This window comes from Pararge aegeria, chromosome 15 (genome assembly GCF_905163445.1).
Source record: "Pararge aegeria chromosome 15, ilParAegt1.1, whole genome shotgun sequence".
NCBI classification, from domain to species: domain Eukaryota; kingdom Metazoa; phylum Arthropoda; class Insecta; order Lepidoptera; family Nymphalidae; genus Pararge; species Pararge aegeria.
In genome coordinates, this window is record NC_053194.1 from 3,263,344 (window position 1) to 3,407,522 (window position 144,179).

Sequence of the window (144,179 nt, forward strand, 5' to 3'; positions counted from 1 at the left end):
TTTATTGCAACATAACACAATAGGAAAAATACAAAGAAAACAGTAATAGTACTTAGTGCTAGGGTGCAAAGGCGGTCTTATCACTAAAATTGATCTTTTAAAGGCAACCTGAGCGTACGAAGCCGATAAAAAAGTGGAAAGTGGACTGTACATAAAGTATGTTACAAAAAAATAAAATAAACTTACATGAACATACATACTTCATTTACATATTAACTACACAAATACCGATACAAATTTATATATACTACTAGCTGTTGCCCGCGACTTCGTCTGCGTTTGATTTTGTTTTTAAAGTATTCAGTATTGCTAAGCCTTAAATGAGTATAGTAGTATATGTATAACATGTGACTGTCAATTAATTATAGACAAATAATTTGCAATAAAATAAAATTGCGACTATAATTAAAGATTTAAGCTATCCTATCTCTTAAGTTGGACCAGACTGCTCACGGTGTGCCAATTTAATTCAAAATCTGTTAAGTAGTTTAGGAGTCTATCGCGGACAAACATCGTGACAGGAGATTTATATATATTAAGATAATAGATATAAATGATATATATGCATGCTATTATAAACTTACATAATACTCAATCACGTAGGTAAGTAATAATTTTTTAAGCGATGTTTAAACAGGTGAATGGTTTCGGAATGACGTATATCAAAGGGGCGCGAGTTCCACAGTGTTCTAGCTTTAACAGTGATTGACGTTCGTTATACTTTATACTTATTTTAGTTCTATTTCATGGCAGTAGAACTAAAATAAGTAAAAAGTAAATATAAATATAAATATATTACGACTATACACACATCGCCATGTAGCTCCAAAGTAAGGGTAGCTTGTGTGTGGTAAATATTTTTTGGAATAATATACATAAATACTTATAATATACAGATAGACACCCAGACAATAAAAAAACGTTCATACTCATTACACAAACATTTTCCAGTTATCGAACCCACGGCCTTGAACTCAGAAAGCAGGGTCGCTTCTCACTGCGCCAGTCGGCCGTTAAATTAGTTCACCGAGACAAGAACTTACAGCTAGATGCAACAGCTGCTACCACAAGTGAGCGTCTTCACACTAAGAGAGCGATTTGATCAAATTTGAAACCCAAATCTTAAATACTATTTCGTTACCACGCGTAGGACTTGTATTCCTAATATTATAAAATTGAGTGTTAATCTAACATAGTTAGAAATGAGCACTAAATCAATAATTAACGAAATGAAAACTTGTAGATAGTTTCAACAGCTGGTTCCATGACTGAGTGTCTTCAAATGGAGATCTGATCAAAATTGAACACGGCCTCTTTAATAGTTCAGAGTTGCCAATACAGCTCAGCGGCTGAGGTGAAGTGGCAATGGGCAGGACTATAGCTCCAATGGACGTTGTGGTAACCATAACGTTCATTGGTCCAAGTTGCTGGAATGACGACTCCGCACCGTTAATAACCGGCGGCCAATGCTACCTAGCATTGGCCGCCCCCCATCCGGACGACCAAGAAAAACAAGCGGCCCAGGACCGTTGATTTCAGCGGACGTCAATCGGTTAAAGTGACACTGATGATTTTTTTTTTTATTGTTCTTGTCTGCAATCTTAACTAATGGTAAGTTATGCTGCAGCCTAAAGTTGAACGCGCTTGCCTAGAAAATGCCTATCCATTCTTGATTTGAACATACTAATATTGTAAGTACTGGGGAAAATGGAGGCTGGAAGGGCTTTCCAGATCCTAGAGGTGCGAATAAGAAACGAAGATGCAAAGCGTATCGTACGCGTCCGGGATTTATCAACCACGTAGGGATCCAGATCCTTAGTGCCTCGCGGTTCGATGGCAAAAAGGTAAGGGGGGAACTAGATGAAACAGTTCTCAGCACACTCTCCGAAATATATCCGATAGGCAGGCCATCTTGCAACGATATATGACTGAATGATGATGATGACTATTTAGTTCATGTAGTTACATTGAGTTACAAAGACAATAAATTCTAATTAAGCAAAATATGAGACCTCGTTTCGCTGGGTTTCAGTATATGGTGTGATGTGATTATATTAAGGGTAGCAAAATAAATAACATTTCCACATCTGAAATAATTGTGTTATGATGGCACATTATGTTTTCATTTCCTGTTACTGTTCACGCCAGTGAGGATAACACTACGTGTTCACACTGTAGCTTCGTAATTTATTACCCGCAGGCAACTAACGTCATTCATAATCAAATAATAGGTAATCGGAGTGTGGCAGCCAAATTAAAATTTTTGTTGTCAACAGAATTTGCGCTTGACGCATAATTGAAAAAAATACGTTAATGCTTTAACGAGATGTTAACTTAATTGCATTTTATGTTTTTACATTGTACCTACAGCATAACATTGTGATTCATACGCTAGCTTTTAGAATTTATTACTGAAAGGCAACTTCCAGCTTTGTTGTAATAAAAATTGTTTGGCATTTTGTTGAAGTTGCCAAAGTATCTAAGCAACGTAATACTTAAAATATACACTTAATGAACGTATGCATTTATTCCTGGTTCTGAATAGTTACATGGTTCGTTGGTTATTAAATGTAGGCAGGCAAGAAAATATAAAGAGTATTGGAGAGGACTTTGGTGTCCTTTTTTATATTGTAGGAAAGTTGTAAAGTCTGCGCAAAATGTTTGCTATCCAATACCTGTAAAACAAAAGTAGTCCGGAGCAATCCTTAAAAGTCTTACGAGTCTGAGCAGCATTACTTCATTAATACATCGAAAGCCGTAGAATGCTACGAACTGCATGATCATCATTATCAATCTAATACCGGGTCTCCCCCCAAAATAAAAAGGATTTAAGGATAACGGTCACGTCCTGCGAAGTGCCGACCTGTGTCCAACAACCTGAGGCGTAGGTTTTAAGCCTTATGTGGCTGTTATAACACCGGCAATCACGCCCTTCAGATGTATTACCAGCAGCTTATAAATCATCATCATCAGCCATTGTGCGTCCACTGCTGGACATAGGCCTCTTTCAAGCAGCGCCAACTTTTCCTATTTTCGGCTTTCCTCATCCAGTCGATGCCTGCCACTTTTCGGAGGTCGTCGCTCCATCTAGTTTGGGGGCGTCCGACACTCCGTTTACCGACACGCGGTCTCCACTCGCGAACCTTTCGACTCAAACGTCCATCGGTTGTCCGACAAACATGACCAGCCCACTGCCACTTGAGTACGCTAACACGAAAGGCTATGTCAGTCACTTTAGTTCTTTGGCGAATAACTTCGTTACGGATCATATCCCTCAAAGAAATACGAAGCATAGCTCTTTCCATAGCACGCTGAGCGACTTGAAGTTTGTGAATTAGCCTCGCTGTCAGTGTCCACGTTTCGGCACCGTAAGCTTATAAACATCTGCGTCCAATAACAATGACCATAACTCATATAAACGCGTCTTGTTCCTGAAGACGAGAACCAAGCCTCGATGATTTATAACTGGCTGGGAGATTGTGAGAAATTATGTAGATATTTTGTTTACACATTACGACGAGAAGTCGGGAAATTATCAATTTTCCTACTTTTATCGCTACTATTTTATTCTTATTTATCTAATGCGTAAACATTTTAGTAAATTACGAAAGAGGTATGTATTACATCAATCAATATTCTGCACGTCGTATTCTTCTTATTTTTTGTATTCCACTACAAGTTAGCCCGTGACTACAATTACACCCTGGTCGAAAGTGATGATGCAGGTAGCACGATGTTAATGGTGGTATGACAGTTATTTTAAATCTATAACCCTAGAGTGTTTTTATGAACCAATTTTTAAGTCAAAAAGGATCTATTAATATGGCTTGTCACTGCCAATTATGGAGCATAAAGCAATTTATTTAGGTTGTAAGTAAAAAATAATCAAATATGTGTTTAAGATGGTAAATTGATATACGAAACATCACCCCTAAAGTTTAACTTAACCTTGGAATTTTTATTGGGGGAGGGGGGATGGAAGGATCCTCATGGATGCCTTATGCATGCCCAACTGCATTGAAAATATTGCCCAACGGCCAACGGACTAAAAAACCTCCTCCGCTCGATCTTTTAGGAACAGCTTATGCATTACATCTAGTAAAGAGTTCTTTAGGACATAGACATATGCCTGTCCCACTATTTTTTACCCCTCTTTTCTTAGTACCTCGCAAAATATCCACGCATGCATCCCATTTTGGTTCACTGGATAGTTGCGGCAATTGGCTCACCATCTGCTAAGACTGCCTTTCGTTGATCGCTGAAAAATTCAAATATTGCATGCCCCTCCTACACCTCTACTATCTATGCGTCTAAATTCCATAATATTATATTAATCTTCAAAATACTCACAGAGCAAATAAGCACAGAGTAAAGACGCTAATAAACTGCACTCCAATGCAGGCTATTTAAAAATAGAAAAAAATCCAAGCAGATGATTTAACTGGCTTGTAGTGCTCGAGATTTGGATAGTGATGAAACAATAATTTGATAACTTAAGTTATCTTGCTACATGTTTAGTCGCGTAATAAAGTTAAGATTCTCCCAACGTCGTAGCCAAACAATAAATCAACGTTATTCTAGGATTTGCGTCTTCGGGAATGAGATTATTCGAAATATAAGTTACTGCTCCGATGGGGTTTTCTACAACGTGACCACGTTAACTTTGTTTCTATTGGTAGCGTACAAGACTTTTATAGCTGCAAAAAGTTTGCATTTAGACTGCTCTCTCACTTTATGTACTAGTAGAAAATAAGAAGTTAAGTTTATAAGAAAACGCATGAAGGTAATATCTGTGTGACGGTAAAAAAAAAAGAAAACGTCAAACGAGGCCTGGCCGATTAGAAATATAGATTATATTTTTTTAAAGAAAAAAAAAATACATCAAAACATGATGGTATATTAAATTAAATATAGAATTATAAATATAAAAAAACAAAGGTGGAGTCCACAAATAAACCATGGGCCAGCGTGGTTAAGCACGACATCTCATTCTCAGCTCTCATTGTGGCAGAAGACCCCACGGAGGCCTTAAAGTGTTTTATTTATTTTCATTATTCTCATTTAAGTTTAATCATCAACTACCTTAGATATTATATGCAAATAAATATATTTATATGCACCACCCTTCTTGATCTGTGTTTTACGCCATTGGTTGCCTGGAAGAGATCGCTATGTAGCGATAAGGTCGCCAAATTGTATACTTTGTGAAAAATGTTTATTTTCAATTTTTCTGTATGTTTATGTTGTGTACAGTTTAAGTGTATTCATACATTTATTCATCTTTCAATAAATTACTTAGTATAGTGAGCTTAGAAATGTAGTCCAATCTCAATAGTCCAAGCTTTCTTGTTACTAACTTGAATAATGCGTAATCGCATATTAGAATTATTTATGGATCCTAGAAACTAGGTCACACAAACACTACCTATTGTTATGTTAAGACAATCAGGTAAAATATGATGTAGTAAAAATTTAGTACAACATCAAATCCCTTATGAAATTGGTATTCAATAGATTTCAATAAACATTGTACCAATTCTGTAATGGAGGATAGCTTTTATCACGGCTATTTCATAAAATATCTTTGGATATCCTTAGGTATTGATATTCTATAATTTTGTATCCGTGGACTTCTCATATACGTGGTAATATTTATTCTTTATTTTATACATATTTGCACGATACAATATTTCAATATAAATATCAGAAAAATGATATTACTAAGTTGACTAACTTTGTTTTAGATGACACTGATAAGATGGTAATACTATAATCGGTTATCTTTAAGATACTAGGTTTAAACCAGTTAATTTAGTTCAATTGCTGAACACCAGCTAAGTTTTCCAAAGCCTAAACAGATAACAAGTGGTTTAAAATAAGTCAAAATTTATTTTATCCTTTAGTAAGTCAGTTGTGAATAACACCTTTATCTAAGAAAATATCATAAAGCTAAATGATAAATAAAGTAAAAAGTTATTCATTATATTCAATAAAGGTTATATTCTATAAAATATATTAGATTCTGACTTTGTCTATAACTCTTCTACGGATCTGTTTCCCTAGTAGATTTTAGTTTATAATTTAACTTACTTTTCAATGGAATCATGGACTGATAATTTTGTAATAATTTGCCATATTTGATGTTTTTAATATTAAAACATGCCAAGTGGCTGTAAATTGCAATCTCAAATGATGAATTGTCGCAGCCTTAGTGCTCGCTCCAGTTTCACATTCGATTTGAAGATACCTAATTAGATGATGAGGTAAGAAAAAAGAAGGGTAGGTATTCCTGCTGCCCATTCAGTAACTTTTGTGAGCGATAACGTCGCCTTCTGCATTCTTCTTCTATCTTGGTTTTATATTCTTCTTCTTAGTTATATAGTCTTATCTTCGTAGTGTTGTACAAATATAGAGTTTAAATAAAAACAAAATAAATAAATAACTTTTACAACATTTAAGTGGTGGCCATCTGTTATATCTACTCAGATGAAAATGCGATGAGTTTTCAACTGTCCCTATCAAATAATGCGTTTTGTGTGAAGACGGCGAGTTGGCAACTTGTTGGAAAAGTAAGTGAATTGGGCAGCTGATCTTTTCAGTGCGCATTAAGAAGTAGATGCAAAGCGCTTCGTATTTGTCTACAAAATTACAAAATTACATCATACACCTCGGTGACATTATTTGGGGATTTGTATACGTAGAAGTGTAGAGATACTCCGAACATACTAGTAGCTCTGTCAAAAGTTCGCTGAGTGACATACGGGGAGAGCTTCATTCTTAGGTTTCTAAAATTATATTGATCATATTCAACGATCAAAAATTCGATTTTCAGGCAGTGAGAGTTTCTCGAAGGAAATATCGCATAATGTTTTTCGAACGCTACCCCAAGGAGTTGGATTTAATCATAGTACTTATTACGTATAAATGTAATAACTCCATTAATGTGTCTATTATTCATGTTGTTTTTCTCTAAGTAACATTGTATCGGTAATTCTCCTTATTACATTTCTAGATACCATTAGCCTGATGGAACATTTCATGCACATAATGTTGGAAGTAAATTATTCCACCCGTCGTAATACAAATTAGTATCTGTGTTCTTGTTATGGCACCAAATATGTACCTGCGCAAAATTTTACGTGTATAAAAGTAACATTTATGGATAATTAATTATTATTGAATAAACGAATTAAGTGAGTGGTTAGGAGAAGTAGTCATAGTCTATTGTCCTCGACTTCGGCTTCGTTTTCGGGGGGCCGAGTTGGAACCTTTTCTTCATAAGTTTAGGATGTTTTCCTTAAAACTGTGCATCCTGGAAAGACCTGTATGCCTGAGAGCCTAAATAATATTGTCAAAAGGGGTGTGTAGTCCACCAATCCACACATGGCCAGCGAGATGGACTTAAGGTTTAAGCCCCTTTTATTCCGGGAGAAGACCCGTGTCCTATTGTATTGTTACTAATGGTGAACGAATTAATATCAAAAATGAATCACTCAGTTATTTCAGGTCAACTCCTATTATTAAAAAAATATTTGGTCTATAACCCTCCCTGTTATGATAAAGCAGTGGGGCATAAATAGCTAGTGATCGTAATTATTATTTTTAATAAAATAAAGTTATTCTGTTTTTAAAACTCTCTAGCTGTATATCCGAAAATTGAAAATTCCCTTTCTTATGGTGCTCCCACATTGCCGTTATAAAATGTTTGTAAACATTTTATAACACCAAAACATTTACTAACAAATGTTAACAATTGTTGCACTTTGTTAGAAACTGTTACATGTTATAAGTGCTCCTACATTGATGGAAAATGTTTAAACATTTTATAACATCTAGTATTGGCACGCAGTTTGGTTTCGCCTTCTGAGGGCTGAGGACGTCTACACGAAAATGGAAGAAGATTTGCTCATTGGAATAGCTTTTATTTTTTGTTTAAAAAAGAAGAAAAAGCGCTCTTATTGGATGCGCCAAACGCTAAAAGCTAGAGGAAAATATAGTGCCACAGACTATCTCAAGGATTTAGGTATTGATGGTTGCTTAAAAGATTTTATAAGAATGAACAGTTCCGAATTTGAATATCTACAAAATTTAATTGGGGCAAAAATAGGCAAACGAGACACTACATTTAGAAAATCTGTAAGTGTGACGGAAAGACTTGCGGTAACGTTAAGATTTTTGGCAACTGGTAGCAGTTATAAAAGTCTTGGAAATGTGTTCAAGTTGTCAGACCAAGTGATATCTATTATCGTACCAGAAGTGTGCGAGGCTCTCAATGAGGTTTTAAAGGAATACATACAGGTAAGTCAAACAACATTTTTAATTATTTTTTTATTTACTTTTAATATGATCTAATCTAATCATACTTTAGGTAGGTACCTATCTTACCTTACTAATAATTTTTTTAATACTTAACAAACCAAACATGTATTTTTTAATTTTTGATTGATTCCAACAAATCGTTTAATGATTGGGTCGAATCTTGGCTTGATTCCGATAAATTAGACGGACTCTGTGTTCTTGCGCTGGTACGAGTATGTGTCCTGGAGTTATCCGAAGAACTGGTTTCAAATGAAGCCGAGGGACTCGGTGCGGTGTAGTATCCTCTCGAGCTACAGTCAGCATTATTTTCCGAAAAAGTGGATAGATTTGGTTCAGAGTTGTATCCCCAGGAACTACTAGCGGTTGGGTCTGTAAAGGTTGTTGGAAAATCATATTGTCCCATTGTCGCATTGTACAAAATATTGTTAATGTGATGTTGAGCAGTATTCTTAGCATTACTGTTTTTTATTTGTTTCAGTTTCATCGAGACATACTCTCCAAATGCGTCATTTTCATCCCTGCTTTTTCTAGATTCGTACATTCTTTGTAAAATATTTACAGCTTCTTGTTGTGTTGGATCTTGTTCTACTTCAGGCCGTCTTCTTTTCCGAAATGGTTTTGGGGTGGCGAAAGGCGTGCCCGTAGTTTCATCAGTGACAGTATTTCCTGTTTCGTTCAAACTGAGAGTGTTTTCTGAAGCAATTCTGTTTTCTTCGTTACCCTGAAAGAATAGAACTAAACGATAATTTCAAGTTATAGGCGCGTCAAATTAGCTAAAATTGTAAAAAAATCTATAACCGCGATTTTCTTTTTCTATTACTTAACAACCCTTAACTGAAATCATATTTTTTTATAGTGTATTCTATTAATATTTCATACTTAATAAAAATATCCAATAAAATTTGTTAGAATAACGAGTTATAAATTTATTTTTCGCGCCTATTTCTTAATCTTCTATTTTTGTTCCAGATACCAACAACACCTCAAGAGTGGCTACACGTGGCAAATTCATTTGAAGAAAAATGGAATTTCCCAAATTGCTTAGGAAGTATCGATGGAAAGCACGTAGCCATACAAAAGCCAATTGATAGCGGCAGTGAATATTACAACTATAAAGGATTTTACAGCGTTGTACTTTTAGCGATAGTGGACGCAGAATACAACTTTCTGTACGTGAATATTGGCTGCCAAGGACGCATAAGTGATGGCGGAGTTTTCGCAAACACAAAATTTCGAAATAAAATTAACGACAATAGTTTAAAAATACCCAGTGACAGCTCACTACCAGGCAGAAACAAACCTCTTCCTTATGTGTTCGTAACAGATGATGCGTTCCCTTTACAAAAACACTTATTAAAACCTTTTCCAGGACCACAGGATAGCAATTCTAAGGAAAGAATCTTCAGTTATAGACTGAGTCGTGCGAGGAGAACAGTAGAGAACGCATTTGGGATTTTGTCAGCCAGATTTAGAGTTTTACGAACTACAATATTATTAGATCCAGAAAAAACTACTACTTTAATTATGACATGCGTGCTACTGCATAATTTTATAAGAAAAACTGAATCGAGCATGATTTACGCTCCATCTCAATACTATGATGGAGATGACATAGTAACTGGTACACGTATCGATGGACAATGGAGATTAGAACAGCAGCAATTAACACCACTTGAAGCATGTGAATCCCTGACAGATGATGGGAAAGAAATAAGAAAAGAATTCGCAGAATATTTTTCAAATGAAGGGTTTTTGGACTGGGCATTTAAATATTATTAAAAGACGTTAAAATAAAACTCACCTGCAACCCTCCATCGACAGTTAAACTTGGAATATTTTTGCCTTTAAGGAACATGAGTTTTTTAAATGCAAACCATTTACTTGACTCATTAGCTCCTGCACCAGATTTATTAGATTTACATTCTCGGTTAAATTGACCTACGAGTGATCGAATCTTTTTTTCAATTACTTTTTTATCCATATTAAATTCACTGGCAATTTCCATCCAAGCATCGTGTTTTTTATTTCGGTCTTTGTAGCTCTCTGACATCGTGTTCCATAGTACTTCTCTTGCTTGAAACATTTCAATCAGTTTGTAAACATCATCGTTATTCCAATTACCGGACATATTTTATTGCTTGGCGCACGCGCAACCACTAATACACACGCACAGCGATGCACGCTGACACAAAGGAACTGACAAGCGAGACACCACGCGCAGCGACCTGCGTACTCTAACCCCCACCGCACCGCACCGCCTATCCCGCCATCACCCTTATAAAATGTTTACAAACAAAAGATAACACATGTTTTATTTTGTTATAATTTGTTTTGTTATAAAATGTTTACTAACATTACTAAACATTTTCTAACATGAAAATTTATTTGTGATTAAATGTTTGCTAACAAATGTTTACTAACGTTATTAAACATTTTCTAACGGCAATGTGGGAGCACCATTAGGTTCGCAAATTAAAGCTATGGTGTGTTGTCTTAAAACGGAAATAATTTTAGTATTTTTGTATAATTTTAGTCAATTCAGTTGACCGCCAATTCCTAGGTCTCTTCCGATAGGTCAACGTGAGTTGGCGGTGGGATTGCTGGGAAAGTCGTAAACGGGGGGAAAGAAGAAGATGGGGGCATTATTAGAGTGGCTTGGCGGAAAAAGGTTGTCCGATTAGAATAAGTTTATAAGTGTTATAAGTAAATCGAGTCATCATTATGATGGAAATAATTAAGTGACTACTTTGTTTGTGAGCTGGTTTATTTCATCTTACCTGTGCGTGCGAAGCCAGAATCTTTAAGCTTGTTTGAGAAAAAGTTAAAGCGAGACGGTCTATGTAAAACCGACCGTGTTTCTATGTGCCTAATGTATTTGTTGGTACGATGTAAACAACATTATGTTCGTAAATCTCTTTAATACGCCTCCAGATATTGTTACACTGATGGAACATTTCATTCACGTAATGCGTATCACTAAAATTATTACATTCAACTTTGTACATACTAATATTATTAGTGTAGGTAAAGTAATGAGCTAAAATAACTAATAATATAAAACTTGTTAAGGACCTCGCACACTAAACAATAGCAGTAGTTGACCTTTTTGTAACAGAACTCTTTTAAGTAAGTACTACTGCTTATTTTCACCGCCAAGCCGTATTTATGTGTTTTGGTCTGAAGGCGAGGTTGCCGGTATAATTACAGGCACATGAGGCTTAACAACTAAGCCTAACGTTGGTGGACGCAGGGCGTTACAGTAGAACGTGTTCCTTGTTGTATAGTTGCCACGTAGGATCCACCATTTTCCATATTATTATGATAGATCACATTTATTGTTGTTGTGCCATCTAGTTTTTTTTTTTTTTTAAATATACTACGACAATACACACATCGCCATCTAGCCCCACAGTAAGCGTAGCTTGTGTTATGGGTACTAAGATGACTGATGAATATTTTTTTTTGAATAACATACATAAATACTTAGAATATACATATAAACACCCAGACACTGAAAAACATGCATGCTCAACACACAGACATTTTCCAGTAGTGGGAATCGAACCCACGGCTTTAGGCTCAGAAAGCAGGGTCGCTGCAAACTGCGCCAATCGGCCGTCAAATTGGTGATTTGGTGACCTCCACACCGGAAAATCCAGTTAGTAGACCAAAACTAGTTGGACATTTGATATTAAAATGACGTATAGGGTTATTGCTCGCAATCGGCACAAGATGGGAATTTAGAGATCTCATCAAAAGTTTTCGACCGTATATAATGATGGTTTGGTGATAATAAAGTACCCAAAGTTTGACCGAACCACATAGTCAGACACTTCTTGAAGCCAGTTGCGAGTTGCGGGTTCGATGCGTCCTATTTTATTGCGTTACTTTATCGGTGCAGTCAATTACTGTGGCTATGGCATCGTAGTGCGCGATGACCCTTAGTTCCCTAACCTTTGACTACTATAATAATCGTTAGTTTGTGTTAGAATTTACATATAATACGTTTACCTTCCAAACAAGTTCAGCACTAATAGCAATATTAACAAATTAGTTTAATTATTACCCGTGCATTTTAATGAACGTGTATCCACTTTCAAATTTCTCATGGAAGAGCGCTCATGTTACACCTCTTCCTAAGAAGGCTCTTCCAGATATCTTTTCTGATTTTCGACCCATCTCTATTTTACCCTTTATTTCCAATGCCCTTAAGAAAGCTTATTTACCAACCTTTTCTCGCTTTCTGAACCGCTTTTATTTTAATTTTGTGAATACTATTCATTTTAACGGGATATTTAATACCCTATCCGTCTCAAAGATGCATCTTTAAGTAAAATTTCGACAAGATTGGTTGTCCTGTCGCTAGGTTAAATAGAACTTTGCCCACGTGCATTAACGGGACAAAAGTTATGACATGTCCTCCAGGATGCTAGCGATAAATGGTCCAAATTTCACCAAGATTGGTACAGTATTCGAGCCCAACATAAATATCAAGCAAACAAATTAAAAAACATCTAATAATAGCATGGATTGGAATAGAAAAATATGCATAATATTTTGCGAGATGTTACTTATAGATTTACAGGCAAAAGTAATTTTGTCATTAAAAGCTACGTTTAGCGGCGTAACTTATAATGCTAGACCGACGCCCGACCGACCCGACCGACCGAAGGTTAACCGACTAAAAATAAAGTGTACCCTGGATATAGGTACAAATTTGCCACACGGGTACATTCTCGTCTTACCCCTTGAGTATCAACTAAAACCATTTTATACAAATTCCTAACATTATAAAATTACTATGAGATACCGTTGCAACAAAATCGTTAGTCAGACTAAAACATGACTGGCGAGTTGCCAACTTGTAATAAAACCTGAAAGCGAGACGATAACGGAAAGTGGACGTTTAAATTGGCATAATATTTTACTACCATTTTGCGTTTCTTATTTATTTATGCTTCAAGGTTTACTATACAGTATTTTGTTTTTAATTTGCCATTTTATCATATATAACATAAATAATACTGTTTTCGCCAGCGCATTGATCAATATCAATAATGTAAGGTATGATACAGTAATATGCCTCTCAATCCACATAACCACGGTACTACCAGCACCATTACCATTATAGCCAAAATGACTGACATTATAGTAACTCACAGTTGCGAGATATGTCGGCAACACAGTCGTTAGTCAGACTACAATATGACTGGCGAGTTGCCAACGAGTAATAAAACTTTAATGCAACCGTGTGGAACGATAACGGAAAGTGGACGTTTAAAATGGCATAATATTTTACGTTTACATCGCGTTTCTTACATTCTTTCTACTTGGTAACTCAGTTTGTGTGTTAGTGTTAAAAGTTTTTATTGGTAGTATGTTTTGTTGCAAATGATGTTTATGTGACAAAACGTACTGCAGGCCAAATTAGTTTTAAAGAATAATGTATGGTCTTTGTTTTCCGTATTATTAGAGAACTAAACCCCGTTGTTGGTTGGTCAACAAAAGAGATTTAGTGCAAATTAAATAAAAACAAAATATTCTTTCTTTAAAACTAAACTAAAACATGCTTATTTCTGTAAGAATGTTTGAAGAGCGTAGATTTCAGTGTTATTACTGAAAAATGAGGCTAAACACTTTCTTGAGTGCAAAACAGTATTATTTTAATGTCGTTGATGTTCGTTGATGTTAGATTCAAAGCGGTGATAGCACATTGGGTAGGAGCTCGACTTCACTTTCTGATTCAGTTAGAATCCCAGCACGCACCTTTAAATTAAGTTATGTGCGTTTTAAGTAACTATAATATCACTTACTTTAACGGTGAAGGAAAACATCGTGAGGAAACCTGCATGCCTGAGAGTTATACATACATAATTTTCTAATTAAAAGTGTGTGTAGTCCACCAATCTGCACTGGGCCAGCGTGGTGGCAACGAAGTCGCGAGCAATAAATTCTTATATTTAAACATTTATATTTAACAAAAAAAATGGCAGTTGAGAAGTGATACGAATGTTTTAAACATTTAAATTAATATAACGTTTTAAATTAATTAATTCAAAATTTTATAAATTAATTAATGATATTCTTTATAAATAATAATTTACGTCAACCTTTAAAACTGCCAAACTTCATAATGTAGAACATTCAAAGGAATCTGTAGAGATTTCAGCGAAAAATCTTCATTGAAAAGATTCGTTGCGGTTAAAACTAATAGCTCAAACAGTTTTAACCATAAGAGGCGCAAAAAGTTTCGACGTTATTTTCTATACAAATATTAGCGTCGCTCTTAAAATTTTACTTAGGGTACCTTGTTGTGTAGCTCTTTAAAGGGATAACTTTTACTCCGTGTTATAAAATTACCAAAAATTAGTCTACCAATCCGCACTTAGCCAGCGTGGTGTACTACGGCCTAAACCATTCTTGTTGTGGGAGGAGACCAGCGCCCTGTAGGAGGCCGGTAACGGGTTGATATAATGATTATAAAAATCCTAATGAATGTAGCACTTAATCTAGAACTAGGGACAGGGATAAGAAAGGCAAGTTGAGGCCCACCATGCTGCTATAATATACACGCAGCATCGGATGACTCTCGACGTGGTGGACGGATAACATGAAACGATCCGCTGGATCCAAGAAGCACAAGACCATGGTGTTCGGAACTTACTATTAAAGACCTATTTCCAGCAGTGGAAGTCAATCGGTTCAAATGATACGTCACTTGTTGACGTCTTGCTTATGTATTGCAACTCAGAGACCAGGAGTTTAAGACCTGCACCGACGACATCTAAAGGCGTCTTTGGGTGGTTATGAGTACGAATGGTTAGTCCCGAACTAGAAGTCAAGTTCAGTAGCTTGTGTGAAACATATTAACCACAACACTAAGTAGATTTTCGTCTTGAACCCACATCACTCAAGCTAAACCGTCCGGTGTAAGTGCTTTTTGTAAATCAACTAAAGTATACTCACCTCAACGTCAATGTCAAAATTTTGAAGATGAAAGCTGAGGCAAGAGCTCGGCGTCTTACCTGCGTCCGCGGTGGCATTTAAGTAGCATTCTTGTGATAGCTCGCACGCAGGAGGCAAACTTCATCGCCACTAAGGTATGGCCTTGCCTTTACTCTTTTTTGTACGTAATCGATGTTAGTGACTAACCAGTTACAATTTTGTTTATACTTATAACGTTAGTAGTACACAAATTTATTCCTCTTTTTTTGCCTCACTACGGCACAGGCTTTTTCTCTTAGAAAAAGTAAGGGTATGAAAGCTTAGACCCTCCACGCAGTTCCAGTGTTTATTGGTAGATTTTAACTTTATAATTACACTAGATTTAAAGCTTGACATCGGTTTTAATTCGGTTTTAAAAATTCACTGGAGCTCTGTGTTTTATAAGAATAAAGATGACATGTGTCCATATAAAGGATATAAGCTGTAATACGTTAAAATCATCATCTGAATTTGTGCAACGATTGAGCCGAACATAGGTTAACAAATAAACATACATACCTACTTTTGTGAATATTAGTATTGATGGTTAAAGCCGTCACCCAAGGCATCATAATATGAAACTTATGGCTAGAAGCCATAATGATATATATATAATATATATTACGATATGCAATGGTACCAATTCTCAATTGACAGCCGATTGGCGCAGTGGGCAGCGACCTTCTCTTAGTCCTTGCTGTGGGTTCGATTCCCACAACTGGAAAATGTTTGTGTGATGAACTGAATGTTTATAGTGCCTGGGTGTTGATTTGTATTTTATAAGTATTTAAATATATTATTTAAAAAAATATTCATCAGTCATCTTAGTACCCATAGCACAAGCTATGCTTACTTTGTGTCTAGATGGCGATGTGAATGAATGAATGAATGAATGAATATACTTTTATTGCACACCACAAAAATACATTGAACAAAAAGAAAAGTATAACAAAACCACGTATACAATTTGGCTGCCTTATCGCTACATAGCGATAAGTAATACAACCAATGGCGAAGATAAAAAACAGTTACAGAAAATAGTTACGTGGTGCATATTACTTAAATATTTACATATAATATATAAATAAAACAATGTGATGTGTGTATTGTAAAAAAAAATCCGTTCTATACAAATATCTAAATTGAAATTAATTGGTTTTTAATTATGTTCCTTGTAGCAGACAGCACTATTTTCTGATAGTTCAATTTAGTTTAGTTTAAGAGACTGGTGACCAACAGAATTAGAACGAATATTTGGCTCGCTCAAAGAATGCAGCTGATCCCTGAACAGTTAACTTCGTCGTTACAAGAGTAAATCTTCTAGAGAAATAGCACTCTATATTATGCCAGTAGGTGAAATTGATACCAAAAATTTTTTCTGTATAAATTTTATAAAAAGAACGCTTGTTTTAATGAATGTCTCGAATATCTGAACATACAATTTGTTACAAGTTAAGTTTGGAAGACCTTCTCATCTTACATTATTATGTAGGCAGCGAGTTCTGAAATAGGTCTTAAAACTTTGAGCCAAGTAATACATTTCCTTCAAGCGCCTGTGCGGTTGCATTAAAAGTTTCATATTTCTTTCATACACGTTTTAAGCCACTTTCTTACTTTGTTATCTTTTTATTCCATAATAAACTTTACTACGCTATGTTAAAAGTGAAAACAGTTTCTTAGTTTTTGTGAATAAGTTACTCTTGAGTTAATAATGCCCGTTTTCACTAAACCTAGGAATCGCATAAATCCGATGCCTGATGCTTCGAAAAAAAAAATGATGACCAACGATTCGGATGAGCTTAATGTTTAGGGAACTCGTAAACTAACACTAGACAGATGAAAAATATATAAATTCGGTTTTTCAAGTAAGAATTTTAAATGCATTCGAAAACTGAAAGATATGATAATACAAACACATAATACCACTCCTTGTGGCAAGAATCCTAGACAAGTTAGGTCGTATGGGTTGCCTAGTGAAAAACGATTGGTGAAAGGTAAATGTATGCCTAGGAATCTTCCTTGATTAGGCGTTACTTACTTAGGCATTACTTTGCTCGTTGTGAGTAAAACGGTCATCACTCTCCTAGCTACAAGGCCTGGGCCCAGCAGTGGGATATTTAAAGGCTGTAGAGTTTTCAAAATTATACTGCATTAAATCGTGGTAAGTCTCACAAGTTCGCAGCAACACATGTTTGAACGTGCCCGCCGTAAAGTCTCACATTTTAATGCTTTCATTGCGGAATTCTGCAGAATGCTATAAATGTTAACGTCTGGAATGGAACATGTCTGCACCTTAGGAAATAATGGCATTGTCTAAGAGGCAAATCTTTTGTATTTCAAGTAGGTACCTACTTTATTTCGAATACACGCTAATGTTTGCTTCCCATGCTCTAAGTTTACTTGGCGAAATCGCACGTTGTCCATCCGTCCATTGTTTTTTTTATTTCACTACAAGTTCAGTGTGTGGGTGCCAGTGTAACTACAGCCACATAAGGCACAACACCTTCGCCTCAGGTTAATGGACGTGTCCCTTTAATGTCCTGGGCCATAACCGTTGATTAATACAGCAAAAAAAAAAATCGACCCTTAAATCCTTTACTGACCACAAAAGGGAGGAGAGACAGTTTTTTTTTTAATTCCACCTTAAGTAAGTCCTTGACTGGAATCTCACCTGGTGGTATGAGATGATGCAGTCTAATATGGTAGCGGGCTAACCTGTTAGGGAGTATGGTAGTCATACCCCTAATCGGTTTCTATGCTGTCTTCGTCGGTAGGACGGTAACTAGCTACGGACCAAGCCTCCCTCCTGACAAAATTGTTGCGTGACATCCTTTTCTATCGGTACTTTTTTTTTCACTGCTAGTGGAAAAAAAAGCCTGGACTGCAATCTCATGTGGCTCTGTATATTATATAGTGATGATGGAGTTTGAGATGGTAACGGCTCCCTAGTTCGTAAGTAACACTGGTACTGCATCGGTAGAGTGGTAACTAGCCCCTGCCTCCCCTAACTAAACCAGATAAAATTCAGAAATTATAAAAACCTAATTGCATCTGCTGGGCATTGAACCCGGCACCTCCCACTTGTTTTTACAAGACACCATAACGCTCTTCGCTGCGCCATGGAAGTCGTCATATTAAAAATACAAAAGCGTGATTGCATTTTTGTTTATTTTCTATGTTCAGCTCCCCACACCACCGATTTTGATGAAATCATGCACATATTATGTAACTTGAATCCTGATGATGGACATAGCATTTTATTCACAGCAAAATTAACAGTTAATAAACCAATAAAGCATAATATAAAAAATAACTTACTCGTATAATTAATTACTTGTAATCATTATTATATTTGTTTATTTTAAGGATATATATGTATACCATAATATCATACATATATTTTTAATTCATTTATTTATTTAGTTGTGAACATAACTTAACCGCTAATGAATGAAATGATGAAAAGTATAAAACTGCGTAACAGTGATCAAATAAATAAATACATACATATATAAATATGTTGTACCGCCTACCAGAAGAGATCGCTATTTAGCAATAAGGCCGCCAAATCGATTTTTATGTGTGTGAATGAATGAATAAACTTTTATTGTAAATCATTCATTCATATTAAATACAATTTAATTTATATAAACTTAAACAGTCTTTCATATGAATGAATGATACATATTAAAGACTATTTAAGTTTATATAACTATCTGAGCCTCAGACATTTAACTGTACCATTTGTTGATGATATATTATGTACACGCCTTCATATTAAAGACTATTTAAGTTATATAAACTTAAATAGTCTTTAATATGAAGGCTTGTGTTTAAGTTATATAAACTTAAATAGTCTTTAATATGAAGGCTTGTATATATATCATCAACAAATGGTACAGTTAAATGTCTGAGGCTCAGATGTCTCCGGAAACAAATTGATAGATCTTTTTCAAAAACTGTCAAAGCGTCTTTAAAAACATCAGTTAGAGATTATGGAAGTATTAAAAGTTTTTTTGTCTGTGCCTCACTGCGGCGGTTTCGAGGACGTTTTAGATTTTATTTAGTTTTAAATAGTTTGTTTTAGGTTATATTTATATTTTAAAGAAACAATATTACTATAATAATAAATAACATAGTACTTATTAAAAAATCTACTTTAATTATTGTTAATTCCAGTCGTCAAAGTATCGGCTGTAGGAACAAGGTATTATATAAGTAGGTGATGAGCTTTCATTCCACTCACGCAGGCGTCTAACGTAATTGGAATTCTCGGCGAGATTTAGATCTTATAAGGAAGATCGACGTCAAATAAATCACGTGCTAAGGCTCGCTGGGAAATTTTAATGACAGTGAAACGTCCCTACCCAATAAAAGAAGTGTGAAAATCTTAAGGTATGCGCATTATTAAAAATTTATTGCAAAAAAGGTTTTTATACTATATATATATATATATATATATATATAATAATATATATTATAAATACTAATATATAATATATATAATTATATATAATATATATTATAAATACTAATATATAACTTAATATATAACTAGCTGACCCGTGCAACTTCGTTGCACCAATAACCGATTACCGGAAAACACAAATAAAATGACATTTTCTAAAAATGAATCCTAGCTAGATCGATTTATCGCCCCCGAAACCCCCTGCAAACTAAATTTCATGAAAATCGTTGGAGCCAATTCCGAGATTCCAATTATATATATATATATATATACAAGAATTGCTCGTTTAAAGCTATAAGATAAATTCTTAATATTTAATAAATAACTTAATAAATAATAAATACTTAATAAATTTTGCAAATAATTTCTGTTTTCTCTTTTTCAGTGGTATGAAGTGCTATCGAAAAAATATGCAAAGAATCATCCTCATTATACTCATATCAATCCATTTCCAGGCCACTACAGGTTTCCTTCCAAAATGAGGAGGGTTAAAGGCCGTAGTCCACTATGCTGGCCCAGTGCAGATTGGCGGACTCCACACACCGTCGAGAACATTATGGAAACTCCCGGGCCAACAGACAGATATATAGACGTACTAGTTTCTGCCCGCGACTTCGTCTGCGTGGACTTCAGAATTGAGTCTTAAGCTTCACTCGTTACCTAACAATTCTTGATCCTGCCACGGGAACTATTTGACCGATCGGTATAGAAGATACGTCTTTTCTATAGCACTTATGCGTACACAATTTCAAAGCTGTCCACCCGCGGCTAAGCTCGAAAACAAGTTTCAATCTCCCCTCTGGAACTACTTAAGGAATCGGGATAAAAAGAAGCCTATTGTTTTATCCATTACAAAGGCTACCTACATGCATGCCAAATCTCATCCAAATCCGTTAAGCCATTTTTGCGTGATTGAGTAACAAACTTCCACACTTTCATATTTATAATATTATTTAATTACTTAATAAAATATATATAGTAGGATAGTAGGATAGTAGGATAGTAGGATGAAGATGTCCTCATACACCCACCGCCCGTCACTCTCTTTATGTCGTCGGTCCATTATTTAAACTTGCTTAGTTTGGGCTTTATTAGTGACTTTGGTTCTCCAGCTCTTTGTTTTCTAATCTTATTCTTCAGGGAAACTCCTTACATAGCCAGCTCAATAGATCGATGAGTAAGTTTGAATACGTAAGTTTCACTTAATGGTGGGTATATAGATATTATATATAGATTTCTGGGTTTTAGATTCTTTAAACGTAACCGGCTTTTCAGCCAATATGTTCCCATTATAAGAGGATGTGTTTAAATTTATTTTTTTAACTTTTCTTGTTATTTAGGAAATAAACTATAGTTACTACTGCGAGTGTGAGCATCAACTCGCGAATAATATTCCATTAAAGTAGGGAATTTCTATTCAGTATCTATACTTTGATTAAAATGTAACAATAAAAACTTTCTAGACAGATGTAATCTTATTTCCATACTTCATAATATATTAAATTAAAATTTCTCAAAAGCTACTTCAGTTTAATATAACTAGATACTCACGTATAATATACCTACTTATGAGAAACAAAAACTAATTTTATTTTAAGTAAAGCAATTTCACTCGAGACAGAAGTTTGTGCCTACCTAAATTATAAGGGATGGATGAATTTCATCACACTTCAAACTTTGTAGAAAACGATATTTCTTAAAACAATGCGAAGCGTACTTAGACCCGTGTTAAACATTAAACCTTGTTATATCAGATAATACTGTGAGATTTCATCGTCTTCTTCGCCTAAGGAAAGGGGCCTTATAGAATAAATACACTACGAATTAAATCAAAAAATATGTATTAACTCGGCCTTTTCTAGACGGCCTAGTTAATATATATTTTTTTCTAGAACTATATCGCATAGCTTTTGCTGCCACGTGATGCTATGAAAAAAAAACGCGCGGAAGCGATGATAGCCTACTATTGGGTAAAGCTTCGGTTTTCCTTTCGTGATTTTCCGAGTTCGAGCCCCGGCACGCACTACTGACTTTTCAGAGTTCTCGGCGCTTTTAGTTTAAGCAATTTAAATATCTTAATATTTCTTTAAACGGTGAAGGAAAACATCGTGAGCATGTCTGAGAGTTCTCAATAATGCTCTCAAAAGCGTGGGAAGTCCGCAACACAATTCGCACATGGCCAGACTACGGTCTAAACCCTTCTCATTCTGAGAAGACACCCGTGCCCTGTATTGGGCCGGTAATGGTTTGATGGTGATGATTTTTAAAAAAAGTAACAGGCTACAAAAGTTTAAGAAAAAAAAAATTAGAGTTCCGGGTAACTAATCTAAAACACATGAAATTGAGAACGAAATCCTGTTCGAATATAATGTTATGCCGTCTAAAATCGCAACTAAAATCAAAATTTCTTTAACGCGAAGAAACTATTTAAAGAATCATGACCATCATAAGTAGGTAATACAGAGTATACTCCCAAGCCCTCCACAAATTGCAGCCCGCGGTTGTGAGCACGTGCTCCGCATAAATAGGAGGCCAGATTTAGATGGCTTTCGCGGCGAAATTCAATGGAATTTTGTAACAAATGTACGTGAAGTTTGTGCAGATGATACAATATGACTATCAAAGTCAAAGTCAAATATATCTTAATTCAAATAGGCACAGGGATGGCACTATTTATGCGTATATTATATAAAAAATGTGTACATTGCAGTGAGATGATGGCGATAACTGCATCCGCTCACTTAGAACTAAAATGCTGCGAGGGTTCCAAAAGCGCCCGGGTTTTAAACTCGTAGTATACGTTGTATGACCCACATGTCTCGCAGGTCTAGTTTCTTGAAACCAGTTTTCGCGAAGCAACTTACATAATTTTTAAATTCTACCTAACCATTATTTCCTTACAAAAAAAATATTACAGCATTAAAACGGCTCGTATGTCGTATATTTCATTGCAGTGGGGATATATTACAGTGTCCCTAGAGATATGTGTCACTATGTCATTGATTACAAATCGCAGTCATTTCCAAAGTCTAGCAAGCACTCAAAGCTGAATTCCTACTTGAACACGATATACGATTAAACCGATATCCGCCAAAACACCGTGTAACTTTGTACTGTCCGTTTCACGTAGGAGAAGCCAAACATTTAGGTTATCCGTAAACGAAGTTTCAAAACGAGCTGATAGATTAGAAAATTGGCAGTGTTCATCCTTTGTCTTGGTAAGCACGCTAAGCTATCAGACCTGGTTACTCACTACCCGCATGGGAGCAGCGTCTAAACTAACTCTATCACTATTTGTCTATCCTTTTTTTTTTTTAGCAATTGGGTCACCTAATGATAAGTTATGGGGGAGGGCCCCATAACTTTTGCAGCACCAGAGGAGCCACCGATGCGTTGCCGGCTTTTAAGGAATTTGTTTATCTGCCCCTTGAATAACCCTACATTGTATTTTTGAGGAAACACATCAGATGGGAGATTGTTCCATAATTTGCAAGTCCGTGGTAGAAATGATCTGGTATTTCGAACAGTAGAAGAATACCAGGCATCCAGATGTTGAGGGTGGAATTTATTTCCTAAAACATACTGAATAATTTAATAAAAGTGGAAATGTCTTGTAACTATGCCAAATTCTGTAAATTTATTGCATAAGCGTAGAGGCATCTACGAGAAATACTCCATAAAAAACAAATTGTAGTTCATTCCAATTGCGCAAATTAATTTTGACCATCCTCAACCTAAACGTTCTCCTACTACTAAAAGTACAATGTTGCAAAACACTTCAAATTTGTAGACACTTGAATAGCAAAGTGCTACTAATGAAAATCCAATAATAAGTACTATGGTGAGGAAAAACATCAAATGTAAAGCTAAAAGTTCTCCATAATGATCTCAAAGATGTGTGGAGCCCACCAATCATCACTGGACCAGCGTGGTGGACTAAGGCCTTAACCTACTGATTGTAGGAGACCTGTGCTCTGTATTGGTTCGGTAATGGGTTGGTATGATGATTATAATGATGATGATAAGTTCTAATAACTATTTTTTATTCAACTTTTACTAAATAAGATTTCCATGAAAATTATTACTTTTCGATATGTCTGTTGTTAGTATCTCTTTTTTTGTTAGTATCTATTTTATTAAAGGACTGGGACGGCAAACATAATAATATTTTTAAAAAAGAATGAGGGTCTGAGGGAATCTTCTTTTTTTTTGGCGTGGTGGAAAAGCTTTATTGCTACCTCCAACCCTTGGGCAGGACGGAGGTTACGTGGGACTCCCCCTTCTAAAGGGGGTATACCCGAACTAAAAACCTCCACGGCATGTCCCTCTTGTTGGCTTTGTTAGACGCCTGGGGAACCCGTTGTATACCTCCTAGACGAAAGGGGATCTAAGGAACCCACCAGACAAAGCATTTGGATGGCTGAGTATGATGATAACGGCAGCGAAGCCTCATATGTTTTACTGGACTAATTCTTATAAATTAGCCTTATCGAATCTTAGATTATATTTCTTACGTATAGCCGCCATACAGAACGTTGGCTGACTTCCAAGCACCGCCGTTTCATTTCTGAATTGGCAAGAGCTTGTTGAGAACATTGCTTAAACTTTGTTCGAACAAATGTTTCTAATTTAAAACCTTTCCAAACTGTAATAGACAACGTCAGTTAAAAATTGCAGGTACTTTAATATATACTTCGATATGCACAGACGATTTTTGTATTATTCGATTTTGGAATATTGTAAACTTATACGCAACCATAAATTCTACGTGGTCCGCTCCGTTAATTTTTCCCTTTTCCACTTTTTTTTAATAGTTTTATAGTTGTCTTAATTAAAAATTTTCATAAATATGCAATTCGAAATAAAGAGACCTTTGACATTTCTTCCGATGACAAAATTTTACTTAATCGCGTAAGTAGGTAACAGCTTATATCTATTCAGAAATATGATCAAGACTATACCTTACTGTTGCTGATAAGAACATAACAATAGAAATTTAACTGCTATTTTTTTATCTTCTTCTTCTATCTTCTTGCCTTTATCTCAAGCTCTCTGTAGGTAATCTTCTTATTCTTATTACCTTTTGCTTTCAATTTTCCACTCCTTTCAAAAACCTATGTCCAGCTATTGACGTCCACTGGTTTGTATGATAATTGTGATGAAGATTTTAATGTGATCCGGCTAGATACCAAACGCTGGAGCTCCCACAGATGATGCTAAAATTTATAAAACCTATATTAAAATTTTTAATCTTTTTGCGTTATTAACTTATTGTAAGTAGTATTTTTTAGTATAACTTACTTATCCATATGATTAAACAAAATTCCCGTATTATTAAGATAATTTTAATTAATAGTGAAAACTTAATTGGCTTGTGTAAGATCTATAATTAAGTTTATCCATTGTAACAATTCATTTATAGCTGTTTGTTTTCCAATTAAAAAAAATCTTCTGTGCAAGAGGTTGTCAAACAATCTATTCAGTTTGTTACTCTAGCATGTTAGCAGAAACAGCTCATTAAGAAACTTTAATTACCCACAGTTAATAGATCACAGATATCGTGTGTTACATCATTAAAAGTTTATAATTTAAACCAAGCAATGCGGAGTTAGTGCTATGTTTATGTAACTACTAATTTTGTAACCAGTATAAGGACGTGCCTACTGAAAGGATTGTAGTTCAGGGGAAATTCAAGAGGACCAAAGCACGCGATAGGTTACTGTATTTATTGTGAACCAATCAAAGTTGCTTATGCTATGAGAAAAATTGGACAGTTAACAGATGTTGAAACTGCTAGGCTTGTTTATTTTGCATACTTGTTATGGGGCAGAGCTGCTGATATTATAGAAACTTAGATCACGCGAATCCCTTCGTGCCAAATTTAAAAAAATAGGTATACTTACAGAAGCCTCGTAATATATTTATAATAATAAAATCTTTATTAAACAAAACATAACTAATTATAAACAAAAAGTCGGTATAAACAGTCGACTAGCTAGAAACGGACATAAATTAGTGATATCTGCATATCGTCTGAGAATAGTACAGAAATCCTTTGTGGAGATGGGCATATGCTTTTATAACATGATACCGAAGGTAATACCTTTACCTAAATTTAAACAATAAAAACACATTTAACAAATGGTGGTTACTACACGATTGATGAATTTCTTAATAACAAAGAGCCTGCTTCCAAGCAGCCTTGTCTGCTTGGAAGCAGGCCACTCCGCTCTCATCTCTCACAAAACAAAAAAATTCTCAAGATTGTTAAACTTTAACATGATGTTGGAAAATAGTAATCTGCTGAGTTTCTTGCCGGCTCTTCTCAGTGGAATCTGCCTTCCGAACCGGTGGTAGAGTCGCCAAACAGACTGACTTGACGTTTCAAAAGTGCTTATAAATTAGGTCTACTTGAAATAAATGAATTTTGAATTTTGTTTTTTTTTATTTTGAAAGGCTGCAATCGAAGTCCCACTACACGAATGCACCTGAAATGTATCAGAGAAAAGTGGGGATGTGTTGCCAAGTGAGCCATAAACTTACAATTTTAGTATAAAATACATTAATATCAATATCAAAAATTGTAACATAATTATGTATTATGTAATTATCTAGTACTTATGTAATTATAAGATTATGTCACACTTCAATTGCATTGAAATTTGGAGATTTTTTTAATAATAAATTTCCCGTTTTCAAGTGGATGAGAGTGAAAATAAATTCCAGGTTATTTATTTTCATCCTTACCCAATCACCTTCATTCATGGCATAACACTTTTTATTTAGATCTATAAAATAATAGACCATTTTAATTTTTCGTTTGCATATTATGTTTCATGTGAATATGATTCTGATAAAACTTGAAATCAAAGAATGATTAAGTTTTCAATGACAGTAAATTTGTAATGATATGACGACATAATTTGCTTTGAAATATTTAATTTTACTACAATAAACGAATTAAAAAATTAAAGAAAGATTTCCTTCTTGGTACAAGCTACAGATGAATAATTAATTTTGTTTGATGTACTAACTTTATTATTCCGTTTTAGATTCCGCTTTTAATTATTTAAGCGTCTTTGTTCTTAACTTTCTTTGTAATAGGTAACACTGCTTTACACACTTACTGGATCGTTACCAGTGCACTTTATAATAATAAATAAATAAATAATAAATAGATATACTACGACAACACACACGTCGCCATCTAGCCACAAAGTAAACGTAACTTGTGTTATGGGTACTAAGATGAATAATATACATAAATACTTATAATATACAGATAAACACCCAGACCCTGAATAACATTCATGTTCATCACACAAACATTGTTCAGCTGTGGGAATAAAACCCACGGCCTTGGACTCAGAAAGCAGGGTCGCTGCCCACTGCGCCCGCCAGTCGGCCGTCATAGTTAACTTCAGATGTTTAAATAATGTTAATATCAGACGACCTTTTCTTCGCGGTTTCACTGGCATTCACTATACATGGGTGATAATAGAAATAATGACGTGCTGGTATTTTACTTATACACTGAAACTAGCACTATAAAACGTAGGTACGGGCCAGACATATTTTTTTTTTCACTATCCTAAGTACGTCCAATTATCATGACGTACAAGGGAAGGTTTAGTTACCGATTGCAATCTTTCAGATGTCTCTCAGTACGTTTAAAGTTTAAATAAAACGTAAGCTTATAAAATATCTTATTATTATATAAAGGGATACTCAACCGATAAAAAGTATGAATTGCTCTTACTTTATAGCTAAATATTAATGAAGTGTTAGATGGTGATAAAAAACATACCCAGGAAAGTTCCTTGTGGTTTCTTCTTAGACCAGGACGTGTTGGGAACCCTCGTAGCTTTAGGTTTAAGTTAGCGAACGTAGTTATAATGCCACAGTTATGTAAAAATATATTTATGAACAAGTCATAAGTACCTGTTATAGGCTTACGTGAATAAAGATTTTTTTGGTTTGTTTTTAATTTTTTTTTTATATTATGATTTTCTAGATTCTTGATAATGAAATGAATTTTGTGGTAATAATTATACATAAGAGGATTAAAAATCATATTTTAATTTTAAAATTATTGTCGTCATAAAATGCGTAACTGTGGTGGTACTTCCCCGGACAAGCTCTGTCGTATAAAACTCTACTACAACTAAAATAACTAAAAAAACATTAAAATAAAAAAAAAACAGGATGGGTTTCCGAGAGATGAAAAAATAGCTTTTGCTTTCGCAGTATGTATACTGCGAAATTTTGCACAAAGATAGCTTGCATTTTTTAAACATACACACACTGTAACTTACTTTTCATCCAAACAAAATATTCGCGGTTTAAGTCGCAGGAAACAGCTAGTACTATCTGAAACACTAGAAATTTTCAGCATTGTATTTGGTGTATCCCGAATACAATATACGCTAACTTTCTGCTGAAACTAGAGTGAATTTATGACACAAATTGCTTTATTACATTGCGCTACTAAAACAACATTACTTTAAGTAATAGAAGTAGCTAATCATCATCATCGTCATCCCTTTAACGCCCCACTATATGACACGGATCTCCTTTTAATATGTCAAGGGTTTAGGAGGTTGTTTACCAAGTTGGCCAAGTGCAGATAGGTTGACTTCAAACGCTGTTGAGAACATTATGGAGAACTCTCCGGCTTGCAGTTTTGCTCACCTTTCCCTTCACCGTTGAAGAAATTGATATTTCATCATCATCACTTGAAGGTATTCAAGTCCACTTCTGAGCATAGGTCTTTTGTAGGGAGTTCCAAAATCCACGGTCCGGGGCTGCTTGTTTCCAGCGGCTCCCAACGACTATTTGATGTCATTTGTCCACCTCCTTGGAGGCTGACCAACGCTGCGTTTACCTGTGCGGGGGAGTGATATTTAAATTGTTTAAATTAAAAACGCACATAACTTCAAAAAGTCAATAGTGCGTGCCGGGGATTAAACTCGGTCTTCCCCAAAGGAAAGACGAAGCCTTATCTACTAAGCTATCACCGCTTAATGCTTTATTATTTGTAAGCGTTGATATCCTAGTCGGTAGGTGCGTGTAAAATTGTGTTATTAAATTAATTAAATAATCAAAAACTTCTCAGTTTCTCGGTTTTATCACGATGATTAGACGTTATGGTCAATGGGTGTTGAAATGGCGACTACGCACTGGATAACGCAGCGTTGGTCGACCCCGATCGATGAGGTGGACAGACGCAATTAAACGAGTCGCTGGGAGTGGCTGGAAACAGTCATCTCAGGACCGTGGATTTGAAACTCGCTATCATAGATCGATGTGCAACAGTGGCCGTCAATTGGACGATGTTGATGACGATGATAACACTTTTCGGTACACCAAAGGTTAACCTTTGGTTTTTGAAAACGTATTAAAGAGATAGAGAGAATAAATTTTTAGCTTTTATTAAATCGAATGCCCTATTTTATATATTCATATAAAATAGGGCATTCGATTGAAATTCGGGTAAATTAATCAAAGTTTTAATGAAACCGTAATTGGATCGGAAAGCCTATAAATAATGAAACACTGCAATCCCGCATAAAACTCTATGTAATTTTTAATGCCAACTTGCAGCTATCATTTTACGCAGTTGCTTTGAGACGATATTACCGGTTGGCAAGTTGCCATTCATGTTGTACTCTGACAAACGCTCGTGTTGCATCTATATCTTGCAACTGCAGTGAGTTATTCTGACGTCAGTTTGTTGGCCTCTAATGCCGACTGTGAAGTTCTGAACTTGCATCAGCATGCGTATTGAAATTTGAATTGATAAATTGTTTCTATGCTGTGTTAATTGTGAATCTAAATATTTATTTCAATCTCAATTCAAATTAAGAAAGGGGTTTAATTTGATAATGTTACATTAAAAGTCATAAGTAAACTAATGACTGTAAAAGTCATGCATTATTTTTGTAGTCACGTGGTGTGTAGCTAAGAATGCTGTCTGCATTTCCGCGCTGAATAGCCAGGCTAGTAGTTTGCGCAAAAAATGAACCAACCCATCTGTCACCCGATGAGACAATCAATCGCAGTGTAATTTCTCATAAGTTTTTCTGTTGGACTTATCAAAGAGTTGTGTGGCATTTAGTTATATATTTTATACCTTAGACATAACTTAATGTTTTTTTTCATTGTATTCTTTATTAAATAAGTGATTGCTCCTTTTTTAAGAAATACCAAGAAAGTGCAATACACCGAAATAAACTCTTAAGACATTGCTTAATTCGATCAAATGATATACGATTAGCGTAACGTAACGAAACTTAAAGTTTAAATTTTAGCAGTATTTGAGTCATATATTATTTAGACGAAATATGTTTGCCAACTCAGAAACTATGACGAACACCCACAGACCCGGATTCGGATAGACATAGAGAGTCTAACCTTTATATTACTCTCTCGAATAAGAGGCTAGGTAAGCTAGGTATGTATAGAACATTAGTAAATCTCAGGTTTATAATTATGATGAGCTTACTTAAATTAATTTATTTAAATTAATAAAATAAATATTATTTAAATTAATAAAATAAATACAATTATTGTGGCATAATCTTTAATCAATAATCACTTATCCACGAGAATAATATAAATAGCGTAAGTGTTTTTTTTTTTACATTTTTGTTTAAATTAAAACAATAATATTTAATTACACTCTATAACTATCTAATATACACAGAGATCAAAATAATCACAAGTGAATAAAATTTATATAATTTTTCAATTACAAACTCTATTGAAGAATAACTAAATAGTTTTACTTGATATTTAAATAAATTTATTTACACTTTAGGCCACCTAAATGTATAAACATCTTATCAATAAGTCTATTATCAATTTTAACAATAAAAATGAAATGAATATCGAACGTATTCTATTTGAAGCTTCAAATTTAAATTTATACATAAATGCTATTAACACAAATCTTTTTTCTTATAATACTGAGAGGTATAGATGAATATTTCTAACAATGTCATTGTTTAATCTGGTATTAAGCTGTTGAGATCCATTTTCATTTAAATTACTAATGACATAAAGACAAAATAATTATTTCGCCAGAGTTCAATAATATTTCAGAAATTGAGAAAAAATTGTTATATTTATTTTACTGTTTGCTAAAATAAAAGAACAGAAGCTTTCAAATTATTATTTATTAATTAATAAGGAGCTTACTCTTTATTTTCCTTATCTACTTTTCTTGTACAGATATTTTAGGATTTATTCATGTTTTAATAGAGTTTATTTCTATTTTTATAAATTTATATACAAAGTCGCTCTAAAACTAAACAATTTATATTTGATTTTGTCAAATAACAAACAATGATTTGACATTTCATAAAATAATACTCAACGTTCGTTTAAATAAAGAGTTCAAATATTTCATCTAATATTAATTTAAACAGAAATGGTAACGTACACTAGCCAATTTATTTTTTCATAAAAATGAAGTTGAAAGGTCTTGACAGTTCTTTGAAATAGAATTATAACTTTGAATCATAGACAAAGCAGAGATCGTTGGTCATAATCATAATTTTTCGAGATGTTTCATTTCGTCTCTGCAGACGATCATAATAAATTGTTCGGAGTCAACGTGCGTTTTACCAACGTGCGTAAACAGCGCTGCAACTGTATCTGTAAACACGGAATATAATGAAACCATTTTTTATTTATACTGTGTTGTGAATTCATTTTCAATCAAATAGTACCCTTATGACGTCAGAGTAAGAAGGAATTCCCCGCAGCTCTGTCCCCTCTGTGGGTCAAATAGTTATTCTTAATTTAAAATTCATTCCATACATCTGCCAATTTTGTGAGATACAAATTAAAAGTACGAAATGTGTTTTTTCTTTTTAGTAATGCATGCAAAAATGCAAACACATCCTGCAACATGCCGCCCTGTGTTGATCAATTCGAGTCGTGGCATGTGACTAACTGTGTTCGTGTCGAACAAAGAACATTATATATTATAATCGAATGACACAAGATGACAAGGGTGTCGTTTTTTAAGAGAACTTTGAATTAATAACTAAATTGTTTTTATTTCTTTATAGTTGCGTCCGACGTGATTAAACTGCAAACAAAAAACGGCGTAAAACGGCGTAAAATTTGCCATCGTGGGCAAAGCCTCTTACAATCAGACTCATTGCTGTTAACATGGTAAACTAACTCGCACACTCAGTACTTCAGCCGTTAAAACTTAAACAGCATTGACTTAATAGTTCCTTTTGAAAAAAAAAGTTTACTTGTGTAAATAAGCATAAATTTTTTGATGTGAAACATCTATAGGCGGAGGTTAAACCTGATTGTTGGCGTTGCTACACAGGCCGTGGCGACGCTTCGCCAAGCTATAAGATTGAATTTTTGTATTTCGTATGTAACAATAAAAATGAAAATTAATTTTGTAATAAAACAGTCATTATTAACCGACTTACAAAAAGGAGTGGTTATCCATTTGGTTGTATTTTTTTTTTATTTGTGGAACTAATTTGTAATGCTTTATCTTTTCATTATGCAATATCTGCAATAACTTACAGAAAACAATTTCGATGTTTGACATCTTCTTGAGCTGTTTTAATGCCTTTGGTTGCCTGGAATACGTTTTGTTAAATTTTTACTTTTAATTTGTTATGTTTATGTGGTGTACAATAAAAGTGTATTCATTCATTCATTCATTTATTCATCTGCCAGGCGTCGCGTGACGGCTCACACATTTTTTTAATAAAGTTATACCTAGGTAAAAAAACATTTGTCTATTCTAACACCTTGTACATTACCATGCAATGGGCAAATTAATAGAATTAATATTTGAGGGAATTTATTTTATTTTAACAGTGCCATTATTTATTCAAATTATATTATATCGATGGCAATTTCCACATCGATGCTCATTCCGTTTATATCCAACCACCCAAAATGGGTAACAGGTGTTTCGCTCTCATGCATATGGCTGGCTGATTGTGTACTAGAAACAATCAATTATCATAAAAGTAATATGATGTAAATAAAATTTATTATGTTAATACACCAAAACATTAAAGGCTTTACTAATTAACGATGTATACACCTGGTGTATATTACTTATACAACGTGTAACGTAATTACGAAATACTGTTGAAGAGTGCATAAGTATATTTCATAAGGAATCACCCTGTAAAATAATAATTCAAATGAAGCGTATTTATATTAACATAAAAACTAAATCAAAACATTCTAAATATTTACTTATGACAACCCTATTGAAGATAAAAGACCAACACGTGCTTAGTACCTAAGCTTTGCGACGCGTACCTAATAAATACAGGATTCACTTAATTTCATTTTTGCATTTGATGTTAGGGCTGTATCTTATTACTTTTAATAAAAACTATGGCAATGGCAATGGTACTTAAAATTTACTAGCGTTTCGGTTTCGCAAATAAATCTCAGAGACAGTAAATAATGTACATCTCTAGCCTCTGAAGTATTAATTTGGTTTTCATTTACACGTTATATAATAAATATTATACGTAAAAATTTTTAAAGTAACTAAGAATAGTTGATACAGAATAATTTTCTGTCCACTCCCACTCATTTTTGTGATTAGTGCTATATAAATTTTCTTATTCCCGTTTTCACTAAAACTCCTAAATCGAATGCCTCATGATTAAGGCGATGTCTATAGAAAAAACAATGTTTAACGAACTCTTAAGTATTAACTATAAGTTTTTATTGATTTGCATCACACTAAGAGGTCAATATAAAGAGAATAGAATATTATAAGAAACCAAAAAAAAAATACATCCACTTTCATAAATACGAAACAAAAAATACTTTTGTATGTACTTTGGTAACAGAAAAGGCAATGGTTCTAGATATAGAAGTATAATTTACAAACACGTTCATAAGCACACACATACACGCGTAAGTTTGATTTCGAGTCATTACAATTAGGGTTGTCAATTTAGGCCCAGAATAATTTTATAATATACTGGTTTTTTTTTCGAGTAAATATTCTCTCATCGTTATTATAACACCAAAATATGTACAACATATAGCAAATAAAGTAATCATATTATATTCGAAATCCCAACTAGTTTTTTTTTTACCTGAATTACGTGTCCCGCGGTGTGACAAAGGGGGTGACACCCACAGCTAGACTGGAGCACTGCTTGTGAGCCTGACCGGCTTTCGGCACGAGCACCATTTGTTCTAAGTCGCCCTGTCATGAGTACACGAGGTTATGAGAATAAACGATAGGTTCAAGCATTTTATAAGGGAAATTCCATTTCATAGCTATAATAATTCATACTTATATTCTAAAACAAAGAGAGTGCACTATATTTAGAGTAACCTAGCATTTGAATACATAATCAAGCGCGTAAGACTCAGATCAAAAGAGTACAAAGTTACTTTGTAGTCTGACCGGCTTTCGACATGAGCACCATTTTTTCTGTCTTCCTGTCATGAGAACACGAGATTATGAAGATAAACGATGGGTTCTAAAATTTTATAGAGGAAATTTCATTTTATAGTCATAATAATTCATACTTATATTCTTAAACAAAGAAAGTGCTTATCTTAGTTTAATCTAGCACTTTTTTACATATTCATTTTTGAAGAGCGTTAGATACAAATCAAGGGAATTGAATTTTATTGACATTTTAACAGTTATCTTAACAAACTACTTTTCAAGCGATACTGGAAAATGCTTTGCGGTCCTAGGTAAGAAAAAGTATAGAGTGATTGAGTTTTTGAAGCCAGAAGATAATAAATTGGTGGCGCCTTCGTCGGTCCTGGTTTTTATCACTAGTATTTAATAATGCCTTTCTGACAGCAGTTATTAAGCAAATGGTTATAAATTTTAAAGCCTACTAACACGCATTGGAGTAGCGTCGTTGGTCTATGCTGTGAAATCCTCTTTTCTATGAGATAGAAGGAACTGCCCAGCAGTGGGACGTTAGTAGGATGACGATAATGATTAGCTTAATCCGTCACTTCGTTCGCGATTTTAGATACATGTTTTGCTGACTGAACATATGCGGGCATTGACCTTTATTATTAATACACTGGTCTTGCTGACCCCTATATACATTACAGCTTATACAAATTAGTCTGCTTTTTTACAACATACAAGTGTCTCTGGAACTAACAATTTAGTTTTTTTAGTCATACAAATCTTAGTTCGTCGAGCCAAAAACAGTGTGAAAGGCTGTCCAGTACTAATCATAAATGTTAGTGGTAGCAAATGGAATGGAAGGTCAGAAAATAAATGTGACAAAAACAAGGCTGACAATATACCTATATAAATTGTTACTTACTGAAAAGAGATAGCCGATAATTAGATCGGCGTCCCTGGGAGTGTCCAAAGCGTCCTTCTCAAGGACGTCCGTCCGGAGCCAGCGGCAGTCGACGTACACGCGCACCGTGTTATCGTCATGCACACTAGTGAGAAAAAAAGGAGTACAATAAATATTACACATTTTTTCCGAACGAAATCAATAGTCCTAACCAAACACAGTTTGGCGGACACGTATTTATTACGCCACGCGCCACGATATCACGTACTGCGTGTTGATTCAAATCTAAAATTTCAGTTCTATTAACATTATATTTCTTAAATTGCTAACTAAACTAAAACGCGACCTAAATGCAACGTGGCCGCTCGGTGCTGTTTCTTAAATTGCTAACTCCAAACCTAACTACAAATGAGTGTTTTTTGGTAAGCATGACGGGATTTCAGAGCGTTTCAACCTAAAACGCGACCTAAATGCAACGTGGCCGCTCGGTGCAATTTACCATTTCCATTTTTTGCATATTTTCATTGATTTTACTTGAATTAATTAAACATAATCAAAATAATCAGTTATGCAGTAGATATTTCAAAGTATTTCTTATTTTATCCCACAAATTTTAATCATTTTCTAATAAAACTTAATTGCAATTTTGAGTTAGTGCTAACTTTGAGCCAGGATGCTTACGGAGACGGAGCGAGACATAAATCTAGAGAGCGGTAAATTGGAAGATCTGTGTGGTTTGTTGTTTGATAATCAATTTATAATCAATTTATTGTGCAATTTATAAAGAAACTAGATGTTGCCAGATACTTTTGGTTTAAAATTTAATGTGTATGTCAATGACCCCTATTTTGTGACCCCTGAAATACTAATACCTATGCAAGAACTATGAGTAGATTTCGGAATTTATGATACCGGATGATTTGATGTTCTTGCACTGAAGAGGGCGAATTGGCGGATCAGTATTTCGACTGCGTCAGTGCTCGTCAGTTTTCGCTGGTCAGAATTGGTCTCTACAGTCACATACAGTCTAACATAGACGTGAAGACCTGAATAATGATCGAAGACCTTAACAATGCATATTTGCTTAGTTTTTGAGAATTACGCAATCTTAACTTATACAATTGTTTAAAATTATTGACAATAACATGTTAAAATATTTAAATGAGATCTTACGTCATTTTTTTTATTTTTATGATATTGTCTTTTTCACCAAAAAACTAACTATAATAGCATCCCAACTCGTAACTTAGAACCGAGAACCGGAGAAGGTATAGCATTGATCAAAAACTTCGAGTTTTAATACACTATTAACTTTTCGACTGAATTAACACTGTCGAATAATGTCTATTAAATATTTAGGAACGTTGAAATCTGTTTTCGCATCAAGTTGTCAATTTCGGGGCTAAAGTTGAAATATTGAATTACTAGACCGGCCGTTAAAAAGAAAAGAAAGTGTCAAGAAATATAAGTTTCGAAAATAATATAGAGTGTATTTTATTTATAAGAGGTAATTTTTCTTGATTAATCATTCATTATTTACCTCTTCATAAAAGTAATACGTAAATCAACAGAGTTAATGTTCTTTTACAGTAACTTTTAAAGCAGATTGAAAACATAAACATACTTTTTGTTTAAAACCTTTATTTTATAAATCCTTAACTAAAATATTACTTCTTTGATTTGTTAAAATATCATGTTTTAAAAATAATCTCCATTTTGTAAGTTGTAAGTCTTTTCTTTTTTGTAAGTTTGAATGATATTCCGTGGAACCTGTAAATAACAATTTCTAATTCTTCATTATTTGTAGAAATTGGAAATACCAAACGAAGCGGGTAATACAGATTGGAATCTTTGACAATATCTACTTTTGTTATAGATAATAAAATTTAATGTAGACAATAATGTCAAGATTTAATACAGTATTACAGTAAAATTCTATTGCTTGGTATATTGGTAATATCTCAATAACCGAAGCGGTAATAGCCTAGTGGGCAATACTTCGACTTCACTTTTGAGGGGCCGAGTTCGAATCCCAGCACGTCCTCTAACATTTCTCAGATTTTTGCGTTTAAAAAAATTCAAATATCACTAGCTTCAAAGGTGAAGAAAAACATCGTGAGGAAACCTGCATACCTAAGAGTTATCAATAAAGTTCTCAAAAGGTGTGCGGAGTCCACCGTGGATTGGTGGACTCGGCCAGCTTGGTGGACTCGGCCAGCGTGGTGGACTACGGTCTTAACCCCTTTTCATTATGGGAGGAGACCCGTGCCCTGTAGCGGGCTCGCAATGGATTGATTTGATGATGAAGATCTCAACATCCTAATATTACCTTCTTTCACCTTCAAATCCCTTATTTTCCTGCTATCTATCCCATTAAGAATATCATAATGATTACAAAAACCATTGAGTTAAGCTACCGTGCTCACCACTGAATTAAGCTACTGAAAATTTTCTTGACAGGTTACTCAAGAACTTACAAATATTGACGCGCTCGAGGGCAATGAACCCATCTCATGATACGCAGTTGAACATACTGTTCACACTAACTCATTTATTTCATTATCTATTTATTTATATAATCAGTATACTTACAGCTAGCGAAAACGTATACTAAGTCAGTTACACATGTACATTACAAAAAATATTAGTCAATTTATCTCTGGGCCACTGCAAAATATGGGGTTCCTTTCAGAATCTAAAAGTCTAATAAAAAAGTCTAACTCGCTGGCCAATTGCCGACTCTAACACTAAACACGTCTTCCAAACATTATGAAGAACATGCATGTACCACCGTTGAAGCAAGTGATAGTTATTTTTTTGCTCGAAATAAAAACGCACATAAATCTAAAAACTCAAAAGTTCGTGCCAGGGATCAATCTCAGTACCCACGAAAGGAAGGCGGCTGTGTAAGCCACTGGGCTATAGCCACTTACGATGTTAATTTACTTACCTAATAGCAATGTGATGCCACCTAAAGTCATACAACGGCACAGCTAGGTAGATTGACCTTGAGGACCCAGCGCCCGCGTGCACCAAACGAGCCGCCCCTCGCCCTGCAAGCTCCAGGGACAGAAAGGACCCCGTCCGACGTCGGGAGCGAAGGGAGAATAGTGTCCCTTGACCGTACCCTCCACTCTGGAAATAAGGAACAAATGTAACACTTCAAAACTCATTTTAATCTATGACGCCAACGGATAGGTATTAGGTTATAGTAAAATGTATAACTAATTGTAAAATGTAATTTATAATTTCTTGAAACCTTATTCACCACACCAAACAGATCTTCGGCAATGTACCCTCAACGCACGTTTCGTTACAAAACTGGAACATCCGCAGGAGATGTTGACTTTAAAACGAATAATTGTTAAGTATTTAGTAAATAATTGGATTTAGTATTTCATCTCTATATGAGATCTGTTTTGTGTGGAGTATAAGGTTTGAAGAAGTATTAATTACACTATACAGATTCTCCTGCTTTTCGCGGAGTATAGCATATTAAGCTTGCTTTTCATTATATATCATGGATTTCCACAAAGTACCACCTGCTTCTATCCAATGGTTACCAAAGATTTAAATCGTTAGATCTGCTCTTATCTTGTAGACTCGCCCTTCTAAGTGAGCTCACCTATTTGATATAAGTGCAGAGTAAAATAAACCGAAAGATAAAGGTACTCTAGCTGTAACATAAACCCACCTTAGCCACCTTACCCGCTACTGATGGACAATAACAAATTACCACAATGGTTCTGTATCAGGGAATGTGTAAGGAATTAGATCTTTGTGAGATTGTACAAAATTAACATATTAAAATCTAAAAAGGTACTCAATTTGATCTTAATTACATAATATAATAATTTAAATATAGCCACAAGCTTTGTTAACCTAAAAACCTAAAAAATCACACAGTAAGAACATTCTGTAAAACCGGACAGCAGAAAATAACAATATATTACGGCAAAAATATATAACGGTATAAGAATGAAGATTTTAAGGGAGAAATTAAATTGCGTAATACGAGGTATTAAATAACTTTGTGATACGAACCTTTACCTAGTGTATAATTTAAAAATTTATTAGGCGTAACATAAAAATTCTTTACACTCACATTGCTCTAATTAAAATAAATTACGAAACAAAATTTTTCGGGGAGCGCGAAATTTCTGAAGCGTGTCGCGATTCAGGGTTCAAAAAAGTTTTAGCACGCAAACAGAATTTAGCTCGAAAAGAGTTTTTTTTGTAAAAAATTCCCACCTGAGTATGATAGAACTCGCTAATTAAAAAAACGTTTGATAAGAAACATTTACTTTATAAAGAGCTTGCATAACTCGCGTAACTCGCTGTAAAAAATTGTTATCGTAAATTTCATATAATTGTTTTCGGTTGCTTTCGTAAATATACCTATGCAAGTAAACTTTGATGCATTCATAGAATTTTTTTCTTTACCGCGTGATGGCGGTAGTAGTTACGTTTTAAAACTACGTTAATTTGAGACGTGCAAAATGGTAGTACACGTGGTGTCCTACAGGGCCCATGTTTAGTACTCATTCGTACCATTCTGTTAAAACAACAAAATTTTCTGTATTAGTTTGATGTTAACTTCTTTTTAGACTATTTGGGCTAACTAGAAAGGGCTTTTAGCCCAAATAGTCTAAAAAGGGCTTTCTTTAGGGCTTAGGGCTAACTTACGCGCCACATGATTATGTATAAGTCTTTGTCAGAAAGGTCGATGGCTTTGTCAGACCTCTGTATGAGTTTTTATTACGTTTATGCAGTGGTGTTAGTTTAACAGTAACCGAATGGATATAACAAAGATTATAGCAATCCCCAGCTCTTCGTAAAAAGCTCCAGTAATACCACCATGAATATTTCATACGTACCTCTGGCCTTAGCCTTAAAGAAATGAAAAGCGTGAATTCGCGCGGAAAAGTCTTCCCAGCGGCGAATAGTTCAGAAGACGCGATCCATATGTATGAGTTGGGCCTTAAACTGAACGCATGCGGCCTGTCTGGTACTGGACCCCACCTTGCTTGCGCTGGGTGGAAGTTCCGCCTTGCTCCAGGTGCAAGGGGATTTATCGTACCTGCATATAAGTTATTATAATATATACACTTATTAATACACTTTATTGAACATCGAGACATAACAAAATAGGTAGGAATTAAAATAATATAAGTAGAATATGCTAAAAAGCGATCTCTTCCAGGCAATGTAGCATAGAACATAGTATTTACAGGTAAAGAACAGGAATAGATTAACTTTAATATTTCAATAATTCATTTTTAATTTGACTTTAGAAGTTATACTTCTTTTTACACGTTAGGGAAAAATGGGAAAAGGGAGGGTACATTTTTACGATGCGCGCGCACACCGTCACAAAAAACCGTCTCCCTGAAGTTAGCTATAGTCAACATTTTAGTTTTTCAAAAAAAGTTAATATCAATATATATCAGTTGCATGCTAAAATAAAAGAAGTATAGCTTCTAACGCGTGTACATAAGTACACACACTTTTTTATGATTGTAGTTAATCTAAAGTCATATTAAAAATATTTATTTTTAAGTATTTGGTTACAGCTTTATTCGTACAGAGTGACAATTTCTATACAATTTATTTTGCATTTTTCGGCTGTTTTTGCGTGTTCAGGCAGTAAAATGAATCCGTTTGCCGTCACGGAAAACGAAATGACGCTCTGTTATGCCGTCATCACACAACTAAGCTAATGTTGCTTTACTACAGAATTAGAACAGTATTTGTATTTATTTCACAAACCTCTAATTTCTATTTTCACTTTTTTTTTTAATTTATGAATAACTTTGATGTTTCATATCTGCCGGAAGTCGAATGACGGCCAACTTTTTATTTATATTGGGAAGACTTAAAGTATCTATCTACCAATCTAATTGAATTTATAAATAAAGTAACATAATTGAAACAAAAATACAACCAACTTCCAAGTAAATTGAAAATAACAATTTCTTTTCTATTTGCCGCGGTCTTTCGAATCGATTTCGGGAGAAACTTTTCCAATTAACAAGACAAACTGACCTTCGCAGTCAAAGGAGTTACACGACCGCCCTTGTTCTCCGTATCCTTCACAAGAGGATCTTGAGCAGTACCTCCGCCTCGTCTGTTTCCCTCCCCCGCAGGTTTTGCTGCACACCCCCCACTCGCCCCAACCGGCCCAACCTGTAACAATACAGACTATGATAATATTCTTGTTTAAATTTGGATTGTGTTTCCTGTAAGGTACCTATGTATCATTTGAGTCACTTACGCCCAAAATTATAGATAAATGTAATCCAAAATCTACCGATAAAAGGTTAAATTCAGTATTGCTACCCTTTTTTATTTAGCTAACTCAGATAGGCAGCGTTCGGAACGTCACGATATCTTTTCGTTTAAAATCCATTTCGTGCCTGGAGACCGAAGTTTTTGGAAATGTGGCCAGTAATGACTTACAGATCTGTAACATGGTCGCTTACTATGGGCCTCATGAGTAAGCTCAGAGTCACTCAGCGGGTGATGAAGAGAGCTATGTCAGGAGTATAGAAATACTAAACGTGATAAAACCGTAGAAAAGATCCGTAGAAAGAGTTATCGATATAGCGTTAAACAACTAGAGTCACGAAGCGTAAGTGACAATGGACGGGGCACATAGCTCGGAGAAACGATGGGCTCCCAAAGTAACCTCGAGCCGGACAACGCAGCCTTGGTTGGTCCCCAACGTGGTGGACAGACGACATCAAACGATTCGCTGAGAATCGCGGGTAACAAGTAGCCCAAGACCGTAGATTTTGGAACTCCCTACAAAGGTTTTATGTCAAGCATGATTATTTTCCTACTCTTTCCCCTTAGATAAATATAGCAATATCTATTTAATTCAATCTGGCTCTTATTATCTGACGATATTTGATTCGATAGATTATTAATTTCGGGCTAACTTTAAGGCTAGTAGTTCACAACGACACGACATCCGAAATCGGTTAGGTGTTGATAGGCCAGTGGGTAGAACTTCATGTACACTTCGGGGGACCTTGTTTGAATCTCAGCACGCATTTCTTACTTTTCACAGTTATGTTGGTTTTAAGTAAATAAAATCACTTGCCGTGATGGTGAAGGAAAACATCGTAAAGAAACGTCTGAGAGTCCTCCATAATGTTATAAAATGAGTGTAGAGTCCGCCCATCCGTACTGGACAAGTGTGATGGAGGACTACTGCCTTAACCCCTTCTCATTGTGGGAGGAGACCCGTGCCCTGTAGTGGACCGGTAATGGATTGATATGATGATCATGATGACACAGTGCCAAAACAAATTTTAACCACTAAATAAACAATCTGTATAAATACAAGAAACGGTATAATTGGATACGTCTTTGAGTGTTCTCAGAAATTAGGTCAAATGGCTGAAAGTAAACAGGGTCTCAACTCTCAACTGAGACAATAAACACAGAACTGTTTACTGTTTGAATATAACAAACAAAATTATTGTTTGCTGAGGGTTCTCTGTTTACTTATGTAAATCAATATCTATAGGTAATACTATAATCTGAATGATTTAATAATACATAAATCTTAGGAATTATCAAGTAATTAATCCGCTGCTTTCCTATTATTTAGCCCAACGGCTAAGTCTAACAATTCAAAGGGGCAATGGCGCCAGCAGCATAAGTGAATAGTTAGACTTATATTTATTGTAAATATAAATTTTAGTTTGTAATTATTATTACTTATAACTTAAAGTCTGATTTTGAATAAAGAAAATGTTTGTCCATTGTCAAGTCCAACAAACTTTATTATTAACTTCAAATAAAGGATGTTACGAGATTCCACATATAAAAGTATGAAAACATGGAGGTTGCATAATTGTATTGGATTGGAACGATTTGAAGTTAGGGACATAAAAAGCTGCTAGTTAAATTATTCGTATAGGATTAAAAAGTTTATGTGCTGAAATTTTCGTCAGGATTTGTTTCTCGTCTGCTTTAATGTTAATTTACATATTTTTCAACAATTGTAAAAATCTTAATCATATTAATAAATATATGTTGAGATAACTATCGTTTAAATAAATATCCAACAGAATATAAGTAGTGATCGATTCTTAAATATGTAGCGCCATCTAGTTATGTAATGTGGAGACCGCTACAAATACATACCAACAGCATTCCAAATTGCTATATCCACGCCCAGACTCCATGGGACTGCGGAGGCTGTTGCTTCCAACCAGGGGCCATCTGGAGGTGTCGTCTCTAAGTCCACAGCGGGGTCACTGACCCTCGCGAACACCACCAGCTCGCTCTGAGGGTACATGCTCCAGTTGAAGCATCCTCGCAACTGTAGACTGATTTTGAGATTCACCTGTCTGGGGAAAATTATCTTTTTAGCACCTTTTTAACAATATTTTTTAATACTTACACCTATGGAACACTTCGTTTACTAACACCTATGGAATTACAATTATTCATTTATTAACCCCCCACTGCTGGGCACAGACCTCGTCTCACATAGGAGAGACGATTTTAGAGCATAGACCCACCACCCTGCTCCGATGCGGGTTGGTGGGCTTTTAACGACTATTACAATTAAGTAATAATAACGGGGACTGACGGCCTTTCGTGCTCTCTGAGGCACGAGGGCTGACACCGCCAACTTCGTATCTCCTTTATGATAGGCCTGACCCGGGATTCGAAACCAGGAACTCGTGATCAACGAGGCATGTTACTCTCCGTCCTTTCAAATAAGTCTATGCCAAAAATCAAGTCGATTGACTGCTTGGTTAGAGCGTTAAGGACAAACAAACAAACAAACACATTTTTGAGTTTATAATATTAATATGGGTAATAATATACTGGGTGCAAACATATACAATATTCTTGCACTGATAGTCAGTGGGTGAATTTTATAATGCAAAAATATAATTTTATTTTTTTAAGTTATTCGTTTTTAAGAAAACAGGAATACCTTTCAAGGTTGAGAAATATTATATTTATTAAGATATGTTTTTGTGCCTGTTTTATTTTAGTTTTTATATATGTACGCGATAATAAAGATCAGTATAATTAAGATAACATTATACAAGACGCCGTGTATTCTCCTTTTTTTCTATTTTGACTAAGAATTTCTAATATTAATACAGGACTTCTATTAATACTTCATATACTAAATTAGTTTTAATTTTGAATTCTCGTATAATTCGAAGCAAATTTTACATATTAATAACTCAAATATACAATAGAAACACACTTTTGTAAAAATAACTCAAAGATGTTATAATTTGATGCAAACTATTTATAAAAAAAACTCAAAGCCATATAAACCTTGTTATAAATAATTATGCTCTATTCAGTGAGATGTTATTATATCTAGATTCAGTACAGTTTCACAAGAGGGAATTGTATCACTGTGCTGCAAGCTTGATACCTGATAATACATCATTATATTTACTTAAAAAGATGGTCCACGAATATCATTTTCATTAAAAACAATTGGGTTTACTCCGACTTAAATGCCATCTTACCTATACAATTACCATGCCGTATAAAGCTATAATGCACTTCCTCAAATTCAAATTCAAATTCAATAATGTTTTATTCATGTCCTTATGTAGACCGTACACCTTATCACAGGCACTTATAAAGCGTTTATACATTTAACATTTTACACTAATGTTTTTGATGGTGATAACTGCATTCGTTAACTTAAAAGTAAAGCTACGAGTAGGAGGGTTCCAAACGCGCCCTGGTCTAAGAAGAGCCCACAACAACTTTTACTTACAGCTTTTCGTAGCTTTAATTACTCTTCAACTCATAGTTCTTTATTAATAAAAGTATCGTACGCTGTATTTTATCACGCTTTCACGCAAACTGATGTCTGTTGAAATGTTACAAAACACAGTGTTTTCGATATGCCACGTTTCTTAATTGGACCCACAGTGTTAACATTTAAAGCCATTTTAACAGACTGCCCTTTGCATTACTATGTTGTAATCGTCACTCTCACTATTATTGTTACATTTTCAACATCAGCTTTAATGTCAAAGATAAAGGTAAATATTTATTTATTAATATTATTCCAAACAGAGTCTAGTGCCATCTATGGCACATAGACTCTGTTTGGCATAATATTGTGGCAAATGTCGGAGACTCACTGATTCTAGTCACTTGGAACTCAACCAGTTGAACCAGTCGACTATCGAATGATATTATTAATCAAAGCTAGCATAATATTTTATGTGTCTTTACAAACAGTTCTATTTCCTAAACACATTAATGCAGTTTTACCGAGCGTGCCCGTAGGACGCTCATATTCTAGTATTTTGCAGCCCAGTGGACCACAAAGCGCCGCCTCTAGAACGTAGTACATTACTACTCAAAGCTAGCACACTATTTTATGTATTTTCACTATTGGACTAGCCAATCACGGCAAAAAAATTTAAAATACAAACAATTTTATTTCCTAAACACATAAATGCAATTTATTCTAGCGTGCATGCGATCACTGAGACTAATAGGATTCGATTCGATTCGAGCGCGCTGACCGCATCCTCGTTGCATTCGATTTTGCATTGCTTTCAAACAAGATGTACCTACGTTCTTTATCTAGGTCATATCACAGATTACGTACTGGTATTTTCATTGAGCTTCTTAACAAGTAAGTCCCGTTAATCTAAAAAAAAACTTTAAATCGCGTCATTCTGTGTTTACAAGAAAAAAAAGACGCATTACGGAACGTTTTATTCCACTACAAGTTAGTCCTGCACTGCTATCTGACCTCTTGGTAAGTGATGATGCAGTTTTGGATGCTTGAACCCTTATCGTTTTTCTTCGCGACATCGTACCGAAACGCTAAATCTTTTAGCGGCACGTCTTTGTTGGTTGGGTGTTAACTAGCCACTGCAGAGGCCTCCCACTAGACAAGAACGACGAGACGTTTTATATTTAAGTGTGGATCAAATTAGGTAACTGAAATTTGACCATCTTCCTACTGACCGATTGATCTGAAATATTTTAGATAAACATTTTTAGTTCTATTGTAACAGATAATACAAATAAAATTTGCTTGTATTCAGTAAAATCGTAAATCCAACATGAATTGAGTTGATCTACAATTCAATTTTTTAATTTTCTCATCGAGTTTCATTCAAAAATCTCAAGTGCCGCAAAATAGCGCTAAAAAGCTTCGCTTAAAAATAAACAACTGCGATTCCAAATTCAGAAACTTTTATATACTTAATTCTATACGAATTTAGCAAAAGTTTTCTTATGAAATCGTCTTCGCTAACGAAGCTTTTACATTAGCCCCCAAGAGCAAATTGAATTTACAAATGTAAGTGTTAAGGGGTGTTCACGCGATGGTGTAAGTGCGTGACTCCTATGTGCGATACAGGCACTTTTGGGAAATTTAATTATACGGATCGCGATCTTTCCGCGAACTCTTCGTAGGTTTAATTTGGTTCCAGACTAATCTTCTTGCTTTCCAAGTTGGTTTGATAAGTCCAAGTTATACGAGGCAGCGGATTTGATTCCTTAAAAGTCATAGTCAAAACATTATTTATTCAAATAGACTTATAGAAGGCATTTTTCGCGGATATCGCATATACAACGTGTCACTAAAAACCGAAATTATACTTCACAGGCTTTAGAGGTACATTATGTACTGTTTCTGAGACTTATCTGTAAGTGAAACCGAAAACCTTATATTTTCTGAGTATAACACGGGCATAGTTTTTAGTGAAATAAATCAGATGCAACCCTAATGTCACATGCAAAATTAAAATCATGTGACTTCTGTAACAATATTAGGTACGCGTGGCATAGCGTAGGTACTAAGCGCGTGTTGGTCTTTTATCTTCAATAGGGTTGTCATGAATAAACACTTAAAATGTTATGGATTCGTTTGTATGGAAACGTAAAAAAGTATGCTTTTTTGATTTAATACTTTTACAGGGTGATTCCTTATGAAATATACTCATGCACCCTTCAACATTAATTCGTAATTCGGTTGCATGCTCTTTATAAACAACATTCAGAAAATATGTTGAATGTTAAAAAGAATATATAGAAACGCTAGCATCTTTTTACTTGAACTAGATAACAAAAGTTGTGCGTGTTTCTTACACTCTTCGGCAAGAACTTTCGTACTTTTAGCACCACTGAAGCAGTTATTGCCTTTGTTGTTTCCAAACTATTCTCTACCGAAAATACTTCACGAAAAAGATTGAATAGACATTAGTGAGCTCTGAGTTTTATTGAGTTCGTATTCTTTTTCTATTAACGAACGCTATTATTGTTTCAACTTTAGATGATACCCTTTTCAATCTAGTTAGGAGAGAGTGGAAAATAAGAGAGGTTATTTCTTTGGAATTGTCGAATGAAGTTTGATAATTATTTTTCTAGAATAAGTATACTAAAAGTTACTATTATCTACCTGATTTGTCCTGATTTAGAACCTTCAGTTGGGCTTAATAATACGTATTTACTAGCGGTCCCTCGCGGGTTTGTCCGCTTATAGGTCAACTTTAAAAGATATACATACGAGTATGCTACCGCGGTCTTTTTTTGGGGAAAAACTTTGTCTTACATGATTTCATCGAAACCCTGATTTGAAAACATTCTTCATTGGTGCTATGCTCCTATTGGTCTTAATGTGATGATTTAAAGCCTATAACCTTCCTCGGTATATGGGCTATTCAACACTGAAAGAACTGTTTAAATCGGAACAGTAGTTCCTGAGATCATCGCATTCAAGTAAACAAACAAATAAACTCTTCAGCTTTATATATTAGTATAAGGTTTTATGATAATTATTTATTATCTTTTTTTAAGGCTGCCCCAAAAAGAAGACGTGTATTTTCAAGGTTTCTAATTATATATGTGAGGTTCTTTTTTCAAACATAACTTTAAAATACCGGAACAGATTGTATTAGGCATGGATAGAATTCTAGCATCATACCGTGCGAACCTAGTTTTTTTTAATCAATGCAATATGCGGTTTCCCATGTGGTGCCATTTTTAAATATAAATAAATAAATATACTACCACAATACACACAATATCATCATCTAGCCCGGCATTGTTGCCAGGTTGGAATTTATTTCTAGAATAAATACCTGTCGGTTGTGTTGTATGGTGAACCGGAATACTGGCTGACAGAAGCCAGTTCCACACCTCCACGGTATATTGATACAAGTGCCAAATCTAGAGTCCTTATCTGGAACAAGAAAAATGTCATTAAGAAAGATAAAATACTATAGTTCAACTGAACTGAGATACACAATAAAACATTACTTTGCATGTCAAACAATTTGGTTGGGATTCATAAAGATTTGTCTGCTGACATGTTCTTAAAATTTAAATCTCAATTCTTGTTGCAAAATTTGCCGCCCATAATAGGTTTCACACGATCATCATTCTACTCGACTAAAGGCCTCTTCCATCGAGAGTATATGCCCATGATAACCACGCTGTTAGTGATTATAGTACATGTCAATAGTAGCATAGAGGGCGCTGTTGCCCTGTCTCCGTTAAATTCCCTTAGTCGCCTCGTACGACGACCGCGGGAAGAGGAGGGTTGGTGACAACTGTATTTGGATCTGCGGTCACCACACATCACATCCCTACTAATATTATAAATGTGAATGAAGTTTGTTTGTAACGCTTTCACGCGAAAACTACTAAACCGATCTTCATAAAACTTTTTATATAAATTCTGAGAGGTATTAGAAATAATATAGAATACTTTTCATTAAAAAAAAAAATTATGTAAGATAAAAAAATGTATGACAAAAAATCTCAAAATATCGTAAATGACTATAGGTGTGGACTATGTAGCAGTGCGCTGCCTACCAAAATTACGCGGGCGAAGCCGCAGGGTAGTCTTTCATAAAAAGTTTCCCATCAAAAATTAAAACCATAGTCAACAAACAGGTTAAACAGCGCTCTAATTTTTTGAGTCAGTAGAACATGAAACGATGAGAATTTAGTAGCCACTTGAGCTTGTGTTCGGAATATGTATTTTGGGTCCCAAGGTACCACATCGAATTTACGAAGGTATTAGGTAACTTTCCAAACTTGCAGCACACATCCCCACCAATTTCTAGTCACGTCCCTTCACACTATATTACGCCCACGACTTTTTTATTGTAACAACCGAAAAATAGTTTCCCAGCCGCGTCCCCAGTAATGGAGACACGCAGAGAAAATATATTAATCCTTCAAAAGCTACACCGATTACATCCCACCAGGCATTGAAAAGTGAATCTAAACTTGCACGTTTAAGGTTGGAAATCGTGTGCTAAAATGTAAAGGTTATGCCGTTTATACTAAGGAAGTTATTATGGTGACGTAGCAAGGACATACTTCGTACTGTCACACATGCTTAGCGTCTTTTGTGGCTTTGTCAGTTCTTATTTTGTTGGATTTATATGAAAAGTTGCTTGATATTATTTCATATCTTTTGCCTTGACCCGAAAAAAAAGACTAAAGCACTCAACTCGAGGCTCAGTTTTCCTGAAAACTCATTACTGAGCACTGTTGCTATAACAATATTATGTAGGATTTTTGAACTATTTTATTTAACTACAAGTTAGCCCTTGATAAGATAAGAGTGGGCTAACCTGTTAGAGGCAGAGAAAATTCATAAATTATAAATTCCCAAATCGTCCCTGTCGGGAATCGATCCTCATACAAATATTTTCCAGTTGTGGGAATCGAACCTGCGGCCTTGGACACCAAACCACTTGAAAGCAGGATCGCTGTCCACTATGCCAGTCGGCTATAAAAAATATATTATGTCACCTCGGCCGCCCATTGCTTAGCTCCTAAGGGTCGCAGCGTGATTCATTCAAACCTTTCCTAAGAAATAAATAATTGAAAACAATATTTTTATTATACGACTATTTAAATCCGACTTTCATGCAGCAGTTCATGAGATAAGTAATCTATAAAAAAACAACTTTTCAGCTTTATGTTTAGCACACTAGAAATACCTATGTGTGGGATATTAACGACTTCTTATTAGGTATATTGAAGTATGAATATTGAAGTAGTACTATTATATTTAACTGACCCGGTTCCCAAAGTTCTTCCGTTCTTCCTACATAAACTCCCAAAAATTAGTAGGCCCAGTTTATAAGCACTTTTGAAACGTCAAGTCAGTCTGTTTGCAGTTACTTTACCACCGGTTCGGAAGGCATATTCCACCAAAATAACAACAATCACAACATCAATTAAGAGTTTACAATCTTTAGAATTTTAAATATTGTGAGAGATGAGAGCGGAGTCTTCTTCCAAGCAGCCTTGTCGTTAAGAAATTCAACAATCGTAAAGTAGCCAGTATTTATTTAATGTGGTTTGATTAAACTTATGCATATGGCCCTAAATTACCTTGGGTATCATATTATAAAAGCATTTACTTAATCCCGCCAATGACTTCTGCACCTTTCGCAAACGATATGCAGAGTTTGCTCAGACTTGACCTGTCACATTTATCTACACTCGATTCTCTGACAAAATTCATCTTGCACGTTTTTAAAAGAATAATATTATAAAGATATCGGAAACAATTTAGCGGAGGTACTTATTTCAGAACAGCTCAATTTTCAACGGGCACCTTGATGAATGAGCTGACAAAAAACCGGGCTTGATTCTTAGGTCAGCTTTTGATTTAAGTTCATTTCATTGGTCAAGGATGAAAAACGGTCAAAAACGTGAGTAAATCTTACGTTTTCATAGCAATTTTGCTTTACAAATACTCTTAGTCCTTTCTTTTCTTTTTTCTTTTAATATCTATATCCAATAGCGAATAATTATTTTATACTATCTTGGCTAGTGTGTATATACAGTAATCTATTAAATTAATGATCTAGGTTCTAAACTAAAGAAAATTTCGCAATTATTATTTCGAAATAACCCTTTCCGGAAATCGAACCTGGGCCTTCCCACATATAACAACATAGTGCTCACCGCTGCGCCGGGGAAATCGTTATATTGTGTATTATTTGTTTGATCGGTTTATTGGTTTGTCTGTACCGTGTTTTGCGGAATCAATTGACGGCCGACTGGCGCAGTGGGCAGCGACCCTGCTTTCTGAGTCCAAGAAGTGGGTTCGATTCCCACAACTGGAAAATGTTTGTGTGATGAGCATAAGTGTTTTTCAGTGTCTGTGTGTTTATATGTATTTTCTAAGTATTTATTTATATATAATTCCTAAAAATATTCATCAGTCATCTTAGTACCCATAACACAAGCTACGCTTACTTTGGGGCTAGGTGGCGATGTGTGTATTGTCTTAGTATATTTATTTATTTATTTATTTATTTATAATGAGGATTTTTATTTATTTATATATAAGCTATGTTATATCAATATCGGCTTAGCCGTTTGCAAACTTCGAGCTTTGATTTCAGCTGCTGGTTGATAGAAATGTTTAAGTAATCACTGGGAAAACTGGGCTTCTTGGATTCTCCTATTATTTTATTACATTTTGCTTTACATTATCGATCACTCTGGTGTGCGGTATGATCCTATAATTTAGAATTCACGGGTTCGGGTATTTGGGAAAACTCAGAATTTTCTCTAGTCTGATCTGTTGGCTATGGTAAATTACCTGTACTAACAAAGATGTGGCGCAAAGCGATTTAGCGTACAGGTACAATGCTACGTGCAAACCCATTAGAGTTACGGGTTTAATGTAACACCCCTCTAACATCCCTGTAACTGGGTTTTTTTTACATTGCAAAACGCGATTATATTATTATTCATATTCTATTAATAATATACATAAATACTTATAATATACGGATAAAAGCTCAGACACTAAAAAACATTTATGTTTATCACACGAACATTTTCCACTTTTTTAAATCGGCCTTGGACTTTGAGAGCAGGTTGGTTGACCACTGCGCCAATCGGCCGATTGGCGCAGTGGTCAACAGTGGCCCTTAGGGTGGCTATTGATTAAACATGCATCATCATGCTTTCACGTACCACATGAGAGTACATTAGAGGGATAGTTAAAATAAAAAAAAAACTAAAATCAAATTACCAACCTCATTAACTCCAATCCTCAGGCATAATTAATTCATGAGTGAATCGCTGCCCATTTCAAATTCACCAACATTAAGATAACACCGAACTTCATTGCGACAGAGCATTGATGGCAGCATGAAGTCCATTTAAGCCTTAACAGCCTCGGGCTATTCTATTAAGGCTTATGAGCATTCCAATAGCATTAATGGTACTGGCAAAGTTTACTTCACGCAGCCCTAGTCGGGCGCATTACATTAGAACATTTAAGTGAGTGTTATGAATGTTATAACGATATAATATTTTGTAAGACCTTTTTTACTGTACCTAATTAAAATGAAGAAATGAAATTGAGAGTGTGACCGTTGAAAACTAGCTTGAAAGAGCGCAAAACTAAGTTGAGTGACAGGAAATGGAGGAGGCCTTTACCTACAAGGGGTCCTAGGTTACATAACGCAATTTGTCAAAAAAATGTTATTTAACGAAACAAATTTGCAAAAACTTATATTCTTATAAAGTAAATTTTTCTGTTGATTTTTTCTGTACTTGTCAACCAAGGAATTAAAAATGCTTTTTTATGAATCCATTTTATTTATTTAAATAAAATAAAATTAATTAATAAAGTGAAATAAATATCATTGTTTTAAAAAAATTTCGAGGTATTTTTGCATCTTAAGAATTAGCAGTTTATTTTCAGGTGTTTATTTTATTAGAAATATATTCCTTGTTCTTAGTTCTTAGTAATTCTGTTGTTTCTATAAAGATAAATAGAGCGCGGCAATGATTTAGTCTTAATAACGAAATTCCTTGAACTCCGCTCTCATCTTTCACAAGATATAATAATGAACGTAAAATACTAATGTTGCAAAAGAGCAACTGCTGAGTTTCTTGCCGGTATTTTATCAGTAGAAAATAGGTACGCCTTGTAGGGAGAAGGAAATCGATTTGACATGATGGATTTTTTTAATAAACAATTAAGTTTAGACGTTTCAGCCCAAAATGTTTATTCTCTTCAACCCGTCTTATTCTTAGGTGAAAAGAGTTATCTATACATGGAATATAATGCTGCATCACATGCTCTCAAAAGGTGGAGTTAACAAAGCCAATTTCTTGACTCTTAGGTTGTTTCCTACGGAAAATTTCTTGATGGAAAGGCCTGTTGATTTTGAGCAGGCTATTTTTAAATATGACGCAAGATCATTTCCAGCAGTATTCATAAACTTATCAACAATTTATATGTTAATCCAAAATTTGCATTGCTATATAAAGCGAGGTTGCCGGTGTTCTTACGGACACAAGATGTCTAACTCCTACAACTGAGGTTGACGAACACAGGCCGATAATTTGTAGGACGTGTTCTTTGCATACTCAGCAGAGTACTGCTCTGTTTTTAGGCAATGGTTACACTCATTTGCATTTTGTGTTACAGTATTGCTGTATAAAGCGAGGTTGGCGGTGTAATTACAGACACATGATACCTAACTCCTACAACTCAGGTTGACGGACAGAGGGCGATAATTTGTAGGACGTGTTCTTTGCATACTCAGCAGAGTACTGCTCTGTTTTTAGGCTATGGTTACACTCATTTGCATTTTTGTGTTACAGTATTGCTGTATAAAGCGAGGTTGGCGGTGTAATTACAGACACATGATACCTAACTCCTACAACTCAGGTTGACGGACAGAGGGCGATAATTTGTAGGACGTGTTCTTTGCATATTCTGCGAAGTACTGCTCTGTTTGTAGGCTATGGTTACACTCATTTGCATTGCTGTGTTACAGTATTGCTGTATAAAGCGAGGTTGGCGGTGTAATTACAGACACATGATGCCTAACACCTACAACTCAGGTTGACGAACACAGGGCGATAATTTGTAGGACGTGTTCTTTGCATACTCACCGGAGTACTGCTCTGTTTGTAGGCTATAGTTTCACTCATATCATCAGTTGGGTTATTTGCTTGATCCGTCAATTATTACATTAAAAAAATATATGTATATTTATGTGTGAGTCCCGTACTCATTTTTATGATAGAATGGATGCGCCATGGATTGTCCCTTTCCTGAACGCCTTGATAGCTCTATGGGCTACGCAATAAAGCATTATCCGGGGAGCAACTATCAGTTGAGTCAATCCCACAAATTAGGAACTACATCGCCTTGGCAAAGAACAGCCATTTGCCAAAGCGGATGCTATAAACTTTGCGCGAGGGGGATTCCCGCGTAAATGAAAAACAATAATGAGGCAATTTGTCTGGCGTACCGTGGTATCATGTAGTATTATCTAAGTAAAAGAGTACGAAGATTGTCTTGGCAAAGCTTGCCTGCTGAGATAGGCGCGATTTGTCATGTAAATTGTTGGGATGATTTAGCTGGGTTCAGTACAAGGTTATTTTGTACGAATGAAGTTGGTAACTTTATACGTTTGTCTTTGGGAATGTTTTCGGTTATTTGTCTTTGTCGTGTATAATTTTTGTGGCAGTACAGTCTACTTTTCTTTTTGTTCTGAACATAACTTTATATTAACTGAAAGTATTTCTTCTTTATCCAACTTAAAGTATACACAGACAATAGCGTTAAAAGTTAAGTTTGTGTTCATAATCAACAAGAACAGCCAATCAATAAAAGCGCCATTTCAATAAATTAAACTTTTAATGATAAGCGTGAAATACTTATGTCTTCCTACTTATAATAAAAATGTATCCAATTTTTGGAGTTGACTTTGTGACTAAGCTTTCTAATTTTTATCTCAAAATAAAAAAGGCTTTATAAAAGACTTCGATTAATCACGTGAACAACGTTACGTCAAAAGACGATAAAGATTAAAACAAAGACCGAAGAAATCCTCTAAGAGGAAAATTGTAGTTAATTAGATGGTGAAATTAATCTTGAAAGATTTTTTCGCAAAACGATAAAGGTTCTTTTCAAGTTACCAGAGGAATCTACCCTCCTTTACTCCTCCTACCTTCGGCAATGTACCCTCTACGCACATTTCGCTTCGAAACCGGAGCATCCTCAGGAGATGTTGACTTTGCGATGATCTGTTTGGTGTGGAGTATACGGATTGAAGTAATTATAAATTACACCGCACACACCACAGATTCTCCTGCTGTTCGCGGAGTATAGTAAATTAAGCTTAATTTTCATAATATATTATGGATTTCCGCAAAGTAACGCCTGCTTCTATCCAATATTTAGAAACGGTGAGCTTGACCGTGTAGGCTCGACTTTTTCGAGGATCTGTTTGGTGTGGAGTATACCGATTGAAGTACCGCACACACCATACAGATTCTCCTGATGTTCGCGGAGTATAGCAAATTAAGCTTTATTTTCATAATATATTATGGATTTCCGCAAAGTAACGCCTGCTTCTATCCAATATTTAGAAACACACACAACTGTACTAGTAGATGGGTTTACAATTGAAGCTAAGCGGCCTTTGTAGGACTATTAATGTCAATGTCTGGAAATCAATAGTCTATCGTTCGACTTTCGAACTCAATACCTACTAATATTATAACATAGATGAGTTTCGACGGCTGAGTTTTGCAGTGGGGAGACGTTGCTTTCAAAGCCAAGCGGTGGGTTTGATTCCCACAACTTTTTTTTAAATTCCACACTACAAGTTAGCCCTTGCATGCAATCTCACTTGGTGGTAAGTGATGATGCAGTCTAAGATGGTAGCGGGCTAACCTGTTAGGGAATATGGTAGTCATTCTACGCGACATTGCACCGGAACACTATATCGCTTAGCGGCACGTCTTTGTCGTTCACCAGACCAGACCAGAGAAAATTCAAAAATTATAAATGCCAAAATTGTACCTGCTGGTAATCGGACCCGAGACCTCCTAGTTATAGCGGTGGTAGAGTCACTACAAACAGACTGACTTGTTTTTAAAAGTGCATACTTGAAATAAATTAATTTTGAATTTGAATTTGAATTTTGACTACCATACTCCCTAACAGGTAAGCCCGCTACCATCTTAGACATCTCTTAGACATGCATCATCACTTACCAGGTGAGATTGCAGTCAATGGCTACCCTGTATTGGAATAACAATAGTATTATATAATAATATATTAATTTACTTAAAACGTACATAACGTCGAAAAGTAAGAGATGTATGCCTGAAGTCGAACTCGGGTCTCTCTGAAAGGGCGGTGAACTCATAACTACAGTCACAGTTGCTCATTCTACTAAGAAACATTTTTTTTTTTACGACAATACACACATCGCCATCTAGCCCCAAAGTAAGCGTAGCTTGTGTTATGGTACTAAGATGACTGATGAATATTTTTATAAATTATATACATAAATATGAATACTTATGTATAATACTTATTTTATAAATAATATTCCATATTCATATAAACACCCAGACATTGTTGTTCATCACACAAACACTTTCCAATTTTGGCGACTTCGTTGGCGCAACGGTGAGCGCTGTGAATTTAAGTAGGGCAATTTGGGAATTTATAATTTCTGGCCGTGGCTAGTTAACACCCTACTGACAAAGAAGTGTCGCTAAGCGATTTAGTGTTCCGGTGTGATGACGCGTAGAAACCTATTAGGGGTATAACTACCATACTCAGGTTAGCCTTTTCTTAGACTGCATCATATCTTACCACCAGGTGAGATTGTAGTTAAGGGCTTAATTTTACTGGAATAAAAAAAAATGTATCAATGTATTGTTTTATGTTGTGTTTGCATGTGTTTCTTTGTTTGCAATAAAGTATGTATACTTTCTTTCTTCTTTACATATCACTCAGACGAATGTGCAACTCCAGACACAGTAAACAACACAGCTTTCTTGTCTTGGTGGACTAATAAATCACTGGCATCAGCTAGTAATAATGAATAAATATATCAATAGTAATAAATAAATCCGACAACCCATTAAGCAGAATCGCTTAAATATGATATTTTCAGACAATCTTCGACGTTTGCCGTCGATAAACCATTAATATTTAAAATCCGAATAAAATGCAAATAAAGGTATAGACGGTCGCTATTGATTTTTAACTCACTAAAAATATTCGCGCATTTAATTCATATTCCGAACTCCAGACAGAATAGTCGAAAGGTAGCAAAAAACTGTTACAGTTAAAATAATGGGGGACTTTTATCTATATGGCAGATAGCGGACAGTGAACCCGAGCATAAAACATTTTAGAATCCGACGTTTTATCGCTGTTCAGTTAGCGTTTTTTCCTATTAATTGTCTTTCAAGTGGTATTACTGTGACTAATTAAATGGCAGAACCTACCATTCTTCTTAACGATATTTTTTACTTTAAGAAAGTTCATAATGGTCTGGATAAATAAAACAAAGTGTATTTTAAATTTAACTCAAACATAAACTTTGTATGTTACTGTGCATCTTTCTATTCATTTTGGTCGGACGATGGGTTCCCGGATTGCTGGTTTGGTTAATCGTGTAACGCAACGTTGTCAACACTCAACAAAATGGACAGACTAAATAAAACTAGTTGCATGGAGCTGCTGGAAAAAAGCGTCCCAGAACCGTGAGTATAGAAACTCCGTACAAAATACTATGTCAAGCAGCGGACTTCAATCAGTTCTAGTAATGATTATGGTGCACTCATAAGGAGGCTATTTCCACGTGATTAAATCAGAAATGAGGAGATCCATAGAAGAAATAGAGTAACCGACATTGCTCAAGGAGTCGCGTAGTGGCAATGGGCGGGACACATAGCTCGGAGAACCGATGGGCGTTGGTGTCCCAAGGTGTTAGGATGGCAACCCCGCACCGTATCGTAGCGTTGGTCGACCCCCAACCATGATGATGATGATTTATATGTGTTGAAATATTGCTATGAATTTCTAAAATGGGGCTTTCTACCTTCGTTTAAAAGAGTATTATTTTAAAATTTTTGACAATAGGTCAATAAATTCCAAAATTATAAACTTTTATATTAAGGATGCCAATTAAACTTTAATTCAGAGTAAGTCCATAAATTTCATTTAAAATTTATATTACTATCAGTTGGAGATATACTTTTGAAAGTATCACCATATCATCATAATGGCACGTCGGACAACGAACCTTTCCATAAAACATTTTTAATACCCGCCAAGTGTTTTATCAACGTTAAAGTCAGACTTTTTCCCCCACTTGTCTTTTGAGCTAAATGATTAATAACACTATCATCTTTATAGCTTACTAGTTTATTCTGTCAACGCGGTGTTCAGGGATAAGATGAAAATATAAGAATGAAAAAAGCGAAGCGGTATAATAATATGTTTGTCTCGCTTCAACACTTACATTACAAATTAGTGTTTAGTATTACAATTCGTTACTGTGCACTGTGTGTATTGTACATACTAGATAAACTCAAAAGCTATTGCACGCCTCATAAGCGAAGCGTTGAGGTTGTGCTCTACTCTCGACATTTCAAAAAAAGCAGTTTTCTCGAAACTGACTTTTTTGTTATATATATGTGGAATATTTCAAAGAATTGGGGCGAAACACTCACTTTTTTATATTTCTTGATGGAAACAAAAACAAAACACGGCGTACATCTTTTATTACGTTTGACAACTCTGACTGACATTACATCTTTCAACGGTTGACATCTTGAGTGACAATTTAATGCTACCAACGTACAACAAAAAAATAAAAAGTACCAATTACTATTAAATTATACCACATATATTGCACTTACAGGTTAATTTGAGTACACTAATATCAAGTCAAATAATTTATCAGGCACATAAAATACATTTCAATAACAATTTTTTTGTTTAACATAGGAAATAATAACATTAAACATAATCTTTTCTGGACGTCCGTGTATGGACGGGTGTATGTGGCATCAAAATTGGTCGAAAAAATGATCGTATCGAAATAATTTTTTTTTAATTATCTAAAGTAACACACGACATAATTTCTTAGTAAATATGAGCGTTCAATTCACTGTCGTTAAATTTCCATGTAATTATTCTAGCTAATATTAATTGTAACTTTCAATGTGCAATCATTATGACATTCCCGTGTCTTGTTTACAAAAAATGAATAATAATTAATATGAAAAAAAAAAATTGTAATGAGCATTGAGTTTCAGTTAAAAAAAATTCAATTTTATTGTGAAAAAAATTAGATTATGAGGCGTGCACTTTTGGATTTTCCAAACTTTTTTAACTTTTGTGTATGGGAGCCTACAATCTAAGTGAGTAACATGGGCTATATTTGTTTCGGTAATAATAAGAATTACGCCTCAAATATTGGTATTTGTAAAGCATGCCAGAATAATAACAGCAAACGAGCCGCTTTATTTGTTCGCTGACTAAATGGTAAGTCATAATTAAATATATATCTATAATATTTAATGTTTTTCCAGGATGGAATTCAAAACCACAGAACCGATTTTAACTTTTATTTGTAAATGTGCGTTTTGTTCCCTACTTAAGAGATAGGTAACTTGAGATCTCAATTTATAATAGCAATCTTATTTAATTGCAAATTATTTGTTTAGTACCTAATAATTGAACGCTAGTGTACCACAAAAAATAGCTGCTCATTCATTAACTTTAATTCTTAACTGGAAGATTTTGTGTTATGAATAATATACATAAATACTTGTTACATACAGATAAACTCCCAGACACTAAAAAACATTCATGTTCATCACACAAACACTTTCTAGGTGTGGGAATCGAAACCACGGCCTCCGACTCAGAAAGCAGTGTCACTGGTCATTGGCCCACTGCGCTAAACGGCCGTCAAAAGATACTAGATAAAGCTATTTATAAAACTATTCATATTACAGATATTTTTCTATCTTTTAAATATGTATTCTCTCTGATTTTTCTCTAATCTCGATGCACATATGGAAAGACACTGACCCCCATGAAACTGGATATCCTAGTTTGGGATTCCAGGGTAATAAAAACTAGTATTATATTATTATTTTACCGTTATCTAAATTCGGTATATAGAAGTAAATGCTGGAAGAATTGCCAAATAAATCCTAACAATTAAAACATTTATTAGTGACTTTTAATCCTTCAAAGTAGCAAATTTCATATGTATTTAAAGCCGTTTTAATCGTCTATGTTATGTGCGTTTTAAGTAATTAAAAATATCACTTTCTTCGACGGTGAAGGAAAACATCGTGAGGAACCTGCATGCCTGAGAGATCTACATAATATTCTCAAAGGTATGTGGAGTCCACCAATCCGCAGTGGGCCAGCGTGGTGGACTACGGCCTGAACCCCTTCTCATTGTGGGAGGAGACCCGTGCCCTGTAGTGGGCCGGTAATGGGTATAATTACGTATTAATCGTCTGGATTTATTAAATAGCATTAGCAGCTTTATTACTTAATTTCTTATTCTTCAAAGCTTTTCCCCTGGGTGCGTAGATAAAACTCAAATAACTAGAACCGACAATGTTTTAAATTTATAATTCAAGGACCAAGCATACGGCAAGTGCAAAACCATCGCCTATTATGAAAATTTAGCTTAATTTGCTATACTCCGCGAAAAGCAGGAGAATCTGTATGGTGTAATTTATAATTTCTTTAATCCTTATACTCCAAACAGATCTTCGGCAATGTACCCTCTACACACGTTTCGCTCCAAAACCGGAGCATCCTCAGGAGATGTTGACATTACAATGAATAATTGTTAAGTAAGATCTTATCCTTTCCTCAGGAGATGTTGTCTTAATTCAACAGATTCGCTCGCTGCACTGATGACGTGAAGGTGACCTTGTTTAAAGCATTTTGCCAACGTTTTTACACGTGTCAGCTGTGGACAAGGTTTACCAAGCGAAGCTATAACGCGCTTAGGATAAAATATAATAACGCTTTTCACATCCTAATGAAGCTGCCTCGTTTCTGTAGTGCTAAATCATTGTTTGCTGCAGCGCGGGTTCCTCATTTCTTTGCCATTCTCAGAACAAGGACGGCTTCCTTCTGGGAAAGGCTTAGACGCACCACCAATTCCATCCTTTGCACTTTAAATGAGGACTTTAAAAATCTGTTTGTTAAGTATTGGTCTTGCTTGCACCGGTGCGAGAATAATAATTTTAGGTTTTAAGATAGTTTTTTCTTTTTTTTTTACATGTGCATAAGCCTTATTTAAAACAAATAAAACAAATCTTTTCTATGGGACTATTGCCTGAAAATAAAGAATACTTATTATTATTGGATTATTGGACGGCCGAGTGGCGCAGTGGGCAGCGACCCTGCTTTCTGAGTCCAAGGCCGTGGGTTCGATTCCCACAACTGGAGAGTGTTTGTGTGATGAACACGAATGTTTTTCAGTGTCTGGGTGTTTATCTGTATATTATAAGTATTTATGTGTATTATATTCATAAAAAAATAATTATCAGCTATCTCAGTACCCATAACACAAGCTACGCTTACTTTGGGGCTAGATGGCGATGTGTGTATTGTCTTAGTATATTTATTTATTTATTTATATTTATTTATTATTATTATTATTAACAATTATTAATTGTAAAGAAAACATCTCCTGAGGATGCTCCGGTTGCCGAAGATCTGTTTGTTTTAATTTTCATAATATATCATGGTTAACCGCAAAGTAACGCCTGCTTCTATCCAAAACCATCGCCTGTAATAAGAACAATAGTTCACTGGGCATGCAAGAAACACGTCCAGCAACATGCCGCCCTGTGTCCATCAATTTGAGGCGTAGGTGTAAGGCCTCAAGTGCTTGTAATTACATCAGCAACCACACCCTGCGTACCGGAACACAGCACTGCACCAATGCTGCTTAGCGGCAGAAATATCCATGGCGATAGTACTTCCCTGAACGAGCTGTGTCGCAAAAATCTACTCCTACTAACAAGTTAAATAAAGGTGGTGGTTCAAGATCTTTATTTCTCAAAAGAATTACAAAAAATTCACTTAGTTGAGAAAACATTAAACATAAAAATAAAACATATTGTGAGCGTACACTATAGAAGGTACTCGTACATATCCCTATCCTACTAATATTATAAATGTGAATGTAAGTTTGTTTGTTACGCTTTCACGCAAAAACTACTTAACCGATCCTGATGAAACTTTGTACACATATTTTTGGAAGTGTTAGAACTAATATAAGATACTTTTTATCCCGACATTAGGCTCGGTTCCTTTGGGAGAGGGGAGGAAAGTGTTTGACGATTTTACACCATAACTCCGACAAATTATAACAGATTTAAATAATTATTTTTGTACTATAGAGGTTATAATATGTGTTTAATTTTGTCCAAACTGTGGTTGGAGTTAGAGGACAGCAGCAAACCCCTCATTCAAGGCTTAGTGATACTGAATACTTTAATTATTTTTAGAACTACAACTAAAATGCTACATCAAAAAACAAAATCAAACGCAGACGAAGTCGCGGGCAATAGCTGGTAAATCTATAAAGCATACCTTTATGCAGCTAAATGAAAATGTTCGTACAATCGGGTAGTTTCACAAATATTACTGAAAAAATTAAAGGTATCAAACTTATCTAAATGAAATACAAGACAGAAGAATAAAATAAGCGGAAATGTAGCGGACAATTAAGCATTGCATTAAACATGAAAGAAGTCGACGTTTAACCAATATTAAAACTTCTTTTCTTTTTTTCGAGTTTATCTTTTATGCCAAGTGGCATGAAACGAATTCATTAAATATCACTATTATCTTTATCTTTCTAGTTTCCATTCTTGAAAGTTTTTCTGAAAGTATAATATCTCGAGAACTACTTACCCATTTAACTTTTGACGTTCTCCCTGTTGGGCGCTGTTTTATAAGTGGGTAGTTCGGGATTCAATCGCAGGCAGGAGTAATTTTGGCAGTTAAAACAAAACTTCTGAAATTTCTCTGGTCTTGTCCAGTGGGAGGCTTCGGCCGTGGCTAGTTATTATCCTACCGGCAAATACTAACCGCCACACCTCAAACAGGTTAGCCCTTTACCGTCTGCATCATTACCACCAGGTGGTATTGCAGTTAATGGCTAACTTGTAGTAGAAAAAAAAACTTGACAGGAATAACGGCCTAAAATCGTAATTATTTATAAAGAAATAACCAAATTAGTAATCGTATTAGTACGTATAATTGATTCTTTTTTTCTTTGTTAGAATGCGAATTTATACTCGTCATATCAACCCCGAGTGCCGCCCAGCTGTTTAACCTCGCGAGAGAAAAAGAAAATTATCAAAAACTGACGGCCAACCTGCACTACTTGGAGAGTACCTAAAGAAGAAGAATATCAACCCCACCATTACTGGCCCACTACAGGCCACGGATCTCCTTCCACATTGAGAAGGGGCTAAGGCCCTAGTCCACAACGTTGGCCCAGAGCGGATTGGTGAACTCCACACACCTTTGAGAACATTATCGAGAACTCTCAGGCATGCTGTTTTCCTTCACCGTTGAAGCAAGTGATATTTTAATTACTTAAAACACACATAACTTAGAAAAGTTAGAGTTGCGTACTGGGATTCAAATTTAGCTCCCCGAAAGTAAAGTCGAGCTCCTACCCACTGGGCTATCACCGCCTCAATTTCTACTCATTAGTATACATTACGAACGCATTTTCGGCCAGCGTGGTTGACTTCGACTTAACCCCTTCTCACTGTGGGAGAAGACCCGTGCCCTGAAGTGGGCCGATAATGTGTTTATATGATGATGATTATTAGTACATATTTGGATTAAATTATGTGAATTATTAGAATAAGAAAAGAAAAGCACCTAGGACCTCGATGGATGGATGCAATCAGGTCGTTAAACCAGCCAACTGTTGTGGAATGCTCCCTCAATACCGCCAAAAGTAAAAAAGACTCAGGAAGCCTTATGATTTTAAATCAACGACGACGCCATTATTCCGGTAGCCAGGACCACTCTGCATTCATTAAAATAGCGGTTTGGTCCAATTATATTTCACATTGAAGAAAGTATTGACAGGCGGTTGGCGCAGTGGGCAGCGACCCTGCTTTCCGCGTCCATGGCCGTGGGTTCGATTCCCACAACTGGAAAAATTTTTGTGTGATGAACGTGAATGTTTTTCAGTGTCTGGGTGTTTATCTGTATATTATAAGTATTTATGTGTATTATATTTATAAAAGTATTCATCAGCTATCCTAGTACCCAAAATACAAGCTACGCTTACTTTGGGGCTAGATGGCGATGTGTGTATTGTCGTAGCATATTTATTTTATTTTTTATTTATTCACTCTTTTTTAAATATTTCTGGTATGCTAAAGTATTAATTATCATTAGATTATTTTTATAGTATTAATTATATCCTTGATTTAATTTTGATTATGTAGTATATGGATGTACGCCATTATTCATATACCTACCTATATTATTTATCAAACTATCGGCTTATATATTTTTTCCCAATCTTAAGAAGACTTCACATTTTTATTTCTTTCTTAATGATTCTGTTTTTCTGACGTACAAATAAAAAGAAAGAGAACACTCTGGAAAAGTGCACGACTAAAACACAATGAAAGTAATTAAAAGTTGAGTAAATAAAAGTATTAAGTTAGTTATATAAATCCTAGTGCCATTGTGAACTAGGCACTCTCACATGAAATAAAACCACAAACGCCGTAGAATCGTTCAAGAATTACCTACGCAATCAACATATTCCGGTTTAGACACAGCAGATGTATATTCTAAAACTGATAAACGATTTATCCAGGTCGAAAAGGTTAACAAACTTGACATACCGCATTATAACTACCGAGAAACTCGTCTATAAATTATCCAGTAACACCCGACCCGCGGAAATGAAAGGTTATTTCCAATCCGTTATCAGTTTCAACTTTATAAATTATTTCGAATTTTCCATTAAGCTTGTACCATAAACTTAAATTAGTTTGTATTTATTATAACCAAGTCGCAGAACAACTTTGTTAACTGACTTGCCATATTATTAGCTCACAAAACTAAGTTAGATGATAATCGTTAAAACATTTTATTTTATCAATATAATATTAATATTACATAAGCAAACATAAAATTAAAACAATTTCAAATATAGAAACAAAACCAAATTTGAAGGCGTGTCGCTCACAGCAAAGTCGAGGCAACGACGGGGCGTGGTGGCGTCACTAAACTTACTAAGTCTTAAGTCAAATTCAAATACATCTTTATTCAAATAGGCACATAGATGGCACTTTTGATGCGTACATATTTACATGTAAAATATGACATAGAAGTGAAGTAGATGGCGATAACTAAATTCGTCAACTTAATATTAAAGCTTTAAGGGTTCTAAAAGCGCCCTGGTCTAAGAAGAAGCCCACAAAAAATTTAGCCGGTTTTTTTTCTTATGTTATCACCATTTCATATTTTCATTGAAAGCTATTTAAGAAGCAACCTGGGTAGAGCAATAAATTAGACCCAAGCATTTTTATCGTGGTAACGTTTCGAAGTACTCAGATCGAGACGAGTCGCGGGCGGTTATGCTTTCTTTAGATGTTCCATTTAATATTTCATCATCAGAGGATGAAGACTTACTTGCACTTATACAAGTGCAAGTAAGTTTTACTTTTGACGGCTGATTGGCGCAGTCGGCAATGATCCCGCTTTCTGAGTCCATGGCCGTGTGTTTGATTTCCACAACTGGAACATGTTTGTGTGATGAACGTGAATGTTTTTCAGTGTCTGGGTGTTTATCTGTATATTATAAGTATTAATAGATATTATTCATGAAAATAATCTGCGCCCGAACTGGGTGTCAATACGTAACATTACATAACTAGATTTATTTTAAATACTGTATTACAAATGTAACATAATGTCTTGTGCTAAATAATTACGGCTTAAATTTATAAGCAAACATGACAATATTATGGTATTGTTTGATTTAATTCCAACGCTTAATTGTAAAAGCATAATCACGATTACAAAAGGTATCGACTACCAATAACGTGTTAAATTATAGCCGCTACGTGACTAAACACGTTTAGCGTAAACTAAATGATCCACCAATCATTTGGTATCGTTATCAGTCTAATTGAGCTATAAATGGGCAATTATTGTTAAAACAAAGCTTTAATTGCCTAACTGGTGCAATTACCATGAGAACGAATGCTCAATCGAATGCTTGCTATCATAGGAGTATCGATTTCACGGGCCCGTCAAACTGGGAAACAAAAAGAAATTGAGCATCGCGAGACCTCTGATAGATTTTAAACACTCTATTTTGTATAACAATATGCATGCAAGGATTACTAAAGGGAATTTATAACACCTGGCCACGCATTGCTGTGGATCATACGCATATTTCGTATATTTATTAGAAGAGTGATTTGTAAAGAATGTAGAAAAGTTTAAATTAAGCTTCAACGGTAGAAAATGATTATTTTTTATTAATATAATTATGTTTATTGCTATTAAGCGTTTGTACTTTTATCAAAATATCAGTAAACTAACTACCTTATACCGCCGTCTGTTAGAATCTTATCGAACTATTGGTTTACAGATAATCAGATAATTATGAATTTTTATGAGATAATAAACAAATAATTGGGAAGACCCCGACAGAGGTAAGAGGAAGAAGAAGAAGAAATACTTTATTGCACACAAACATCAAAATATACCTAAAAAGAAGAATAAAAAAAAAAACAAGAATTGTAGGCATGCAAAGGCGGCCTTATTGCTAGCAATCTCTTACAGGCAACTTGGGAATAAATAGAGGTAATTTGGGAATTTATAATTTCTGAATTTTCTCTGGTCTGTCCATGATTCTATCTATTAGTGATCTGTCGATTATTATGCGCCCTTTTCTCACTCCCCGCAATAGTAATGCTCCTACCGAGGATATTTTTTTTTGTTCAACAAACGAATATAGATGTACCTACTGAACGATATGATCTGATCGCTGCATCTATCTCCCAGTTATAATTAAATCTCTCACAGAGCCTCTCTTAATATGATCCATGTTTATCGCAAGGATTAAAAGCTGAGTTTTATGAGAATAGATGACCTAATAAAGTAATAATTACAAATAACTTCAACCTTCTCATATATTAAAAGTACGGGAAAAATGCGTTGTTTGCCAAACAGTTGTCCCATTCATTCAAACAAACGACTAAATGTATCATTCAACACAAATTCACGATCATTAGAAAATGATTTAACGGTAAACTGAACGCTTGTGATTACATTTGCATTAATCATTCATGATTAAATTGCGTATTGATTTTCATTACGCAATGTTGTTGCGATCATGTTTCGTCTACCACGGGCTTTCAGATTCAGTTAATGAGTTTTGATACACGTTACATTACGGAGCAGCCTCGCTGGGCTCAATTTTTCAATACTTAAAATGAAAATATGAAAGTCCGCAATTTTGCAAGTTATATTAATGAAAATTAAAACGGTAACATATAAGTTTATTCGATAGAACAATCTGATCTTTGAAACTAGCGGATTATAAAAATCTTTTATAGTATTTTTCAAGAAGAATATAGTCGTTATAACATGAGCCCTAGTTGTCGAGCAATGGGTGGAAGATGTGATGCAGGAGGTCTTTATGAGGAAGTTTGTATGAAAAACAACAAAAAAGTAGCTAAGACAATGACTTGACAAGTTTTATTTCAAACTCAATACCCAATATACCACTTTGCAAAAGTCCTAACCTACATGAGGAAATTGAGTTACAGTAAGACCAGCGATTTCAATAATAAGCCTGTAAAATAAACCTTTTTTTAAGGTTACGCTATTGTTCAAGTATCCTTATGAACTTAGTTAATAGGTAGCAGTTGTTTTAAAATAATGCTAGATACTAAACATTTTACGAGTTATACTATTACGAGTTATTTGTAGTTATCATAAAATAAGTAGTACATACCTGATAATGTGTTTGTACAACAACCGCCCTAAAAACTATGGAAGCATCTTGGACTCTCGTCTCCAAAGGTCTCTCCGCGAACTTTGGACACTGGCTGTCACAAACTATTGTCTGGCACAGCAACAAAACCACCACAAACAAATCCCTATTGGAAAACTTGGCTGCCGGGCATGCCATTTTTAACTTTAAAACAAACACTTTAAGTTACATATTCGTATGTCATTTCACAGCACTTTGCTTCGCTCGCCTTTTCTTTTGTCGTTTCCTGCTCTGCATTATCTGTAACAAGCAAAGATATTTAAATAAGCGCTCTATGTTGCTAAAAGATCATACGTATTGGAAAAAAAATAAACCAGTTAAGGAGGTTATTTTGGCAATATTCACAACGCTAAAATGTATGTTCATAGTTGTAGTGTTATATACTTCATATAAAAACTATTATAATTCCGCTCCACGAAAACTGCCATTCCAAACTGACTGAAAAAGTAAAAAAAAAAAATAGAAACATTTATAGGTAAAATGGGTTTGAGCTACTTTTGCTATCTAGCCCCAAAGTAAGCTAAGCTTGTGTACTAAGATGACTGATGAATATTTATATGAATAATATACATAAATACTTGAAATATACAGATAAACGCCCAGACACTGAAAAAAAATCATGTTCATCACACAAACATTTTTCCAGTTGTGGTCCCTACGGTCTTGGACTCAGAAAGCAGGGTCGTTGCCATCTGCACCGGTCGACCATTAAATATATATATGAATGATATGGAGATAACAGTAACAGCACCCGGCTAAGTTGGCTGGTGGACTTCTTCCAAGACCAGGGCGCGATTGACACACATGTTTCCCTAGTTTTAAGTTTACGAATGTAGTTATCGCCATCGATAAAAGAGCCATTTATGGACCTATTCGAATTAAACTTTGACAAGTATTATTTGCCGAAATCCGCCATATTTAAGCAAATATAACTTCATAATACATACTTGAAATGTATGTAATATGCCATTCATAATTCCTTAATACGCCAAATACCAATTTGATTTTATTTAAAATGGCTCCTTAGCTATTTATCCTTTCAACTTACTATTCATTGTAAACATCTCCTGAGGATGTTCCGGTTTCGGAATGAAACGTGAGTAGCAATGCCTACATTGCCGAAAATTTGTTTTGTGTGGAGTATAACGATTGAAGAAATTATAAATTTCACCATACAGATTATCATGTTTTCGCGGAGGATAGAAAATTAAGATTAATTATCATAACATATCATGGATTTCCGCAAAGTAACACCTGCTTCTATCCAATATTTATCCTTTCTTTACTTTTATATCTCTATGGTACCAAGAGAACAAATTGGTTATTGCTTCAATGCGGATTTCAAAATATTATTTCCAATTACTTCTTTTCTTGTTCCAGTTTGCATTCGCATTGTTACTTTGTTCCCTTTGGGGATTATACGCGCTTATAATAGTAACATTTCTGTTAGTTTATTTCTATCATAACGGATATTGGCTTGGTTATTAAATTAGCACGGCTTCGTTTTTTTTAGTTTTGGATTTTTGGTATTGTATAACCGAATTATTGTATGAGTAGGCCTAAAATAAGCACCCAACCCAACCGTCAAGTATGTCTGTTTGTAGTGACTCAACCACCGGTTGGGAAGGCAGATAATAAATATACTACACATATCGCCATCCAGCCCGAATGTAATAAATAGTAGCTTGTGTTATGGGCACTAAAATGACTGATTTTCTGATTAACGTGACTTATTTTACTCGTAAATACAAAAGCTAAAGGAAATTATTGGTGTCCACCCTTTTGCCTCCGAGAGCATGTTAAGACATTTTTAACGGTTATTATAACTAACTATTTTTGGTATTTTCGCTATTTTCAGCAGCCATATTTGCACGATATGTTCCCATCGATAAGGCACACTTATATAGACCTGCCAAATAGACTTATAGTTTAAGTTAGAGTAAGAAATTGAAAGTCAGTTTTGCTAATTTAATATAAAAAAAAATGACAAAAATCGTCAAAGCGGCAGTATATCAACGCGTGTCTATGTCTTTCGCGTAACTCTCTTTGTCATGACAGAGCCCTCTAGGATGTTATCAAACTGATAGTGATGGTGATGAACCTAACCCGCAATGACCAACTTTATAACGTATTGTGTAACTTTTAAATAATCGACACCGACCAGTTCTGCTCAAACTAAGATAAGTGCTATGTTTAATTTCTGATATTAAATAACACAATGACTGACCTTTTCATGATGCAATCTTGATATCATAAACAACACTCTGGTTAAAAGCATTGTAGACTTAATTTTGCTGACTTTAGCAGTGTTCCGAATTCAAAATTATGGCGTTTTTCGATAGGCCAGCAGAGTATTGCCAATATTTGTGACAAATGATAGCCAATTAGTGATGTTTACTGTTGTAACCCTTACTGCAGAGAGCACGTGCAGTTCGTTCCAATTTAGAACACTTACTTACTGTTAATATTTTGTTTTAGATTTTTCTGTTTTATTGTTGTATGTGTTGTTTGATAATGCCTAAAAGAGCTGTAAGGGCCCAGTGCACAAAAGCCCTATATCCACTTGACTTGTTCGCAGTTTGTACCGTAATCCAAACGTCGTTACGTGCAAGAAACAGTGAGATTTATGTTTTAATTTATTGTCTCCTGAATACCTATTATGTAGCAATGCTACGAACTTGTCGTAGGCTGTGTTAAATTAGTATTGTCATCGTATTTCGTTGCCGTAGCGAGTCTACGTAGTACTATTACGTAGACCACCATAACAGCGTAGCACAATAAGAAAGATATATTACATACACAATTGGTATTACTAGTACAAGTTCTGAATTTTCTGTTTGGTCTGAAGGGAAGCTTCTGCTATGGCCACCCACGTACCAAACGATTAGGGGTATGTTTTTAATATAACTAATTGCGTTATCCCTAAAAGGTTAGCACTCTAAAATAAGCACTTTTGAACCGTCAAGTATGTCTGTTTGTAGTGACTCAACCACCGGTTCGAAAGGCAGATAATAAATATACTACACATATCGCCATCTAGCCCCAATGTAATAGTAGCTTGTGTTATAGGCACTAAATTGACTGATTTTCTGGTTAACGTGACTTATTTTACTTTTTTATTTTTTATCTTGGACTGACTAACATCATGACTTATTTTCTTTATTTGAAATCCTTGGAAAAAACAAATTTAGTTTTCTGCATATTTGTCAATTAACTTCGATGAAAATGCAAAAAGTTCTGACAGACTTTTAGGTTGAAGTTTTAACACAAACTATGCCCTTTTCTTCGGGGTAGAAATCTACTTATGTGCTACCTGGCTTCCTGGGCGCGGGGTTGCTTAATTTATGTTGTTTTTTTTAAGCACTAAATCCGTGCATATTGGAAAACTGCGAGATCTCTTAACAACACACCCGTGCTTCCCTAATTCAATGCCCATTAGGCTCATCTCGAGGAAAACGGTCACAAAACCTCGTTTGAACGGCACCTTGTCCCACAACAAGGGGTCGCAAAAGGCTAAAGCTTACAATAAGCAAAGTTTAAACCAGTGAAATTTCTAAAGTCTTCATCGCCATCTATGTCAAGTCCGCTATTTATTTCCATAAATATAGGCATTTTACAAACTTCTAAATGTTCACTATCATGAAGTTAATGAATTAGGAATACCTTTACGGTTGATTTTTTTGTTTATACAATTGGATACTACTGATAATATTTAAAGGACAAGACAATCTGTGTGGCCATGGATTCTTAGTTTTTCTATAATGTTGTTGACAATATGTCCAAGAAGACCTACGACTTCGATAATTTCCTTTGAACTTGTGACTTAGTCGGTCCTGCATAAAATCATGGATAGTGTTTGTCTTAATTTGTCTTCTTCAAATAGAAAAGAATAAGAAGATAAGTATTCTAGGATAAAAAAAAGTAAAGAAAAAATCTTTTTTCTGACTTAACTTTGAAAGGCTTACAATAAATTCGCTAAGCATAAAAAAGTTTAAACTTATGCACAACTTGTTCAAAGATATTTTGAAGTTTTATTTATACAGTTTATTTTCCTACTTGAACCCGTTCAAAGGGTATCATGGCCGCTTTAATGAAGTAATTCTGATGATGAACAAACTTTAAGCTTTAGTACACACGGTTAGGCAGTTAGTTTATGTAAAGCATAAAATTAAAATAAAACCTGCAATAAGAAGACAGGTCAAATTCTCGGTTAGCAGATTTTTAACTTCACTGCGTCAGTAAAAACATTCCAAATACCCTTCACTCATCGCACTCATGTTGTGCAAACACAATAACTTCTACAAACTTATTAATGTGCTGTGTTTAATTTGTGATCGGGAACACAACCGCAGCAACCGCCAACAAATTAACACTTTTATGATCATACAACAAACATTAACCACAGAAACCGCGTCGCTTAACGTGACTCAGTTACAGGTTATTTCATTTTTGGCTTAATTAATTAAGCGAGAAAAAGATGAATGGCAACATAATCTTAATTTCAAAGCAGCGTCATTTCACAAAACAAATCTAGAGAGTGAATGTCTTTCCATCGTTTTTCTATTTTTTGTCATAGTACTCTTTATAAAAGTTTGCTCTATGCAGATAATAGTCTGAAAAATAATTTGGAAATCGAAAATATTATCTCTGTGCGACGTTTGTATCAATTGCATTGCAATTAAAATCATGATAGTTATGATTATAATATTTTTTTGATAAGTGCAGTAAGAAAAAAATTTAAAATGCAAATAAATTTTCGGAACAGGCAAGATTTGAAGACGCATCTCTCCGTCAATCGCAGTCTGAGTGCTTTGCCAATAAGGTCGCGGCTCTGTTACCACTGACTTTTTATTGAAAATTTTCATAAGTTAGTTTAGTAAGTACTCTTGATAATGGTTTTTTTATTAAGGTAAAACTATAAAAACATATATTAATGTTTAGTAGGGAATTAACTCGTCATAAATTAGGGCATCATGTTTCATACTACGTCACTTATAACACACCAAACACAGTTCACTCATCTTACTTCTGTTATAGAAACAAAATAAATTGAAGTATAAATTCGCTCCTTATAAATTCATAAGTGATAATGTTGCTTACTACGTCACTTATGATAGACCAAACACAGTTCACTCATCTTACTCATGTTGTACAAACAAAATAAATTGAACCTACTTAATAATTTGTTGATCGGGCATACAGCCGCAGCGACCGCGTGCAAATTAACACTTTAATCATTATAGAACAAACGCAAACCGCAACGATTGCGTCCACCGCCGGTAATTGCTGGAAGATTGAGCTGTTTGTCATTTACGTGTGTCCATTGTGGTCAATAGTTTATAGCATGTTCGCCTAATTAAACGAAAGTGCGCCTAATTAAATGACAAATAATTTATTTGTCATTTCAAATTTCAAAAACCATAGGCCACAACACCTCCATTTAAGATTGAAACAACCTATATTTGGAGGTCTCGCTCTTTCCGATACAATATAACATGAGGTAACCAATTTATTATATTTTATAATTTACAATATAATATTTTCAAATTGAAATAACAGTGTTATTTTAATTCAATATTATATCACACGGGAACCGTTGATTTTTTCTGGGATATAAATAGCCTATGTGTCATTCCAGCCTATTATACGATCCGTTCAGCCGTTATGGCGTGATTGAGTAACAAGTGTTCATCCATCCAAACTTTCACATTTATAATTTAGTAAATATGTGCAGTAAAGACAAAGTGAGTGACTGAATGGTTGCGGTGCGGAAAAACGCATTCTTAATTCAGCCTATGATAATTACAATAAGTATAATATAATAATATTATATAAATACTAGCTTCTGCCCGTGACTTCGTGGACTTAGTTACTCGGACTCGTTAAAAAATATCAATCTTACCACGGGAAATTTTTGAGAGATCGGTATAGTTTCCTTTTCCATAGCATAGGTGACAAACATACCAAATCTCAAAGCTTCCCTCGTGAACTACAAAAGGAATCAGGATAAAAGGTGGCCTATGCTCATTTCCAATTCAAAGGCTACATGCATGCCAAATTACATCCAAATCCGTTCTGCCGTTTTTGCGTAATCCACACTTTCGCATTTATAATATTTAGTAAGATTTTTAAATGCATATAATCTGAATTTTGGTAGCAAGAGTATAATCATGAACATCCACCGATAACCGGCCCACTGCAGGGTACGGGTCTCCGTTAGAAAGAGAATGATTTAGGAAGTAGTCCACCACACGGGCTCCATGTATGGTTAAGTCTATTAATCCATGTAGCCATGTATGAATTAATAGACTTAACACGCCGTTGAGAACATCATGGAGAACTCTCAGGCATGCAGGTTTCCTCACGATGTTTTCTTCCACCGTTAAAGAGCTCTTTTATTCCGAAAAGTTAGAGGGATTCAGGGGACCGAAGTCAGTCCACCCAAAAGGGGAGCAGAAGCCTTACCCATCACGGTTGTCACGGCTATCACGGCTGCTTGACCTCAACAGGACATAATATGCAAGTTTAAATTCATAAATTTGAAACCCCCTAAATGTAGGTAATAACAATTTAAAAAACGGGTGTAGTTTATGTGTAGTGTAGTTTATGTGTAGTTTATGTATATGTAATTTAAATATGTTTTTCGGTGAGTGAGTTTGAATGTGGCCCCTGCCACCCGCCGTAATGGACAACTTTGTTCCACGTGAAATGCAAAACGTATGTAATTTATTTAATTGGATATACGGACCTATAATTATTTTGTAAAATGTTTAATGTGGGTGGGTTAGCCTTTGGAATCCTATCTTTAATCCTATCTTAATCCTATCTTAATCCTATCTCTTTATGATCTACAATTCCGTAGTACATTGATTTTATCTGTCTCCTAAGGTATTTGCAGATTAGAAGCGCACAAAAGTAGGTTTGCTACGATATGAAATTACAAATCATTGAATTTCTTTGCTTTTCTCTTCTACAAAACGCATGTATAATATATATATATATATATCTTTATCTTGAATCACTCTTTCTGTTGCTGAAATTTGCATCAAAATCCGTTGCGTGGTTTAAAAGATCTAACTACACCAGGGGCGGGAGCGACTTTGTTTTACACTATGTAAAAGATTTTTGACGACCGATCGGTGCATATTGCTTTTGCTTTTTCGGAAGGACACTTGCCGATAACCTCCTAAGGGGTTGCTACGGCGTCACCGGGGGAGTGGGGCGAGCGCGAAAGCTCGCCATGAGAAGAGCCCCAGGGCTCGACGACATCGGGGGGAGTATGGGAGACGTCGACCCGAGGGTGCCTCCTGCGAGGACTCGGACCTCGGCTCGGTTCGACGTTAATCTGACTGTTGGTGGACTTTTGGACTAATCATTGTTTAGTCCGAACGCCCCCGTGACCGTGGTAAGGATCCACGTCCGGATGACGTCAGAAATCGGGGCCCTCGTCTTCGCCGGCGAAGACGCTGTGAATGTTGCGTGTGTGTGTGTTGTTGGGACACGTTGTCGGTAGTTATTTTGTCGTCAGGGTCGTCAAGGACATGCTTCGGACGTCGCCGCTTTGGTTCGACGTCGGGGACGGGGGTATAAGTGGACGCCTCGACCACTAGGGGGTTGGGGTGTCGGACTGCATTTTCAAAGTATGTCTTTGATAATGTTTTCATGTACTGGGCTATGGTGGGAAGATCGAGGTCTCGGTGGAGATCTACGTTGCGCATGTACCACGGACTGTCCGTGGTCATACGCATAAATTTGTTCTGCAGGACTTGAAAGCTCCTGTAGGAGCTGTGAGGGCGATGGGCGAATACGACGCTGGCGTATGTCATAATGGGACGTATGCACGTTTTATACAAGGTTACCTTGTGACGGAGGGATAATTTGCTTTTGCGGCAAATCATCGGATAGAGACGACCCATCACATACGCAGCCTTGTTGCGGGCCTTGCGAATGTGTGCGGTGAAGCTCATTCTATGATCGAACGTTACTCCCAGGTATTTGGCCTTGTCTTGCCAGGGTATGGGACGCCCGTAGAGGGTGACCTCTGCGGGGTTTACCGTGAAGCGGCCTCTCGGTTTGCCCGTGAAGAGCACCGCTGCGCTCTTCTCGGGGTTAACCTCGATCCTCCAGAGGCGGAACCACTTGCCCAGCAGGTGGAGCGCCTTTTGGAGTCGACTTGCAATGTTGCTCTTTTTGGGATCGGTCGCAAAGAGAGCGGTATCGTCGGCGAATTGGGCCAGTTTGACCGTCGCCGGTAGGTCGCGGGGAATGTCGCTCGTGAAGAGCGCGTATAGAAGTGGGGAGAGCGCGGAGCCCTGAGGGACTCCCGCTCGTATGGGTCTAGGGGAAGAGAGCGTACCGTCTAGACGATAGCGAAATGTGCGATCGGTGAGATACGCTCGCAGCAAACGAACGAGACTAGCTGGCACGCCCAGATGGTGCAGCTTGTACAACAAGCCGGCGTGCCAGACCCTGTCGAAGGCCTTGGCAATGTCTAAGAACACGGCCCCAGTGGGGCTCATGTGTCTGTATCGATTGAATCCTGCCAGTATGTGCTCCGTGAGGCGGTGCGCTTGGTGGACGCAAGAGTGCTTGGCTCGAAAGCCGAATTGCTCGTCGTTAAGGAGGTTTTTCTCCTCTACGACTGCCTTCAGTCTGTGTAATATTACCCTCTCATACACCTTTGCTAAGGTGTTGAGGAGGCTTATAGGGCGATAACTGGAGGGAAGGTCGCGGGGTTTGCCCGACTTGTGGATACCTATGACTGTTGCTTCCTTCCACTGGTTGGGGAAGTAGCAGTTTGCCAAGAATACATTAAAAATTACCACAAGTAGGTTGATAATTTGTCCTGGGAGTAACTTTAGGGTTTTATTGGTAATGCCGTCGGGGCCTGGGGCTTTCTTAGAGTGGAAACCCTTGATAATAGTATGAACTTCATCGCAGGTCGTCGGGGCGAGAGGTTCACCATCGGGAGGGGTCGAGAGGATTGTTGCGAGTTCGCTTTCGACTCGCAAGACGTGGGGCCTATCAATGGATACGGTGCTCGGAGAGCATTGGGATTCGAGGCAGTCAGCCATGCATTCAGCCTTATCGATATCTTCAAAGGCGGGCGGAAGGTCGGGGCGTGCTAACGGTGGGAGGGCGGGAGCGCGGGTCATTTTGAGAGCCTTCGCCAGTTTGTAGAACGCACTACGCGATGGCGAGAGCTCCCCCAAGAACCTGTCCCATTGTCCGTGTCGGAGTGCGGTAATGATAGACACTACCTTCCTCTGGGCTCTCCAGAGTTCTAACCGATTCTGTCGTGTCGGATATTTGTCATGCTCCCTATGGGCCCTATTCTTGTTTGTGATTAGCTCTCGCGCGTCCTCCGTGAGTACCATGCGGTAAAATCCGCACGGCATCTCGCGGGAGCATTCGCTCGTAGCGTCACAAACGTGGTTGGTCAGGTGCAGTGAGGCTGCCTGGGCTTGCTCTAATGTCTCTACGACGTCAGGAATTTTAGAGAGGTGCACAGAGTCCTTCGCTTCGAGTAGCCCGGAGAGCTTCTTGAAGTCGATGACTTTACGGGTCGGGAGGATCGCGGGGCCTACGGGGCCTAGCTGTAGTTTGACAGGTCTGTGATCCGAATATAGCTCGGATAGCACTTCCACAGAGTTCACCTGAAGGGTGATATTCTTGAGGAGCGCTATGTCGAGTATGTCCGGTCGGTCGGTCGAACTATCCGACATCGGGAAGCGAGTCGGCGAGTCTGGGGCAACTACGATAAAGTTGAGGTCGGGTCGTCTGACAAGTATGTTAAGTTGTCGTCCGTGCGCGTTAGTGGAGCGGGACCAGTCGGTGTGCTTAGCGTTGAAGTCGCCAGCCAAAATGACAGAGTCACCTAAGGAGAGGAGAGCGAGTAAGTCACTCTCTAAAAAGGTTTTGTTCGGTGAGAGATAAACGGATGCTAGTATGATCGACGGATGGCCGGTCATACCCACCTGACATACGGAGGCTTCCATGTTGGTAAGCTGTGGAGGATCGAGAGGAGTGCAGTGAAGAGCCCTTCTGTAATAGATCGCGGTACCACCCAACCGGTTGGTGGTCCGATCATTTCTAATTAAGTTATAATTTCCAACTTTGGGATCGCTTCTACTAGGTTTTAAGAAGGTCTCTTGCACTAGGAAGATATCGATTTGTTGTGCACATATAAATTCACGGATTTGATGCATTTGATCGATAATGCCGTTTGCATTAAAGAAGCTGACTGCCAGGGAGTGTGGTTTTACCCTACCTTTATATGTACTACCCATTAACGGATTGCTTTTTGGATAGTCCCGATGGTTGTTAGGAGGCTAGAGTGCTCACGCATAGCCTGGTTGAGGGAGACCTTTGCCTTTGCAAAGAATACTTTTACCTCGTTCATGTCAACCGCAGACACGAGGTACTGGATGAAGTCCAGGGGGTCCATATCCGGAGATAGGTGCATGGGCGAGGGCGCCGAGGCCGGGTGGGCCGCTGCCGGTGCGGTGGCCTGAGGGGCTACCGGCACCGGTGCGGGGGCGGGGGCGGAGGCGCTAGGCGCTCCGTTAAGGGGCTTGGCCCATGCGCTGGTAGCGGGTACCGGCGCTGGGACGAAGCGTTGGGCGGGCTGTGCTGCGGGTCTCCGAGCCGGCGGCGGACCCCTGCGCCGTGTAAACTGCGGCGCCTTTGGGCATCCGCGATAATTCGCGGGGTGCCCTTGGGTGTAGCAGAGTACACAGCTCGGTGGTTCGTCGACGGTCGGGTCCCGTCGGGAGCAATCGGCGGTGCCGTGGTCGCCCAGGCACTTGACGCACCTAGGGCGGGCGAAACAATTCCTTGCGGAATGGCCGTACAGTTGGCATCGGTGGCACTGGCCGACCTTGCCTCTGTTATGGGGCTTCTCGATAGTGAGTCCTGAAAGGTGGCACACTTTTTCGAGATTGTAAATCTCTTTACCTTCGGGGGAAAGTTCTAATAAAACGAGAACCATCTCGTAGACATATTTCGTCCTGGTATTGTACATCCTATGTACCTCCAGGACAGGTAGATTTTGCGACAAAAGGTCGGCTTTTATTACCTCGGAGCTAATCTCCTTCGGTAATCCTTTAATGACGACGCGGAGAATGCGTTCGTCTCTTAGGGCGTAGGTATGAAAACCTATATTATGCTCTCTGAGCATTGAAGTTAGCCGACGGTGGTCGTCGGAGGATAGGCACTGTACTCTAATGCCTATAGCGGTGGATCGGGCACCGGTGAAGCCGATGCCGTTCGCTTCAAGAAGCGGGATGATTTTCATCCATGCGAGCTTGTCGCGGATGAAGAGAGGTGGGATTCTATCCCTGGGTTGGGGTTGCTCCTCCATAGGGGAGTCTTCGGGCTCGTCTTCGTCCGCAGGGGAAGCCTGGGACGCTGCGCGAGGCGCTGCGCGGGGCGCTTGGGACTGGGTTTTAATCGGGCGGTCCGGTACCACTTTCTTTGGCGGGTTCGCCTTGGATTTGGAAGCCTTAAGCTTCCGCTTTTTAGCACCGACGACGGTGAAGCCGTCGTCGGTCTCGGATGATGCCGGGGAGGTAGATTCTTCGATCGCTATCGCAGGGATAGCGACCGGGTCTTCGGTTATCGGCTCTGCGGGAGCCGGGGATTGCGGGCTGTCCGTGAACACTCTAGGCCTAACAGTCCTAAAGCGGTTTAGGTAACCCGCGTTATTCTCCTGGAGGTCCTTTAAGAGGGCCTCCAGATTAAGGTCGGAGTCGGCGAGGGCCATGGCGGCCCCCGGGGTAGCGGTTGACCTCCCTGCCATGCAGGGAGGTGTGTGCCTAAAAAAAGGGTGTGGCCCTATGGGGCCTCGCCTTTAGGTGACGAGGGTGTTAAACTACGCTAATAATAACACGTGTACTTACAGGAATCCTAGACCCTAGAACTACACTGCACTACCACAACGCAGAAACGGACACTGATTTCCACTGACACTTTCACCTCGAGCAATCGGTTGCGAGACAGACATCCGTACGGGACGGATGCGCGAGTCGGAATCGGTGCATATTGGCAGCGACCCTGCTTTATGAGGTAAAGGCCGTGGGTTTGATTTTCACAACGCGAAAATACACATCGAACATGAATGTTTTTCAGTCTGTGTGTGTTTATCTGTATATTATAAGTATTTATATATATATATATATAATATATCTCAAGGGGGTGTTGAGTCTAACAATCCGCACTTGGCCAGCCTGGTAGGCTAGGGCTAACTCTTCTCAGTCTGAGAGAAGACCCGTGCCCTGTAGTGGGCCGGTAATGGGTGAACGATTAATTGTTTATAGAGCACGCCTTTAGTATGATACTGTATTGCTGTAATTACGTTAATCCCTATCCCTATCTCTATCCCTTTCCTCCTTAATATTATAAATGTCAATGTAAGTTTGTTTGTTACGCTTTCCCGCAAAAACTACTTAACCGATCCTCATGAAACTTTGTACACATATTTTTGTAAGTGTTAGAAGTATAATAGGATACTTTTTATCGCGACATTAAGCTTGGTTTCTTTGGGAGAGAGGATTAAAGTGTTTGACGATTTTACACCATAACTCCGACAAATTATAACCGATTATTTTTGTACTATAGAGGTTATAATATGTGTTTAATTTTGCCCAAACTTGGGCAAATGTGGGAATGTGGTTGGAGATAGTGGACATAAATCCTCAGCGGACAACAGCAAATCCCTCATTTAAGGCTTAGCGATACTAAATACTTTAAATTGTTTGTAGAACTACAACCAAATTGAATGCCACACCAAAAACAAAATTAAAAGCAGACGAAGTCGCGGGCAACAGCTAGTTATACAATAAAACTATACAGGATACTGGCATTGTCCAAATAATCGCCCAGTGACATTTAGTACGCTTAACTAGACCGTAACCTGACACGATCCATCAAGCATTAAGGCGATCCTTATATAGCTTTGAAACTCACTTCGCTTAAGTAACGTCTTATGTGAGCCGTACTACGGGTATGTATCACATTGAGCGATTATACAAGGTATAGTTAGAAAGTTTAAGTGCTCAAATATGTATAAAAGTATGGGAATCTACAATATTATGGAATCATCTTTATTCCATTTGGCAGAAATGTAGCTTACATCCTGGAGATAGACGTAGGACAGTAGTCATCCCGGAAAATCTGCTGTTAAAAGTCACTCGCAGTATTTAAAAAAATTGCATTTGTTACCTTGCTGAAAGTTTGTATCCTGGAGGCGGCCATAGGGTACATTTTATCCCGGGTCAATAAAGGGTTTCTTATTATTGAAAACCCAAAATAAACGCCAGTGAAATCGCAGACAACACCTAATCAATATACTCGTACATTTTTGGAAAGAAGAACACTGCTGGACAAGAGTGGGAATATTCACTGACGTCATCATCATCTCTCAAGTACCGATTACCCTGTGATTCGCTTGATATCATCTTCGACTAACTTGGTGATCCAAAGCTCTGTTTTAGTGTACGCCATTTAAATACTTCCGGTTAGTCATTTAAAGCAGTTTCTCAATTAATATATAACATTATGTATCTCTTTTTTCATTCTGCCTTTGTTATAAATTTTTTTTTTCTCTACGATGTGCCTTGACGTCTTCCATAGCGCAATCGTAAGCGGTGTAGGCTTATAAGCTGTAGGTTCCGGGATCGACCCTGCGGGGGTTATCTGGTAATTTGTAACTTGTTTCAACTAATGTAACTTTCTCTAAATGTAGCGGTGACACCTCAGGCCTCCCTTTCAGAAGGACCGAGTTATTGCGTTTCGGAGTTATGTGCGTTTTTATTTAAAGCAATTAAAATATCCAAATACCATATTTTTGTGCTTGTACTTCAATATACTCGTAGTTCCATATGTATATATATTTAAGTAGTGACATATTATTTTAACTGGTTCAAGCAATTAGAATATTCAAATATCATATGTTTGTGCTTGTATTTAAGCTTAATATATAATTTATAAGATTATCAATTTACTCCTAGTTTTACTAACAGCTCCGGCTATAAACGATTTAATAAAATAGTGCTGATTCCACATTTAATCAGCTCTACAAAATAAACAAACCGAAAACGATAATTAAAATGAAATATTAACAGAAGTAATTACTGTGTACTTATTTTACCTGACAGCTCATTAAGTTGTAATGCCCTCGAAGTTTTCCGATTGATATGAAAATGCATTCGGGATTGATTTAATTGTGAATATTAAAATACAATGTGAGCATAAGAAAAAGATAAACTTAAGCATTTTAGGAACCCGAAATATGGTATTTTTTTTTATAAAAAATACCGAAGAAACTCAAACCATTTACTGAGACGTGCAAAGGCGTTCTTATCTCTAAAGCAACCTTTCCTACTCATTCTTTTGTGAAAGTATAAGGAACAGTTATGGTGGAATAAATTTTAGGCCCTACATATTGTTATTTCACGGTATTTCTAACTTTCTAAAAAAAGGTTAAAAAACAGTTACGTCGCATGATGAAAAAATGCCAATCCACACATATTGCAACAGTTTATAGGCGTAAAAATTTTAAAAACTATAAGATTAAACATACCTTCTTCTAGTTTGTATTTTAGTGAAAATAATATTTTATTACTTTTCTAAAATAGTTAATCTGTAACCTTCCGTAATAATAAAATCTAAAAGTTCTGAAAAAGTTGTTTAAGACTTTTGCGTGTGTGCGAGCGTACAAATTAAGAAAAGAACAATCGATGATATATCTTAAAAATAAGCCTAATTTGCTATACTCCACGGAAAGCAGAGAAATCTGTAAGGTGTAATTTATAATTTCTTCAATCTTTATACTCCACACCAAACAGATCTCAGGCAATGTACCCCCTGCGCACGTCTCGCTCCGGCAACGGAGCATCCTCTGGAGATGTTGACTTTGCAATTAATAACTCTTAACAAATTCCATGTAAATTCAACATCTCCTCATCAACTCTGACGGAGTTAAGCAAATTAAGCTTAATTTTAATTATAATATATCATGGAATTCCGCAAAGTAGCGCCTGCTTTTATCCAACACTCCTGAGTTTTTTGGCAACTTCAACTGTATAATTATATACTTTCAAACAAGAAAACGGTGCTAATGCTCACAAAAATTCAGATTCGCGTTTCAAGGATATTTAAAAAAAAGCGTAGCTTTATTTGTTAGTTAAAAATCATAGGCAAACAAAGTCATAGGCCAACGGTTTGACTAAAGCACATTTGTATTCAGCTCGATTACAATCAAGATGTTATTTTTAAATGGATATAAGTCTGTTCAAATTACATAATGAATACGGGAGCGAAGGCCTTTGTTGTCATAACAATGAAAATTAGACTGCTATTTCATTTCTAGAATTGTATATTGTGGTTTTGAAATGTTATTCGATTATAATGTAAATCGTTTGTACAAATTTTCTCGTAAAGATATCACTGTGTATTGTTATGATAAATAGCAAGCCAATAAAACAAAGTCCATATTTATCTCTGAATTGACTTAGGTCGATTTACAATTGGAAGTCTTTCGGATATCGTTTTTCTCAGGCAACCAATAAACTCCGTAATACAAGCGACCTATAGTTGAGACCAAGAGCGAAGCAGAATAAGGATGCAACTTTTTGTTCGAAAAAACACGCACGATGTCTTGTAATGACTTTGCTATTGTTTCATCATCAACATCATGTCATTCATGATTTGACTGGGATAGGCAACGTAGCACAACTTTTCCGTTTGGCGAAAGACCGAAAATTATATCACGAGATAACGGCCAACCTCCAGTAGTTGAGAGGCACCAGAAGAAGAAGATTCGTCAACCAATGGACGTCCACTGCTAGACATAGGTCTTCAGGGAGTGCCAAATATCATGGATTTTTGCTTTTTGGGTCTAGCGGCTCTCTGTGACTCGTTTGATGATGTCTGTCAATATTTTTATAAAAGATATTAATTATATGATTAAACAATACCTACAGTATAAAAAAAAACAATATAAAAAATGCTTTCTCCCGAACGTAATAAACTTTTCCTAAACATCTGTATAAGAACACCTAGATAACACAAGATAAATACTAAACGATTAAATAATAAATTGAATTCAGATATTATAGTAAAAGTAAACCTTAGGTTGAATAAATTTATTAGTTTCCAAATTCTTTGAACATTAGAAACTTCTAAATCTTAAATTTTATCCATCTCATTCTACCTTCAAACAATTCAATAAAAGCATTTTCATAAACAAAGAGATTACAGAAATATATTACTGAAGAGCTTCATTTCAAATGGCTCTCTATTACAATAGATATTATATTTCAACTGAGAGCAGTAATATCATTATGATTAAATCTGAAATAACAGCTTCTGCGGTTGTAAAAATAGCATAATAATATAATATTCAGCTACTTTAATATTTCGCGCTATTTTGGAATTTGTAAATAAATCCGTTAATTTTAGAAATAAACCAAAGCAAACTACTGAATTATCATCCATGGGGTGGCATTACGCTTTTAGAGAGCGTACGTGCTGGCCACGAGACAAAACGCACCGCCTCGGTGCCCGCTACCCATGGCATGCTTTGTTTAATCATTTTTTCTACTTATATAATTGGCGGACCTAGCAGATGTATCAGGGGGACCCCCTGATAGTAAGTGGAAAACCATCGCATATAACAGGAGCAACAATTCTTAGGGCATTCTAGGAAAGCGTCCTTCAAAGTGGGGCTCTGTGTTCTTCGACCTGAGGCGTAAGTGTTAAGGCTAGTGGGCATGTAAAAACACCGGCCACCACGACCTTCAGAACAGAAATCAGCATTGTAACAATACTGTGTAGCGGCAGATACAAACATGACGGTAGTACTTCCCCAGAGGAGTCCCGTCACAAAACCTCTACTTCTATTAAGTATGGTTCTATACCTGGCTAAGTTTTTTGTGGGATCTTCTTAGAACAGGACGCGTTATCGCCATCACCTACCAGTAGTGTTAACATGATAAATGTATGAATGCTGCATAAGTGCCTGCGATATGGTCTATATGTAAAAAACATTTTTGAATTTGAATTTCAATACACTTTATTTCAGTCATTAGACACTTCGATGGTCGCGCCATGCCTTAATATACGCGTCACGAATGCGGCCAGCACGTTAGAGACGAGGTGCGTTACGTTTTATTAGGATCGCGACTAAGTGATCTGTTTTGCAAAGTCCGCATGAACCCAGTGTATCATGGGCTCTAAAATTCTAGCCATCCTGTGAAAATGGTTCCCGGATGCTTCCCGTGTGTTTTTAGGATGGAAGCTATATGCGAAATTACATCAATTTATAGATGATAATATTATTGATTGATGAATAATAAACATCGACTCAGCGATAACTTATCAATCAATCATTAATTCATCACTTTTTTCCTCGTAAATATAAAATTGTAATTGATTATTTCTCCACACGAGAAGCAGAGCTCCATAAGAGAGCACGCCTTAGTTTTATTTAATTTGGTGTTTATTTTAAGCACCTTAATTATTCTGTGACTTAATATTTTATTATACACCTAATTGAACATTTTTTATTTTAACCAGCCCTTATTAATGCAGCCCTTATCAAATACTTAGTGTTGGAAAGTTTGGAATAACCCATATATTTTTATTTGATTTGATTTTAGTGAAATAATACAATTCAATTACCAACCAAACCAAAATTCAATTCAATTACCAACCGAACCAAATTGTACTCTCTTGATATGTATTTATATCTTTGTAACTACTTTTTTTTCTTTGGTGTATAATAAAAGTGTTCATTACACTCTTTCATTCATTCAGTACATTCTTTCATTCAATTATTTACAAATGAATTTTAATTTTTATCAGTTATTTTATAACTTCTACTTTTATTTATACAATTTTTTGCTCATTGTTTAAAAGTTTAATTTGAATAAGGACTTGTTGTACTGTCAGTCTGTAATTAAATAAATATATTACCGCGTGAGGTACGGACTCAAGTTTTTTTTTAATCAAGCGCCAGGGCCTGGATAACTCAATATAACGTTTCACCATTATATCCTAAATTGTTTTTCATTCCTTGTATTTTTCTATTTTTACTATTTGGTCTTCGTTTCTCCATAGAACGATGTAGTCTCGAGGTCGTCTATTTATGCTCAGTTAGATCGCGACATCCATAATTATAATGTTTTAGCTTCGAAATATTAATATTATAGAATATCTAAATTTAATTTTGTAATTTTAAACATTCTCAAAGCGAGTCTCAATAACTTGGCTTGGTCCCTTATGAGGCACACTCAGAAGGGACCAAGCGAACGTGCAGTTACACTCACAAAAATTATGACCCTGAACTACTCTTCTGATATTTATTCATTATCATTTTATTATCAGTTCATAAAATCTTTAGGATATTCTAGTACGTCTTTTCCTAAAAACTACGTTATAATAATATGATAAGCTATCGAGTGAAATTCCTCATCACTTATCCGCTCAGATTCGTACGCTGTCTGAGTCAGAAATTCCATTGTAATTCCATTTCCATCTTTAGAGAAACAATTTGGTACTGGAGACGTTATAATAGGATTAAAATGTTGTTTCGTGGAATTCTAAAATTGAGACATATTTAACAATTTATATACCAGGGTTATTTCAACTTTTGTTGTTAATTTGAGAGGATATTTGAGAAGTCCAGTCACGTATACAGATGAGGGTTTGTTCTACTTAATGATTCCTTTCATTACTTAAATTAGCAAACTGTGTTTTTATTTTAGACTAAAAATTGCTTTTGGATAAAGCCGAGATCATTTATAAGCTTAGAACATTATTAACAATCTACAGTAACTAAAAAAGTTTTTAAGTTATGTTTACAGCCAGCTCTCCTCTAAAATTCCTTCTAAAACTTTGGTCAGATTGTCCAAAAATATCCCATACAATAATTAACTAAGTATTTCATTTATGTTCTATTTTAAATTCATTAATATCACTTGCACATTTTATAAATATTTCATTTGTTAAAAGAATAATTTTGAGTAGAAAATTGAAGGTTAGTGTCAAATCGTCGGTAGAATTTTTTAATAATTTATTTATTACAAAAGTAATAAATAAACAAGTATATTTAGAGATTTTCAAAAAACTTAACAATTTACAATATTTTTGTTAAAACTGTTGAATTGTTATTCACTTGCTATTCACAATTAATCCGTTTGAAAATATTGGAAATAAATATTCCAAGATTGTCTATAATATTTGCCACTAGCTGGCGTATAAGTCAAGAAGCGTGGAGTATATGACGGATACTTACGACCAATCCAAATGATTATTTTTAAATAGCGGAAACTACACAGACGTCTGACGTACTCCCGTCAGAAAAATCTGAGTTACTCCCTAGTCGCGCCTAAAGAAATTTTACTTTAAAAACCTAGATTTCCTTGTTAGAAAAATAAAATTTTGGCTCGACTCGGCATTGAACCTAGGACCCCGTGATCTGCAGTCAAATATGCCAACCACTACACCATCGAGGCAGTTGGCATCCTTTATTGAGCAGTCGGCTAGGAACGTAAAAGGCTACAGCGCACAGCATTGTACCAGGAGATAATAAAATGATAGTACAAACAGATGTCATATTAACTCCAGTTTCCAGGTCACCTCGGGATAATACAAGATGCATCTGCGACGCGCTCATTTGCTAATGGCGGCGGGCGTGACAATCGATTATAGCGCACACAACGAGTTCATACAGACACATTTGATTGATGATCTCTCACAAATATTGCGGCATGTAATACTTAATAGAGGCAAGGGGTTTTGTTGCACTAAAAAGCCAAAAAATAAAAGAATATTAATCAAAATTCTATTTTACTTTGGTTGACCTCCCTGAAGTATTGTTGAGCGCTGTGATAAGTGGAATGATCCGGGTTTGAAACTAGGCACGTTTCGGAAATACCTACCGTAATAAAGAACAATCAAATATTACAAAATTATGTAATATTATGTTTGAGTTTGAACGTACGACTTAATTTAATATATTACTTACATTCTATACTAATTTTGCATTAACACAAACTGTTTTGCTTTGTACTCTGAATTTAATATTAATCTCATAACATAAGTTTTGGAACTGCGTAGGCTGTTGATGACAGTTAATTCATTACTTTACCCGAACTAATTTCTTACTTTTAATTATAAACTATTTGTTTAAAGGCTTTATAAAGTATTGTTTTTCACGTACCAAATGATTTCAGTTTTATTTGAATCTATAACTACTGGCTCTTTGGTCTAGTGGTTACAATATTCCACTACGGATCACGAGATTTTGGGTTCAAATCCGAAGCTGGGCCCAACAATTTTGAGGCTCTCACTAAAAAACCGAAGTTAAGAAATAAGCCTTACCCACCCCTAAGTCTCGCAGAGCATAATATGAAGCCCTGTTCAAGCCCAACACACCAGAATCTGGGTCTAAGCTATAATTCCAGCTTCTATAAGAGAGGAGACATGAGGTCAGCCGCAGTGGGCATTGCTGCTGACGTTGACGATGACGTACCTCTGTATACTACCAGAGCATTTATGTCCAGGGATGCACCCATAGAAACTTTCTGAAGAAGTACAGCTTTTTAGGAAAGAGTTCGTCAGGGGAAGTACTACCACCACGCTTTTTACTGCTGCCAAGCAGCACTGCTGTGTTCCGGTCTAAAGGGCGTGGTTGCCGGTGTAATTACACGCTTATGAGGTTAAAAACCTTCTCTTCAGTTCATGGTTTCTATTTACTATTAGGATGGCCATCTGCATCTTTAATTTATAATACCGGTAACGTTAAATAACCCATTGTGCATTTCGACAGCGCTGTGCGATAAAGCTAAGCCAAAGCTAGCGCGAAGTGCTACTAAGTGTTGCGCTCCACAAAGTATATGTAAATTATAATAGCTCTCATACGTAGTTCCTTTTTTTTAATTTCAGCAATTGTAGGAAAACAGGCTGATAATCAATGAAACAAGCGGATGGTAGGAAAACGAGCGTGATGCAGGGATGGAAACCTGAAATCCTTCTTTTTCTGAGAGAAGACTTGTGTGTCAGTTATGGTAGATGATACATAGCTCCCATCCTTAGTAAATATCTTTCTGTACGCACAAAACACCCCTTCCTTGAGCGCAATTGACTACCAGTATTTAGCTAAGCTAAGCTATAAAAATTATAGTCGTTTCCTGTATTGAACTCATCCTTAGCGACTTGGATACAAATCCGGGGAGATTATCCAAATGCCTTTATTTCGACTTCCTTGTGTGATTCGTACAGTCCTTTAGTACATACAAAGGTATTTTGAGATTTATTTATCTGACGTGACAGCAACGGTCACCGATTTACTGATACAGTTGTCACTTGCAGGCTTCAGTCACCGCAAAGCGTAATAGCGTGTTTTGAGACCATCTCGTAACAATGTTACTCAAAGGACGTAACTAATCGATACGCCTTTTTGCAACAAGCGCAATAACAATACAGGTCGGACACAAGGAACTTTGAATTCTAAACTAACTTGGAATAATTGATAATAGGTACTTATCAAACAAGATGGCGATCGAGACTATTTACTAATTTAAAATGATTATCAAATCATTTACTAACTTTAGTCTTCAATTAAACTAATTTAATGTGCAATGTATTTTTGCTAACCACGATTTATTTGTTGCGTAAGTTTTCAAAATATTGCATACAAGCAGGCGTTACTTTGCGGAAATCCATAATATGTTATGAAAATTAAGCTTAATTTGCTATACTCCGCGAACAGCAGCAGAATCGGTATGGTGTAATTTATAATAACTTCAATCCGAATACTCCACACCAAACAGATCCAGTAAGATAAGTCAACATCTTCTTAACATCTTAACAATTATTCATTGTAAAGTCAACATCTCCTGAGGTCGCTCCGGTTTCGGAGCGAAACGTGCGTAGAGGGTACATTGCCGAGGTTCTTTTTGGTGTGGAGTATACGGATTGAAGTTATTATAAATTACACCATACCCATTCTGTTGCTGTTCGCAGAGTATAGCAAATTAAGATTAATTTTCATAAAAGCGTAAGTTTTCAATGGAAGAGTTATTTAATTGTTGAATTATAAAATAATGTGATATGTTTACTGATGTGTAATCCATTCTTTGTATTATAAATGCGTAAGTTTGTTTATTTGTTATCTACGTTCGGCTAAACCGCTGTAACGATGTTGATGAAATTCATCAAGATCAGTACAGTGGTTTTAGTGAGAGCCTAAAAATTGTTGGGCCCGGCTTCGGATTTGAACCCAAAATCTCGTGATCTCGTTACAGCGGTGTGTAGCACTAAACACAAAAGCTATTTTCTCTCAATTTCTATAATAACATCGGAAATAAAAACGCGGTCATATTCGCGGGCAACAGCTCAATTATGAAATAAATTCGTGAAATGATACATTATCTTCTATCTGTATTCTATCTGTGTAGCATCCATTCCATCTCTTAATCACTGAGATACACACTATGAATACAAATCTATAGGTATTCTGTTAAAACTCATCTCAAATGAATCGCGTCTGTCGCTACATCTCCATTTACTAATGAAATGCTGCAGTCACACACAGTCTGTGTTTGTCAACGCTACCATCCATATCCATAAGGAAATATCGGAAAATAACTTTGAGTAGTGAGTAAAATTTGTTTGGTGTCACAAATGAAAAGGATGATTCGAAAGTAAATAGAAAGAATGCTAAATTTTAATAACGTATTTCTTAAAGTACCAGGGGTGGAAATTAAAGGGATAGTTAAATAAATATACTACGACAGTACACACATCGCCATCTAGCCCGAAAGTAAGCGAAGCTTCTGTTATGGGGAGATGACTGATGAGTATTTTTTTTATGAATAATGTACATAAATATTTATAAAATACACATAAACACCCAGACACTGTAAAACATTCCTGTTCATCGCACAAACATTTTCCAGTTGTGGGAATCGAACCCACGGCCTTGGACTCAGAAAGCAGGGTCGCTGCCCATTGTGCCAATCGGCCGTCAAAAATAAAGAGATATATCCATTCCAAAGGGAGTGAAACCGCGCACTGATCTTTGAAAAGGTTCTTTAATGTTGAACCTCAAAATTATGTCTTTGGGTTAGTAATCTTTATTTGTTCTCACTACGCAGTTTCCCTAGACACCGCTTTACGCACGACACCGCAATAATTTACAATATGTGAATATATCCATTCCAAAGGGAGTGAAACCGCGCACTGATCTTTGAATAAGGTTCTTTAATGTTGAACCTCAAAATTATATCTTTGGGTTAGTAATCTTTATTTGTTCTCACTACGCAGTTTCCCTAGACACCGCTTTACGCACGACACCGCAATAATTTACAATATGTGAATATATCCATTCCAAAGGGAGTGAAACCGCGCACTGATCTTTGAATAAGGTTCTTTAATGTTGAACCTCAAAATTATATCTTTGGGTTAGTAATCTTTATTTGTTCTCACTACGCAGTTTCCCTAGACACCGCTTTACGCACGACACCGCAATAATTTACAATATGTGAATATATCCATTCCAAAGGGAGTGAAACCGCGCACTGATCTTTGAAAAGGTTCTTTAATTTTGAACCTCAAAACCATGTCTTTGGTTTGGTAATCTTTCATTGTTCTCACGCAGTTTCCCAAGACACCGCTTTGGAATAAGTGCCACCACGTCACGCTTACTCCTATACAATCTATCCCACGACACAGCGCTTTGCCTCCAAGGTGGTTAGTTCAGTTGCTTTTGCAAATCTCCAAGTAGAGCTGAGCTTTTACAGAATGTGTTGTTTTGTGACTTTATGAAGGAGGTAAGAAATAGTTAGTCATACATTTGTTTTTCTGGTAATTTGGAAAATCGGGACGATTTTTTGATTGATTGATTGATTTGATGTAGAGTGAAATTAGATTGAAATTTTCTGTGTGAAAAGCGTGAACAGTTGATATACTTTCGGTGAAACCGCATATCAGCTATTTTAAATCCAAGAAAATATTTAGAGAAGCACGAGTAAAAATAATTTCAGACCTGAAAAATATTTTTTTTTTTATCACAATTCATTGAAGCACTCGTAATATGACTGCAAATCTATAGATGCTCTGTTTAAATTTATCACAAAGTAAAATGCATCTGTCATAACGTTTCCATTTACTAATGAAAATATGCTACAGGGCTGTTTGACTTTGACTATCCTTATGGAAGTACAAAGATGGAGGGTTCCAGTTCCGACAACATTACTTAACTGTAATTGATAGAGAATTTCCACCTTGCGAATTTCCGAAATATAATACGAAAACCCACTTAGAAATATGCAAACCAAGGAAAAAATTTTTATATTTTTCTTATAAAATATATGAAACCGTGTTACCATAGGACTTTTCTTTATTTATTTATTTTATTAGTACTACCAAAATAATTACATTTATGTACTTTAGTTATGGATAAAGCTAACTAGCCTTAGGTTACTAATAACACATAATTTCACTTATAAGTAGTCACAGCACGCACTGGTTAGTATGTACGATAATTTATTTTAATACGAAAATTTTAATGATGATTGAAATTTTACTTGAAAGTATAGTCTCTCTATTTTTAGTAATAATTTTTTTTTTAAATTCATTGTTCAAAAATAAATGTAACAAATATTTTCCAACATAATCCATCCCTTTAGAAACTATGCGTTTATGGTGAGGATGGCGGGTTCGCAAGTATATATCTTTAAAAATATTCAACTACTTTATCTAAATGTAAATGTAACTTCTAAATCTTATTGTGAATCATTTAGACAATCTTAATCGAATAGTGGCATTTTTTAAAAAATGTACTTTACATTTCCTTAAAAATATATGTTTTTTTTCATTTATACATTGCAAAGCGGGTGGGTAATCTTCAAATATTTTGGGTAATATGTATTTATAAATCCTTCTTCCGTACACATTATGTGTTTTCGGTAGAATAAACTTTTTATAACTAGGCAGTTTCCGAAAATTATCATCTCGCTCTTTACGTCTAAGATGTTGTATATTACCAAATTCTTCCTTGAGTACAGCTAATGTTACTTTGCTCTGCACTGGCAATAATTTACAATATGTGAATAATTGATGGCATTCATTTGAATATTTTAGTTTAATTTTTTTAGGTACTATGGTTTTTAACATTTTTAGTTGTATATTCGGGTAATATATGTTTTATATGTTCTACGATAAATACTCAGACCGTATCCAATTATTGAGGCTGCCAGTGCCAAGTACAGTTATCTCAGCGTCTTGTAAGGAAGTTTATATTTGAGTATATATAACCTACTTAATATAGCTCTCAGCCTTTCGCAAATATAGTTGATATGGGGTTGCTAATTAAAACGAAAGTCAATTTTGAGACCAATATACATATGCTCCTCAACCATATCTATATAGGTATAAATGCAATTTTGTATCCTGCCGTGCAAGCAGTCGTGCGCATGCGCAAATATATGAGCTTTATATTCTGACGGGTCTAATTCAATACGGGAGTTTTCTTCACTACTTCCAAAATACACATTCTTTTTTACTACTAACTTGTTATTGTAGTCAGCGAGTGGGATTTTCATGGTAAAACAAAGAGTTCAAAGGTGCCATTTTATCTTGAAAATACTTTTGAGTTAAGGATTCAATATAAGTTTATTTAATGTAGTAGTGGAGCTTTTTGTGACAGAGCTCGTCCGTGGAAGTACTACCACCATGTTTATTTCTGCCGCTAAGCAGCATTGCTGCAATGCTGTGTTCCGGTCTGAAGTGCGTGGGTGCCGGTGTAACTACAGACACATAAGGCACAACACCTACGCCTCAGGTTAATGGACGTGTCCCTTTAATGTCCTGGGCCATAACCGTTTATTAATACAGCCAAAAATAAAACGACACTTAAAGCCTTTACTGACCACAAAAGGGAGGAGGGACAGTTTTTTTTTTAATTCCACCTTAAGTAAGTCCTTGACTGCAATCTCACCTGGTGGGAAGGGATGATGCAGTCTAAGATGGTAGCGGGCTAACCTGTTAGGGAGTATGGTAGTCATACACCTAATTGGTTTCCACGCGACATCGCACCGGAACACTAAATCGCTTAGCGGGACGTCTTTGTCCAGACCAGAGAAAGTATAGAAATAATGAAATTCTAACGCCATGCAATTCATCACGGCAATCACGACCACTCTATCATGAGTGCACGGTTAAGAAGATCCTTCTAAGAATAATAAATAGACTGCTAAAAATTTAGCGTAGATTAAATGGCATGCACATTAAAGTACTCATCTGAAATTGAATGAACATCTGTGAATTAATGATATCATCAAACAATTCCGTTTTAAAAGCGAAACAATTTTGATTTAAAAACGAAATCCTTATAATAATCTATGATATTATTTAAACATAAAATCTTTCACGGTAATATAGAATAATAGAAATGGAAATGACTAAATACATTGTGGATAATTATTATAATCTATCCAAATTATGAGGATTTTAATTTCCAAACATAATTTTAAAAAGTAAATAATTTTGCACTTTGTTTAAGCTTCACTTACTTTAAGCCTCGACGCAACAGTGACGGGTTGTTTAAGTTTGTGTGTGTCTGTGTGTGCTATGATTGATGAAAATCGGCCCACAATGGCCGCCCCCACAACATCGCGGAAAACATTTTATTTTGTTGATAAAATAAAATGGGTATCAAAGGCAAAGGCTCGACTACTAGAATAATGTACTCTACATTCAAAGTCAGGGTTGTTTTAATTTGAATTTATATAATTTATTATCGTGAAGGATTTTGGTCCCTCTAAATTTTCGAAGTTATGTGCAAGCTAATATTGGTTTAAACACACAATTTCGAAAATGTATTTGCTTTAACGGTAAAGGAACACATCTTGAGCAAACCTGCATGCCTGAGAACTCTCCATAATGTTCTCAAAGGCATGTGAAGTCTTCCAATCTGCACTTAGCCAGGGTATTAGACATAGATAGGTTGTCATTCTGGGACAGTCAACTTGGCAGGTTGTGGGCTGGTAACGGGTTGGTAAGAGAGTCAAAGAGTGAATAGAAATAACGGTTTTTTTTGCGGTACATCCCCTTTAATTGAAGTGAAACTTTTATTACATCGTCTCAGACTTTTACGATGTGTGTTGCATGTCGCGTGACGGTCGGCCGGACTAGGGATAAAGTGACAGGTGCTCGTCAAAGCAGCTGAGGCCAATACTATAGTTATAGTAATACTATAGTTCGCATCAGCTGACCGTGTACTTTATAGACTATCACTCATTTGTGCCGTGCATATGCAGTGCTCAATAAAATATTAGTAACATTTATAAACTATGAAACTCATGAAGAAGATGGAATTGATAATACAATGATTGAAAATAAAAGAAAAACGGATCAAAATTACTTAACGATTATAAAATATTGTTTTCAGTTTTTTATTATGTGTATATTATCTAAATAATTATTAAGTATCATGTATGTAGTACTCTTAAACAAAGTTTGTAATAAAAATATTAGTTATAATTCTAATTTTCCAAGTAAAAAACTAAGATTGATATAAGTAATTTCTATACCCTTAATGGAATATTACCCATTCCAAAAATTTTTTGTTAAATGTCTATAATGTGAAAAAGAGTTTGACTTTTACCGTGGTTTCTTAAAACCATACAAACCTTTTTCTTATTGTATAAACGTTTTAAAATATTCTTAATTTGAAAATAAAATTTGTGTTTAAATATTAAAAGTTACTCGTTTATCATATTCAATATAGAGAGAGAGACCAAAAGCTGAAAAATATTACAGCGATACTGTATTACAGAAAGTAGCACTCCGAGAAATGGAAGAAAATGGATTTCTTACAGTAATTTTTCTTCAGATTAAACTTGTCGCGGGCTGAAGTCAACTGTCGAATCCCACGGGGCCGACCCGGCTTATGTTCCATTTGTGGTTGACAGCATAAGTCACGTTAAAGTTGATCGCAGAGGTGGTGTTTAAGGTTGATCTATAGTATATACAATACTAGCCATACTAACATAATAAATTTGACCGCCGATTGGCGCACTGGGCAGCGACCCTGCTTTCTGAGTTCAAGGCGGTGGATTCAATTCCCACAACTGGAAAATGCTTGTGTGACGAACATGAATGTTTTTCAGTGTCTTCTATAAATAATATAAATATTCATGTATATTATTTATAATAATATTCATCAGTCATCTTAGTACCTATAGCACAAGCTAAGCTTTTTGGGGCTAGATGGCGATGTGTGTATTGTCGTAGTATATTTAGTAAAATTCGAGTGTGTCTGTTTATTTCTTTACTTGTGCTGAACATGTGTGCCCGGCTCAGCTACTGCACTGATCTTGATGAAATTTGGCACACACATAGCTTGCAACCTGGAGATGGACATGGAATGTGTAATATAAGTAGTAGTTAAAGCTATTTGTGACAGAGCTCGTCCGGGAATTACTACAGCCATGCTTATTTCTGCCGCAAAGCAGTATGCAGTTCTGAAGGGATTGGTTGCCGGTTTTACAGGCACATGAGACACGTTGCAGGACGAATGAAGTCCGGCACGCACTTCTTACTTTTCAAATTTATATATTTAAACAACTTTATTGCATAACATAAGAAACACACAGAAAACACTTACATAAATAAAATTATGTGCAAAAAGCTGCCTTATCACTAAAAGTGATCTCTTCCGGGCTACTTTAACTAACGGAATAAGGCAATGAGTGACGAGAAATCGCAATTCTATACATATAATGACATAGATTTACACACGAAAAAATACATAGATATTTAAATAAAATAAAAATTTGATTGTATATATAAATATATATACATAAATAGACATACATACACATATAGTATTAACATATTTATATTGACAAAAAGTGCCTCCTTACACGACTTTATGTGCATTTAATTCAATTAAATATAACTTGTTTTAAACGGTGAAGGAATAAAAGATGACGCTGTTAACTGCATCCGCATTTGGCAAGTGTCGTGGACCAAGGGCTAAATTTTACCATACTAAGAGAAGCCCCGTTCCCTCTAGGGGGCCAATAAAGTGTTAATACGATTATTAATAGGTTATTATGTCAAGTATAAAAAAATTGCTATCATAAAGTACAAAATACTCGTCTAAAATGTGGAATTCGCGAAGCCATTTTTCTTTCTATTGAGTTCGGTGTAGCTTGAAGTCAACTTTTGGTTCCCGCGGGACGTTCCCGGCTTATGTTCAATTTGTGGTCGACAGTAGAAGTCCAGATAAAGATTTATGTCGTTCATGCATTTTCTAAGGCTGTTTCCTCCAAAGTTGCTTAAACCAGCGAGCAAACAATGCAACTGTTTGTCAAACAAAACTGCATTATATGTACCGCCGCAAACTAAACCGCAAAATAATTATACTCCGGCAAGATATGAGAAGTGATTTGGTTATTCTTAATCTTTTGAGATATTTCAAATCACTCGCAGCCATGTTATTATCAAAAATCAAAATTCAAAATTCATTTATTTCAAGTAGGCCTAATATAAGCACTTTTGAAACGTCAAGTCTGTCTGTGTATAGTAACTCTACCACCAGTTCGGAAAGAAGATTCTACCGAGAAGAAGCCGGCAAGAAACTCAGCTGTTGCTCTGTTCCAAAATCAACAATTTCCATTTTAAAATTCATTTTTCTTTAGTGTGTGGGATGAAAGCGAAGCAGCTTGCTTCCAGGCAACCTTGTCGTTAAGAAATTCATCAATTGTATAATAACCTCGCTGTAATATATGTGTTTTAACACGTTCTTTATACTTATGCATTGATATCATTTAAGAGGGTATTAATTTACGTTTCAATAAAGTTTTGCATTATTATATTATTTCAAACGGTTTAACGAGTCTACCGGTGATCTTAGAGCGGGCAGCTTGGCCAAAGAATTAGTTTGGCCATCCAAAAGTGCAATGCTGCTAGCATCTTAGACACGATGCCTCGCTGCGGTGGTTTTGAAGATGTCTTAGACTTTATTTAGTATTATTTTGGTATATAGGTTATTTTTCTATATGTATAAAATAATAATCAAATTTTAATTACGATATCTATCATAATTGTTGATTAAGAAAAAGTCAATCGTATAATTAAAATAATCGCCATTGGAACGCACTCCCTTAACATATCTGTGAAAACATACAGTCAGTTATAATTATTATTAATTATTATTCTTATCGTTATTTTAATAAATAATACTAAGATACATTAGCGGGTAAACATAGCTCAGCTGCCTATTCAGTCAGTAAAATTATACAGTTTACTAACGTAGAAACTGCTAGGCTTGTCATTTTGCGTACTTTCATAGCGTTTTGTCCTACGGGATCTTGCTATGGGGAAAAGCAGATACTATGTTCATATTACAAAAGAGAGCTGCCCAATCAATATAAAAAGAAATAGGGATACTTACGGCAAAGTTAGAAAAGTGCAGAAAACCTTTTTAGGGCTGAGTATATGCTTTTGTAACATGCTACCGAAGGTAATATTAGATTTTTGAACACATTGAATACATCGAGGTTACTATACTATTGATGAATTTCTTAATGACAAGGTTGCCGCTGCCGCTTTCATCCCACACACAATGATATAAAACAATGATTGTTGAATTGTAAAATGATATTGGAAAAGAATAACTGCTGAGTTTCTTGCCGGCTTCTTTTCGGTAAAATCTGCCTTCCGAACTGGTGGCAGAGTCACTACATACAGACATACTTGACGTTTCAAAAATGCTTATATTAGACCTACTTGACTTTTTAATTTAATGTTAATTTGTATGTGGCATTGTTTTTGTAATATATTTTTATATTTTACAATACTAAACACATCGCCATGTAGCCCCGAAGTAAGAATATGTTGTTGAGAGAAAATATATAATAATAGTTTATGAATACTATACATTAATACTTATAGGGTCACTGCCCACTGTGCAAATTGGCCGTCGAACTAGGTGATAATTACTACTTGGTACTTGGCCAATGAACTTCCATTGGTCAAAATGAGGAATAGTCAACTTCGTAGAGCTATTTTTCATCTGATTGAGCTCGATGTAGTTTGAAGTTAACTTTCGAATCCCGTGGGACGGTCCGGGCTTATGTTCAAATTGTGTTCGACAGTATAAATCCGAATGAAGATTTATGTCGTTGATGGCGGGAATTTTGACATTTGAGCATTTCTTAGAAATCTTTTTCGATTATTCTTTCATCGGTATTTCGAAAACGCACAAAATACAGAAGTAGACAGCGATGACTTATAACCAAAATTTAGTCGATAAGGGCATTATAAGAAAACTCAGGTTAAGGCACAGATCGAAAGAATATTTCTACAAGAAAAAGACAAAGAGAAACGAAGAAGATCTTGAGAAGTCACCGATAAAGCTGTAGTAGTAAAAACCTCGAGCACATAGCTCGGTCGGCGATATGCTGAGAAGCTTGATTATTCATAAAAATATTTATCAGTTATCTCAGTACCCATAACACAAGCTACGCTTACTTTGGGGCTAGAGTGCGGTGTTTGTATTGTTGTAGTATATTTAGTGTAACCGTATACAATTAATATTTTAGGGCTTCACACAAAAACTACAATTACAAGTGTGACTTCAATAACGACCACGATGTGGTTTCAATAACGACCTGGATTCACTGCGTTGATGCTAGTTTCGTCATAGTTTTTTTTTTTTAATTTCATAAATTTCTATCTTCTTTCTATTATAGTGGCCATCAAACACTTAACATGAGTAATATACAACGTGTAACTGAATAAAGAAATAATGTTGAAGGATTCATAAGTATAAATCATAAAGACTCCTGTAATAATATTAAATCAGAAGAAGCATATAAATGTTTTTCCGTAAGAAGCATATACGAATTCAAAACATTCTAAGTCTTTACTTGTGGCAACCCTATTGAAGATAAAAGATCGACACGCGCACAGTACCTACGCTATGCGACGGTTACTTAGTTAAGTGACAGGAGTCACATGATTTTAATTTTGCATGCGAAATTAGCTGTATCTGATTTCTCTCAGTAAAATATATGGCAGTGGTTAACCCAAAAACTAATAGGTTTTCATTTTCACAGATAAGCCTCAGACATAATGTTACAGCACATAATGTTCCTCCTAAGCCTGTGAAGTATTATTAAACTTACTTTACTTCCAATATTATATAAATATGAAAACATGTTTGGTTGTTTACTTATGTTCTACAAATTAAATAAATTAACAGAGCAATGAAGATATTTTTGGGGGATTATTTGCTAAGAAAGGCCTCGTCCCAAAAACAATTATAGAGTTCCTATGAGATGGATATAATGAATAATTCTTTGATATCTGCTTTAAACTGGCTAAATAGTTTTTATTGTCTTTGCTATAAACACGTAGTAAAGTTATAAGCACACGAGATACTTTTCATATTTATAAACCTACAAATGTTACAAATGTAGGTATATCTTTGGTTATTGGCTCCTTATAACTAGGTATATAATAGTAACTAGTAACAAGTAGTAATTTAACCAAATCCTTTACCCAGCTGTAGCGGCGATCAGAGCTGTTTCGAAAAGAAAAAATAAATGTAACGTCTTTAATCAAAATACTGGAAAAAGGCCTATAAAAGGCCAAGTAAAATTCTTTGATTGCCCTGTGAAAATTACAGAGTAAATAAGATTATAGGCGAGTTTAAAATTTATTTTCCTTATCCAATGTTGTTTGTATTAAAGATGAGATCTAAATTAAGATGAAAGAGGGTTTATCAGTCGACTTAGTACGTTGATAAGAGTTAGTAATCTTGTTAATTTTAAATATAAATAGTGGTTCACTGCTTACTAGTTAGGAATCGTTGGTATTTCATATTCTAGTTCGAACTATAAGCAAGTTTATGGGCCGGGTTTCAACACGAAAATGAGGATCCTAAAGAAAAGAGCTTTTAAATTTATTAGAATATTGTTAATAACTGGGTGGGGTGTTGCCTGTGGAGATAAGAGAGCTAGTGGCTTAAGGAGTGAAGATGATCGTAAACGAAATAGTAATTATTTGGAAATTTCAGCTGCATTTATTGGTCTAAAAATATTTGCCGATGAACTGTTTGACACACAGATCCTTCTTCATCGATCGAGTTAATCGAATGGGAGGTATTCAGTTTCCACATTTGACAAACAACGACAATTATTCATTGTAAAGTCAACATCTCCTGAGGATGCTCCGGTTTCGGAGCGAAACGTGCGCAGAGGGTACATTGCCGAGGATCTGTTTGATATGGAGTATACGGATTGAAGAAATTATAAATAACACCATACAGATTCTCCCGCGGAGAAAATTAAGCTTAATTTTCATAATATATTATGGATTTCCGCAAAGTAACGCCTGCTTCTATCCAATATCTATTAGAATATATATATTTATACGAATAAATGAATTAAGTATGTTTAGAAAGGGATGCTTGTCATATGGTCCTTAGGTTAGGTTTGGTATACTATCGGTATGGAACAATATAAATCCTTCGCAATGAGGTAACTTTAGTATGATGTTAAAATATCTAAAGTGTTTTTTTTTATACGGTGCCGTCTCCTTGCAAAGTTTGGCAATCATTATGGCTATCTCTACTTTGGACACCGCTGCTTGGTGCTCTTTCCAAACCATTGTCTTCTTCATTCCTCTTTTTTTCTTATCCTAAGGTTGCCTGGCTGAGATCGCTGCTAAGCGATAAGGTTGCCTTATGTATACTGCTTTAGTCTTTGTTTTTTAAATTCTTCTTCTGCTTTTTTTTAATTTTTGTTTGAAAATAAAGACTTTATACGACAATTTATACGACAATTTATTAAATTGTCGTAGGTTTTTGGGTCATGATATTCTGCGACGTCCTTCTTCTACTGCCACTTTACCTTGTATGATAAGTTGAAGAAAGTTACTTTAAATAACAACTGATGGTACGTTTTAAGAGCATTATTTGCACGACAACGTCACTGTACTACTTGGCAAAGTAATTTACTATTATTTTTTAACTTAACTAGAAATCTTATGAGAAGGGTAAACCAATAATTAAATAATACTTAATCAAACTACACACGAGTTGGACAGACGACATAAGCCGCTGGATACCAGTGACACGAAACTGTAGCGACTGGACATCCCTACAAAAGCCGTATCTATCTGCAGTAGACGTCCTGTGGTTGAGATGATGGTGGTGAAGACGTTAAGCGGTGGCAGCTTCTTGCCCGCTATTAAATTTGTTTGGATCTCGAATCATTAGTATCATCTAGTAAAATGCAAACATTTATAAGATTGTGTCAATAGAGCGTGTGAAATTGCATCTTTTTGAATAAATATAATAGATACATTGATACAGATATATGCCAACAAAGACGTTCCGCAAGCGAAAGCGTTCTGATACGATTATGCCTGGAAGCTAATTAAGGCTGTACCTATGTATAATATTACTGCAATGCCCTTAACAAGTTTTTGCTCTACATAAACAATATACCATCCAAAGGCTTACTTGTAGTAAAATTTAAAATAAAACCTAGATAGATGGTCAGATAAATAAACAGACGGATAAAGTCTGAGAAATACCGATCTCTATTTATGTATTGAACACAAAAAATTACATGCATTCAGCGATTTCTAGCCATTTACGGTAAGTAGTGAGCTTTGTGTTCCTGAAACGTCCCAGGTTTGGAACCTGGCAAAATTTCGGAATAAATAATTTCTAAATTTGCAATGGTCTTTTTTGGGAGATTTTAAGCATGGCTATATACCAGCAAAGCTGGACCGCCAAGTATTTAAGCGATCTGGTACGATGCTAAGTAGAAACTTTTATGAGATGAAAGGGTCAGGCCCTATTAGAAAAGTTTTTTTTGCATCGTCGCTTTATAAATCTATAGTAAATAGAGTCTATATATAAACCTATTTAAGAACTTTATTTATTTTACGTGATAAAATTATCCATATAAATATTTAAAATACTAAATACATCTACAGATCGTACATAAACTACAGAAACGTACGCCTTACATATATAAAACCGTAAGAATATATACCTTATAAAAACTTATCGCTTTTTGTTACATAGTATCATTATAAACCATTAAAACTTTTATATTAAACGGCCATAAATACTCACAGATTAAAAAGAAAATCCGGTGTTTAGCCGTTCACAAAAAGTCACATAAAAAAGCACAGCTCTAACCACCTCAGTTTTCAAACGATTCAAGTTTTCTTTGGAGTAAATAGGTGTGAAAATTTCACAGAGCGACACGTACGCCCGCCTCGACGTCTGGGAGAGGACTGAGGTATATTCTACAATCTACATCGGTAGGAAAGTGATGCGAATTCAAAGCTACGCTATCAGTCCTTAGATTATATGGACGTTTTAGTGATCACCAAAAAGAGGTGTAGAAAAAAAAAGTTTTGTATGAAATACAAAATTTTCTACCAACTCTCTCTGCAGCGCGCGCGTCCTTCGAAATTTAACAATGTGGATACGTTCAAAACTTCTAGTATACTAAAAAATTAATGTCTGTAGAGTGTTTAGTTTTCTAAATGTATGTTTTATTCTTTAATAATAGAGATAGATATTAATACTAACTTAATTGAAAGTATTTTTGTTTTTTGTTTTATTTGGTTTTCTGTTACTTCGGTGGTATTTCCTGTAGCTGATTTTCAGCGATTGCAGCAAACAGTAGTCGGCCAGATCCCTTACTCCTCAGCATACACCAGATATTGCAGCGTGTTTGGGCTCAATAGAATCGCCATGTTAGATATTTGATAATCGAGGCCCCATAGAACAAAAAAGTCTAGCTCACGCAGCGGGTTCTTTAATTTTATTTAATTATTTCGTTTGTTCGTTTGTAATCATTAGATTATGAATCCGAAAATTGGCTGTTTATTTATTTGCTTCTTACATATATTTGGTCCAAAAACTGCAGCCATATTTACAAAAAATTGGCAAAGAAGCTCGGATTTTTAAAATGAATACAGGATAAGACTCAGTTATCCTAAGTTTATTTATTTGTTTGCTATTGCGTTTGGTCCAAAAAATGCAGCCATCTTGACAGAAAATTGGCAAAAAAGCTCGCATCTTTAAGATGAATATACGATAAAACTTAGTTATCCTATGTTCATTATAAAGATGCGAGTTCTTTTTTTTTTTTTGATTTCACTTCAAGTTAGCCTGCAATATTTTCTGGTGGCAAGTAATGATGAGTTGGCAAATAAGATGGCGGGCTGAACCCGGTGTAGGTTCGTAATTAGCACGCTGATTGCTCTCACCGGATCTCATCAAAGATCAGATCTGCACCAGATCAAACCGTAGACTTCTTTCGTTCTTTTTTTTAATAGTTATATCTGAAAGACCAAACGAATAGCCCATTTGATAGCAATAGAAAATCCATCAACCGAGGAACATTTTGCAGAGCATGTCAAAGTCAAATAAGTCAAATATTTCTTTATTCAAATAGGCACATAGATGGCACTTTTGATGCGTTATTATATACAAAATGTGTACATAGCAGTGAGTAGTGATGGCGATAACTACAATCGTAAACTTAAAACTAAAGCTACGAGGGTTCCAATCGCGCCCTGGTCTAAGAAGAAGCCCACAACAAACTTAGCCGGGTGTTCTTTTTGTTATCATCATCTCACATTGTCATTAGAAAATATTTAAGAAGCAACCTGGTTAGAGCAATTGTTTACACCCAAGCTTTGTTATCGTTTACGTAATCCTTTATACTATAATAGGACTTTTCTATAAGCTTTTGCTTAATACAAACTTTGAACTTCTTTAGTGTCATCCCCAAGATATCAACCGGTAATTTATTGTAAAATTGTATACAATTTCCTCTAAATGAATTGCTTATTTTGTGTAGTCTAGTGTACTGCACTGCAAGTTTATTTTTTCTTCTAACGTTCAAATTATTGCAGTCACATTTTCTTTTAAATTTTGATATATTTTTGTGAACATAACATGCAAGGCATGCTTCCTATAAATTACCACCGCGGACCATAAACTTGAGCCGTAGGTGTTTAGCCCCATGTGTCTGTAATTACACCGACAATCTCACCAACACCCTTGGGACCGAAACCAAGTAATGCTGTTTGGCAGCAGGATAAACATGGTTGTAGTACTTCCCCGGACGAGCCCTGTCACTATACCTTCATTACACTTCTTAGACCTCAGCACCCACCACTGCGCCAAAGATGTAGTCTTGTATCAACCAGGCACTCATAAACTCACCTACTCGTATGCTTCATAAAGTATACTATTTACAGGTATACCTACTATATAAATGCAAATGTACCGTGCACCCGGTTTAGATTATCAACAGCGGAATTTGCATCTCAAAAGGAGTTTTGTGCATTCGAACAACGTTACTAACTTGAACTGTTCGCCTTTTGGTGCGAATATCTACATGAAACAAGTATTCTACACAAATTCTACGAAACTTTTATTTCTATTTCTATATGCTAAGACCGTACTGTTTCGTAGAATGTTCATATTGTTCGGTGTATGCATTTCGGGCAAGGCAACTGTATAATTACTTTATTGTGCACCTTATCTGTCCATAGATTTTTGTTTTTATTTCACTTAATGTTGGCTGTTGACTGCAATCTCATCTGATGATGAATAACAATATATTATCACAATGTTTTAGGTAGAAAGAAATTATGCTAGTATTAAATCCGTCAATTTAGTTAAGTTTATCATCTTCGTCATCGTCATCATTAATCATCTTCGTTTCTGATCCGCACCGCTAGAATCTGGAATGCCCTTCTAGCTTCCATTTTCCCCAGTCCCTACAATATGAGTACCTTCAAATCAAGAGTGAATAGGCATCTTCTAGACAAGCGCGCTCCACTTTAGGCTGCATCATCGCTTACCATCAGGAGTGATTGCAGTCAAGCGCTAGTCTATAAACATCAAACAAAACAAACAGTTTACAGATTAATGTACATTTATGTACAATAATAGTGCGGAAAATACTAGAGGATGATGATGCACAAATAAAGATAAAATAAACTTACATACTACATAATTTCAACAATAAATATTTACACAAATATGTTTAACATATAAATATTAATAGATATACAATATGTCATAATAAATTTACTGTACTTACAAACTTTTGCATTAACACAGTTAAATAATATTTTTTCTATCGACTAAAGGGCTGCCAACGTAAGACGAGAAATATGTCTCCATGTATCACACAATCCTTTACTTAAATTCTAATACAAGAAATTCTTAGTATTTGTAATATTTAAACATCAATCTTTGCCAAATGACTGCTATTAAGTGGCACGATGCACCAATTAAAATAGTATCTTTATTAAGCAGTCTTTGCACAAGAAGCCATTTTAAATTGAGTTATTAGCTTTAAACTTTAAATAAATGAGCGGTTGTATACATTTTCCTCTTTGTCTTTCCATTTTCAAATTTATTTTTTATTTTTATCGACCTCTTTGGCACAGTTGCGAGAGTATGGTGTTATAAGTAGGAGGTCCTGAGTTCGAGCCCCAGCGTCGGAAATTTGCAAATTTATTGTTACGTACTAAGGTTCGAGGATTCTTCTCTTCATGTAATATTATAATTTCTGAATTTTCTCTTGTAGTCTGGTAGGATTCGGCTTTATTGTTACCCAACACGCGAGTGATTTAGCGTTACGGTACGATGCTGCGTCGCAACCAATTGTTTTCTGCCATACAGGCTTGCCCACTACCATCTCAGACTGAAAATATGAAATCATATAAAATTAACCAAAATAAAGTTGTGGAACAAAAAGTTACATTATCATGAATTCTCACGATCACTATGATCTCTTTTCTCCCTCTTTTGCTAGCCTTATATACGAGATACGTTGAAATGAGCAGTATTCATCGCCGGAGAAAGCATAAGGGCCTAATTTCGGGAGAGTCCACAAAAACGGCACCTTTGTTTTTATACTTGATTGATTGTCCTCTCGGCGGAATTAAGATGAGACTGAAATTGGGCGATCCGTCTCAAGACTGGCATAGATACAATTGATTGGATATCCCTTCTATATATTCATCTACATATTTGACGTACATTTTATGTAGGAAATCAATTGTATCATTTGCTGGAACTTCGTTCGCTGCTACTAAAATTCGGTGAGTACTTATAAATAATGTAGCAACTATATTATACCCTGCTTTAATATAGAGAGAAAAAGCAGTACGTCCAAGCCAGTGATAGAGTTACTTTACATTAGCGTAAGGTTAAAAAAATTAAAATAATGGCTAAAAAATTTGGACAAATTAAAATAAATTAAGAATCAGATTTTTTTTCTCACTTTCACTGTGGGTGGAGACCCATGGTGGGCCAGTAATGGGTTGTTATGATGATCATCATGATAATATGATGATGAAGAATAAAATTTTTAAAACGACGACTACACGTAAAGTACCTTGCATCCTGGAGTTACATGTACTTTTTATGCCAGATAATTATATCGACTGTCTCATATTAAAGCTTTGAGTTGAGTCGCCATTGACTATCCACGTTAGTATTTAGAATGATGCTTCTCAACCTACAACAGCCGATTTTGACGTCACAAATGATGCTAAAGACTAGCAAATCAATTCGCGAAAACTTGACCGTGATTGAATCTCTTATAACTTGACGCTATGTTACAACTACTTGCAGTTTAATTAGTCAGACTGTAGAATGCATGCCTTTTATATTGCTACTGGTAGTTTATGTATTTAGAAAGCGTTTATACAAAATGTCAGTCTCTTAGTCAGATAAGAAAGAGAATTCCCGATTTCCTTATGAATGCATGCATTTGCAATGCCCCAATTTCATTCGGAAACGCGAAACGTATTCGCATTGTAAGTTGGTAGCGGTTGGAAATTCCCTTCCAGCTAACATTTTGTTGAAAACTGCATGGAGGCGGTCAAACTTTTTTGGTATTTTTCAAAACTGAATGCGTAACTGTACAAGCTGTTTATTCTTTATTCGGATTTCATGCAAAGCACTCAATGTGAACGCGTTTTTTTTATTATACTACAAGTTAGCTCTTGACTGCAATGGTAAGTGACGGTGCCGCCTAAGATGGTAACGGACCAACCTGTTAGGAGTATGGCAGTTATATTAAATGTATGGCCTATTCGGTTTTTACGCAACGTCGTCGAGTCTAAATCGCTTAGCGGCACGTATTTGTAGCGCTAGCCACAGCCGAATTGTTTTACTTATCAATGTATTTTAAACAGGCTGGTGACCCTAACATAGTCGTCGTTTCTGTTGGTTTTCTACGTCCACGTAATTGTAAAATACTACAAAAAAAAACAATTTAGATTTAGCTGCTAGGCCGTGCTTATTGCAACATGTTACAGTAGCTTTGCAATATATTTATAATAATATAATCTTTATTAAGCAAAACATTACAAATTATAAACAAAAAGTCAGTTCCTTGCCAACTCTTCTTGTTAGAATCTACCTTCCAAACAGTGGTAGAATCACTATAAACAGACTGACTTAAAGTTTTAAAAGTGCATTTAAACTAGGCCTACTAGAAATAAATGAATTTTAAATTTTAAATATTTATTTTAATTCCGCTGGAACTGTGTGGTTGCATTTCAGAGTAAAGAGTATTCTTAGTGATTTAAGCTCTATTTGTGCTAATATTTATTAGGACGATTTGCATGGTAGCGGGAACAAAGATATTAAACTGACAAACCAACAAACAAACTTTTACAATTACAATATTAGTATGAACAAATTAACAAATACTCTTGTAGTAGACATCGCTATTAAACGAGTACTTCGTATCGAACAAGTTGATGTACATCTGGCAGCTCATGTCAAGCGTTTTCTTTCACCCTTGCTGTTCCCATGTGTAAACGTATAGTGTCTCGTTATCTAATTATAATAAAAAGCAAACGTTAAATTAATCAGTTTAAAATAAACCTATAGTTAACCGTTTCAGTTAAACGTCTCCTCGTGTCAAAAAATTCAACAAAAAATCTTTAAAGCATATTCCAGACGCCTCAAACATTTTCCATTCTTGCTTTACCCATTCACGTCACACGAAATCCCATTAACGTAAAATAATGCCCCCACTGTCCTCCGGCGGCGATATGTTATTCAGTCGCTACAATGCATAGAAAACAGGCAAGCTTTTAACACGCCCGTGTCGCATTAAATTACACCTTTTGACAACCATAGTTCACGTTACGCAACTTTCGTTAAACAGTAGGATTTTTCTATGTCCGGAGTTCCGTAGATTGTAATAACATATCGAAATAAATAAAGGATCGAGATACGAGCGTGATGTTTTTCTATCCATCCTATTAAACCACCCCGTAATCCCATTAACGTGAAATAATGCCCCGACGGTATGTTATTCAGCCGCAATACAATGCATACAAAACAGGCATGTTTTAAGACGTCCCGGTCGCATGAAATGACGCCATGTGACAATCTAGTTTTATTTTACGGACTAGTAAAGGTGAACGAATTTTTTTTTTGTATGCTATTCTGCACCTGGTATTAGGATAAGGGATCACGAGCGTGTTCTTTTCTATATAGGATTAACCCAATCAGTTATGTTTTGATTACCCTAGTTGTTACATAGTTTTTAATATTAATTTAATATAACATGTCAACCACCTCCGTGGCGCAGTTCTCAACAATGTGGTCACTAAAACTGCCTCCTACCACCTGTGGGATTGCAGTCAAGGGCTAACTTCTAGTAGAATAAAAAAACACTCATAAACGTAACACTACCTACATTAGCAAAAACATAACAACACATACAGTAAAAATGACACGAGCGAACAGAAGTCCTTATTTCCCACCGGAACGTGCAGACATTTCCACGACAAGTGTGTGAAAGCCCTGCATATTGTTTTGCACACAGATGTACTTAACTTTTATAACTTACAGATAGGACAGTACTTAAAAAAAGAAAAATATCGTGTTTATAAATTGGCAATCTAATTACCAAAAGATGAGATTCCAGTCAAACGCTAACTTGTACTAGGAAAAAAAAATTAACCCGTAGAACCGTTCGTTAACCATTTATGTGTGCAACGAGCAATCTTCATAAAGTATCGTCGTTTCTATTAGATATCTCTTTTGTATGCGCTATAATTGGAATGAAGTATTCAAATGTTCCAGAAATTTAGTAACGTGGGTTGATAATAAAAATAATTATGGCAGTAAAAACCTTATTCTGGGGACGCCTATTATGCATGGCAATACAACTGACAGAGTACGTGTAGAGAAAAAAAAGATTTTTATTGCGAGGATTTTTAATTTCCTAGCTTTACATTAATTCCATCAAAAAAGGGCTGAGCATAAAATTAATTTTCACTCTACCTTCAGCGTTTATCTTTGGTTTCGGGGTTGTTTGTGCGTGAACCGACCGTGAACACGTGAAGTACGTTCTGACAGTCGACACAATGCAACGCGAACGGGAAAGCTTTTATCACCCTTTGACAACTGGTATTGCACTATAGATATATATAAAATTCGAATCTTTATTTGCGTGATTGCAGGTTAACAAATTCGATCTTATAATATAACATAACATGTTCCGACCTACAATCTGCCATTCTGGCATGCCAATTACAATAAAACCTTTGGTAATATTATGAAAATTAAGCTTAATTTGCTATATTCCGCGAAAAGCAGGTGAATCTCAAGTATTTAGGTACTAATCATGTGGAAGGGCTTAGATGAGATAAGGTGGGGGTAAGAACGATATTTTATAACAAATTACCAAATGAAATCTTTGAGATGTCTCTCAATAAGTTCAAAGTTTATATAAAACGTAAGCTTACAGAAAAATCCTATTATAATATTAAGGATTATTTAAAAGATAAAAAAGCTTGGGTGTGAATTGCTCTAGCTTCATAGCTTAATTTAAATTTACTGGAAGATGGTGATAACAAAAAATAAATTTACCCGGCTAAGTATGTTGTGGGCTCTTCTTAGACCAGAGCGCGTTTGGAACCCTCGTAGCTTTAGATTTAAGTTGGCGAACGAAGCTATCACCATCCCGTTACGATTATGTAAACAAATATGTATGAACGCTTCATAAGTGCCTGTGATAGGTCTACATGAATAAAGAAATTTTGAATTTGAATTTTGAACGGTATAACACCGAATTTTTCACTTAAATATAATTCATTGTCCAGTCAGGAGATCCTGAGGATGCTCCTGTTGCTGTTTGAGACCGGAACACAACATTGCAACAATGCTGCTGAGCGGCAGAAATAAGCATAGTACTTCCCCGAACGAGCTCTCTCACAAAAAGCTGTACTACTACTAAATTAACTGAAGAGATCGGAGGCTTTGTAAGTGTGTATATGAAGGGTGAATGAAGGGGGAGTGAATGTTTCTAGAAGAATATGAGTGTATAAATAAATTATTTGGAGCACTTTAAGTACAGCGAATTAAATATAAATACTTCAAAGGCATCTCTCACTTAAAACGAACATCGAATTCTCACCTGCCTTCCACGAATTCCGTGTTTAGTATAAAGCTATAAGTTCTCTCGTATATTATTTTCTAGTAAAGAAATATTTACATGTTTTTGACCGTAACCTTTTTAATATACCTATTCTGTTCCAGGTAATGTAAATAAAGATTCGAGAGAAACATTCAAACCCGACGACGAACAAGGCAATGCGTAAATAATGTCTAATCAAAGAAGATTCTTAAACGAATTTGTTAAACAACAAAAAAGCAATAATTAAATATTTTCTACAACATTTTTTACGGTGCTAAGTAAAGTGTAGAAAATTACGAGGTACTTAGCTTGGTAGTATATTATTAAACTTAGTGACCGTATTGCATGTTTCTCCAAAAATTTTCAAAAATTTGACCACACTTGTCTGTTGTCTGACACATTGACACAATTTTTTTCAGTATTTCATGACATGAGGATTTCAGTTTAGAAGCAAATACAGCAAGTAGATAACATTAGAGGAAGTGTCCGTTGAATAAAATTGGAAAGTCTAAAGGCTGTGTACATGTTGCGGAGTTTCAAGCGAATTTGTAACGCCTATGTAACGCTTAGAAATGTAAGGCACCGGCTTCCGAAATTAATATTAAATTAAAATATCATGATTGCTTCGGGAAAGGTGTTTTAGATGTCGTCTTAACTGATCAGTGTCCATAGCTGTATCTTAAACTTCAAAATTCGTTTATTTGAAGTAGGTCTAGTTTATAAGCATTTTGAAACGTCAAGTGAGTCTGTTTGTAGTGACTCTACGACCGGTTCGGAAGACAGATTCTACCGAGAAGTGCCGGCAAGAAACTCAGCAAATTGCTCTTTTCCAAGATCATGTTATAGTTTAACAATCTTTATAATTTTACTTCATACATCTTGAGAGAGATGAGAGCGTAGTGGCCTGCTTCCAAGCAGCCTTGTCATTAACGAATTTATCAATCGTTTAGTAACCACGATGCATTAAATGTGTTTTAACATATTGTTTAAACTTAGTTAAAGGTAGATCTAATATTAACTTCGGTATCATGTTATATCTGATATAAATGATGACATTCTAAGATGGTAGCGGGCTATCCTGTTAGGGCGTATGGCAGTTATATTGGGCCCCTAATCGCTTTCTATGCGACATCGTACCGGATCGCTTAATCGCTTAGCGGCATGTCTTAGTGAGGTAACTACATACGGTCGTAGCCTCCCACTAGACTAGAGAAAATTTCCAAATTACCCCCGTCGGGAATGGAACCTGGAACTCCAACTTAAAACCTCCGCGCTCACCGCTGCGCCAGGGAGGTCGACCAACTCCTACTCTATTCAAGAATTTATCCATCTATGCGGTTGTGGAAAATATTGGATAGAATATTTGACACAATATTGGATAGTAAATTGTATATTGAATAGAAGCAGGCGTTACTTTGCGGCAGACACTGATATAAACTCTATTGCGAATGGCTAATAAAGCAATGGTTTGCTACGAGGTCATGTTGACATCACACGTATCGCAGTGAAAATTGTAGTTTAGTGGTAAATGTGGCGTATAAAAGTTCTATAAAGTTTACTTGGCCACCTGGTGAAATTGCAGTCAAGGTAACTTTTAGACGAAAAAAAAATAACTTTGCGTACGGGTCTTCTCTGACAACGAGAAGGGGTTAAGGCCGTAGTCCACCACGCTGGCCCAGTGCGGATTGGTAGACTCAGCACGCTTTCGAGAACATTATGGGGAACTCTCAGGCATGCAGGTTTCCTCGCGATGTTTTCCTTTACCGTTGAAGCTATTAATATTTGAATTTCTGAAAACGCAAATAACTTAAAACAGTGAGATGGTGCGTGTTGGGTTTCAAACTCGGCACCCCGAAAGTGAAGTCGCAGTCCTACCCGCTTGGCCATCACCGCTACATCTCGCCAATGTCATAATTGAATGCATTTTTTTTTACATTATTAAATAAATATACTACGACAATTTGTTACCTATTTACAACTGTTGGTTTTCCAATTAAAAAAAAAATACACACATTGCCATCTAGCCCCAAAGTAAGGGTAGCTTGTGTTATAGGTACTAAGATGACTGATGAATATTTTAATGCATAATTTACATAAATACTTATAACATACATATAAACACCCAGACACTGAATAACATTCATGTTCATCAATCAAACATTTTCCGGTTGTGGGCATCGAACCCACGGCCTTGGAACCGGCAATCAGGGTCGCTGCCAACCGCGCCAATCGTCCGTCGAAATTAATCTACCGATAATCGCTAAGCTAGGACTGATTGTACAAATTTTGCTTCTGCTTAGCACGGGCCCCAGCTATTTATTCTGTGAAGCTAATTCGAAATGGTTATACCGTCATTTGTTGGTCGCCAGTGCTTCATTAATCAGTACAACCGCGAGCAGGTGAAGTTGACTATTGCAGCGCTAAAATGGATCCTACTACAAAAACTACTACTAAAATGAACTTATCCTAGTGACCCAAGTATATAGCATAGAAAATGTGGGGTAATACATTGCATGCATACAGTGGCGTGCATAGAGGGTATGCACAGGGTATGCAAGTGATATAATATGAACAAAACCTCAAGTACTAATAACTCGTACTTCAGATTTTCTTCATTTTATATCACCTGCATACCCTGTGCATACCCTCTATGCACGCCACTGCATGCATATTGCTTAAGGCCCGGTTACTCTTTTATAAATAATTAATTAATAGATATTACGACAGTACACTCATCGCCATCTAGCGTCAAAGTTAGCGTAGCTTGTGTTATGGGTTCTAAGTTGGCTGATAAATATATAGGAATAATATAAATAGATACTTATATTATACAGATACACCAAGACACTGAAGAACATTCAAGTTCATCACTCAAAAATTTTCCCGTTTTGGGAATCGAACCCACGCCCTTGGACTCTTTTGCTATTTTATTTCAATTTTTTTTGTTTTTAGTTGAAATTAATTTTAATGTAACTTCCCCTATTGTTATTTAATGTAGAAAATTGTTAAAATGGATAACGAAAAATTTTTGCACGCCTTGGATATGTGATACTTATGATAATTAATTAACATTTATGTAAATATGTTACTTGTACCCAGTGGCGTGCACTTCATTCATGCACAAAAGCACTGCATACCCTTAACTTGAAATATAGCTCGTGTACGAGGAGGATTTTTATTGTATGCAATTTTTCTGCTGAATGCAGACCCTTGTAAGAAACCAAGTGCACGCCACTGCTTGTACCATATTCAAGCAAAAAAGGTCTTTTGACTTGAAATGCTAAGTATTTTAATTTTCACGGTGAGAATTAAGAAATATGGTGAGATGTCATACCACCAAGACCTCAATTCGTTATATAAGTTGAAGTTTTGGAAATGGTTAGGTAAAGTCGCATCCTGGGTTTTTTGTTCCACTACAAGTAAGCCATTGACTGCAATCTCACGTGCTGTTAAGTGATGATGCACTTGAAGGTGGTAACAGGCTAACCTGTTAGGGATATGGCAGTGATATTAAACCCATACTCGTGATCGGTTTCTACGCGATATCTTACCGAAACTCTAAATCGCTTAGCGGCCATGTCTTTGTCGGTAGAGTGGTAACCAGCCACGGTGAAAGCCTCCCACCAGAAAATTCAGGAATTATAAATTCAGAAATTCGACTGCGGGACCTCCCTCTTAACTTACTCCCTCTTACTTTTTCACCTTAAACAAATTCGGGGTAAAAACGTCAAGTTCTTTTTGTATATTGTAAAAAAAAAAAAATTTGTCAACCCAATCAGTTCAGACCGGTTTAGCCCACTCAAAAAGTATAAAAATACAAACAAGGCTTATTTTCCCGCTAGCCTTTAAAAATTGGAGTGTACAGGAGTTTTTGATAATGTCGGCCGAACCCGTTTTCCGCGTTTTTTATCCAAGTAATAATTAAAAGGCTCATCCAGTGCGATTCGGGGCTGATGGAATTTTTAAACAAACACTTACTTCGCTCGGTTTGCGATTTTACCATGATTTTTTGGGGGCAATTATAAAAATAGAAGACAAAAATTTGTCGGAGGAATGGAAATCTGAGCTCGCCGGTGACAATATTGTTTTTAATTATTGCTTTGAAAGACTCCTTATTCGGGAGTAGGCCGCAAAGAATTGTTTTGCAAAAACCCAACTAAACTACTTAATATTATTATAAACGTCTGTTTGCTTCTTAGTTACCGATATTCGACTAAACTCATTTCAAAAATTGTTTAATTTATTCAATTGTATGCTAGGATCGCGGCTTACAAAGTGGCATCCTGGTCCATCAAACTAAGGCGTACATGTTAAGCCTAATGGCCTGTAATGACACCGGCTACCATGCTTTTCAGACCGAAACACAGCAATTCTGTTTGGTGTCAGAAATATACATAGCTGTAGCTTTTTCCCAGGTGTCGAAGACAATCACGCTCGATAGCTTCACGATAGCTCACGCTCACCACGAGTTCTTGACTGAGAATTTGATATAAATAGGCCACTGACAGACCACCAGTGAGCCGACCCGGAGAATTCAAGCCACAAACAACTTAGAAGGCTTTTATTGCGCCGAAAATCGTCCACGTCGCCCATACGGCTGTCTGAAACAAGGCGGTAGGCCACGGCCGCAGTGCATTGCAAACGGGTGCGGGTGGGACAGAGCTCCAACTCTGTCTCAGAACATAAGGCAGGGTTCTTATACCTGCCTTATTTCGCGTCTTATTTAAATTTGGTATAAAACGCTAACGGGCCGCAACACCAGGTTAGCTCTCTCAAAAAAGCTATAGTATTACTAAAAACGACAGCTAGTTCCAAAGTCGAATTAGTGTCGAAAGTAACGGTGTATTTTGTAATGACCATGGACACAGTCAATATACAAGCGAAAGCAGTATGGGAACTAGATCCGAAAGATCCGTATTTTAAAAAATAATAATTACATTCCACGCGACCTACCAACACTACAGTAATGCGAGCGACCGCTTATTTCGACGCGGTAACCCCGACTAAAATACCTCGATTATAGTTTTGGGGCCTAGTAAAGCCGTGCATCTGTGTGAATGTGTTAATTCGCACATTTTTGTTTTAATATATTTACTGTGCCATGGTACCGATTCACCACTTATAAATCTTCGAACTACTCTGAGTAGAAAATAAAAATTATGTTGTTTGTTATATTCAGTAAATTACAGTTTCATCGTCGTGGAATATATTCGTAACACAAGTAGGTTATATGTAGGACGCGACTTCAATATCCCAGGACTTTAATAATATCCGTTTATGTCGAGACAAAGAGCAATAAACGCAATCACGTCCGCAAAAAGATAATGATATCACGAGGACAAAGAGAGCCCGAGGAAATCCCCTTACTTTATTGGTTTCGATGCCAACCAATTTATATAGGTATCTGCTATGTCTTTTTGGATTCATTTCGACCGAGGTTTTTACACATTATACCTTGGCCTTAAAGGTACTTCAAATATGAGTACAAAATAGTTCTAGACTTGGTTAAGATCAGTAGGTTCTTTTTCACACACGATCATTTAGGAAGAGGTTTAGTACTACAGTATTAAATATTTCGTTCTAGGTTAAACAAAAATAATTATCCTTTGAATGAAAATGATTGTAAAACTGTGTTATATTAAATACACAATAAAGAATTATGTTGATAATAAAAAGATGGTGGAAGTGGTAGATACACAACATACGATTTTTTTACATTGGATTTTGGAAAATCAAATCCGAAGAGATATGAAAAGAGAGGTAAGTATACCACAAAGCATGATAATCTCACTTCCAATTAAATACCAAAGATATACTATAAGTCAATTATAATACTGACATGGGTACCCAGTGAGTGAAAATACGCTGGTAAAATTATCTCATTAAAGCATTAACAGGGTATAATATCGGCGTCACTATTTTAGCTAAGCCAAATTGATAGGATCATTCATGAAGACCGCTATTGTAATAAACATATTCATTTTCAGTTCCATTATTTCCTATATATCAGCTGATGTTGACTATCACCCTTTTTTACATGCAATACCTTGATAGTCGACTCTATTTTACTAATTAATATCAGAAAAAATTGGGCACTATCTCGACTAGCTGGAAAACTCTCAGGCATACAGGTAACCTGTAGATGTTTTTTTTTACCTTCAAAGCAAGTGATATTTGATTGCTTAAAACAAACTTAACTCTGAAACGTTAAAGGCGGGTGTTTGAGATTGAACACGGTGGTCCTGAAAAGGAAGCCAGAATCCTAACTAATATCTAGCACTCATTATTTACCAAAACACTCTTAATTTAAATAAATAAACATATTATTTTATTTTTAATCATGTGTGATGTTTTTTTGTGCCATGAGGTCAGATTAACAGCGGTTTTCAAGTAAAATAACCACCCTAGTTTCAGCTTGGCGGGAATCTTTGTGTTCTTAGGAAGAATATATTGGAATAGAAAAAGACTTTATTGCAACACAACACAAAAGGAAAAACACAAGGAAAACAGAAATAGTGCTAGGGTGCAAAGGCAGCCTTATCATTAAAAATGATCTTTCAAAGGCAACCTTACTGTATATTCTAATGTTTTTGTATTTTGTAAAAACAATATATTTGCCTAGTTGTTCAACTACTACTAACTAACAACTTGTTATTGTGTATCTTCATATCATACGTACAACTGGGCTTTTACACTCAGCTGTCATAAATTTCTTTGTTCATTTCTTTTCGGAAGACAGCTAAAATTCCATTAGTAAGACGATTTCCGTAGTCAATCTTTCATCAGAATTCAGAAAAATGGAATGTCCAATAAAAAATTCCACTTTCTGTAGCGGTTCACGAAATTTTAATATTGCCCTTTCAATAAGCGGAATACGAGATTGAAGTACTCGTATTAATTAAAATGCAAATCTTTTGTATTCGTTACAAAGGAATGAGTTCTACAAACTAAAAAGGACTGGCAAGAGCAACGCTCCCAAATTTTAATTTGTTCAACTACGAACAAAGTGCGTTAATCTTTTCATTTACAATTTTCCGGTAGCAAAATGGTAAAAACTAACCCTTATAGCGAGTGCATATTTGTTTTTCAGTCACAGACTCATATTTCAGTGATTTAAGTTATAATAGAAAATGCTTGTTTTACTTTATTGGTAAGGGAAAGTATAAAACTATTTAATTTTCGCTGTAAAAGATGCCAAATTGAATACTACATTTTTAAACAAAGAGTCATGTTAAACTTTACATTATTTGAGTGAAACTTCTTTAGAATCGTTGTGATTTCAAACTCGATATAACGAAAAAATAAGTCCATCGAAACGGACACACATACCTGAATGTATATTGGATTCAGCCGCGAGAGAATGAGACAGAACACATTAGACGTTCTCGGACTCCATAATGCATGTGTTTGCCCCTGCGTGTTAGAAAGTTTTAGTATAAGTGTGTTGATTTTTGATGAATTTTTGTTTGTGTCAATATTTTCGTCTCCTTGATAAAATAATTTTAAATTTTTGCCAAAAACTAAAGTTGAAAAAAATCGTAAATACTGGCGAAAAAAAAATTAAAATAAAACTTAAAAAACCGCAATGAGTTCTACGGAACGTGTTAGAGAATTTCGTGCACGTCAAAATAAGATTAAGTTAGGTTTAGTTTCACTTCTACCGTGTGTGACTAGCCTACACACACACACTTTTTTTAATAAAAGTAAAAATAAACACCTTACCAATAAAACCATTCTTCTTTAGTTTTTAGAAACTACATTTACAAGCAACGTTAATAATTAGGTTCGGTTCTTTTGAGATTAGAGAATTAGCAATTCATAATTTACGTTCAACAATATGTTCAAGATTCCCTGCAGTCCTGAATTTCATCTTCGTTGAATGTGCCTGCGTTTGATACGCTGACGTTTGGTACCCTAAAATAAGTTGTTGACTTGGGTTGAAACAAAACAACTATCCGATAGCAAGCCTTCGAATTGGTGATATACAGAAGAAATATAAAGTTTACCTGGAACAGTTAAACCAATTAGAATAGTACTAGAACTGGTAGATAAAGAAATACAATTTATTAGCTTTTGCCCGCGGCTTCGCTCACTTTAAATTGAATTTTTGATTTGGTAAATATTAACTACAAATGTTTAAAAAAATGTCTTGCTGCCAATAGAAAAATTTGGACGAAAATTACTTAAAAAATCAGAAACTTTCAATTACATGATGATGACTTTTATAATATGATTTCATCCCCTATTCGATACCTTTGGAGTTGGAATTTTTAAAATTTGTGAAAAACGTATTTTTTATTTTTAATCGAAAACCTAAAATCAAAGTTTCATAAATGTAACTTGAAAAATAAATTGGTTTATTAAGGGTTTTATGCAAATTGTCATCCCTCATTTAACGCTCTTTGGGTTGGAATTTTCAAAAATCTTTTCATAGCGGATGCCTAAGTTGTAATAACTATCTGTGTGCAAAATTTCAGCTCGATCCGTCAAGTGGTTAGAGTTGTGCGTTGATAGAACAGTCAGTTAATCAGTCATATATATAGATATCCACCATTATCCGAAGGGAACTAAGTTAATTTGGACACATGGCTAGAGAAGCCCAAAATTGAATTCCAAGATTAGTCATTGAAGAACGGGCACCCGGATAAAAAGGACACAAATGGTTTTACGATGTAAGAGGGTAAACTGGATACATTCCAAATGATAGTGCGATGATGGTGCTAGAATGATAATTAAACAAAACACTTAGCAATGATGTACACCTTCTAAAGTAAAATTGTACCTACTGACACAACACAATATAACATATAATAGCAGTGCCATGATCATCATTATGATAATAGCGATTGCAATTAGTAAGGGTTACGCAAGCAGTCCCCTAAATGCAATCCATTGATAAATGAGCTGTCGATATATTCGCTTAGTATTAGGAGTGTTCCCGCTTCGATAACGTTTAGTGGAGCTTAAATATATTATGATAGACCTCGCTAATCATCGTTTCCTGTCCATTGGTTTGTTTATAAAATTACTTAGTTTTTTTTTTATAAAGATGAATACGCTTTATTTGAAAATAGCTTTAAGTCTGTAAAGAAAATTACCATGTGAATATCATTTTTATGATGCTTCTGATGCTGTCACTCCGCAGTACATTTTTGTTCGTAGGGTCGGCGGAAGACCAACCCCGGATAAAAAATCAGTCTAATGTAGCTAGATGTAATCCAAGTAAGAATCTCAGGTTAAATATACTTTGCGGATTGTATACTTTCAACTGCTATATAAAATACTTCCATATTATCATAATATAGCCCTTGTTGAGACAAAGCACCCCACACATTTGTTTTGGTCTCAAGAAGAGGATATTAAATTCCTACACGGCAGATTTCTACTTAAGACGCCTCAACCTGTGGCCCTCTGCTTCAAACCTCATTCCGTTTATTCTGGCACAGATGTTTATGCAACGTGCTCTCGCGTTATGAATAATTCTGCCAAGAGTACTTGAATCATAATACATTTTGTCTCGACGCTTTTACAGCTCAACCATAGTCCAAACACTTAAACACTAATCGGATTTTTAATTCCGCATTTTCATCATGATGTTGCATGCATGTGCATGATAAACGAACAAACAAAGATGCCAAAGGAAGTAAAGCTTTCGTCGAAAAAATACTTTACAGTATTACTGACAGCCGGTTGGCGCAGTCGGCAGCGACCCTGCTTTCTGCATCTAAGGCTGTGGGTTCGATTCCCACAACTGGAAAATGAATATTCTTCAGTGTCTAGGTGTTTCTCTGTATATTATATTTATTATATTCGTAAAAATCAGCTATCTTAGTACCCATAACACAAGCTACGCTTACTTTGGGGCTAGATGGCGGCGATGTGTGTATTGCCGTTTAAAAAAACTGTCCCTTTGACAAAAATACAAGATAAAACGTATCTATTTTTCTATGAGAGTAGGTATAGATAAAAAATAGTCGGTAATTTACTAAGGCTCTATGTAGAGGCTGTAGTACTTTCCTTTATTTATAGCGAACGCCATCCATTGTACGTGATTAGGGAGGTAAATGTTAGCACAAGGAATTTGTCTTGAACATACAACGTTGTTTGAAATGCAATCGATACATACTTCGATACTCGAAACTATTGTCATCTCTTTAAGATGGTATGAATTTTTTCAGAAAGTCCTTCCAAGGAGGAATCCTTATCAGCAGTACCCATAACTGGTAAAAAACAACTAATTGGAATACTTTTGTCCAATAAGTTACAACTGGTTGAACTTAATAGTAATTGTGCTTAATGAATTTGATAGCAAAAACATCTCTTGAAATGTTTACTTTTTCGGCCACGCTCCAAGTGTGGTAAAGCTAACAACGACACTTATTAGTGTGTTTGTCGTTGCTTAGTATGTCTCAGTTGTATTAGTGTAGACTGCTTTTTAAGAGTTTTTTTTTGTTTGTTGTACCTTTTTCTGTTTTTTTTCAATTAGGTCCTTTAATTGTCATACTTTTGACGGCGGACTGGCGCAGTGGGCAGCGACCCTTTCTAAGTCCATGGCCGTGGGTTTGATTCCCACTACTGGAGCATGTTTGTGTGATGAACATGAATGTGTTTCAGTGCCTGGGTGTTTATCTGTATATTATAAGTATTTACGTATATTATTCAGAAAAACATTCATCAGTCATCTCAGCACCCATAACACACTTACGCTTACTTTGGGGCTAGATAGCGATGTGTGTATGTCTTTTCTTTAAAGAGAGAAATAAGTTACCATAATAAGAACTCATACCGACTATGGTTCTTATGCAGGTTGGCGGATTTTTTGACGAAGATTCGTGATTATAAGCTTATTACCCCGCGGCCCACTATAGGGTACGCGTCTCCTCTCAGAATGAGAAGGGTTTAGTACCATGCTGCTAATATGCGTATTGTTAGACTACGCACACTTTGAAACCATAATGGAGAACGCTCTGGCAGGTTACCTTACGATGTTTTCTTTCACCGTAAAAGCAAACGACACATTTATATTTTTGCTTAAAAGGCAAACTTAACCCTGAAAAGTTAATGTCGCTCGCTGAGATTCAAACTAGGCCCACCCGAAGTCTTACCCACTAGAATTTTACGATTTATCACATATTCGTTATAACGATTGATACAAATGACGTGTTTTTTGAGGCCCAGATTTCATCATTAACATTAACCCATTACGGGCCCACTACTGGGCATGGGTCTCCTCTCAGAATGAGAAGGGTTTAGGCCGCGGATTGGTAGACTTCACATGTCGTTGAAAACATTATGGAGAACTCTCCGTCATGCAGGTTACATCACGATGCTTCTATACACGATTTAAAGAAAGTGATATCAAATTTGCTTAAAGCCGATGCCTTACCCACTAGGCTATCACCGCTTCCAATGAGACAGCTGCATTACGTATCTACTAGCTGTTGCCCGCGACTTCGTCTGCGTTTGATTTTGTTTTTTGATGTGGCATTCAATTTAGTTCTATTTCTAAAAAAAAATGAAGCATTCAGTATCGCTAATACTTAAATGAGGGATTTGCTGCTATGCGCTGAGGAGTTCTGTCCTCTATCTCGAACCACATTCTTCAGATCTACATAAAGTTTGAGCAAAATTAAACACATATTATAACATCTATAATACAAAAATAATTATTTAAATCGGTTTTAAATTGTCGGAGTTATGGTCTAAAATCGTCAAACACTTTCATTCCCTCTCCCAAAGAAACCGAGCTTAATGTCGGGATAAAAAGTATTTTACATTACTTCTAATACTTCCAAAAATATGTGTACAAAATTTCATTAGGATCGGTTAAGTAGTTTTTGCGTGAAAGCGTAACAAACAAACTCACATTGACATTTATAATATTAGTATGGAAGTAGGGATAGGGATAGTAGGGATATCCATCTATACTAAAATTAAATTATAACATTTTTCCAATTACACAAACTTTCCAATTACAGAGTCTTAGGTGGTCGGATTATTTGCAAATGTTGCCTGCGAAAATAAAGTAGAATGTAAGTAATGTTTCTGAAGTGGTTTCAGTACCTCGTTATGAGCAGCTTATTACAACTGGTATCGTTGAAACCGAGTAGGTAGTTATCACGTATTTAAGATATGAGATGTTGTTAAATTATCATTATCGTCATTACCAAAGTATTATCGTCCCACTATAGGGAACGGATATACTCTATCAGAATAAGACGGGTTTAGGAAGTAGTCCAGCGGTAGGAAGCGGTGATAGCCCAGTTATATCATGTTATATCATGTATTAGTTTATTTTACAGTAGTGTAATGAAATGTTTATTTATTTTATATATTTAATGTTTTTGTAATTATTAATATTTATGTATATTCTACCGAAGCAGTGAAAGCGCATTGGATAGGAGCTCGACTACTTTTGGAGGGCTGAGTTCGAACCCCAGCACACACCTCTAAATTTTCTAAGTTATGTGCATTTAAAGAATTTAAAATATCACTACCGGAGCATCCTCAGGAGATGTTGACTTTACAATGAATTATTGTTAAGCATTGTAAAGTCAACTCCTGAGGATGCTCCGGTTTCGGAGAGATACGTGCGTAGAGGGTACATTGCAGAATATCTGTTTGGTGTGGAATATAAGGATTGAAGGAATTATAAATAACACCAAACTGATTCTCCTGCTTTTGGCGGAGTATAGCAATTTAAGCTTAATTTTCATAATATATCATGGATATTCGCAAAGTAACGCCTGCTTCTATCCAATATCCCGAACACGTTCTTCCAGAAAGGGAGACAAGCTCTAACTACTAGACTGTAACTGAACTATAACTTATTTTAAAACATAACTAAAACCACATTTTCTTCACGAAGAGCACAGGAAGCAATAACATGGAGATCCAAGATTCAAATTCAAATAGAGTGTATGGCCTATCCCCATCCAGGCTTTAGCAAACTCAACCGAATTCAGTATGTATATATTCCGAACTGCCAGGCTTGTTTTATTTGAATAACTTTAGAGGATTTGCCCTCTCAGTTTTATTTTGTTGGGAAAATAGCTGCTGCCCCATTGCCAGATAACCGCAAGCGTTCTGATTGCCTGACCCAGGCTCTTTCAACTAATAATCTAAACCGAAGGTCATCAACAGCTGGACAAATTTCGTTTTCAAACGAAATCCTAGGATTTTGTGTTGATTCCATCCAGGGATACCAAATTACAAATTCTATGTTGTCTGTTCAAATTGTGGGGGATCTATTAACGCTACGGTTTTTGATATGGGGTTGCCAATACATCACCTTGGGACCTCAACCCCCGTAAGTCATCCAGCTATATGGTCAGTTAATTGTTGTCTGAAGTCTGAAGTGTACGACGCATGGACATCGGGTAGTCTTTGCGCCTTACACTGGCTCAAAAATGTCAAGAATTTCACATTAATCACAAATAAAGCTCATAATATTCCAATGCTTAAATTTGAGTTGAGACGGTTTTATATCAATTTATATATGGTGTGCAAAGTCCGTTATATTACAGAGTAATTAATGGCCAGCTCACAATGGGGATTATTGCCCAACGTAAAGTCATACGTAACTAGTGGCAAAAAGGTACATAATCCAATGTATAAAGATCAATTCAAGGTTTCGAAGGGACTTCCCCGTGTTAATTCAAGTGGTAGCTTAGTGGGTAGGACTTTGATTTCACTTTTGGAGGGTCGAGTTCGAATCCCAGCGTGCATATTTAACTTTTATCACTTGCTTCAATTTGAAGGAAAATATCGTGAGGAACTTGCATGTCTTAGAGTTCTTCATAATGCTCCCAAAGGTCTGTGGAGTCCACCAATTCACACTGGATCAGCGTGGTGGACTACGGCCTTCAACCCTTCTCATTGTGGGAGGAGGCCCGTGCTCTGTAGTGAGCCGGTAATGGTTTGATCATGATGATGTATATTTTTAGTACATTGCGCACCGCTTATCAATTTATAAGCGAGTCCATTTCTTTGACGGTTCCAGGAAGGAATCACTAAACCTAAGTGATGGGTAAGGACGCCTTTGTACGAATTCTCTGCACTCGATTTTGAGTGTTAAGTTTAAAAGATACAAGGATTGTTCTGTACCTATTACTGATTCCAATTCTACTAATAGTTCTGCAAGCAGCGCTGAAACTGTTGAACTCAAGCTTTATGTAGCCTTAGTACCAGATGTGCTCATTCGTAATCGAGGAGTCGTTTTTGAGTACTAAAATACTTGAGCATCGGAGTAAAATAGATCTTATTTACATAGCATCAAAGCTGAAATTTGCGTACAATTCTTTTGCTCTGGCTTTGACACAATATTTGTACAACAAAAATCAGAAGTACAGGATTTGCGACTCTAAAGCGAATAACATTAGGTCAATTTTATTATGACTATACAGGGTTTGATATGCGAAAACGACTCCTGGATTTTGAATCTTGTACTAAGGCTATAAGTTTATCTAATTCAGAAGTTATCGTTTTTAATACTCTAAACGACATCACGGGTGCAAATCTGCTAACGGTATCCGCTGATAAAATTACTAACCGAAGGCGTCTAATGTTAAAGCTAAAGATTTTTTTTTTGTTTGTTAGAACGTGCAGAGAGCAAAGAAAAATGACACTACTTTTTTTTGCAAAACAGTAAAACTTAATAAAACAAAGTAGAAGCGCTGGGCGGGCGACGAATAGCCCATAAAAGTTTGTAAAGGAAACTTATCAGAAGTTGTACGCAGACGAAGTCACAGGGAATCACGGTTATACTGGGTGTTTCTTACAATTCGCGTTTGTTTAAGTTTTCTTTTAATCCTGCGAGAACTCTGTCTGTGTTCGCGGACTAAAAGTATTTCCTTCGCCGGGATTCAATCCATGTACCTATTTTATTAATTAAATCATAATCTGTTCAATGGTTTAGGCATAAAAATAACCGACAAGCAGAGTTAGTGTCAGATATACAAGGTAAGTTGGAAATGATAAAGTACCTACATGGAAACCACCCTTAAAAGTATCACTTATTAATAAAATCTATTTAGATAAATGATAAAAAATAACGTTTGTGTGAAGTTTAAGTATTAAATACACACACACAAACACACACACGCACACACACATACACACTTTTTTATAAAGTCGATAACTGTGCTCGAGTAAGTACTTATAGATATATAAACACAAATTGAGTAGCATAATATTTTTAATCTACACATTTTGCTAAACGAAATAGTGTCAAAAAAACCTTAAATCGTAGGTGGTTATCTAAAAAGGTTTTATATGAAAATACCGTCTCCTGGCGAATACCTCTGGGTTTAAGCATTTCTTATGCAAATAAGGGACATCTCTATGTTTTTAGAGATTAAGTTGTTCCCTCCGGCATGACGGTCCTCGGTCCCTAGAATTTATGACACTATAAAGTCTCCAGTCTATTCATTTTATGAGACGAATTTCATCACCGTTTCGCCGGAATCGCCTTCTAGTTATCTTTATTATTCTTTTACGATACCTCTACCGATGAGATTCCTATGAAATTGAATGGAATTATTGTAATAATTATTATTGCACTGTAAATCTTTTGGAATAGGGTGGGATGTTTATTTTAATATTTCTTAAATATTGGTTATTCAACATTTCTTAAATAAAATGCAACCATTACATACCACGATAATAGATGGATCGTTGAATTTTATTTAAGAAATGTTGATTAACCACGAAAATGACAGTTTAAAATCTTTAATGTTTATTTTAGTATTGTATATTGTTTTTTTATACGCAAAGAAAAAAAACTTTTAAAATAAATTTTGCTAGAAAACAGCAATTTAAATTAATCTGCTATAAGCGATAATTATTTAAAGAAAATTAACTTCTAAAGTCATGTAATTGTTACTGGTTTAAAAAAAAAACAACCCTTGAGCTTAGTTCTTATAAGTAAGACGTCCGAATTTAAAATTTCTCTTTCTGCTAGGACAAAGACATGCCACCAAGCGAGTAAGCATGCCGAACCACTCGACTTACAAGAAATGGTCATAAATTAGTGACATCTGCATATCGTCTGCGAAAGGTACAGACGTCATTTGTGGGATTGAGTATACGCTTTTATATGATTCCTGAGGTGATTTTGGACCTACCAATGCATAAGTTTACATTTATTCCAGCGAGGTTACTTTACAATTGATGAATTTAATGACAAGGTTGCTTGAAAGCATCCGGCTCCGCTTTCATGTCTCACAAGATAGAAAAATGAATGTTAAAATGTAAAATGTAAATTGTTGATGTTTGAAAAGAGCAACTGCTGAGTTTCTTGCCGGCTTCTTCTCGGTAGAATCTGCCTTCCTAACCGGTGGTAGTGTCACTACAAACAGACAGACTTGAACTTCTTGAAATAAATGAATTTTGAATTTTGAACACCGTTGTATTCAACCGTTTAGGGGTATGGGTTTATTATTACCTCTTTATCTCGTGAGGAAATCCCCGTAGATACCACCACGGGGAACAACCTTTGTAGAAACGATATTTGTGAACTCAATCAGGGAACCGTACCTGGGACCATGCTACTCGTAAGTACTAGACCGACGAGGCAGTTAAAAGGATAGTCGTTACATACCACAGTATATAATACACTAAGAAACTCAGAGCTTATATGCAAATGTTGGTTCAAAGGTAGACATAATTCAATGTGGACAGACAGGCAATAATGTCAGCTAACCGCAAGCGAGACCGCATTTGATGCACATGCACATAATATTGTTTCATATTGAAACATAATACTTCCAGCTAATTCCAACCGCGATTCCAGGCTCATACTATCTAATTGTATGACTTCCAGCCTCTCGAACAAGCCGGTTACCATTTAAGTTAAATTCATCTGTACGCTTGGTAGTACTAGAGCTTTATACTCACAGAGCTCGTCCGGGGAAGTACTACCACCATGTTGAGTCGTAAATGCTAAGCCTCAGGTGCCTGTAATGACACCGGCAACAACGCCCTTCAGATGGAAACACAGCATTGTTATAATGCTGCTTAGCAGCATAAATAAGCATGGTGTACTTCTTCGGACGAGGTCTGTCACAAAAAGCTCTACTACTACCATTACCAGCCCACTACAGAGCACGGCAGGGTGATTACGTATCTCGCGACAGCAATACGACAGCCGTAAATCTTGCAATCACTGCTGTCAAACGTCACTTTTCCATACAGAAAATAAACAAAAGTGACGTTTGGCAGCAGTGATTGCAAGATTTACGCCTGTCGCATTGCGATACGTAATCAACCTGCCAGTCTCCTGCCACAATGCCGTAGTCTAACAATTACTATTTCAGTATTTAATCTCAAGTAAACTAGTATCGTCACAACTTTTAACGAAGAAGCATTAAACAAAAATTTTATATTTCTCAAAACTATCGGTGGAAGTCGGTACTCGTAACAATGGCGCTGCTTCGATACCATATAAATCGTAGATAACTTTCACGCAATCGAATAAGTAAACGTAGTCAGAAAATCTCACACTCATCTCCTAGTTACAGTGTTATCAACTTCGCGACAGGTTCACGTCTAATTTAGTTCCAATTCCCCAGTGCTTGAAGACCAATGTCGTGAATGTAACGATTTGATTGGCCCTTCATTTGCAGAATTTAACTCGTAAATAGGAGTTTTTTTTCCTTAATTTACTTCCTTTTTATTTGAAATAAGCAAAAAGTATTGTCATATTATGGATACTAAAGTATTTTTTTTTTACTACAATAAAGCTTTTACTATTTAAACAACTTAATTAATAAGATCGTCACAAATCTATTTAAAAAGATATATAATTTATACAATGTTTGTTCTTTCCAGCGAAGTAGGACTCGCACGCACCACGAAATAGGCTAGGCATTTTTCAAGACTCAAAGCATTTTGGTTGGTTCGATCATTAACTGGTAAAATCCAGAACATTAGAATAAACCGGTTATTAACCAAGATTTTCCGGTTAATTTAAACCGGTTCCGAGCCCTGTTTAGGAGTACATTAAAATACAATTTCTCTTATGAAAGAATAGTAAAGTATAGTAGCTACGTTTCGTTTGATTGGAGTATTTCATATTTCTCCAAATATTTTGGGTCGGGGAATTGTAATCAATTCCCTTTATGTTTAGAACAAAGAGATTCAGTACAAATCACTTTACATGTCATAAGCACAATCAACGGAATATTTGCATTTTCATAGATTGCTTTCAGATTTTCATTTATTATAACACCGAAGATTTCCATCGTTCGACACACAGTATATTATACGCCAACATTAAGAACATAAAACAAAGTTTTGACGAACACATATAACTAATTTACTTATTAAAACAATATTATGTGATGTACAGTGAACAAGAAAATGATAAACAAAAAACACAAAGAAACAATGCGATGATGATGAAGACAGCTCAGAGAACCTATGTACGTTGGGGTCCCAAGGCGATGATATTTTTTTAGCGGTACAGGGTCACCCCCTTACCGCTTATTATATTCCACGGAAATTTAGCCTAACCTGAAATAGTAACAAATAACCTAAATAAGGGATACGGAAGTTAAATATAACCACTCGGTGGTACGTCGTTTTCGCTAGTATAGTAACTAGGTAAGGCCGGAGTCTCCTATACAAAGTGCTTCTTTCTAGAAATTTCCTCGGAATTTTTCCCGTTTCTTGATGTCGTCTGTCCACGAAAAGAAGTCTGCACATCGATAACATGTCCCCGTGTGAGATCGCCAATCCTTCACCAATTTCCCCCTGCTGAACACAAGAGTCCTATCTCATAAGAGAGAGATACAGACAGAGACAGAGATCTCTAACCGTCAACTGCTCCAACGCGGATTGGTGGGCGTAAACAATATATTACAAGCAGATACAAATGTTATGTAACACAGTTTCGTGTGTTTCATTGTTACACATCATACCAACAAAACTTTCAGCTTTAGATTGGTATATGCCCGCGCTAAAATTACTAACACAATAACAATGTTTTGTGTTATAAATTGTGCACAGGACAAATAGACAAAGAGCCGGTGGATAATTTATACAAATTTATTTATATCACTGCAAATTTTTCACAGAAGCGTTATTTATACGAACAAACTTAATAAACACTGCCGCTTAACCCAGTTCAGAAACTATTATTTAACATTGCGAGTTTTTTGAAATATTACAGTTGTCATAAATATACTCGTTGCATTTTTAACTTACGAAGCAAATTTAAAACACTGGGTTATTTCTGCCAAAAAGAAATACGAAATACGCATAATTTTAGTAGTGAGTGCGACTTATAGTAGAAAGCTTTATAGTAGGGGCAAACGATACAAACGAGAAATAAAGACAAGAAATAAGCTAGATTACAAAGTTGGCTGCAAGTAATCCTCTACAGAAAACCTTCGTACTACAATGAAAGGATGGTGGTGAAAGAGCAAAAAAAATAATGAAAAAAGTGTGCTTATAGGTACACTTAGGAAATTAAATAAAAGACAAAAAATATAAGTAGGTACATAACAAATTTGAAGCGGTTTTATGTAATTAAAATAATAGGTTGGGGAAAAACTTTCTTCGCATTTTGTAAGAAAATTCAAACCATTTTTTAAAATAGTTTATTTACATTTAACTAGAGTATGTAGGTACCAATTTGTTCGATATTTTTATGCCATCTTGTAGGTAGAGACATAATTCCATTGCTATAGAAAATTTGGGGCTTCTGATCATAAAACCGCGACAAGTAGTTTTGGCAGTCCTCTCGTGATGTTAACCTGACATTGCCTAAAGAATTCTGAAAAGACCGAAACAGGTGGAAATCTAAAGGTCAAGCCAAACTCTCTTAATTTTCGCTTAGTGGCTAAAATGTGAGGTCAAGCGTTATCATGATGAAATACCTAATACTATTTGATTCAACGGCGAAGAAAAAAATCGTAAGAAAACCTACATGAATGAGCGTTCTCGATAATGTTCGCAAAGGTGTGTAAGTCCAAAAATCCGAGCTGAGCCAGCGTGGTGGACTACGGCTTTAGCCCCTTCTCATTGTGAGAGGAGACCCGTGCCCTGTAGTGGGCCGGTGATGAGTTCAAATTCAATAAATTTACTAAGAACATCATCATTCGAATTAAAGTTTATAATATAGCTGTTTAAAAAATCGATCAATATAAAACACTAACCGAATAATTCACTTACTCGCAGACTATTATCTTCAAGCTGATTCTCAATATTACCATAATCCGGACTTTTGTCGAAATTATTCATGCGCGTTGTTGTATAAACATCTGTGGCGGAAACGGAATGAGCTACGAGGGAATAAGGCAGTGTGCCACAGGTTGAGGCGTCTTATGTAGAAATCTGCCATGTAGGAATTTAATATCCTCGTCTTACATGTTTGCCTGGTAAGAAAATTCCGTGATTCTGCCGAAATAAGGGTAAAGCAAAATGTCTGTAATTATATTTGCTTTGCTGGAAGAATTTTTATTTCAGGATTTTATTTTTGTTTGTAATACATGCTTTTATTATTATAATATGTGCTTAGATATTGTTATATTATACACAGTACAAGTTTACGTACGTAAGTTATGTAAACATACAATTGGCAGACCCCCAACTAAGTGGACAGACGACATCAAATGAGTAGCGGGGACCCGCTGGACGCAATTGTAATAATACCGTGGAATTTAAACCTAAATACTTATTTATATCCAGCAGTGGACGTCCATTGGTGGACCTGATGATGATGATGTTGATGCTGATTGCTATACGATGAAGTGTAGCCCGCTATAATGTGCGTGAGCATTTACAATATTGTATTTTTTTTCTGTTAAGAATTTTCAACCCGGAGTGAAGATTCTGGCGGTGCCAGCCCCCGTGCATCGGAGAGCACGTTAAACCACTTTCACACTTTTTTTTTGAGAAGATGCCGTGGCTGATGGCAGGGTATGTTCGACTTGCACGGACTAAAAGCAAGGTCTCTCTGCCAGGTCTGCACGGAACCACTGAGCATTACTTCATGCCGATTTTCTTCAAGGGTTTTCCCTCTTTTTCTTCTGATCTCTTTCTGGTTCCTCTCTCCTAAATATTATGCTTCTTAACATTCGTGCATATTTTTGCCATTCGTCGTCGCTGGAGAGCATGCGCGCTATCAGACTTTGGGAGTCTACATTGCTGCTGCAAACTCGTTCAAACCTACCAGCCCGCCTTGATACATCGTGGTGGGTCTGTGCTCTCAAACCGTCTTTCTTCTTAGAGAGGTCTGCTCGGCAGTGGGATGTTAATAGACTGCGGATGATGTTGATGTACGATTGTATAATAAAATTTAAAAAAAAAGATAATGTAAACTGATTATTGCATGAGAGAGGGTGGCATGGACTTACTAAATGACCTGAGGTGTAGAGCGGCCAATACTGCATCCGCCACTGCAACAATGTGTAAAAGATTAGAATCAATCCATTATAGCTTATAGATATATCAAAACTGAATGTTATGTTTTGTACTTAAACTCATGACAATTATTGACATAGCGGCACAAGCCATGTGACTAAAGAAACAGATGTGAGGCTCAGGTATTATATAGGAATCTTTAATCACGAGATACGTAGGTACAATCTTATTCATATAGAAAGATTCAATTACGTATTGAGATATTTTAAAGTTTGCTAATATGGCTTTTTGTTGTACTGGTCAATTTGATCTCAAATATCTCCTCTTTGTTTAGGAATTCCAATTTCAAATTTATACAGCTATTTACCATGTTTTTGCTTTTTGTTTTGCAATAAATTATATTAAAAGAAAACTACTAACTACTTTATGTTCCTCCCTTAAAAAACGTCAATTTCATATGTTACGATGAAATATTATGTTTTGTGAGTTTTGTATTAATTATTATAGTTAAGTCTTAAGTGAGTGTATATCTGCTATGTGCTAAAGGGCTCTCTCCTCTATAAAATAAAATATTATTCACCGAATGATCAGGGGACCAAACCGCGACTAGTCACTATGTAATAATGTATATATCTGCTATACAGGTATCGCCCAGTTACAGTTTTATTATAAGCAAAGATATATTATTGGGAAAGTTGGTTAAGATGTTTTTATGAGCGGACATTGGTAACTCATAATCATATTTAGTAAACGGAAACGAAACGAACCTGCCGTGTGGTGACGGCAGATCAGAGTACAGCAATTGTCATCACCCATCCGCGGGTGTCGTACGAGATGATTAGGGAATAACGGAGAACGGGCTCCAGCCAGTCCTCTGTGCTACTCTGTGAATTTCTCTGCACTCACCTATCTGCCCAACCTGGTGTTTATGGACAAACCGTCACCTTGAGAGAGGCCTTAAGTCCTCGGCTGAAGGATTTCCTAGGACATATTTTACTATTATAATTTTAAAAAAAATGCAGTCTCTATGGTACGTAATAGGAGTTTTACAGAACGTAACCCTCCTTCCGAGTATCTGATCGTGACAGTAAATTACTCGCTAACAGAACACCACAAATTGGAACAGAACTAATGTCGAGTACATAATGACACAGCAGTGGATTATTATAGTCTATTGATGAATCAGCTGAAGGATTTCCTAGGATCTATTTTGCAATTATAATTAAAAAAAATCAGTCTCTATCGTACGTAATAGGAGTTTTACAGAACGTAAGCCTCCCTCGGAGTATCTGATCGTGACAGTAAATTACTCGCTAACAGAACACCACAAATTGGAACAGTACTAATGTCGAATTGGAAAAATGTGCAGATTAAAAAAGGGGAATTAAGTTGGAGAGATTGCGGTGGGAGAAATAAAAGCGTAGTATTGTACTGTGGATTTAGTGAACTATCCTGATTGAAGTTCTTATCTATACTGATATTGTAAAACTAAAGTGGATAATTCAACCCCTTCTTGGACGTTTGATAGTGCTTATTTCAGGAAATGTTTAGTTATAACTCACCTAAAAAAACTTTACAAATAAATAACGTTATAATTTCGGAAGGCTGCAGCTTCGGCGATTAAAATATTAGGTATAACAAACTCAATTTATCCAAACTTTCGCATTTATAATAAAATAAGTAATCATCATCACATCAACCGATAGACGTCCACTGCTGGACATAGGTCTTTTGTAGGGAGTTCCAAGTTCCACGGTTCAGAGCCGCTTGGATCCAGCGGCTACCTGCGACGAGTTTAATGTCGTCTGTCCACCTCGTTGGGGGCCGACTAACGCTGCGCCAGTTCGGGGCTGCCATTCCAGCATCTTGGGACCCCAACGTCCATCCTTTCTCCGAACTATGTGCCCGGCCCATTGCCACTTCAGCTTCGCGACGCGTTGAGCTATGTCGGTAACTCACGTTCTTCTACGAATCTCCACATTTCTGATTTGATCGCGATCGAGATACTCCTAGCATAGCATCCCTATGCTATGCTCGGATTATAGTAGATGATTACTTATTGCCTAAAATCCCTATTTTAGGCAATAAGTAATCATCTATTATAAATTACATATACAAAAATTTTCCTTGTACAAAAAGATACAGGGATTTTGTAAAAATATTCAGTGATGCCAGTTCCCATATGAAGAACAGAACCCAGTAAAATGAGCTAAATAAAGTTCTACATGAACGAAATTGCGAGTGCAACCTCGTATCAAATATATCGCCAAATGCACTTGAATAATATATATCAAGATTACATACTTAGGTACATCTCGAATTTCTCTTATTACATAAGTTCAGCGCAGTATATAGTACGAGATTGCATTGTGCCTTTGAGTAACTTAATATTATAATGTGTCTCCAAGGAACAATACACGTATATAATTGCGTAGACTCTATCTCGGTACTACGTTCTATTGGAAAATAATTACATTAATGTTGATTATAATATTGAAAAATAATTATTATTCCACTGCAAGTTAGCCCTCGACTGCAATCTCACCTGGTATTAAGTGATGATGCAGTGTAAGATGGTAGCGGGCTAACCTGTTAGGGAGTAATACTTATACTAGCGGATCCGCGCGGCTTCGTCCGCAAATGCGCCGACTTAAAAAAATATTCGTATGTTGTCGCGGACTGTTTTATAGAACTTTAAAGAAACAACAATTTCGACAATTCCGATATACGAGTACTTACACGTTTGGCGTAACGTTTACCGTTCAAGCATCGCACGCATCAGTATCTCTCAAAAAATATGTTTTTGAGAGATTCCGAGATTCCAATTACACGCGAAAAAAAAGACATTTTCTAAAAATTAATCCTAGCTAGATCGATTTATCGCCCGCGTAACCCCCTGTATACTAAATTTCATGAAAATCGTTGTGTTCTTACTTAATACTAATCGGTTTTTACGCGACATCGGAAAACTAAATCGCTTATGGATACGTCTTTGTCGTTAGGATGGTAACTAGCCACGGCCAAAGTCTCCCACCAGACCAGTACAGAGAAAATTCTGAAATAGTAAACTCCCGCAGAACCCAGGACCTCCTACTTACATTCACAGCGCTCACCGTTGCGCCGGGGAGGTCGTCATATTAATTTTTTTTATTATAAGTTATTAGAAAATTACGTTCACAAATACAAGTTAGTACGTTATTATTTATTTTTTATTAAATTTGTAAGGAAAACAGAAGGCAGAAGAACAGATAAAGATGAGAGTATAGCCATAAATATATATTTATACGTGTAATTGGCTATACTCTAGTCTAGATAGCCCTTGTGTTAAAAAAACCAAGCCTCAAATAGATCTCCCCTTTTAAATAGCCACAATAAAATAAAAAAATACATTAGAATTAGTAAAATAATAAAAAAAACTCAAAAATTAGTAAAAAAACCAGAAGAAAAGCAGTGAAAACCTGATACTAAGAAAAGAACGTTCAGTTTTGTTAAATAAGTTAAATACCTTTTCTCTTTCTTTTCAAAGTAGCAGGGAAAAATATGAGAGTGAAATCCAAACCTTAAATGATGTTATTCAACAGCTGGAAGACTCACTTAAAACTATGACTATTAAATATGAGCTGTCAAAAAAGCAGATTGATGAACAAATTCTGGCAGCTGATGAGTTGTTAGCTCTAGGTACCTACAATATGGCTCGTTTTGAGTCATTGGCAAATAAATGTCAATGTTCTCAAGATATACCTACGGCTAACCTAGACTTAAGTAGTAGTATTTTGTCCTCTAATAAGCTAGAGACCTGCCAAGAGCAGTGTGAAAGTATTATTCCTGTCACTACATCCTTAGATTATAATTTATCAAGTAAGCATAAAAAACACACTTTAGTAATTTCAGACAAGCTAGGTAAAGGTTTTGGTCCTATTATGAACTGTTACCTAGATCACTCAGTGACTAATAGATGTTCACCGGGGGCTAATTTAGACTATCTTATTGATAGTTTGAACATAGACAGTTTAGATGTAAATAAAAATGTTATATTTTTGTTAGGAGACAGCTTAAATGTAAAAAAGACACAAATTATAAGATGTGTAGAAAAATTGCTGGCTTTGCATGAAAAATCTAAATGTAGATTTGTTATGTGTGCCTTTCCGTACTGTGGCACACTTAGTTCTAAGCGAAATAAGCAAATTTATAATTTAAATTTATTAATTTATAACTTGACATGCCGTCATAGTGAGGCAGTTTTTTATTTTGATGTGAATAAATTTATTTCACCACTGTTGTTGACTAGGGATACTTTTTATCTGTCAAAAAAATGTAAGCAACATATAGCCTCATTATTAGCTTACAATTTAAATGATACAGTTACAAGTGTTGTAACTAAGTCTATTGACAACTTTACAAATTGTACTTTAGGTACCAATATTTCTGATAATGACCCAAGTACTTGTTCAAGTACTAAGAAAATTTCTTATAATTATTTAAAATAGATAGCCAGACAACGGAGAAGCTCTCCAATATGAACATTGTACATCAAAATATACAGAGCTTAACCGGCAAAGAAATTGAAATAGAACTGTTTGTGGAAAAACTCAATATACACATTCTGTGTATTACTGAGCATTGGCTCACTGGTGCACATCCAGCAGTTATCTTAAGGAATTTCAAAATGTCAAGTGTGTTCTTCAGAAGGACTGCAATTCATGGTGGGTCCTTAATTTTTGTACACAATAATATAACTTGTAAGGAGCGAAAAGACATAGTTAGTCTTTCTGTTGAACGCACTGTAGAACTATCTTGTGTGGAGCTGGAGCGATTTATAATAGTGTGTGTATATCGTCCCCCCTCAGGTGATTTTAGCCTTTTTGAGGATGTAATGGAAGATGTGCTTAAGCGATTGTCTGTATCCACAAAAAAAGCAATAGTATGCGGGGATTTTAATGTTGATATTTTACTTAGTAATGCAACTACGACTAGGTTGCTAAACTTATTTAAATGTTTTAATTTAAATTATGCTTTTAGTGAACCTACTAGAATCACAGCAACCTCAGCATCGTGTTTAGATAATATTTTTCTCAACTGTGATATCTTAGGTAAATCGATAATAACCAACTTAAGATCAGATCATTGTGGCCAACAAATTACTGTTTTGAATAATATAAACAAAGATAAACATATCGTCAAGTGTAGTCCGATAACAAAGAGCAAATTGACGCGATTCAAAGGTGAAATATCATCCAAAATTCCTGCCCTTGTCTTTAAGAACGGTCATCCTGACAGCATTTATGGTACGCTCTTTAATATTATAGAAAATGAATTTAACAAAATATTCAATTTCAAACATATAGATTTCAATAAAAAAATAAAGTTTAGCGATTGGGCAACTATTGGCATATACAAAAGTAGAGATAATTTGTATGAGCTCTATGGTGAAAAACAATATAACCATACTCCAGCTTTCCTACAACACGTAAAAATGTACTCTAAAACGTTTAAGAACGTTTGCTTTCATGCTAAGTCGCTATACTTTAAGGATCAAATCATAAAATCGGATAACAAAGTACAAACAACCTGGAAAATTGTTAATAATGAAACTGGGAAAGCTAAATCTCGCAACGTAAACTTTGAATTAATTATTAATGATAATAAAGTTACCGCTGACAGTGAGGTTGCAAGTACCTTTGAAAACTTTTTTCAGAGTGTTCCTATTTTGTTGACTGATTCACTTAATTCTTCACCTACTGCAGCTCAGAGTTTATTGAGGAACAACGTTAATGAGTGCAACGTTTTATTTAATTTTAAACATATATCTGCATATGATATAATAAAGAATTTTAAGTTATTGAAACAGAAGAAAACCGGTGATTTATGGGGTATGTCTGTAATGGTAATATCTAACATTATAGACGTTATTGCCCCTTACTTAGCCATACTTTTTAATGAATGTGTTGATTTTTTTTTTTTTTTTATTTTTTTTTTTTTTTTTATTTTTTTTATTTTTTTTTTTATTTTTTTTTTATTTTTTTTTTTTTTGTTATTTTAATTTATTTTGTGTGTTTTTAGTGCCCAAATCCAATTTAATCGCCTAATTTATATAATAAATAGTAGTATATATTAATAGTTTAAGTGTTAAAAGTGCGTAAGAAAAGTTTTCGTCGATGTAAACAAAGTGACAGTTAGGTTAGTAAAACTTGAATTTTAAACTTCTGTTTTGGTGTTTTTAAAGAGTGCTAGTAGCTGTTTTGGCTTTGAAACAACTATTTAGCGCATAAAAAACACATACGTGTATATGCAATTGCCCGTTATCCAAGTGTAACGCTGCAATTGTTATAACAATACACTGCAATACCGAAACCTACCTGTCATTTCGCATTCTTTGGGTGATTACTCCTTGTTTCATTAATTAATTAATTACAAAATGATGACCCGCAGAGCCTTAGCGCGCCAGGAGCAATCCAAATTACAATTGGCCCTGAAAGAATTAAAGGCAAGCAAGGAGCTATGCACCCACTTGAATAATGAAAGAGACGAAAACGAAAAGGAATTATTAGAAGTCCTTGGGAATAATAATAGACTAAAATTAGAACTATCGGATTTGCACATAAAGTATGTAGACATTGTAGAAGAGCGGGATAGACTTCAGTTATTAGTAAATAGGTTTGATGAGTGCCGTGCTGAGTATGAGGAGGCTCTGAGCCAGATTACTACCCTGCAGCGGGAGCTAAGTGATGCCCACCACCAGATCACCGATGGAAGATGCAGCCCATAACACAACAGCAATACACACTCAAAGCCTATATGAAGAATTAGTTGATAGGGCCCCACAGTTGGTTACTGCTGCTGCTGACATGTCTACTGCTAATACCAACTTCTCTAATTTATTGATAGTCAAATCAGATACAGTAGTCAATCCCTGCAGCAGTAGGAAACTAAAAAAGTATATCAAAGTTAACCGATATATTAAAAAAACACAGAAACTGTTAAAAGTACATAAAAATTCTGTTAAATCTCTGAAACCAAAGAAAGAACGTTTAGAATTATTAAATGAAATTAAAATGTATAGTTCACAGTTAGAAAGTAATAGATTAAGTTATGAATCTGACACACAAATCCTAGAAGCACAAATAGCCAGATTACAGACTTCTTTACGTACACTGGCAGTAAAGTTTGATATGTATCAAAGGCAAATGATATCTGAGTACACACAGACTTCAGATGAATGGCATAAGACAGAACAACCCAGTGGTAAATTAACTTCACTATCTACCCATAGTTTTGATAGTATAGGCAGTCATCCCCAGTTTGTGTCATCAGTGTCATCACCCTCTAATGTGAGAAAGGTGTGTGTCAGGTTAAGTAACTCAAAATCACAAAACATAAATATTAATAATAATTCCTTTATTGAAGCAAATGCTCATAGTAGCAGTTCAATAAAAACAATTATGTACAGCGATGAAATTGGATGTAACATGGGCTTATATCTTAACTCTCAGTTGAATGGACACACAGTTTTGAACTACTGTTTACCCAACTCAAATTTAAAAGCTATTGTAGCTGCAATTTGTAGAAATAGGAATATGTTTGACTGTAAAACTAATTTAATTATCATAATGGGAAATAGAGGGAATGTTAACAAACCTGAGCTGATTAAACTTATTGATTCTTTAAATACATTAAATGTAAATAGTATTGTATTATACACATTTCCTTATTTTCATAACTTGCCACACCAAGAAAATACTATTAGGTATAATTTAAATATGACTTTGTACAATTTATGTACATATAATAAGAAATTTCATGTTATAGACTTTAGCAAATGTGCTAATCCTACTTATAATTTGTACCGAGATAGATATTACCTATCACACTATTTTAAACAACAGATAGCTGTTTCGCTATCGTATTTTTTTACCATAACAGCCAAGAACTTGGCTAAACCAGCTGCTTTTATTGAGCAGTGTAATAGTTTTGACATGAAAACCTTGGAAATTATTCCAAGTCATTTTAGTTTAAACTAGTTAAGGAGACAACAGAGGCTTTCTCTTGCTTAGAAAAGCAGACAACTGAGTCTCCCTCAGGCATATATGAAAAAAATTATAGTAAGGGGTCGCACAATGTACTATTAAACCAAAAATATAATAAAAAATCTAATTCTAATTATATCAACTTGGTTCACCAAAATATTCAATGTATTAGAGGAAAAGACTTAGAGATTGAATTATTTTTAAATGATTTTAACATTAGCATTTTATGTATAACTGAGCACTGGTTGAAAACCCATGAATATTTGTTTAATTTTGGTAACCACCAGGTTGGTAGTTCGTTCACCAGGGTTACAGCGATTCATGGAGGCTCTTTAATTTTATTAAATAAAAATTTAAAATTTAAAAACAGAAACGATATTGTTAGCCTTTCTGTTGAACGGACAATAGAGCTAGCCTCGGTTGAACTAGAGCAATTTATAATTGTTACTGTTTATAGGCCACCCTTGTCAAACTTTGAACTTTTTGAAAAGGTAATGGATGAAGTGTTATTTAAAATATCAAAGTGTAATAAAAAGTTAATAATATGCGGAGATTTTAATGTAAACATTTTAGAAAATAACTCTTTAAGTATCAAGTTATTGAATTTATTTAAAACTTACAATCTATCAAATATGTTCATGGAGCCCACAAGAATAACTGCTACTAGCGCCACCTGTTTGGATAACATCTTTACAAATATAATTCCTATAAGCAAAAATATTATTAGTAAATTAGACTCTGATCATTGTGGTCAAATTATTCAATTTGAAAATGTGAAGAAAAATGTTTCTAAACGTAAAATAACATTTGTTCCTGTAACATCCAACCGCATAGAGAAAATGAGATATAGCCTAGTAAATGACCTCCCATTCCTACCCTCAGGGGCGACTCCAAATGCAATGTACAGCTCCTTTTTCAATACCTTTAATAGACTATTTCATTCTATATTTACTAGTAAGTCGGTTGTGATTACTGATACATTAAATTTTAGTGAGTGGGCGACAGTTGAACTTCATAAAAATAGGCAAAAGCTGTACGAATTGTATGCTGAACGTCAATTTAACACTGGTGATAAGTTTGGGGATTATGTTAAATTGTTTTCCAAGAATTTTAAACGCGCTTGCCACTTAGAAAAGACGCGATACATCAAAAATAAAATTAAAAATAGCAGCAACGCAATCAAAACTACTTGGAACATAATTAATGAGGAGACGGGAAGAGTAACACCACGAAATATTAATTTTAAACTTAATGTAGATAATAAAGCCTTAACAACAGATTTCGAGGTGGCTACTGCTTTTGAAACCTTCTTTACCAACATTCCCGTCTCCACAACAGAATCATTAAACTCTTCACCAGATATGGCTCTCTCTCTATTAAAGGAAAATGTGCCTGAGTGTAACCATTCTTTTAAATTCACGCATGTTAGTGGCTCTGACGTTATTAAAGCCTTTAAATTATTAATTAATAAAAAAACAAATGATCTGTGGGGCATTTCCGTAAACGTTGTCAAATCATTAATTGATATTGTTGCACCCGATTTAGCCTTAATATTTAATAATTGTATAGATTGTGGTGTGTTTCCTGACTTAATGAAACTTAGTAAAATAGTTCCATTGTTTAAATCGGGTAGTACTTCTGACCCCACTAACTTTAGACCAGTATCCGTACTACCCACTTTCAGTAAAATCTTTGAAAAACTCATTTTAAATCAATTACTTTACCATTTTCATAAGTATAATTTACTTCATATTAAGCAATTTGGTTTCACACGGGGTCGCTCAACAATCGACGCAGGTGTTGAGCTAATACAAAACATATTTGAAGCCTGGGAGGAGTCACGTGATGCACTTGGTGTGTTCTGTGACTTATCTAAGGCGTTTGATTGTGTTCAACACGAAACGTTAGTTAGAAAACTACACCACTATGGAATTCAGGGTGTAGCTCTAGACTTAATGAGTAACTATCTACGCGATAGAATTCAGAAAGTCGACGTGAATGGAAAACGGTCTAATGGATCAGTTATGAAAATAGGTGTCCCACAGGGGTCTATATTAGGACCATTTCTGTTCCTTATTTACATTAATGACCTTCCTTACCTTGCCAAGGATAAACACGGGATAGTTCTGTTTGCCGATGATACATCACTGACTTTTAAAATAAATCGACGTGAACTAGCTTTTGACGACGTAAACAACTCTCTCGCTAAAGTGGTACAGTGGTTTGAAGCTAATAATTTGGTTCTTAACGGAAAAAAAACCAAGTGTATAAAATTCACTTTACCTAATGTTAAACACGTGAAAACCACTGTACTACTTAATAATGAGGAACTGAAACTGGAGGATACGACAGTTTTTCTAGGAATAACGTTAGATTCTAAACTTCAATGGGGCCCTCATGTAAATAATTTATCGAACAGGCTTAGTTCTGCTGCCTATGCGGTAAAGAAGATACGCCATATGACCGACGTAGAAACTGCTAGACTGGTATATTTTAGTTACTTTCACAGCATTATGTCATATGGAATTTTACTTTGGGGTAATGCTGCTGATATTAGCACTATTTTCGTGCTGCAGAAGAGGGCTGTTCGTTCTATCTACAAAATGGGTCCGAGAGAGTCATTGAGAGATAAATTTAAAGATTTTAAAATAATGACAGTGTATAGTCAGTACATATTTGAAAATTTAATGTACGTCCATAAAAACATTTCTAAATTTAAGAAAAAATGTGACTGCAATAATTTAAACATTAGAAGTAAGAATAAACTTACAGTGCAATATACTAGGTTACATAAAATTCATAATTCGTTTAAAGGAAATTGCATACAATTCTACAATAAACTACCAATTGACATCTTGGAGATGTCTCTTAAAAAGTTCAAAGTTTGTATTAAACGTAAGCTTATAGAAAAGTCCTATTATAGTATAAAGGACTACGTAAACGATAAAAAAGCTTGGGTGTAAATTATTGCTCTAACCAGGTTGCTCTTCTAATAATTTAAAATTACATTGTGAGATGGCGATAACAAAAAAAAAAAAAAAAACACCCGGCTAAGTTTGTTGTGGGCTTCTTCTTAGACCGGGACGCGTTTGGAACCCTCGTAGCTTTAGTTTTAAGTTTACGAATGTGGTTATCGCCATCATCTCACTACCGTGTAATTCTTATGTACGCATCAAAAGTGCCACCTGTGGGCCTACTTGAATAAAGATATTTTTGACTTTGACTTTTGACTTTGACTTTGAGGTACTTTTCCAAATTTAATGAAACATAGTAAACTTATACCTCTATTTAAATCTGGC

General features: G+C 35.7%; 3 protein-coding genes across 4 annotated transcripts; 1 reads left to right on the plus strand and 2 right to left on the minus strand.

Moving 5' to 3' along the window:
- Window positions 1–7,838: 7,838 nt before the first annotated feature.
- LOC120629923 (putative nuclease HARBI1) lies at window positions 7,839–10,328 on the plus strand. Of its 2 annotated transcripts, XM_039899007.1 has the most exons (3): window positions 7,839–8,298; window positions 9,289–9,488; window positions 9,689–10,328. In XM_039899007.1, exons 1-3 carry the CDS (start codon window positions 7,891–7,893, stop codon window positions 9,699–9,701), a joined length of 621 nt encoding a protein of 206 aa, XP_039754941.1. In that variant the 5' UTR covers window positions 7,839–7,890; the 3' UTR covers window positions 9,702–10,328. The 2 variants fall into 2 exon arrangements, with proteins under 2 accessions (XP_039754941.1, XP_039754940.1); XM_039899006.1 differs by having other exon boundaries at window positions 9,289–10,328.
- On the minus strand, window positions 8,382–10,541 carry LOC120629924. Its single transcript, XM_039899008.1, has 2 exons — window positions 10,121–10,541; window positions 8,382–9,040 (listed from the first exon to the last, which is right to left on the minus strand). Exons 1-2 carry the CDS (start codon window positions 10,445–10,447, stop codon window positions 8,432–8,434), a joined length of 936 nt encoding a protein of 311 aa, XP_039754942.1. The 5' UTR covers window positions 10,448–10,541; the 3' UTR covers window positions 8,382–8,431.
- Window positions 10,542–31,160: 20,619 nt separating this feature from the next.
- LOC120629890 lies at window positions 31,161–103,279 on the minus strand. The gene is made up of 10 exons (XM_039898967.1): window positions 103,138–103,279; window positions 67,929–68,207; window positions 48,183–48,283; window positions 43,231–43,436; window positions 41,119–41,259; window positions 39,951–40,153; window positions 38,024–38,208; window positions 35,095–35,218; window positions 33,883–33,995; window positions 31,161–31,429 (listed from the first exon to the last, which is right to left on the minus strand). The coding sequence occupies exons 2-9, from the start codon at window positions 68,103–68,105 to the stop codon at window positions 33,888–33,890; spliced, it is 1,245 nt and encodes a 414-aa protein (XP_039754901.1). The 5' UTR covers window positions 68,106–68,207; window positions 103,138–103,279; the 3' UTR covers window positions 31,161–31,429; window positions 33,883–33,887.
- Between the last annotated feature and the right edge of the window lie 40,900 nt (window positions 103,280–144,179).

Bases quoted from the DNA above. Each gene is read 5' to 3' on its own strand.
- LOC120629923 (XM_039899006.1), top strand. From the start codon at position 7,891: ATGGAAGAAGATTTGCTCATTGGAATAGCTTTTATTTTTTGTTTAAAA. The intron at 8,299-9,288 runs GTAAGTCAAACA...TTTTTGTTCCAG, and splicing joins TTTTAAAGGAATACATACAG to ATACCAACAACACCTCAAGA.
- LOC120629924 (XM_039899008.1), bottom strand. From the start codon at position 10,447: ATGTCCGGTAATTGGAATAACGATGATGTTTACAAACTGATTGAAATG. The intron at 9,041-10,120 runs GTGAGTTTTATT...CTATTCTTTCAG, and splicing joins CTGTCGATGGAGGGTTGCAG to GGTAACGAAGAAAACAGAAT.
- LOC120629890 (XM_039898967.1), bottom strand. From the start codon at position 68,105: ATGGCATGCCCGGCAGCCAAGTTTTCCAATAGGGATTTGTTTGTGGTG. The intron at 40,154-41,118 runs GTCAGTTTGTCT...ACTTATATGCAG, and splicing joins TAACTCCTTTGACTGCGAAG to GTACGATAAATCCCCTTGCA. The intron at 38,209-39,950 runs GTACGTATGAAA...CCTTATTTCCAG, and splicing joins CTTTAAGGCTAAGGCCAGAG to AGTGGAGGGTACGGTCAAGG.